Here is a 134,373-nt window from a genome sequence, read left to right on the forward strand (position 1 = left end):
GAGGTGGCAGTGTGGTGCTTTTGTCCCCCCCCCCCCCCAAGGACTGACGGACCTTCGCGGTTTCCTTACAATGCTGAGGAACGCTGAACCAGGAAACACTGCATTGCCTAATTATTTTCTTTTTATCCTGTTTAACAGGAATACTTATCTGTATACATGTTCTCAAGCCAGAGCAGTGTAACAGATTTGTGGGGGCTCGAGCCGGGATCAGCGACGTGGTTGAAGTTGTTGATCCAGTGATCCTGGACCAGTGGGTCACGTCATCGGAGCGAGGGGCTGCGGAAATCCAGGGCGTCTGACTGTGGCCAGAGCAAGGGACTTCTTTGAGAGCCGAGGGCGTCTGATGACTGTGCACTAGACTGTTCACAATGACGGAAAACGAGAGGAAGAAGCTGGTGTGGTCGGTAAAGAGGGGACTGTTTCGCCTGTCTGCTGAGGAGTTGTTCAAGCTTGCGTCTGACATCCCAGGAGCACCTGACCAAGACCAAGCTAAGTTCAAGTTGAACAAACATGATGAGGAGGGCTGTGTTAACTATGTCTGTTCATACATGGACAGTGAATGCTTGCTTGAGTTGGAAGACGAGGGTCTATCACAGTTACCCTTCTTAAAAGAGATGATTGACCAGAGAATTCAGGGGCGTGGTCAGAGTGCACCCCCTACAGAGGGTGGGGGCGGTGTTAGAGCTGTTAATGTGTCTGATGATGCTGCTGTTGCTAATGTTGCACACACTAACCCACATGCCACAGATACACACACTGAAACTGTCATCGAATCACAGTTAAGTAAGTTGATATCTAGCTATGATGAGTTGTGCCAAAAGCTTAACCAGGGTAGTGTCTCACTCACCCCACCACACATATCAGACAATCAGCCCACTGATGATGACTGTAACCTGTTCCGCAGTCCACATGTCATGCAGTCACCTCGTTCAAGGACTGACCAACACTCCATGAACGCCACTGAAAGCATGATTGCTCTCAAAGACCTCCCCCTCCTCCAGAGGAAGGAATTCAAAATCCATGGCGGACAAATCGGGGACAATGCATCCGACATAAGCTACAGCAATGTCAGTAAACAGATTGACCAAAGCCTGAAAGAGAAGCACACTGAAGACGAAATCATCAGAGCAGTGTTTCACATCATAAAGCCCGGCAACTTCAAAGAGATGCTCGACAGCAAAGATGAGATGACAATAGCAGAGCTAAAGAGCTTCCTACAGTCACACTTTGGAGAGAAAAGTAGCACTGAATTGTTTCAGGACTTAATGAATGCCAAACAGCATGAACATGAAACACCACAGCAGTTTCTTTATAGAATGATAGGCCTCAAACAGAAAGTGATAGTCACGTCTAGGCAGACCGAGGCAGACTGCCAATGGAAACACCCCAACAGGAAGTGCGCCCTCTCTGTGAGCTTCTGGGAGACAGTGAACTGGATCTCACTGCAGCGAATGGAGAGCCTATACCATATGATGGATGGGTTGAACTCACCTTTAACTTACCTGGCAATGACGATCCCAACCTCACCATCAGAGTACCCTTCCTGGTCAGCTGTGTGAGCCTTCTGAGACCAATACTGGGCTTCAACGTGATCCAAGAGCTCATCCTAGGACAGGAGGGTGGACTTGAAGTTGTGGCTCAACTGCTGAGAGAGGCCATGCAGATCGAAAATGACAAAGCAGAGGCAATTGTGAACTTTGTACAAACCCAGGAGCCCGCCCATGGCCAGGCGTGGGTGAGGGTTGGTGTCATGACGTCATCGTCCACCCAGGTCAGGTTGCCCGCATCAAATGTAAACTGCCTGCTGATTTCACCCCTCCAGTGGCTCTGTTTGAGGTCAGCCATCCCGACCTGAGACTGGAACAGCTAGATCTTGGTGATGGTCTGGTCGAGATTCACCACACCAGATGGCCCTATGTTGAGATCCCAGTATACAACCACACTCAACAGGATGTCATACTGGACAGCTTCACAGTGTTGGGCAGCATCCAGCCAGTCGAGAAGATAGTGGAAACAGACCAGACAGACAGCAACGAGATCAACAATGTCAACTCACCAGTTGCTGGCGGGGAGAACAAAGAACAAACCGAACAGCCTCAGCGATGGAACCCCCCTGTCGACGTAAGTCATCTAGACAGTGAACAACAAGCATTAGTGAAGAAAATGCTCTACGAGGAGTCAAATACATTTGCTCGTGATGACAATGACATAGGCTGTGTCCCAAGCCTTCAAATGAGCATAACCCTGAAGGATGACATTCCAGTATAGCGGTCCTACACATCAATTCCCAAGCCCCTATACAAAGAAGTCAAAGAGTATATCCAGGACTTACTGGTAAAGAAGTGGATCGTAAAATCAAAATCCCCGTACTCCGCTCCAGTGGTCTGCGTCCGCAAGAAGGAAGGGAGCCTGCGCCCGTGCATTGACTACGGGCTCCTGAATCAAAAGACAGTCCCAGACAGACATCCCCTGCCACGCATTCAGAATCTCATAGACACGCTTGGGGGATACAGCTGGTTCTCAGTTCTGGATCAGGGCAAAGCCTATCATCAAGGCTTTATCGCGGAGGGATCACGACACATGATGGCATTCATTACTCCATGGGGCCTGTATGAGTGGGTGTGCATCCCCTTTGGACTCTCTAATGCCCCATCTGCATTTCAAAGGAGCATGGAGGAAATGCTCAACTCATTGAGAGATGAATGCTGCATCCCCTACCTAGACGACGTCCTCTGCTACGCTAAGACATTCAAAGACCACGTCGAGGCACTGAGACGCATCCTAAGAGCTCTCCAACACCACGGTGTAAAGCTCAGGCCAACCAAGTGCGAGCTCTTCAAGAAGGAGGTGCGCTACGTGGGAAGACTGGTCTCAGCTGATGGAGTTCGGCTTGACCCTAAGGATCTGGAAGCCATCCAGGCTCTGAGAGGTAAAACCCCCCGCACTGTTGGAGAAGTGCGTAAGCTACTGGGGTTCCTCAGCTACTATCGAACATATATACAAGACTTCTCCAAGATCAGCAAGCCAATGTATGAGCTCCTGCAAACAAAGAATGGGGCCACCGGGCTGCAACAACCCAGGCAGAAGAAGGGGAAAGGGGCACAGCTACCATCCAGAACCCCGATACAGTGGACTGAAGAGCACCAAAGAGCCCTAGAACAGCTCATATACATGCTGTCCAACCCACCAGTGCTGGGTTATCCAGACTTCGGCCTCCCATTTGTGTTACACACAGACGCATCAGAACAAGGGCTAGGTGCTGTGCTCTATCAAAGGCAAGGAGGGAAGCTCAGAGTAATCGCCTATGGATCGAGAACACTGACGCCTGCAGAACGAAACTACAACCTCCACTCAGGCAAGCTCGAGTTTCTGGCGCTGAAGTGGGCCGTCTGTGAGAAATTTCGGGACTATCTCTTCTACGCGCCCCACTTCCTGGTGTACACGGGTAACAACCCGTTAACGTATGTGATGAGCACAGCCAAGCTCAACGCTGTCAACCACCGATGGGTGTGTGAGCTTGCAGACTTCAGGTTCGAGATCAAATATCGACCAGGCAAGGTAAACATAGATGCAGACGGGGTCCGCGGTGGCGTAGCGGTCTAAGCATCGGCTTGGTGTCGATGCAGTTGCCCACTGGGGACTGGGGTTCGCGCCCCAGTCTCGTCAGATCCGACTATGGCCGGACTCAATGAAGCAGCAATCATTGGCAACGCTGTCTTCGGGAGGGGGGCGGAGTCGGCTTGTGTTCGTCATGTGAATGCGTCTCTGTGTGTCTCGGAAAAACAGTGGTTCGGCTTGGATTCGCCTTGTCACGAAAGTGGGTAGGCGCTTTCCTTCGAGACTGCCGGCCGGAGAGATGCAGTTGGCGAACGCATGCAATACGAGGGTGGGTGTTTGAATTAAAATAGGGATCAATTGGCCACTAAATTGGGAGAAAAAAGGGAAAAATCAGAAATAAATTTAAAAAAAAAAAAACATAGATGCAGACACGCTGTCCAGACTGCCATTCGACATCAACAGCTATGTGGACTTGTGCACGGAGGAACTATCCAGGGCGACGTGGGAAGGCAGCAGAGCTGCCAGGCATCGGGATGTTGCTTATGTTGCTGCCCTGGACCTGTCGCAAAATAGCTCCACAGAGCAGCCCCCAGAAATGCTTCCGACCATAGGTCATGAAGAACTCATGAAAGCCCAGCGAGAAGATCCTGCCATCAGTCAAATCATCAAACTGAAAGAGACCAGCAACATCCTGTCTGCTGACATGAGAAGGGCAGTGAGTGGCCTGGCGAGGAAACTTCTGCACGAGTGGGAGAAACTGCACCTCAAAGATGACCTGCTATACAGGAAAACCAACCAAAGGACTCAACTTGTCCTACCTGGCCAGTACCGGCCATTGGTCTTGAAGCACCTCCATGATGACATGGGCCATCTGGGCACTTGAGAGAGTACTGGGCCTAGCGAGAGACAGATTCTACTGGCCGTACGTGAAGCAGGATGTAGAGGCCTATGTGACAAGAAGGTGCCCCTGCATAAAGCAGAAAAAACCAGTCTCACACATCAGAGCGCCCATGAAGAGCATTACCACCAGCTCACCTCTAGAGCTCGTCTCCATCGACTATCTTCACTTGGAATCTAGCAAGGGAGGGTTTGAGTACATCCTGGTTGTTGTAGACCATTTCACCTGGTTTGCTCAGGCCTACGCCACCAGAAACAAGTCCGGAAAGAAAGCTGCGGAGAAGCTGTTTGATGACTTCATCCCACGGTTCGGCTACCCATGGAAACTACACCATGACCAAGGAAGAGAATTTGAGAATGAGCTCTTCAAAACTCTGCAACAGCTGAGTGGAGTGGGTCACTCAAGGACTACCCCTTACCACCCCCAGGGAAATCCTGCTGAGAGATTCAACCGGACTCTGCTGCAAATGCTCAGGACTCTGGAGGAGAAGGAAAAGGAAAGGTGGAAAGAGCACCTACCACAAGTCATCCATGCCTATAACTGTATCAGGCATGAAGCGACTGGGTTCTCGCCCTTCTATCTAATGTACGGCCGTCACCCACGTCTGCCTGTGGACATGATCTTCGGATTGGCCACTGAAGAGGAAGCCACTTCTCCAAGAGGCTATGCAGGAAAGTGGGCCTCAAGAATGAAGGAAGCTTACAGACTCGCCTCTGAGAACAGTCAACAGTCAAGTGCTCATGGAAAGAGCTACTATGACCAGCACACAAAGGGTGTTGTGCTTGAACCAGGTGACCATGTCCTAGTGCGTAATCTGGGTGAGAGAGGAGGGCCAGGGAAGCTAAGATCCTACTGGGAAAACAAAGTTCATGTGGTGAAGGAGCGGATTGCTGATGGACCAGTCTACAAAGTGGCCTCAGAAACAGACGGGCACAGAGTACGAACACTACACCGCAACCTGCTCCACCTGGTCAATGAACTACCAGTCGACTTACCCCGACAGTCACTGACATCCACATCTGGAAGAAAGAGGAACTTACCCAGACACCTACCTGCTCCATCCAGAGAACCACAGCCCTGACAGAGAACAAGGAACAGTCAACCAAACACAAGGAAAGAGAGTGAATGGAACCCAAGCAGTGACTCATCGGATGATGAACCAACATACTGGCTAAGAATACCAGTAAGGAGAGGACTGGAGAGTACAGTACCACAGCCTGTACGAGGGCCTCAGAGGGTCTCCCATCACACAACAACCACTGAAAGATCTGAACCAACCAGGACACACATACCTGAAAGAGAACCGAGAAGAGGTATACATGTCAATGAAAGAAGAGGAAGCATGCCTGTAACAGAGGACAGAGAAACTCGACACAGCACAAATGGCGAGGAATGGATGGAAGAGGGACACATACCTGGAGACCAAATACCTACAGAGTGTGAGCAGGAAGATGTGCTGCAGCAAGAGGATGAGCCAGTAGCCCCTCAAACAATCAATGAGCAGCCTGATGATGACTGTGCTAGTCAGCCACAAGCTCGGAGATCCACTCGTGAAAGAAGGCCTACCAGGATGCTGATATACAATTCATTAGGCCAGCCCTCTTACCAAACAGCCTGCAATGCAGTGGGGGCCTATGGACCACCATCGATGCCAGTCTGGGAGATGCAGACATACCCAGTGACTTACCACACAGCGCTGCAGGTGCTACCATATCCCATACCTCACCTATGCAATATGCAGCACCATTTTATACAGATAATCATACACACATAGGTACACACCCACACATGCCCATTTACCCCGTTTGCTGCTGACACACATACACATACACACACACACACATGCCCTTATACTTACCTTTTAGTGTTCAGAAAATTTAGAGGGTTTTGAAGTTTGGAAATGTCTGGAGTCAATTTCTTTTTGTCAGGGAGCGTGTGACACCCACAATATGTGTGGTCACATGTAATGTATGTTGTTATGTTGTTTATTTATTTTCTTTGGTTATATCATTATTATATTAATAATATGCTTCTTATTCCACTGTGAGCCATTATGGCAATAATACTCCCTTTGCTGTAATACAGGGACTGGTAAGGTTTCAGCCTCGCCAGGAGGTGGCAGTGTGGTGCTTTTGTCCCCCCCCAAGGACTGACGGACCTTCGCGGTTTCCTTACAATGCTGAGGAACGCTGAACCAGGAAACACTGCATTGCCTAATTATTTTCTTTTTATCCTGTTTAACAGGAATACTTATCTGTATACATGTTCTCAAGCCAGAGAAGTGTAACAGATTCATACCAAGGGACAATTTAGTATGGCCGATTCCCCTGACTTACATGTCTTTGGACTGTGGGAGGAAACCGGAGCCCCCGGAGGAAACCCATGCAGACATGGGGAGAACATGCAAACTCCACACAGAGGATGGCCCGGGACGACCCCCAAGGTTGGACTACCCCAAGGCTCGAACCCAGGACCTTCTTGCTGTGAGCGACTCCGCTAACCTCTGTGCCACCGTGCTGTCATTTCCAGAACTGAAAAATAAGAATGACTCTAACTTAAGATAATATATAAATGAATTTTTTTAATATACATTTCTTTCTGATTTTTCCCTTTATTCTCCCAATTTAGTGGCCAAAGGATCCCTATTTTAGTTCAAACACCCACCCTCGTACTGCATGCGTTCGCCAACTGCATCTCTCTGGCTGGCAATCTCGAAGGAGACGCCTCGCCACTTTCGTGACAAGGCGAATCCAGGCTGAACCACTGCTTTTTCCGGCACACCCAGAGACGCATTCATGTGACGAACACAATCCGACTCCGCCCCCCTCCCGAAGACAGCGTTGCCAATTATTGCTGCTTCATCGAGTCCGGCCATAGTCGGATCTGACGAGAACGGGACGCGAACCCCGGTCCCTAGTGGGCAACTGCATCGACACAAAGCCGATGCTTAGACCGCTACACCACCGCGGACCCCTGTAAATGAATTTTAATTCCCCATGGGGAAATTGGGACGGCACGGTGGTGCAGTGGTTAGCGCGGTCGCCTCACAGCAAGAAGGTGCTGGGTTCGAGCCCCGGGGTAGTCCAACCTTGGGGGTCGTCCTCTGTGTGGAGTTTGCATGTTCTCCCCGTGTTTGTGTGGATTTCCTGCGGATGCTCCAGTTTCCTCCCACAGTCCAAAGACGTGTAGGTCAGGTGAATTGGCCATACTAAATTGTGTGTGTGTGTGTGTGTGTGTGTGTGTGTGTGTGTGTGTGTGTGTGTGTGTGTGTGTGTGTGTGCGCGCGCGCGAAGTGGCTGATGATGAGATGAGATGAGATGAGATAATGGATGGATGAGGAAGCTGAGTTGCTGAAGAAAAAAAATATAAATAGAACAAGACCCAAAATAAAGAATGAACAAATATAAGCAAGGGCATATGAAACCTTTCGCAACTAGCATAGGTTTTCACAAACATGGAATTTGACTCCGGTTTCTTCACTCCCTTGGTGTTCTTGACACAGAATAACAACACAACAATCTTCAGATATATATACACAAGGATTGACTATATACAGGCGAAATAAAAGGTGATAAGGTGCAATTGTGCAGAGAATATATCGGAGATGCTGAAATAGATGTTAGCAGGTTACTTACACACATGCTTGAGGTAGATCGACATGACAGAGTGTACCAGTATACGTACAATGTACAATACAGTATATACAAAATGGTTGGATTTATTGACAGTGTTAAACGTTCTTTAGAATGACAGCCTGCGGAAAGAAACAGAGTAGCATTACAGTAATCTTGACAGGAAATGAGGATAACTAGAAACAACCTGGAGTGGTGTATTTGAACACGCATTGTGACAGAACCAAACATATTGTGACCATTTAATTTGCCACAAAGTTTAGATTTAGTCATTTGAATCAGCATATTCCCCTCAGAGAATCGTCACTTTAACGTGATGGAGGAGTTTGGGTGTCCTGGTGGTCCTGGGAGCTGTGTTGTCAGGGGCAATAGCTCCTGGTAGGATCTCCCTAGGCAAATTGGTCCCAGGGGAGGGGCTAGACTAAGAGCGATTCCCAAGAAATCTAATGAATGAACACCAGCAGAGCTACAGCACCTCACCTGGAAAAGGGAAACCGGGACCCCCTTCTGGAGCCAGACCTGGGAAGGGAGCTCGCTGGTGAGCGTCTGGTGGCTGGGCCTTGGCCCGTGGGGCCCAGTCGGACCTAGCCTGAAAAAACAACATGGAGCCACCACGTTGTGGACCCACCACATGCAGGGATGAGCATTGGGGTAGGGTACAATGCAGGCGGGGCAGCAGGCAAAGACGGGGACCAGGGCGTGCCAACTTCCAGATTCGCAGATTGGTCCTCAGGACGTGTAATATCACCTCTCTGGCAGGGAAGGAGCCTGAGCTGGTGCGGGAGGTGGAGCGATACCAAATAGATATAGTTAGGCTCACCTCCACACATAGCATGGGCTCTGGTACCAAATTCCTGGAGAGGGGCTGGACTTTTTACTTTTCTGGAGTTGGCCAAGTTCACTGGTGCTGGGCAGGAGTGGGAATACTCACAAGTCTCTGGTTGAGTGCCGCCGTCTTGGAGTTTTCCCTGGGGAATGAGAGGGTCGCCTCTATACGACTGCAAGTCGCTGGGGGGAAGGCTCTGACTGTTGTTTGTGCTTATGCACTGAATAGTAGTTTGGAGTATCCGGCCCTCTTGGAGTCTCTGGGTGGTGTCCTGGATAGGGTTCCGCCTGCCCTGGAGACTCTATAGCTCTGCTGGGGGACTTCAATGCTCATGTGGGCAGCAATGGAGAAACCTGGAGGGGCGTGATTGGGAGGAACGGCCTCCCCGATCAGAACCCGAGCAGTGCCTTGTTATTGGACTTCTGTGTGAGTCATGGATTGGCCATAACAAACACCATATTCGAACATAAGGTAGTTCATAAGTATACTTGGTACCAGAACACCTTAGGCCGAATATTGATGGTAGACTTTGTGGTCGTATCATCAGATTTGCGGCCGTATGTTTTGGGCACTTGGGTGAAAAGAGGAGCAGAGCTGTCAGCTGATCATCACCTGGTGGTGAGTTGGATCAGATGGCGGAGAAGGCTGCTGGACAGACCTGGCAAACACAAACGTGTAGTGAGGGGGAACTGGGAACGTCTGGCAGAGGCCCTGTCTGTGAGGTCTTCAACTCCCCGCTGCAGAAGAAGCTCTTGTGTATCCCGAGAGAGGCTGGGCACATGGAGTCTGAGTGGGCCATGTTCAAAGCCTCTATTGCAGATGTGGCAGGTAGGAGCTGTGGTCATAAGGTCATCGGTGCCTATTGAGGTGGCAACCTAAGAACCTGCTGGTGGACACCAGTGGTGAGGGAAGCCATCAGGCTGAAGAAGGAGGCGTTTCAGGCTTGGTTGGCCCAGGGTTCTCCTGAAGCAGCAGACAGGTACCGCGAGGCCAGAAGGGTTGCGTCTTCAGCGGAAGCAAAACCTCAGGTGTGGGAGGAGTTCGTTGAAGCTATGGGGGAAGACTTTCAGTTGGCCTCAAGGAAGTTCTGGTAAACCATCCAGCAACTCAGGAAGGGGTAGCAGGGCCTGACTCAGGCTTTGTTCAGCCAGGGAGGAGAACTGCTGACCCGGACTGGGAATGTTGTCAGGCGGTGAAAAGAACACTTTGAGGAGCTCCTGAACCCGGCTAACATGTCCTCGGTGGAGGAGGTAGAGTCTGAAGACTCAGGGAAGCTCCACCCACATCCCTGGCAGAGGTCTCTAAGGTAGCTAGGAAGCTCCTCAGTGGCAAGGCACCGGGTGTGGATGAGATTTGCCCTGAGATGCTGAAGGCTCTGGACATTGTTGGGCTGTCTTGGCTGACACGCCTATTCAGTGTTGCGTGGAGGTCGAGGACAGTACCTGTGGACTGGCAGACTGGGGTGGTGGTTCCCGTATTTAAAAAAGGGAACCGGAGGGTATGCTCCAAATATCGGAGCATGGCACTGCTCAGCCTCCCTGGGAAAGTCTACTCTAGGGTGCTGGAAAGGAGGCTCCGACCGATTGTCGAACCTCGGATCCAAGAGGAACAATGCGGATTCCGTCCTGGCCGTGGAACAATGGACCAGCTCTTTACCCTTGCGCAAGTGCTGAGGGGGGCATGGGAGTTTGACCAGCCAGCTTACAAACCCCAATTCCAATGAAGTTGGGACGTTGTGTAAAACGTGAATAAAAACAGAATACAATGATTTGCAAATCTTTTTCGACATACATTCAATTGAATACACTACAAAGACAAGATATTTAATGTTCAAACTGATAAACTTTATTGTTTCTTGCAAATATTCACTCATTTTGAATTTGATGCCTGCAACACGTTCCAAAGAAGCTGGGACAGGGGCAACAAAAGACTGGGAAAGTTGAGGAATACTCAAAAAACACCTGTTTGGAACATTCCACAGGTGAACAGGTTAATTGGAAATAGGTGAGTGTCATGATTGGGTATAAATGGAGCATCCCCGAAAGGCTCAGTCGTTCACAAGCACGGATGGGGCGAGGTTCACCACTTTGTGAACAACTGCGTGAGCAAATAGTGCAACAGTTTAAGAACAACGTTTCTCAAGGAATTTAGGGATTTAGTCATCTACAGTCCATAGTATCATCAAAAGATTCAGAGAATCCAGAGAAATCTCTGCACGTAAGCGGCAAGGCCGAAAACCAACATTGAATGCCCATGACCTTCGATCCCTCAGGCGGCACTGCATTAAAAACCGACATCATTCTGTAAAGGATATTACCACGTTGGCTCAGGAACGCTTCGGAAAACCATTCAGTTATGGTCACATCACATCCATGACGTGATGTGACGTTCACGTTCGATGGCAGCGTTTGCTTGACGCGTGTCCACCAGTGGCGTGTCCAGGGAGTGGCCTGGGGTGGCACGTGCCATCCCTGGAATCTGATTGGCCACCCCAGGTGCCACCCCTATGATTGGCTATTTGCCCAGTTAGAGGCGGGTCTTAGTTTGAACTCTTTGAGGAGTAAACCGAACTTTCTCTATAGGCGCAATACAGTCTTAAACCTGAGAGGCAGGCGCAATACAGTCTTAAACCTGAGAGACAGTGATGCGCTGGAGTAAGTGTCTAGGCTTCCAAAAACCCAGAGAAGAAGAATACTTTTTGATTTGGAGCGGTCAGTAAATATTTACTTCTTTGCTGCGCGCGAGACATATAATTGCCCTACAACTTCCTCGCCTCGCGGGTGAGGAAGGGGTTAAGCCGCCGCGCGCAGGGCTCCAAGTTGAAAACCTTTGTCAACCACACGTCAAGAAGTTTCCGGAGGCTACACGTGTTCGCTGGTCTTGTCGCTGCTGAAGAAATGTGAGTAGACGTTTTGATACACATACTGTGCCAGTGGTTAAAAAAGTATTAGCTGTAGTAAGATAAAAAGTTTCCCCCGTCTTCTTTTTTTTTAATTTTCTTCTGCTTTTCACGATAATGTGGTGCAGGTCTGTCATCATCTCAGCTTGCTAGCAAACCTGTCATCGACGATGCTATTGCTACAAATTGCGACAAAGATATTGTAATCACAGTGTGATTAGCCTCAGTGCTGCCTGTTGTTGGGTCCAACCACACCATTTAGATAACATTTCACCACCATCTTCTGAGTGATCTAAACAATGTGACAAAGGCAAAGACGTGTGTGTGGGTGTGTGTCTTCTCCTAGATCGCCACCTTGCTGTGGTGGAGAAGCTTGCGTGTACTAATGATCCCAAGAGCTATGTTGTCTGGAGCTTGACTCCTGGTAGGGTCACCCAAGGTAGATAGGTCAAGGGGGAGGTTCCAGACGAAGCGCGGTCCAACAAAGACCTCAACGGTGGAATTGGCGGAAGATGTCTCAAGGTCACAATGGCAATGAATGCGGATGAAGGCTGCGACAGAGGATGGTCCCCAATCGTCTTGGCTCTCCATGCCGCTGGACTCTGGCCATCCCTTGCCAAGGACTGTGTGGTGGCTGCAGGCGCATCAGTCATTCCACATAAATAGCTGTCCAGGCATCCTCCCATTATGCGGTTCCAGGATCTGCCTCTATGCCCACCTGAAGACCCAGAAGGATGACAATCATACTCGATCCCGAGTGTTAAGGCCCTAGTGCCGCGTGTCTGTAATTTTCCCTCTCCAGGTAATGCCCCGCCTCCGGTGGAACTGCTGATTGAGCGCAGGTGACCCCAATGCCTCATCAGCTGTGTATATACTAGTACCTTGGAGAGAGACACTCGACATTGCCAGTGGGGCATTGTTGTCAACCAGAGAGTGAGCTCTTGTGTCGATACCTATTACTCCTTGAGGCGGAGCGTGAAACTTCCTATTGTTCTTGTTTGTTTCTTTTTTGGTTTGATCGTAGTTTGTTTTATTAGCTAAGCCTGGTTAGGTAAGAGCCAGCATCTTCAGTTGCCATTTGTATTCTATATTTTGACTTAGGGTTAACTTTTGTTAATAAATCTGTTTTTACATCTGGTTCTGCCTCCCACCTTTCTTATTCCCCAGGACACTTATTTTCTTTGTTACACCCCCTCGTTCCCTGGACCTTTAACGGGGAACGTAACAATTGGGGGCTCATCCGAGATTTTTTTTTTTTTAATAAGGGGGTTCGGAGGTGGATTCCTTGTGTGTGTTAATCGTTGTTGTGTGCGGCTTGTCTCCGGTGGCGGGCGCGGTGAGTATTGTAATTTTTGTTTGGTGTCTCGGACAGCTTCCCTGGTTAGAATAGGGGGGTGTCCAGCTGGGCTCTGGTCAGTCTTTCCATCGGACACTCTCTTGTTATTTTTGCCTTTCTTGTTTTAGGAGTAATCCTGGGCAGGAACAACGTTCCCTGGTGGGGGTAGGCTTTTCGGGACTCAGGCCGCTGAAGTTCAGCCTTTAAAGCCGCCCCGAGCCCGGCACGCTCCGATAAGAAAGACGGGTGAAGTTCCAGCCAGGCAGGAACCAGGGGAGTTTGTTTGTAAGGCCCCATAGGTTTATTTCCAGCTTGCCGTAAAATTATGAGGTCGAGTGGCTGTAGTAGGGGCTAATTAACATTCAGCCCGTGTTTGTTGTTTTGTTTCTCTTAGCTATGGCTTTTGATTCGCGTGTGTCTACTCCTGGTTCTAAGCTGGCTGCACAGTTAAAAGTCCGTCTTGCTCGCCTCCAGTTGAAAAAGGAGGAAAGGGAAAGAGAGAGAATTCCAGCTTTGCAGGGAGTTGGAATTGAAGAAATTGGAGGCAGAGACGGCAATTAAAATGTGACGGCTAGAGGTGCAGTATGAGCATAGTGTCCACTCCGCATCAGGCTGCGGTGTTGGCGGACGAATTCGCGCTCCCACACAAAAACATCTTTGTGTCGCGTAATATTTCCTCCCCCTGCAGCGACCCCTTACGAAATGCTAACCTGAATGTTACACAGGCTTCGTGTGTCGGTATCCCTCCAAAACCTAAAGTGGAGAAACTGTGTTTTTTTTTCTGCCATAGGTCTGGACATTTGGTAGCCGATTGTGAGGCGTTAAAACGTAAGCGGCAGAACCGCAGTCCGCGGGCGGTCATGTCCCAGATGAGGGGAATAGGGAGGACCTAAAGCAGGTGAGAGTTGCGTACCTCGAGTCTGCCGTCGCTTACCTCACACGCCAGTGCCATGCAAAGCAGGTTGAGGCAGAGAAGCTTCGTTTGGAGCTGGCGAATCAAAAGAGGAAAGCGATGGAGCAGCTGAAGATTGTCTGTGCAAAACTCAAAGAAGCCCAGCGAGAGATTAAGCTGCTGCTTGACATGTACCGCTCAGCACCCAAGGCGCAGAGGGGCAAAGTCCAGCTCATTGTGGCCGAGAGGACCGAGGCAGAGGAGCTGAGACAGAGGCTGGAGGAGAGGGAGCGAAGGGAAGGCGAGAAGATGGCTGAAGAAGATTCGCTGTGTACAGGAGCAGATCGATATCCTCAACAAGAAGCTTTCAACAGCGAAACAGGAGGAGGATGCCTTGCTCAGTGAGATGGATGTGACAGGCCAGGCATTTGAGGACATGCAGGAGCAAAACATCCAACTGATGCAGCAGCTCAGGGAGAAGGACGAAGCCAACTTTAAACTGAGTGAAGAGGACTACCCTCTTGAATACCCACCTAGGGTTTGTATTTTTGGAATGGGCTGTTACGGCCCTAGTGTCTGTAATTTTCCCTCTTCAGGTAATACCCCGCCTCCTGTGGAACTGCTTATTGAGCCCAGGTAACCCCAATGCCTGAACAGCTGGGTATATACCTTGGAGAGAGGTGCCAGTGGGCCATTGTTGTCAACCAGAGAGCGAGCTCGTGTTGATACCCATTACTCGAGATGGAGCATGAAACTTGTTATTGTTCGTGTTTGTTTCTCTTTTGGTTTGATCAGAGTTTTTGCTAGCTAAGCTGGGTTGGGTAAGAGCCAGCATCTTCAGTTGCCCTTTTTTTAATTCTATATTTTGACTTGGGGTTAATTTTTGTTAATAAATCTTTGTTTTTACACCTGGTTCCCCCTCCCACCTTTCTTATTTCGCCGGGACACTTATTTTCTTTACTTCCTCTCATCCGCTGGACCTTTTAACGGGAAACGTAACACTGAGTGACCGCCAATGATGATAATGTGTGTCCGTGGCTAATCTGCAACGTACTGGACCTAGTACTTTCGGCTGCTCCCATTAGGGGTCACCACAGCGGATCATCCGTTACCATTTCTTCCTGTCTTCTGCATCTTCCTCTGTCACACCAGCCACCTGCATGTCTTCCCTCACCACGTCCATAAACCTCCTCTTTGGCCTTCCTCTTCCTTGGCAGCTCCTATGCAACGTACTGGACCCATCATCCTAAAATAATTTCTGCACAGTTATTACTATAATGAACGTGTCGTGGTTGTGGTGATTTTAAAAACCTTAGAAAAACGTTTGTTCTCGCTATCGTAAGTTATGAACAACTTCCTCTAGGAAGTGTTGCATATTCTTGTCTCTGGCCAATCTGAGTGAACCGTAGATGTGAATTGCGCATGCGCAACCATAAATGGTTTACCCGGTGTTATTTATTATAATGTTATGGTATATTTGATATCAATAAGGCTTTCATCAGAAACAATACTGAGACAGCTCTGCTAAGGGTTACAAATGATATTCATAGAACATCATTCATGGAACTTGACCACAGTGAAATTGCCATTTTAGTTCTAGATTTTTCTGCGGCCTTTGACACTAATGATCACGGCATTTTAACCGATCAGCTAGAATAACTGGTTGGGATATCTGATATTGTACTACACTAGTTTTCCTCTTATTTATCCAACTGGAAGTTTTTTTGTATCTGATAATGACCTGTGCACCTTTTACTTGTGGGGTGCCTCAGGGATCAATTCTTAGACCCACTTTATTGTCATTATACATGCTCCCCATGGAGCCTGGAGAGGTGGAGGTATGCACTGGAGAGAAGCAGTGGCGCCCCCAAGGGGTGGCCAGGGGTGGCCACGGCCACCCTGATACTATCCCTGCCCCCCCCCGCTGGCCCCCCAGCCATGAGTCGCATATGCAGTATATGCTTCTTATTATGCATAATATGCTTCTATCTGATATTTTACATTAGGTGCTGTTCATTCAAATCAACAATGTATATTTTTCATAATAATTCGTCAAAGAAAATAACATGCATAGCCAGGCAGGCAGTCGCTTTTGATCGTCCGTCACTCACACTCCCTTGTGCACAGTCTGCCTCTGACAGCAGCTGAGCAGCTTCTGTTTCTAGCTTTCTTTTTTTTTCCTTCCATTTTTGGACATGGCCTATAATATGTTTGTTTACAAAAAGACAGCAAAGGGTGAATAAAGCTGTATTGAAAAGAATGTAACCTAATAAAGTAGGGGTATGAATAGGTTGTGAGTAGGCTATAGTAAAATGGACATTGTCTATGATAATGCTTTTTTTGTTTTGTTTTTCATTTTTGGACATAGCCTATAACATATTTGTTTACAGAAGACACAACAAAAGGTGAATTAAAGCTGTATTGAAATTAAGATCCTCATCCTCACCTATAAGGCTTTAAATAATCTTGCTCCAGAGTATATTAGCGCACTACTAAATGCCATATACCTCTGCTAGGCCCCTCAGGTCCTCTGAAAAAGGCCTGCTAGTTGTACCTCGTTCAAGACTGAAAACACAAGGGGACCATGCGCTCACTGTCCTGGATCCCAAGATGTGGAACAGTCTCCCCCTTGGAGTCAGGACAGAAAATCTCTTGTGTGTTTCTAGTCACAGCTTGAGACCTGTCTTTTTTCAAAGTGTTTTCGTGCTTGAGTCATGTACACTATTTTGATTTGTGATGCGTCGGTTTTTGTTTTTATTGTGCTATTGTAGTGTCCTGTTGTAATGTTTGCGTTGTACTCATCTGTGTTCTTTTAACCTTTTATGCCTTTTGTAAGGCACTTTGTAACCTAAGTTTTGAAACTACTTCTACTTTCGGCTGCTCCCGTTAGAGGTCGCCACAGCGGATCATCCGTTTCCATCTCTTCCTGTCCTCTGCATTTTCCTCTGTCACACCAGCCACCTGCATGTCCTCCCTCACCACATCCATAAACCTCCTCTTTGGCCTACCTCTTTTCCTCTTCCCTGGCAGCTCCATATTCAGCATCCTTCTCCCAATATACCCAGCATCTCTCCCCCACACATGTCCAAGCCATCTCAATCTTGCCTCTTTAGCTTTGTCTCCAAACCATCCAATCTGAGCTGTCCCTCTAATATATATACACCCGTTCCTAATCCTGTCCTTCTTCGTCACTCCCAATGAATCTTAGCATCTTCAACTCTGCCACCTCCAGCTCCGCCTCCTGTCTTTTTGTCAGTGCCACTGTCTCCAAACCATATAACATAGCTGGTCTCACAACCATCTTGTAAACCTTCCCTTTAACTGTCGCTGGTACCCTTCTGTCACAAATCACAACTGACACTCTTCTCCACCCACTCCACACTGCTTGCACTGTCTTCTTCACCTCTCTTCTGCACTTCCCATTACTTTGGACAGTTGACCCCAAGTATTTAAACTCACACGCCTTCGTCACCTCTACTCCTTGCATCCTCACCATTCCACTGTCCTCCCTCTCATTCACGCATATGTATTCTGCCTTGCTCCTACTGACTGTCATTCCTCTTATCTCCAGTGCATACCTCCACCTCTCCAGGCTCTCCTCAACCTGCACCCTACTTTCACTACAAATCACAATGTCATTCGCAAACATCATAGACCACAGAGACTCCTGCCTGATCTCGTCTGTCAGTCAACCTGTCCATCACCATTGTAAACAAGAAAGGGCTCAGAGCTGATCCTTGATGTAATCCCACCTCCACCTTGAACCCATCTGTCATTCCAACCGCACACCTCACCGTTGTCACGCTTCCTTCATACATATCATGCACCACTCCTACATACTTCTCTGTAACTCCCAGCTTCCTCATACAATAGCACACATCCTCTTGGCACCCTGTCATATGCTTTCTCTAAATCCACAAAGACACGACGTAACTCCTTCTGGCCTTCTCTATACTTCTCAATCAACATTCTCAAAGCAAACATCGCCTCTGTGGTGCTCTTGTGTGGCATGAAACCATACTGCTGCTTGCTAATCGTCACCTCTCCTCTTAACTTAGCTTCTACTACTCTTTCCCATATCTTCATGCTGTGGCTGATCAACTCTGTTGTTGCTACAGTTCTGGACATCGCCCTTATTCTTGAAAATAAGTACCAGTATGTTTCTTCTCCAGTCCTTGAGCATCCTCTCACTTTCCAAGATTGTGTTAAACAATCTAGTTATAAACTACACTGCCATCTCTTCTAAACATCTCCATGCCTCCACAGGTATGTCATCAGGACCAACTGCCTTTCCAGTCTTCATCCTCTTCATAGCTGCCCTCACTTCCTCCTTGCTAATCCACCACACTTCCTGATTCACTATCCCCACATCATCCAACCTTCTCTCTCTCTCTCTCTCTCTCTCTCATTTTCTTCATTCATCAGCCACTCAAAGTACTCCTTCCACCTTCTCAATACACTCTCCTCACTTGTCAGCACATTTCCATCTCTATCCTTGATCGCCCTAACCTGCTGCACATCCTTCCCAGCTCAGTCCCTCTGTCTAGCCAATCGGTACACGTCCTTTTCTCCTTCCTTAGCATCTAACCTCTCGTACAACTCACCATACGCCTTTTCCTTTCCCTTTGCCACCTCTCTCTTCGCTTTATGCTGCAGTTCCTTGTACTCCTGTCTGCTTTCTTCATCTCTCTGACTATTCCACTTCTTCTTTGCCAACCTCTTCCTCTGTATACTTTGCTGTACTTCCTCATTTCATCACCAAGTCTGCAATGGTTGCCCAGCCATCCAGCAACCCTTCGCTACCACCCAGTGCCTGTCGTAACCCCTCCCTGAACTCCACACAACATAACATAGGGTTTGAAAGACGCTGTATAGATAAAAAATGACTAACTTGTGAAAATAAAGACAGGGCTAGTGTTAGACCAAAATGGTTGCATAGCAAACCTTTTCTTGTTGGAAATTGCAAGTTCAGCTGCTCCAAAGAAATTGCCCTTAGCGAGATTAATAAAGTTGCTTGTGTTGAATTATAGCGAATTCTGGGGACAACGCAACCACAGGAACTGCCGCGGCCGGGAAGCGAACCCATATCGCCCGCACCGCAGGAGACATCGCTAACCGCTAGACTAAAGGGTCAGACCCGCTAGTCAACGGCCAGCGTGTTTTCTTATCCATGCACGTTACACTACCCCCCTCCTTCGGGAAGCGCGTCCCCGCGCTTAAGCATATCAGCTCCTTCACGCCTCAGGGAGCCTACGCTTCCGATGGTCTTACGGTCGCTCCATCCCACTTCTGACACCAATGTAGCGAATTCGGGGGACAACGCAACCACAGGAATTGCCGCGGCCGGGAAACGAACCCGTATCGCCCGCACCGCAGGAGACATCGCTAACCGCTCGACTAAACGGTCAGACCCGCTAGCCAGCGGCCAGCGTGTCTTCTTATCCATACGCGTTACGGTATGTTGGTCGCATTCGTGCGAGGGTTCGCCTGGGAGCCTGGGCATCCACAGGCTGACGGGCAAAAAAAAATTACGAAGTAGATTTAAAAAACATTTTTTTTTAGCCTGAGCGCTGCATATTAAAGATATTTTTTGTCACGTTTCCCGTTCTATCGACCTGGGCGCTACGCAAAAGTCTTGGCAAGGAGAAACGCCGGCTTTTTATTGTCCATGTGTGGGTGTATATCTGTCCGCTGCTAATCTCGCATACTACTGGGCCCGTCAGCCTAATAATGTTTGCGCACCGTTATGGCTGCACAATCAAGGACCTCTCGTGGTTGCGGTGATTCAAAACATTTGGAAAAACCCGTTTTACACCGCAATTAAGCGCCAACTCCTCAGCTGTTGTTTTTTTTTGTGTGTGCCGAAGTCCGAGCACCGGAGAAGGGGAGAGAAGCAGTCGGCGCGTCTGTATTTTCCCCTTCTCGGAAGGCGAAAAAGGGGCTGGTTTGTCGCCAAGTCACAGCACCGGAGAAGGAGAGAGACGCCTGGCGGGGGGGGATCCGCTCTCCCATATAAATACGAGCAGTGTCGCTCATAGGCAGTAGGGTACGCTCGTGCGACACGGAAATAAACGTCAACAGACGGGGGAGAGCTCGCTAGGTAGCGCGAGGGAGAGCTCGCTAGGTAGCGCTAAACGGTCGTGCTGGGCTCCGACGCGGACACCGTAAAAACGGCGGCGCTTCAAGCCGAGCCTAGCCCAGCCCCCACACGCGTTACCCCGGCCTGGCTCGAGAAGAGGGAGAGGGAAGAGTCGCGGTCGCCGGATCTCCCGCTCCGCGGATACTTCACCTGCGTTTGCGTTTAACAAAACCCCCGTCCCGGATAATCAAGCTTGATCGTCAGACGGCATGCTGCAGCGAGGCTTGCGTAACAACCTCGAGACGCATTCGCCGATAGTAACGTTAGCCGGGCACAAAGGCGTAAAGCCGTCCAGATTGCTAAGCTAAGCTAATATTCGCTATCGTTAAGGAGCTAGCTAACGTCGTAGCTTGGGAGGTCGCTTCAGCCGGGTCACTCCAGATTTGCTCCATGGGACATTTTGTGGTACCGGTCGTTGTAGCGTAGACGCGGTGATTGTTGTAGAGACCCTTTACATTTAATTATGTGAACGCGAACAACAGTTCTTCCAAGTCGGATCGCTAACTGCATATTTTTATTTAGCAGCGGCGGCGGCATCGGTTTCATACAAGGATGTCGGCGGTAGCTGAGCAGGCTATAGCTACACACTCGGTGTGAAGTGAAGCGCAAGTCAGGAAACACTTGAAGCAAGTGGGAGTACTCGGCTTTGGTTTATGATCGTTGATAATTCCGGGTGGGATCTGTCGACCCGCGAGTACAACTCCGCTGAAATCGGAAATTTAGCCGATTACGGGAATTAAGTTTGGTTCTTGGTCTTAACTGGATTTCGGCCTCCTATTTTGGATCGCTGTGGGAGCAGGAGTGTCTCGATATTGGGGGTTTGTTTTGTTTTTTTTGTTTTGTTTTTGTTTGTTTTGGGTTTTTTGTTTGTGTTATTGACCCGGCTCGGCGGTGATTCCCTCTTCCTCTTCATCACCCTCAGGAGCCGTTCCCTGTTACCACTCTCCGATGTGGAGATTCGAGTAGCGCCGGCAACCAAACCCCCGCGGCGGCCGGACATGCTGAAGTGTATCCCTTTGTGGCGCTGTAACCGCCACGTAGAGTCGGTGGACAAACGGCATTGCAGTTTACAGACTGTCCCCGACGAGATATTCCGCTACAGCCGCAGCCTGGAAGAGCTGCTTCTCGATGCCAACCAGCTTAAAGAATTGCCCAAGGTATGTACGGTTGAGTGACCAGATCGTTTTGTTGTCCCCTGCTGAGTATTCCACGACTGCAGCAACGAGTGGCGATATAGTCTGTTTAATGAGGCACTGCGCGTTGCATTCGCTCCCATTGGCACTACGGTTGATTTTTATTTTTTTTATCCCTCTTTGAAGTGCAAAGCTCGTCGACAGGTGACATGAGCTACAAAACTGACGTGCAAAATGGCATGTGTCCCAACTTCTTCCATAAACAAAAACTGTATTTGCTTCTTTCACAAGTCATTTAATGTACTGACATAGAATGAGAGAAACGTGACTCCATTGGGCCTGCTTGCTCCTTGTTTAGAAACAAATAACTAAAGGTAAAGTTGAGAAAGGTGCTCCAGATCAGGGTTCTCCATCCTAGTTCTCAAGGACACCCGGTCCTGCAGAATTTCGTTGTAATCCTGCATAGGTAGGTCTGTATTTACTCCAACCAATCAGCACTTAACTGTCAGATTTGGCACAGCTGGCATAATTAAGTGCTATGATATGATTGGTCCTTTAGGACTAGGATGGGGGAACACTGCTCTGGATGGATTAATGCTTTCTCCGAAGAGACACGCAGAGGATTCTCCAACTGCAGAGTGGGCGAGCTGCATGTTCAGACAGACTCAGCAGACCCAAAGAACTGGCACACACACCATGTTGCCCGTAGTAACAGTAAAGTGGCCGGCGGGATTGGACACTGAGTGAGAAGGCATGTGTGGAATGAGTCTTTGCCCCGTCCCCACCCACGTTCCTACTATTTGGAATATGACAAAAGCTCTGTTTGCATCACCAAAGTGCTTATTTATAGGAGAGCTGGATTATCATTAGTTACCCCCCCCCCCCAAGGCTGCTCAGAGCAGTGGAGCGAAACACACGGATTTGGCTTTCCCCTTTCATTATGTAGTTCTAGTCATTCCTCTGTCTTGGGTGGAGGCACCAGCTGTGATTGAGCTAGATTTGGAAGTTTGTATGTATGCACCTTCGTGATAGGCACCACAGCTTAGTTTAGTGATGAAAGAGACCACTAGCACATTCATTTTTTTTATTGGTAAGGTCAGAAGAGTTGAGTTTTTGCACAGCATGGTCGTGTGAATTTGTTTTACAACATAATTTATAAACACACAATGTTTAGAAAGATAAATACTGAAAACCAAGTGCAAACAGCATATTATCACTGAAGTGAGCACAAGTTAATGAAGTCCTGACTCTCCGCTTTAGTCAGCAAGGTTTGCTTGGTGTAAATGTGGTTTTGTGTGTTATGCAAAGCTGCACTTGCATAAAAGCAGCCTTTCCTCATTGGCTTACACTAAAACAGCCATGTGTTTAAAAGCTGAGAGGACATAAACTTGGCTTCAGGCTTAACTGTCAGGGCACCGACAGATTGAGAAATGGCGAGGATGGGGCTGCAAGAGCTACTACCATGGCCTGCCTTGTTCAATGATGCCGGCCTGCAGACAGTCTGTTTGATCCTGATATTTATACTATGCCTGGTTAAAGGGGACCTGAAAGAATGACTGATACATACAGTCGATACTTTGGCACAGGCCCCTAAATAACATGGACAGATCACCCTGTATGGCACTGGCTTTAACAAGGAGACATAAATGTGCTATGACAGAGCGGCCGAGTGTTTTTTTTAGCAAACGTGTTGTCTGCAGACACAGAGCACTTCGGCCTTCTCTGGTCCTCAGCTCCAGGAGAGCCGTTGAGAGGAAATACTGAGCTGTCATATCTTTGTAAGGTGGAGAAAAGAGACACGGAGTATATGAGGATCACATGCAAATTTTAGATATAATTTCATGAAGCTGGTCTTTTTGACACGTCAGCTGAGGTTGTGTCCCCCTGGCAATCCAGCCTGTTGTGATCAGCTGTTTGGATGAAGCATGGCATGCCTATTAATGCACCACTACATACAGCACATGCTAATGGAGAATAATCAGCTCAGGCAGGGTTTTCACACTGCATTCATTTAAAGGGTGTGCAAAAGGGTTCCTGAGACCAAAACAAGTTGGGTTCAATTGGGTTAATTTAGCACTAACTATGAAAGCATAGTGAAATAGTTTTTTTGAAGGACATTATCAGTTTTAAGGCTGTAGAAAGACTTGAAACAAAAGGAACTAGTAGTAGCTCATTGGCTTAAAGAGGATGTTGTGATTTGAATTTGTTCACACTTTGAATAATTGGCTGTTTTTTGGTTTTTTTTGGCTGTCACATTTTTCTCTTTCTGTCCTATCACTTTTTTCATTTCTCATCCTCCTACTTTTTCTGAGGTTTTTCGCTTGTTATAGTAATGGCCTTTATTGTGTTTTTGTCTTTTTGGTGCCGTGTTGGCCAGGTCTCTTCTTATGAAAGGGGGGCATGTTTTTACAGGGACTTGGGTGGATAACTCAATAGAATGAATTTTCAAAAAAGTTATCATGACGTGTGCATTGCTAGTCAGTGCTGGGAGGACAGGGGCAGATCTTCTCAGAGGGGTTTGGGTTAGGAGGGGTTTAACAGTGTGAACAGATGGCGATTTAGATGTCCTGATTGTTTCTTAAGTTCTCTGTGACACCTCCATCCCACCACCCCCACATGGCAATCGTAGATTACGTCTGCTCAGGTAATGATGTCTGTGTAGGCCACTCTCAGGTTTGAACGACAGAAAATGAGGGTTCTCAAAGGGGTGTTACTACTGTTCATGTTTATCTTGCGATGTAGTCGCAGGTGTATTTCCTAAGTGTAAAATGTCACCAAATATTGTACATTGAACTTCTGACATGTTTCAGCTAAGCCGTCTGCTTATTCCCCAGAAATTGCAGGCAGTGATGATGCAACCAATTAGGCCAGCTGTCAGATTGTATGACTTATATGAATGGAATGCTCCTAAAGAACCTGTACAGAAAGCAACTGGTCAGGAATTCCCTTTGTGCCCATGCAGCCTGCACCCTTCACATTGAGCCGCCGTTTTGTTTTCACATTGCACAACTCCTAATCTCGGCTCCTTCTTAATGCGTGTTTTGTTTTATTGCTAAGCATTTTTCCTTTGTTTATTGTGAAGCGCAGGTGTGATGTAGAGACATAAATGAATAATATACAAGAGAGTTTACTTTAACTCGCTAGTTTGGTTTGGTTGACATTAGTTCTTCCAGCACGAGGAAGGAGGAACAGGAACAATGTCATTTTATTTCATGTACTTGCGTACAAGAAATGAAACGAGATATTGTTTCCCCCAGCCCACGAAAGTGCAACACAAAGACAAAAGTACATATCCAAAAACTACAAGAACACACATATCCAAACTAACACATATATCTAAACTAAACAAAAAAAATCACTGTCCAAGGGAACGACCGCCAGCCGGGATGACTGTCGGAACTGCTGGTCTGCATGGGCTAGCAGTTAGCTTAGCCCATATGACTTTATGATTTCCCAGCTGTTTCTGTAAATGATTGAAGGAATTCTCTGAATGGTCCGGGTAAAGACCAGACTTGTATTTCTTCTCATGCTTGTCAAACAAACAAAATAAAAGGATTGCTTCCTGCTGGGAAGGTTAGTTTTGTGTTTTAAATTGCTTAATGCTGCTCATAGAAATGATGAGTTCAGCCCCCCCACAGAAAAGCAGAAAGGAGGCCCTCAGCCCTGCCTCAGAGATTGGGTTGAGGAAGAGGGAATTATCTCTTTAGCTGTCTTAAAGTCCCATGACAGGGTACAATGTAGTCCATTCACCCTGTCTGACTGCCCCCACTCATATCCAGTGTCGCGGCTCTTTGTCTCAAGTCCCTGTACTCTGCATTGCCCCTGACCTGGCTTACATATAGGCTGAGAACATGCCATGAATCAAATAAGCATTTTTAGGATCTATATAGGTCAGTCACACCTGCTGGGAAGCCTGGGGAGTCGTTCTTTTCAGAGAAGAGCAAGGTCACTTAAAGCTATGTAGTACACGCTTGCCAAAATAATACCTGCAGTACAGGCTAGGGATATTCCAATCACCTTTTCTTTTCTTTTTTTGCCTCCAGTTTGAGTCACTTAGTATCTGCTGATCCGAACCTGGATCAGATATTTATTTGTTACCGAGTAATACAGTTGGAATAGTGCACATTTCAAATTAGGGATGAGTCAGAATAGTTGACTAATCAGCCAACAGGTGACTAGTTGATTACTGTGTCAACTATTTTTTTTATTTTTTTAAGGAGCAGGTGTTTCTAATAATATTCCGGATGGATCTGACTAGTTTTTCCTGAAATCTCTTAGATTAAAGTAATTGAATAGATCAGACAAACATGTGTAAATAAGTCCTACGTGAGTTTGACGATGTCTTTTTTTTGCCTTCTTTTTTTTCTTTGAGGGGGAAATGCTTGTTGTAAGTGTTGCTTCTTGCAAGCGGTGCATTACTTGCCGTGACACATTTGTGCAAATATAATTATGGTGCACATAAAAAATAGATTAAGGATATGCCAGTTTCTTAACCATACCTCTCTTTATTGTGAATGTGTGTAAGCCTAGATAACAATCATAAGTATTCACTGAACACTGTTTCTGATTCTGAAACAAGCAGTCTGAGAAATGTAGAGCCTGTTTAATAGGGCTCCCTTGACTAATCACTCAGAAAACCTCCCGACTAGCTGACTTGGAAAAATGACTTTTGCACATTCCTACTTCATAGCTAAAAAAGCGTATCAGTTTTAGGTAATGTATGCTTGAAAATCGAATAGCCCTACATTAAGAAAAAATGGCCTGCATCACAGTTCACATTTTAATGGTTTGCCATTTATCTTTTTTTTTTAACAAAATAATCAAAACTATATTCCCATTTAAGTAGCTCTGTTTCTATTGCCTCTCATCAGTTCATCTGGATGCAAAGTAAAATTTGCGTCCAGATGAACTGATTCAGCTTTGTGGGATTTCCTTACCTGGATTATTGAGCATGCATCAAGACTTGTTGATAAATGTCAATTTACAACACCTAGATGGAGTGCAAGGTAATTTGGTTGAGTTTAACATAGCCAACATTGATCAAACATGAGCGTTGATGGGCTCTAATACCGATACTCTCAGATGGGGACATCCCTAGTAGAGTTGTATTGTCTGCTATATCTACTTGCTCCTCTCTTGGCTCTTCTATTGTTCAGTACTGATGGCAAGGGGACAGCAATCCCTGTTGGGTGTGTCTCTATTGGATGTATTAATGATTGCTGGCTCTAACAGGTTTTGTGCATGTCGCTTCCTGCATTATCACCTAACAGGATCTTCCAGGTACACTTGGTATCCTACAGTACTGGTTTCCCCCCTCCAAACACTCACCAGGCTGGAATCTCGGGAGGTTCTAGTTACTGATCTGTGGAGGGGTATCTCCCATCAAAGTGATGTGATGGTTTGAAAACTGGATCGACTCTGTTGTATGTCTCTGACTGGAGTCTGACTCTTCTTCATGAAGCGATGAATTTACTTCCATGTTTTACATTTAGTGTTTCCCCTAGATTTTTTTTTTTCATGCGGGGTGATAGACTTCCCAAAGCTACAGGAGCCATCATGCAGGTGCTGTGGCAAATTACATGTTTATTGACATTTTTATTTCTTTATTTCCCTGGGCGGGGTGACAGGTTACCTTAGCGGGATGGGCCACCCTGCCAGGAGAATGGTAGGGGAAACACTGACATTCATAAACTTGGTTGAATATCAGGCTAGTTAGATTTCAGATTTTGTCTTGAATTGGAAGATGGGGTGGGGTGTCGTTGTTTTTCCAAATAAATATGAGTGTGGAATCTACTCTCACTGCGGTTCTCACCATTCAACTGCATTCTGGCCCATGGGCAGATTAGGGCTCCAGCCGGACTAGAAAACACTCATCAGCTCTCCACTTCGAACTCCCTCCCACAGACGTGTGCACTGATAAGAATCTAAGTGCTTTTGTCTGGAGTCCCTTGTGTATGTTCAGTCTTGGGTCAAACCAAACTCAATTTAGATTTAGGTCCCCCATCACTCAGCTATTGTTAAATGCTCTGTTGTTGCTCCGCCATTGTTTACCTAAACTGTAATAGTTGAGTTTTTTGAGGGGGTTTTGTGTGTCTTTTTTGCACTGTGTCTTTGTTTCACATGTAAGTTTTATTTTATTATTGTATTGAACATTGAAAAGTAGCTTGTGTTGGTCCATGATTGAGAGATGCTCCGCCTTGTGCGTTACCTTCCATAATAGAGGAGTAAGAACTGTTTCACAACATTTCGCCAATTTCTTCCTGGCTGAAACTTCACATTTAAAATTTCACTGAGAGAGGTTGTTTTGATAATCATGGACATATAGGCTACTCAGTCTGTGTCCTTTATAAATTACTATTTATGTTTGCAAAGCCCTCCCCAGACTTTCCAGTTAACTCTACAGGAGAGGCCTGGTCTCTCCTCTCCATCGGCTGGCTAAACTAGGCAAGGACCAATGATAAATTACACCTGCCACCGGCCCCCTGTGGTTAAAAACCATACTCTACCCGCCTCTTTCTCTCTAGCCCTGTTAAAACAGACAAGAGCCAGTGTTACAGTAATGTTCCATGTCTGAAATTATACTGAAAATACACCGAAATTACTTGTCGTCGTCCCTCCCCACCCACATGTTGGGATATTTTCCTTCCAGGCCTTAAGTTACACCCCCACCACCGCTATCGTCGTGATTATGAACTACACTGGCCATGTCCATAAAGTAAAAAAACCTAACAAAAGAAGTGCTCTTGTTGATAGGCCCACATGCAGGGATATTTGTAAAAAAAAAGGCGGCATGATGGCCCAGTAGTTAGCACTGTTGCCTCACAGCAAGAATGTCCTGGGTTCAAACCCCAGGCCTTCCCAGGTCCTTTCTGTGTGGAGTTTGCATGTTCTCCCCGTGTCTGCGTGGGTTTCCTCTGGGTGCTCTGGTTTCCTCCCACCATCAGAAAGACATGCATGTTAGGGTTAATACTCCTGCCTGTGCCCCTGACCAAGGCAATGGAAAGAAGAACTGGAGTTGGTCCCCGGGCACTGCAGTTGCCCACTGCTCCTATACAATAGGATGAGTTAAATGCAGAGAACGAATTCATTGTAAGAATACAATTTGTTGTAAGAATACAATGTCAAATAAAGTGGCTTTCTTTCTCTTTTCTTTCTGTTTACTGTGCTGAATCGACACTCGGAGATGAGAACAAGCCAGAGCAGACGAGGCTGTGAAGAAACGGCACTGTGATAGGGTTTTTCCATTGGCACTTTTGGCTGTGCCGAGTCAAACCATGCCACGTTGATTTGCGTTTCCGTTGCCAGTTTACACGTGCTGAGTCGTGCCCAAAATGGACCATCTCCGGAGTTGGGCCAAAGCACGCGAGACCTGCCTCCAAGCTGGTTGCGGTGACATCAGATAGGCTTTGCCTCTTCTAGATCCATCATCCCGTCTCTGTTTTTCAAGAAATAAGTGGTAGATGCAGAGCAAAATTGTAACAGCCTGAAAATCCATGATAATAAGTAGCTGGCTACCAACAACTGTTGCATTGTGCAATAGTAAACAGCTCTAAAGAGGGCGTTGCTTTTAAACGTCATCAACTCAAGACAAGTGCATCATCAGTCAAAGATACACCTTTAAGCGGGTAACCTAGTTGTAATGGAAATGCAACTGCCTGAGTCAAGCCAAGCCAGCACATGTGTATGGAAAAGTGGTTTGAGAGATTTGAGGTTCTTTTTGATGCAAGAGCCCATTCAGCAGGTTTCTTTGTCTAGGCCGATGACCAGCTGGTCTCACATCCTGCCCCACCCCCCCACTGGTTTTGAGGAGGGTTTAAGGGAGTGGGGGAGTGGTGGTGGGGTGTGTGGGGGATTTATTCCGGAGGTGGATTAACGGGAGATGGGATGTGCGTCCCCCTGACACCCCCACTAGAGGAAGTGATCTCTTTGGGTAGAGCAGGGAGGAGCACTGAGCACTACTGATCCCCTGTCCTCTGGGACACACAGGACCATCCATCCATGCACACAGGCTGGGCTGCTACACGGTCAGGTTGGAACACAACAGTATGAGAAACGGGTACAGACCTAAAACCCCGGGCAGGGCCTGTACAGAATGACACTGTAGAGTTGTATCTTCCTCTATCTTTCTATCTATGCCTTTCTTTCATTAATTTATATCTATCTGTATCTATTCCTGTCTCTCTCTTTCTCTCTAGCTATCTGTCTCTGTCTGTATCTGTTCCTGTCTTTCTATCTATCTATCTATCTATCTATCTATCTATCTATCTATCTATCTATCTATCTATCTATCTATCTATCTATCTATCTATCTATCTAGATTAGCTAGATTAATCTATTTTATCTATCCATCTAATCTCTACAATTATGGCCCGTTATAAGATCATGGCCTACTATGAAAAAAAATTTTTTAAAAATATTTTCCAGAGTCGATGTTTATCCAACAGTATGACAATGTCACCATTTTAAGAAAAACGAAAAATTTAGATTGATGAATATTTTAAAACATGGTTCTGATGTCGTTTTCTTTGCTAAATTTGCCGAAGGGGGAAGACTAAACAAATTCCAAGCCACACAGGCAGACCTCTGCTCATAATCACTTATGTATTGCCTCGCTCTGAGTGCTCGGTAAGTTAGTGAAAGCACTAGAGAGTCGGGTCCCTGTCACGGTAAGGCATCCTAGTGTTAATGTTTGTGAACTTCAGCCAGGTTGTGGCCCCAACAGTTTGGAAAACATAGAGGGAAAACACTGGCATGCACATCGCCGGACAGGCATGTATACATACTGTCCCTCCATCCCTCCTGAAACTTGGAGTAAGTTGTGTGTACCGTCTGGGACTGAGCATGTGCTCCTTTTTCTTAACGGACAGTGTTAACCCCTTAGACCGGCCTGTATGCTCATGCCGCTGTGTCTAACCACTCTCCCATGCACCCTGCCCTTACTTGCCAGCCTGAAAGGTAAACAAGAAGGCTAGGCTCCAGTGAATAATTGATGGCTGCGTTGGTGGCAGCTGTTAGCAATGGCAAAGAGTCTGCGGCCCCAGCATGCAATGCTGTACTGCTGTGATAGGAAGAAAGCCCTCTTGGCTCTGAAAATTATGTGCATATAGACAAGAATTAGATGTGCAGTATGACACCTTTCTGTCTGTCCCTTTGTCTTTATGTCTCTCACTCATTCTCGCTCTCTTGACAGAATTCAGAGCCTTACAGGTAAAAGAAACTAGCCTGCCTATATATATATCAGGTCACTGGGAGTGGCACATTTGTATGCCTATTCCAAAAACCCTCACAATAATGCCATGTGTAGAAGTCTCTTGACTGGCCCCACAGTAGTTGGTGGAACTGACAGCTTACTAGCTGCTTTCACTGTTAAAACACAATTTAGAAAACCCCCCAAACTAGTTGATCTGTGCTAATGTAGGTGGTAGAAGACAAGTTTTAACCTACCAGCCACATTTGTGATACAGTTTCTGATGCCAATTTGCCATCTTGCTTACAGTGTGAGCTCGTCACTCAGCTCTCATTTCATCCTGTGCAAGGAAAACAGTCTTTGACACATGTACAGGTGTTTACAGGTTCTGCATAATCCCCAGCATCAACAGAAGAGCTGCATCCATAGAGCTGCTGCCAATGAACCAATAAGGTTAGAAGTGGTCAAATACAGAGATGGCATTTCTTTGACTTAGGATGGTGGTTCTGGACTCTTTTGATCTTAGTGGAGCTCTGCAGCTGCACTCCTGGTCACATGAGTGGTCCTTTGAAGCCTTACTGTCAAGGCCCTGACATCCCTGTGGGGGAGTAAGTTGACCAGGATGGCACTAAATCTGACCACAAACAAATGCTGCCCCTTATCTGTAGCCCACATGCAGTATTTTATGGCTGATATCTGTTTCTCTCTGAAACCTCATCTTCCCCTTCTCAGACCTGCAGGTGTTCTCCGCTGCACCAGTGATGCTCCAATTCCAGCATCAAGTCTCTGTGTTTCACCTTATTATCTGTTTTCCTTTCATTCAGGGAGTAGGATACTTTCCTGAGTTTTAAAAAAAATCTAGCAGAGTTCACTTTGCACTTCCTGTTTGAATGCACACTGGGTAGCAGAGATGGAATGTCTCAGGCTACTTCATAACCAGTTCATCGGTACAAAAGCTAACAGAACAGAGCAGCTCCGGTTTTGAATAGAGGCACGTTCAGAGAGGCGAGTGTAGAATGACTTCTTTCTGTCTGGGGCCAGACCCGGTGGCATAGCTGGGAGGGAGGTGCACAAAGCGCTGGTTTGTTTTCCTGAGGGGCAGCTCAGCCAGCCAGCCAGCCAGCCAGTGTCTAGGTTTGGGTTGGGCTGATTTGTGAACGTCCGTGTTTTTCTTGTTGATTTCTTTTCTTTCTTTTTTTTGTTGGGAGCGCCTCTGTTAGCAGGAAGCAGGAATAATCAAGTGAGCCATGGAATGTGCCATTTTTTTAAAGTCCTGTCTCACAAAGTGCTGTTGATGGTGGTGTGTGTGCGTGGGGCGGAGGGGGGTTGGCAATCTCCCAAGCATTAAAAATAAAACAAAGGATCACGAAGATCTCCATATGTTCATTGCTATTGTGTCAGTATACTTCAGTGACCATTTACTTCACAGGGCTCATGATTTTGAAAAATGTTTCTTACTTGGTTTCAAGTCCACACCTCCTCATTTTCTCCCTCCTACACATTCATACACCCACACTGTCCAACTTGTATGATGTATGATAACTGATAACTGGCAGAGAGTACATCGTTGCTCAGTAGTCCTTACAAGCAGCAACACCCACTTGTGAGGGAATGCTGAGTCCTGAGTCAAGTTCAGTCAATGTAATAATACTATTTACCACTTTGATTAGCTCTCTTAGGTAAATGCTCTTAACTTTAATTCACTATCTCACTGCCAGTAATTGAAAAGCATGTTGTAAGCACTTGTTTAATGGCATGATTGTCTGGGCAGATGGGAGGTCCCTCTGGAATTTGACAGCATGCACTGGTCTTGGTTGGCTGGTTGGTCAGCGAGCAAACACAAAAGAGGGCAGGTTGAATGTGTCAGAGTGGTAGTGCTACGTGACTCATTTTCGGGCTTCTAATAGAGGTACTGATGAATGAACATGAAAAAAGTAGGTGGAGAAATACCAATAGACAGCAAAATAGGGGTTTTTGCAGACAACAAGAGTATTCAGCCTGGATATACGCATGTCTGTGTCATGCACATGCCACTGAAAGGGTGGGGTGGGGGGGCTAATGAGGCAATGAGGCCCTGTCTGCTTGTCGTCATGCAGGAGAATGCACTCATGGAAGTCTGATATCGGGCCATTTTTCTATGTGTGCGTGCTTGCACACATGTCAGCAGGCTTATCAGTGAACATCTTTTTTGTGTCTAGTGCAGCAAAAGTTCAGTAATTGTGTGGTTACTAACTTTTTTTGTGGAGGGGGGTATCTGTCTTTCTTTTGGTGACAGTTGTCAACCTTTTCCTGTGTTGTATCCCCTGTCGATGTCTTTGCTTTCTATGAAAGCTAATGTTTGTCAGAGAACTGCTGCTGTATTCTTATGATTGATACAGCAAGTGTTGATAGCCAGGGCATTGTTTAAAAGGTCAGTTATTTTAGCGCTAGCCATCGTTCCAATTTACACTGTGAGGTTTTTTTGTCAGCTCTTTCCTCTTCCACCAGTCAGCTTTCTAATTGTTTCCTCCAGCACTCTTGCAAGAGATCAGATTTCCAAAAAACAGTGTTTCAGAGGCTAAATCTTGGGAGCTTATGAGTGCATTCTGCATTGTTTTGTCCCCTTGAATAGGAGTGCTTAGAATGCTCATGTTCTAAACCGGTTTTGATGCACCTAGTTTAATTACAAATTAGGGCTGTGTATTGGCAAGGACTTCACGATATGATACGTATCACAATACATTGCAATACAATACATATTGCAGTACATTGCAATACTCTATATAATTTACTAAAAATTTTAAAATATAGTTGAAAATACAATTTGCTGTGTACCACCTGGGTAGTCTAATATTTACATAACATTATATTTTGATAACTCGGCGGACAAATTGACTCAAATCTATTTAATTCAACATTTCCATTCCAATATATTATGACGGTGTTGCACAGTGTGCACTGTCACTGAACACACTGAATTAAAATGTAGATGCCATAACAGCATAAAATAAAGTGCATATCAAGTATTCTTATAAACAAAACTCAATAAACTGAAATAGTCAGTATGCTGTAAATACACTTAGCATTAACATACCATAATCCAACTCGTTATTTGCAAGTGTCCACTATACTTTGATATTAATTCTTAAATAGCTACATTTTAATTATTTTAGATACATAATTATTAGGATGTTGTCTTCTCAAGTGAGATCGTAAGTTAGTTGTTTCCTGAATATTTTATCATAGTATGACAAAGCTTGCAAACGGCATTAGTTTTATCCAAATTGTTACTTCCTGTTTTGTTTTCAAAACCAAAGTGCACCCAAACATCATCTTTGAAAGATAAAGGTACTGCTCTAATATTTTCCGCCAGCTGTATCTATTTATTTTATTTTATTTTATTTTTTTTAGTGCAGCCCTATTGGAATGGTACTTTAAGACGACTTGGCTGAACTTTTCGTCACAAGTTTGTTTTTGCTAAAAACTCAAAACATGTTGTGGAGGGAAATCAACAGCCCTGGTATGTTGTGTATAATTTCACTCAACAGTTTTGCTCGTACTGCAGCACATGACATCTGAGGAAATCCAGGCATGCCTGGAATCTCCAGGAGTCAGCCCTGCACTATGGAACGACACACACACACACACACACACACACACCCTTTCTCAATCGCTGTTTCTCATTCTTTTAGTGAAGGCCACACACACATACGCTAAACTTACACAGAGAAGCATGCATTATATACATATTTTCACATCCTAATTTCTCTCACACACACACACACACACACACACACACACACACACACACACACACACATATATTTCTTCAACATTCACGTCTCTTGCTAATCAAACTTGACTTCAGTCACCCTCAATTAAAAGGAACCTTGTTTAACTCATTGTATTTCATCAAACCAGCCTGTTTCTCGGGAGGTTGCCTGAACACAAATAGGAGTGCTGGTAAGGAGCTAAGCCCATAGAATGCAGTAAACATTTAAGCAGCTCTGCTCAAAGAGCACCATGTTTAAGAGGGCTTGTTTGATAATGGGCTTCCACTTTTTTTGTCGTTGGAGATCGGGCTGGACGATATCCATACAGTCATTCATTCAACCTTTATTTATACTCTCAAGTATATCGAGGGAGCGATCTCATTTACAATATAGCTAAGCAAAAAACAACCAACACATTATAGGTGCCAAGAAACACAGATAAGATGCTTAGGAAAAAAAATGTTGAGGAAAAAGTAGAAGTAATAAACCAAATTAGTCAAATACTAACATATTAAAACCTTAAATACATAAGGCAATTTAAAATGTACAGCAAATGAGTCAGCTAAAAACAAGTGCAATTGGAAATCAAGTAAGATGAAATTGAAAATTGAAATTGCCCTAAATGAGGTACATTTTAGAATGTTCTGCATATTATGCCAGATTGCAGGTGAACCATGTAAAAAAAACTGGGTTTACCAATCTCAGTAAAAACAGCCAGCACCTGCAACATAATCCAATCATTTGAGCATGTTCGGTAGGGGCCCACATTAAAAGACAACAACGAAATAATGTAGGGGGGTAAAAAACCAGTAAGGGCCTCATAAATAAATAAAACCCAGAACAGAGAGAGAGGGCCACCCAACTTTAGCATACAGCTCACAATGATGAGTATTATAATTATCACTGGTAATAAATCTTAGTGCAGAGTGATAAACAGTGTGCAAAGGCTTCAGGGTCGCAGCTGAAGCATGCATGTATGACATGTCACCATAATCCAATACCGCTAGAAAAATTGTCAACAAGCATCCTTTTACAATGCAGAGGAAAACATGTTTTATTCCTATAAAAGAAACTAGTCACATGATATTTAAGTTATCTTCTCATCAATCCAAATTCCAAGATACTTGTATCCTGTGACTCTTTCAATATTTGAACCATTTTTAGTAGAGATGATGAGATTATCATAATCAATATTTTCAGCTCTGTGAAAAGCATAAATTTTAGTTTTATCAGCATTAAGAACTAATTTATGGCTATTGAGTGCAATTTGTAAATCAGTAAAGCAGAGCTGAAGGGATTTAACAGCAGAATGTACCGTATCGGCATTGTAGTGCAAAATTGTATCGTCAGCATCAAGATGAATATTACACCCAGTTACAGAAGAAACAATATCATCTCTATACAGAGTGAACAGAACAGGTCCCAGCATTGAGCCTTAAGGTACGCCTTTTGTAATATGCACAAACTCGGGTTTTAATATTTCCAAGATACTGTTGTCGGTCCATGAGGTTAACTCTGAAACCATTTATAAGCAATTTCATCTAATCCGATACTATGAAGCCTTTTTAAAGGCAATGCATAGTAAACTGTATCGAATGCCTTTGAAAGATATATAAAAAGAGCTACACAGTGTTTCTTTCTATCCAAAGCTGAAATAATGTCATTTAAAACAAGAGTGGCGGCAGTAACAGTGCTATGCTTTTTTCTAAAACCCGATCGGTGTATGCTTAGAATAGAATGTGCTGAGAGAAATGATTTAAAGCTGATTATTTACTGGGGATTCTAGTATTTTTGCTAGACAAGATAGTTTAGATATATAGCCTATAATTAAGGTTGGTTGTTCCACCGCTTTCATGTAAAGGAATTACATAAGCAGCCTGACAGACCTTAGGAGGTTTACCAGTTAAAATTGAAAGGTAAAAAATATATGTTCTCTAGCTGACTACAATTGGAGTGGTAAGCTTTAAAAGGTATTGGTCAAGTTTATCCTCACCAACCGATTTCTTTAATTCTGCAGCTAGTAATGTATTGGCCACGTCACCAGGGGAGAATGGCTGTAGCATAAAATTAGGCCTTCGCATTACCTGGCTGTCAGGATCAATAGCAGACAGAAGGGGTCCTGTATAAGTTTCATGAAATAGGTTACCAGCAGAGGCAAAATGTTTATTTAAAGCTACACAAATCTCTTTATGGTCTGAAATTGGAACATCCATCAGCTGTGGCAAGAGTAGGAAATTGAAGAGGGAGACTTGTGGTTAAGAGAATTTGCTGCCTTCTAGAATTTTGCTGGATTTGAATACACTTTGGGAATTAAATACAAATTATAACTAGATTAGCCTTTCTTATTGTAGATGTGCGTTTGTTTGTAAGCTGCCTAAAAGCAAGCCAGTGACCGGGGTCCCCGGTCACCTGGCAAGAGCCCAGGCTTTATTTCTCTCTAACTAAGGAAGTGATTTCTGCTGAGAACCAGGGACTTGACCTATTCTGTATTCTAGTATATTTTTCAAAAGGTGCATGCTTATAAACTACTGAGTTACAAGACTTACAAAACTGGTCAAGAGCTAACTCAACATCTGAGATTTTATCAGTATCATGAATATCACTTTTCAAAATCAAATATCACTATTTTTGACTGAATACCTCGATATCAATATTTTGACAATATTGTAGAGACGACTATTGGTGCTCTCACAAAATATTTACACGTTGACTTTTTTGATAAACACTCGTTAATGTGGATATGATGTCCAAACAGGTAGAGACAAATAATATAACAGCTAGAACAGTCTAATAAGTTAAGAAAATTGCATTGCTTTACTGTAAAGCAGCCTTTAAAACCAGGAAAAAACACATGTCATATCACAATATTCCATCCATCCATTATCCAAACCGCTTATCCTGCTCTCAGGGTCGTGGGGATGCTGGAGCCTATCCCAGCAGTCATTGGGCGGCAGGCGGGGCCCAGTGACTGCTGGGATAGGCTCCAGCATCCCTGCGACCCTCATATCCAATATCGCAGATGATATGTATTCTTATATCATGATATCGATATATTGCCCAACTCTAATTGGAGATCCGTGGTCTTATTAAAGGGAAATAATCACTATTTTCAACATAATCGCTATATGTAAAGGGATAACACTTTATAAGCTGCTAGGGCTGTGCGATATGATCAAAGTATCATATCCCGATATAGGTCATTCATATCATGATAACGATACATATCACAATATAGCATATTTTCTGTAAATTCAACAAATAAATAATTTACATAAAATGACCACATTAAAGGCCTATTTCTTATTACATTTTGAATTATCCATCCATCCATCCATCCATTATCCAAACCGCTTATCCTGCTCAGGGTCGCAGGGATGCTGGAGCCTATCCCAGCAGTCATTGGGCGGCAGGCAGGGAGACACCCTGGATAGACCCCCAGGCCATCACAGGGCATTTTGAATTATGTACTCGACAAATAAAAGGTACTTACTCATATTTGATTATTTTTCTCCTTTTATTTAGAACCTTTGTGCAAATGTTCAATTAAGCATGTAACAAAATATAGAATATAAAAAGGTAAATAGAAAACAGCAGTCGTTATCTCCTTCCATCTTCAATCAATCAATCAATTAAGTTGCATTTTATGTAGCGCTTTTCTAGCTGCAACAGCCACTCAAAGCGCTTTACATTTCTGGTCAAATCTGAATTTCAGACACCTGTTACAATAGAACACAAGCCGTTTTCTGTACAATCGCTACCTATTTCGTATGCGTAAGGCTACCGAAATGTGATTTACAACGATTAACTTATTCACACGTGTATTACAAAAAGATTTGACACGTCACACCATATGTCAAAGAATCTTCGTGATTCTTTGACATATGGTATGTCGTGGGCAAAAGTCTCTTGCAATGACTGAATCTGGGGTTTGTTTTGAGCAGTGGACTGCTTTTTCAGCTCTAAGCTGTAGACTCTCCATACTGTTGGACATGATTCTTGCGTAGGCTGTTAAAGAGGCTAGTGGTGTTTGAGTCTGTTGTGGGGACCTTTTCATACCCAAACCACATCCATACGATAGAAGTAGCCCCTCTTCTAGGTGCAGGCTCCTCGTTTTGTCCTGGCTGGTCGGAGTCCTTCTGTTCAGAATTGCGCTGTTCTGCGTTACGTTCACTGTCCTCTATGTTTGTTTGTATTGCCTTCATGCAAATCTTTTGCCTGCGTCCGTGCTGTGCAAAGAGTGGAAAAGGTCGTCCAAATGACAAAAAATATTGCCATAAAGAGTGTGATTTGCGACACAATGAAATAAACAGTAGAGCTTAATATGAAACGATAAGACGTTTTCTATCATCACACAATATATATATATCGTTATATCGCACAGCCCTACTAGCAGCCATAGTCACTGGCGGACAATTTGTGAATGTGAAAACTTACATCCTGGTTCACCGATGGGCCATCTGGTCTATCAGTATACTGGGCCTCATTCATCAATTGTTCGTACATACAGATTTGTTCTTACACACTCATGGAATTTTTTTTAGCCCTGGCGTTTGTCTCAGAGAACAGTGTAGAACCTGGGTAACCCCTGAATTTAGACTAGGGGTTGGCCGATATGTTTTATTTCAGGACTGATACCGATTAGTAATCAAGGAGGCCAATAACCAATATTTGGAATTTATATACATTTGCAGTAAAGATGAAAAGCTAGGTGTCAAAATTTTAAGAAACTGAAACTCAAAATCTATTAAGCGGAATCGTAATTTATTTTCTTTGACTGATTGTTGATAAAATAAATTATTTTAAAAATGTGCTACTTTGGCTCTGATGCAGCAGCCTCTCTCTGTTTGTGATCTACTGGGCATGCTTATCATCATAGAAATAGATCATAACATTGTGGTGTTTTTGCGACTTCAGCGTAGAGGATTGTGATGTTTATTGCAACTTTGGCAATATCTGCTGCCTTACTTATGAAATGCAGCTCCGCTTGCTCTTCACTGGAGCTGCTCCAATCTGCAAATGCTTTCCTCTGTGCCCGTCTGAGGCACATTAGCCTTCAGTGTTAATAGGCTATTACTGGTGACGTGTAACCAATGAGATGGTGCTGTGGGTGGGACATTGCTCAATACCACAGAGTGGTGACTACAGACAGAGAGGCGGCTGCATCTGAGCCAAAGTAGCACATTTTTAACTTAATTTATTTTAGCGGCAGTCGGGTTAAAAAAAAAAACAATTCCGATAATCATGAAAATGCTGAATATCGTATCCGATTATATTGGCCGATATTCGGTCGACCCCTAATTTAGACACTAATTGGCTAACACTGATGTCTTTGCAAGCCTGGGTGATTGCTCGTTGCAAGAGGTAGACAGTAATAGATGTTAGGGGGAAGGAATTACAAATAACCGTCAAGCTTTGCTTCCGACTGTCAAGACAATCTTGAGAGCTAAAAGAAATCCCATGGGTGTGTAAGAACAAATTTTGTACGTATGAATGAGGCCCAATGTGTATAACGATGCTACAGCTGTATAATGTAGCGTTGTTATACCATTTTTCTTGTACTGTGTAACATATTGGCAAACCAGGAAGGTTTAGCATTTGCAAATTGCCCATGAGTAATATCACCAGCAGACTCAGTTTTGGCGGCAGATTGAAAAATCATGATCGTTTCAGGTATGCATAAGGTCGTTTTTCACCTTTTACCTTGACTGACACAACAACAATGCAATATGTTGAGTGAGCATGAGCATGCACAGTGTGATGGTATTCCATTTTCTGCTTGCTGATCAGCAAAGAGCCCTGTGATGGACTGGCAGCCTGTCCAGGGTGTCTCCCCACCTGCCGCCCAATGACTGCTGGAGTAGGCTCCACCTTCCCATGACCCCAACTGGGATAAGCAGCTTGGATAATGGATGGATAGATGATCAGCAAAAATTGTTTCATGTAGTGGCCACTAAAATGGAAGGAAGTACAAATGTTTGTACCATATTTTCAAACATTTTTGTTTGTTTGAGGAAGACTTCTCTTCCTCTTATGGGTCCACTCTTCCTCCTGTTTTACTCTTCCCACCCCTATATTGCAACCTCTGGCTTCTTTGGAATTAGAGGGCCTTTGGATTAAATTTTAATGGCAGCTTGGAGATGTGGAGCCAAGTCTGTCAGTAAATGACTTGGCTGTCACATGGCTGTCGCACTGATTTCCTGCCTTACCTGTGCATCTCACAATACTGCACCCAGGACATCACATCTTTACTTCTCACCATTTGTCACCACGAACACATCAGAAGAATGCAGTGCCCCCCCCCCCGTCTAATATTTATAACTGGCCAAGTTCCCCATATCAGTTAGATTCCCATTGACGTGAACCAGCCATCCATAATGATTTTATTTGCAGCTCAGCAGATATCAAATCCAAACTGCAGCAGGTGTGCAGCGGTGACATGCAGTGGCTGTAGAGCTGCAGGTGATGCTTAGTCAGAGAGACAGCAAGGAGGATGGTATATATTTGTGCGACAGTCTCAGTACTCTACCAATAACATGATCTTAACTGCCAGACGGATGTCATAGGTCAAGGACAAAAGCAGCAAGTGGATGGATATTCTACATATGACTGCTTATTATCAACTCAAGCACTGGCAAAGGCAACATACGCAAGACATACTCATAGTGCAGTAGTATTATCTGCACCATAGTAGAAGATGCTCTTCTTTGGGGCATACAGGCTTCTCCTATCTTTTTTTTGTTGCATTTAATTGACTGAATATTTAGTTCTACTATCACAGACCACCGAGCTTGAATATGGACTTGTAAAAGGTAAAAATTGTATTTCAGACAGCTTTAAAGAGCTAGCGGGGATCAGTGTGTGCTTGTCTGTTTCTTTCTGCGGGCTTAGGACTTGGTTGTTTTTGTCGTCCCTGGCGGTGATCCTGTCTGTAGTCATGTGGGAGGGGTGTGGAGACAACTCTGCAATTATCATGTCTCTATGACATGTTAATGGAGTTTGGCTCGTAATCCTGAGTAACTGCATCCCTTTCCTCTATGTTGTGTTAAAGTCATTGTATATCCTGTTTAGTGTTGAACTGACATACCTGTAATAAAAAAAATAAAAAAATAAAAATAAAATGTCTCCACAAGACTAAAGTCATTGCCATATGTTTTGCCAGATTATTGCCATAGTAATGTCTCTGGCTTTTTGTGATAATGATACAATGCATTGTTCACATTGGTTGCTTTATTTGATCCTTTCACAAATAACGCTTTAAGGTAGAATGAAGCTTAGTTTAAGTTGACACCGTCATAGTCAGTTTGTCAAGCGTCACTCCGGAGGATCATGCGTCGTCGTTTCTTTGTCGAACGAACGCTGGTCTCCAGGGTAATGCTTCTCCAGGGGCCAGTGGTTTGCCTGATGCGGGGGTGTGTTTATCCTAGGTTGTCAGGGAGAGACAGTAAATGGGCTGACGATTCCCTGTCACGGCAGACCTGCCTGCTTGTATTGTATGCACCAGGCCCTAGCCGCTGCCATTCCCAATCAGCTCTCTGCACATCATTCACCTACAGAACGGCTCGACAACCCACACACACACACACAAACACAGCCCTGTCTCATAGGGGCAGAAGGCAACCAAATATATTTCTCCCAAAGCAACACTTTGCCCTTGATCTTTGAAAATGCAACTGCATCAAGGCAGGAACACTTTGCTCCTGCAATGAAAGGGAAAGTTGTTTTGATAGTAAGGATTCTAGATGGGAAAACTTTGTGGTGATCTCTTGGAGCACTTTTTAATTTCAGGTGTACCTTTTATTAGTTTTAGGTGCTTTCTTATCACTGTGTATTCGCTAACCCTTAACCCTCTCGCACCGAACTAGGGATCTGGCAATAAACTTGGAGTTCACAAAACAATGTCTATGGTTAACACATTGTCCACCATGTTGAACGTAGATTGTAAACCCGGGTTCCTTTGAGGACATCATGAGATGATGACCCATTGAGAAGATTTGTACTAGCAAACATTAATGTGTCGCCGGTCTGATGTGAGTGGTAGTGACATGAGAGGTTCCTGTGTGAGGATTGGTGTGAAGGGGCCTCCTGCACTCATTGGTCAAGATTCTGCTGTCATAATATTTCAACACTGTAAACTGACAAGCTGTCTGTTAAGGATGCATAATATTGAATTTTTTTGCAGATAATTTCCATGGTCACTTCAGCCAATTCCAGTATTTTTCATTTAATTGCAATATCACCACGTGTGTTAGTTTCTGCCAGTGGCGTTTGCCTATTATACTGTAAATGCGATGCTTGGTGCAGATGTCTTAAAAACACTGCTTTATCTGAACTGATTTATTATTAAAACGCTGTTGTTTCCAAGTGTCTGTATTCAATGAAGAAGATGAGCACATTTTATGTAAATGGAGAAAACGTGGAGTTTGCATGTTCTGCCCGTGTCTGCATGGATTTCCTCCAGGTGCTCCGATTTCCTCCCACAGTCCAAAGACATGTAGGTCAGGTGAATCAGCCGTACTAAATTGTGTGTGTGTGTGTGTGTGTGTGTGTGTGTGTGTGTGTGTGTGTGTGTGTGTGTGTGTGTGAACCCTGTGATGAACTGGCGGCCTGTCCAGGGTGTCTCCCTGCTTGCCGCCCAATGACTGCTAGGATAGGCTCCAGCATCCCCACGACCCTGAGAGCAGGTTAAGCGGGTTGGTTAATGGATGGATGGAGAAAATGTATACCATTTATTTTGGCATAACAATTTATGACAGCTTTGCTTTTTTATATTCTATAACAGCTTGATCCTTGAAAGCTTCCCTGTAAAATGCTGACTATCACACCTGAAGCGCTGGGTGAAAGCAACTTTTTGTAAACATCCAAAGGGCCTACATTTCTCTGTTGGCTGTAGCACAATTTGTCTTTCCATCAACACCTGTTGATATTGTTTGCACATAATAAATGTGTCATCAGTAATTATTAATCAATAGTTATTGGTGTGACGTATTGGGTATCATTCTTATATCTGTCCCGATACCGATAATACATCTTTTAGCAATTATTGCCCGATACCGATTTGCAGATCCTGCCCCCTACTGTGTGTGTGTGTGCGTGCGTGCGTGCGTGCGTGTGCATGTGTAATATATAAAATCTCCCACTCAAATTTTTTGTTTTTTTGGGTGGTGTGTGTCTTTCTCAAGATCGGGTCCTCTACCAGAGGCCTGGGAGTTTGAGGGTTCTGCGCATTATCTTAGCTGTTTCTAGGACTGCACTGTTCTGGACAAAGACCTCAGATGTTGTTCCTGGAATCTGCTGGAGCCACTCTCCCAGTTTGGGGGTCCTAGCCCCTAGTGCTCATATTACCACTGAGACTACTGTTGATTTCACCTTCCACATCCAATCTAGTTCTTCCAGTGTGTGGCATTTCTCTAGCTCTCATGCTCTTTCTTCATGATGTTGCTGTTGCTTGGGATTGCTACATCGATCACTACTGCTCTCCTCTGTTCCTTGTTGACCACCACAATGTCTGGTTGGTTAGCCAGCACCTACTTGTCAGTCTGGAACTTGAAGTCCCTCAGGATCTTAGCTTTGCCATTCCCAACCACCTTTAGTGTTGTCTCCTATTTGGACTTGGGGACTTCCAGTCTGTATTCAGTATGGATATTCCTTTACGCTATCCCAGCCACTTGGTTATGCTTTTCAGTGTACGCTTTCCCAGCTGGTATTTTACACCCGGTTACTAAGTGCTGGACTGTCTCAGGGGCATCTTTGCAGAGCTTGCATCTTGGGTCTTGTCTGGTGTGGTAGACCCCTTCCTCAACCGATCTGGTACTGAGTACAGCACAGAGGCTCTGATCATAGCAGCACAAGAACAGGCTGTCTTGTACTGCTATGACCAGGCCTCTGTGGTGTCCTTCAGTCCAGTCTTTTCTAGTCACTGGTAGGATTTCTCTTATCAGTTATGTCTTATGTCTTTCGATAGTATATCCCATGGAGAGGTTTAATGTTCCATGATACCTCCTGTGCTTTTCCCTCCCTACTTTTCTGTCTTCTGCTGCTTGAGGTACTCTCAGCAGTCTGATGTACTCATGGATTTTCCTTTTTTCATCCTCGATAGTGGCTCTGACACTCACTAACCCTCGGCCCCCATCTTTTTGTTTATTATACAATCTCAGGCTGTTGGAATTTGTGTGGAAACCTCCATGCATAGTGAAGAGTTTCGGGGTCCTGATATGTATGGCCTTTACCCCCTCCTTTGGCCAGCTGGGTATCTGATGACTGGTGGAGCGAGCATACGTGTTGATGGCTTGGATCTTATTCTTCTCATTGAGCTGGCTCCTCAGGACCTGCCTCACTCTCTGGCGGTATTTGGCTGTAGCTTACCTCCTTGCTGCCTCCTCGGGCTTTCCATTTACCCGTGGAATACCCAGGTACTTGTAACTGTCCTGTATGTCTGTTATCCTGCCATCTGGTAATTCAACTCCTTCAGTCCTCACCATCTTTCCTCTTTTTGCCACCATTCGACCGCACTTGTCCAGTCCGAATAACATCCCGATGTCATCACTGTAGATCCTGGAGAGTGGATCAGCGAGTCAATGTCTCGCTCATTCCTGGCATACAGCTTGACGTCATCCATGTATAGGAGGTGGCTGATGGTAACTCCACTTTTGAACCTGTATCCATATCTACTCTTTGTGATGATCTGACTGAGGGGGTTCAGGCCTATGCAGAACAGCAGCAGGGATAGTGCTTCACCTTGGTATGTGTGTGACCTGTGTGATTGTCTTTGAGTTGGCCTCTAGTGCTGTTTTCCACTGCTGCATTGAGTTCTTGATGAAGGCTATTAATGTCTTCTTGGCTTTGTATAGTGCCAAGCACTAAGCAGTAACCATGTGTGGGGCACTGCATCGTAGCCTTTCTTGTAGTCAATTCAGGCAGTGCTCAGGTTGGTGTGTCTGGTCTTTGGTGACTGCTCTATCAACCGATGCTTTGACTTTCTGGTGTTTTTCCCAATTCACTTCTGAGTTTCACTTAGGTATTGACTCACGTGCCCTTTCAGCTTAGTTGCAATGATACCTGACAGGATCTTCCATGTTGTGGAGAGGTAGGTTATTGGCTGATAGTTTGAAGGTGTTGTACCCTTGTGGGGATCCTTCATAATCAGTATTGTTCTCCCTTGTGTTAGCTAGTCAGGGTGAGACCCTGATGTTAGCAGCTGGTTCATCCATGTCAGCCGCTAGGCCTGGATCATGTCAGGGCCTGGTGCAGGTCATTTACTCTGTTGGCTTCTGCTTCTCTAGTGTATCGCTTCAGCCTGGCAGCCAAGAGCTGTGAACCTTTGTTTGGCAGTTTCCAGGGCCTCATTTATAGAAATCTTGTTGTACTTCTGTAACCATGGCCAGTCTTTCCTCTGCACCTCCGTTAACTCGCTAACATCTCTCTGAGCTGCTTTGATCTTGGCTTCCAGCCTTCTCTTCCATGGAGGGTACTGTTGGTGACCTGTTTTCTTAATCCTGTACCCAAACATCTCTAGGAATATGGTTGTAGTGGTGTATAAAAGCTTGTTGGTCTGTTATGGTGGCAGTGTAGATATTGCACAAGGATGTGTTCACATCTGCAAGCAGGTTTTTTGATGGTTCTTTGTCACGGAGTTGTGGAAACCGAGCCCAGGGGTTGATTGTCTTTAGTTTGGTCATGATTCTCATTTGAACCTCGGTAGCTTCAGCTGTCGTACCTGGTAGGATTGTTTCAGCTGGTTGGAGTCTGTCCTCATTCATCTCCTGCCTACTGGGTGGCCATTAAAGGTGCTGAATTGTATCTCAAGTTGTTACAGTAGCTTCCTTCTATTGATGTTGGAACATTGAGCCACTAGCTGCTTCTGAGTCAGTGTGGAAGTAGGTCTCATACTGGTCCATAGTTCTCACATACACTTCATATTGCCCCTCTCCGGGGGTCTGCTGTTATAGTAGCATTCCATCAGTTCCAGGTTCTTAGCCCTTGTCCATAAATGTTTTGTTCCAGTAGCCCATTTCTCATCAGGTTGTCCTGCTTCCCCAACACATGATGCGGACTTTGTTAACCTGGGCGACGTCCGAGCTAATATGACTCTATTCGTGTTACTCTCACACACATCTTAGGAAGTTTGCTTGTATAGCATTAAGAGTCTAAGCTACGGACTCTTTTACTGGGACTGAGACTCATCCCAACCGGGTTTGAACATCCAATCTCTGGCAGGAAAGCTGGCATTCTTACCTACTGAGCTATCCAGCTGGATATATATATAACTTTGTTAAAAAAAACACTCAATGGTAGGAATAGTGCTCAACAAATAAGGTGCAAAATAATCCAGTTAGTCAAGTAAATTTTCTATGAGACAGTACAAGCCTGTTTCATGCTATAAGCAATCATCATTGACAGCTGATGATTGCTTATAGCATGAAACAGGCTTATACTGTCTCATGGAAAATTTACTTGACTAACTGGATTATATATATATATCATTAAAGACAAGCCTACATGCTGACATTATGTAAGTTATCTAAACAAAGTGTAGTTCAGTGCCATATGGTTGCGTGCCAGTTAAATAATTTTGTCCCCACTTTGACCTTTTGACGCATTACTCTGAAACAGTGGGAAAACAAACTTTGCATTTAACACGGATTTGTAACCACTACACAAAACTGGTGGATGTTTGTCAGCTCATATCTGTGTAGTGCGAGGCTGATGAGGCCATTTGATAGTGGATTTTTTTATACCTATCCTGAGGTTGTTATGAAACTATGTAGGAGTAGCTGACATCCGTTAATAACCTCTCTCATAGAAGAATGCCGTGCTGTGTTATGTGTGTGTGTGTGTGTGTGTGTGTGTGTGTGTGTGTGTATATATATATATATATACCACACAGCATTTTTACATAACCAGGGTTGATGTTTTTAACAGTGAAGCGAATATGATCTGACTTATCTGTTGTCATTAGAGCCAGAGAAAACTAGGTCTTTCTGGAGCACATCACCCAACGCGTTAGATTCAGAATAATCACACAGGGTCTATTTTGTATGACACACAATTGAATATTTAGTCTTTGGTGGTCTTTTTCTTTTTTTGTGTGTGTGGTGACCTTAATTTATCCAGGGTAAATTTGACTACACACTAGGGGTGTCATGATTCTCCAAATCCGTGATTCAATTTGACTTTAAATTTTAAGGTCATGATTTGATTTGATTTTTGATTTAAACATTTTTTTCAGCACTTATGGCTATGCCATTGTTAGACTATTGAGTTGTAAAGCTCAACAGATCATTGGTTTTAAGCCCTGACAACTGTCATTTACATTTTCAAATCCTTCTTTAAAAAGATAGGCTACATGATATCAAGTGTGATATAACCACCACATTTTTTTTGGGGGGGGGCTGTACCACACTAAGGCCATATGGTTAAATTTAAATAATGTATTTAACATATAATAACTAATTTATTTCACCAGTCAATTGGGAACAAAGTAATTTTTCTGTCAACGGTGCATTCATTGTTGACATCTGTCACGGGGAAGGCACACAGTGGTGACTTCAGGGAAGCAGGAGGATTTTCCAGTTCTGTTGTTTCTCCGACTCCAGCACTGGCCATGGTGTGTCGAAAACGGCAGCTGCAGGCTACCGGTAAGCCATGCTGTGTCATCTTTGAAGTTTTTTTTTTTTTCCCCCTTTGGATATGCACAAGTAGGCGGTGGTGGAGAGGGAAAAAAGTACTGGAGAATCACTGATCCTGCTTTTGATTTCAAAGGTCAAGATCGAAACCTCATTTCAATCGATTGTCGATTTAGAATCAAAATCGTGACACCCCTACTAAACACACTTGATTTTTAAAAGATACCCTGCTTCACATTTGCACAATTGCACACGTTCACAACTTCTGCCTGATACAACCACAGTCGCCACTGGAACGGTTGGTGGTTTAGTGCCTTGCCTATGGGCTGGCAGTTAAAGATGGAGAGAAGAGTGGTTCTCCTTCCCTTTCCCCACTCAGATTTTATCTGCCAGCTTGGGGATTCAGATTGGTGGCCTTCTGGCTAGAAGCTGTGACCAAGATGAGAGAGGCCAGAGAATTGCTGTCCATTTCCAGCCACTGTATGCACCAAGTGAACACAGAGAGGAACAGTTGGAGAGGTAGAAAGAGAATGATTGAGACAGAGAGAGCGAGAGACCAAGACAGAGACATGATGAATGCAGGGAGAGGGAGAGAGAGACAGCGGGATCTGTGTGAAGTCTGCTGAAGAAGGAATGCTGAGTCTCTTGCTGCAATCCATTGACATACAGCCGCGTGATCCTGAGTGTGTGTGTGGGGGGGGATAACCTGGACACACAATGAATCCGTTGTACCAAGGCTGCTCATGCACATACAAACATGCACACATGCTCACCAAGTAATTTTTCATTAATTGTTTGCATGATGTTGCGCTACATTTTTTCTAAAATGTTCCTCTAGTAAAATCAGAGGATCAACAACAGAGAAATTGTGTTCAATAAGTAGGAAGCACTGAAGTGTCAGCCTTTGTATTGTATTTTGCTACAACTTTGTACAAAACAAGATTATGTAGTGTACTCCACTCTACTGTAGGACTGACCCACAGCTGTCGTAGGTTCAGGGAGAGGTCTGATAGCAAAGCCTGATTGCCAAATCTAAGCAGCTGATTCTGTTGTCACCTTCCACTCTTAATAGTGTGTTTGTGACCAGCAGCACCTAAGCACTGTCTTATTGTGGCTGTGAACTTGTGCTTCTGCTTCTAGCCCTCCATGAGCTCTGTCAAATTCCTCTGGACCGACTCAAGCAGAGCTCTTGATAGCGCTGCTCTGTTTGATAGTGACGTGTGTTGACAGTGTACTGTCCGGACAGGAAAGGACTTGTTCTAATCATTGCTAGGGCTGCCCAGCATCAGAAGGTCCGGTCACAGAAGTGGCGCCCTTCAGCACGTCTGCAATGCATGCCTGAGGTAAACTGAGAGCAGGCTAGTGTGTTGACTGGCAGGCAGGCAGACACGGACCGGATCCAGTCCATCCAGGAAGAGCCAAATGTCCCCTGTGGATGATAAACAATAGGGCCACTGGCTTTGTTGGCTTTATGTTTTTGTGGGAGGGTGGAACAAGAGCAAGAGAGTGTGTGTGACGTAATTTGTGTGTGTGTGTGTGTGTGGGGGGGGGTTGATGGTGAAGCTGGAGATGCAGGGGCCCCTGTCTACTTTCTGTTCAAGACAGATGGAGAGTCAAATTTCTGGGCTAAACTTCAGAATAAGGTTCTGAGCAGGAATAGACCAACACCAAGTTCAGTAGTTTCGGTCTGGATGGGGGATAACTCTTAAACATGCAAACTAGGTGGTCCATTGGTGGAAATCGGGCGATAACACAAAATATGTCATTGTGCATGTCCCTCCCCTTTTGTAAGTTGCTTGGCCATTATTTGCTTAGAGCCTCTCCCAGACAACCGCAGACCCAGTCATCTTGTTTATTTGAGCACGGTGTTGGTGTCTGATGATGCCACACCCTTGAAGGCCTTCAGGTTTGGCTCATTGGAAGAGGAACTGTTCAACGTGGCAGTTCCCTCTCACAGTCACATGCAATTTCCTCAGCCACGTTGTACAGTGCTCAGTTTATTTGTCTTTATATGAAGTCACTATATTTTTCTCAATCCCAGCTTTTCTATACTGTAGTTGAAAGCTACAGTGAATTTGACAGTTTGTTTGAGTCTTATGTTGGGTGTTGGTACTTATTGCTGGGGGAGGATGTGTTGATTGCGCTTTAACACAGAGGAATGCAGAAGGCAGTCCAACAGTGATGAAGACTCCCAGCCTGGCTGCTGCTTCGAATTTGGTTTGGAATGTAAATCTGCTGTAGGAGTTATATGTCTTCAGTCTTTTTTGTGTTTATGTGTGCATTTGTGTGCCTGTGTGTGTCAATCAAGGTATGGATGTGTTGTCCTAGGCCTGGCTCTATGGGCTTCTCCTCCCGGGATGGTTTTAGTAACCCAAGCAGTGATTAGTCCCCCATTAGAGCAACACTGGAGGGGATTACCTGTCTATTTATAAAACGCTGATTGGAAATCGCTTTACAGCAAGTGCCATTTTCAGTCCCATATATGTTGGTTGTGTCACATCTATTCTTAGTCATGCACCTGATGTTTAATCACAGCACAGGGACGTGGACAAAATAAGCAGCCCTGTGTTCTGTTTCACCAGGAATCATCACCCTCTACTTTTTCTGCTATAATGATATTACTCTCCCCCCCCCCCCCCCCCAAAAAAACTGATATTTTGATAGAATTGTTGGACCTCAACTTGTCACACAGATCAGCTGCTCTGTCTCCACCAGTGGGTGACTGGTTAGGAAACTAACCAGCTGGGTGTTGGTTGGTAAATTTTTCTTCTCACCAGCAATTTGTTTGGTCTTTGCCTGAATCCTTAAGAGGTGGCCATCCAGGAACGATTTCCAAGAACGATTTCTGTCCAAGAAATCAACTTGTATGGTACAACAGTCCAAGTGGCTCTTGAAGCTTGGAATCCTCCTGTCACTGTGGCCAGTGGACTTCAGTGTTAGTTTGCTGTCCATGTGAGCCAGTGGGGGCTTTCCCCCTCTCAGTACAGCCTGTAAACCAAACAGGGTGTCTGCCATTTGGTGGAATAGCATGGGCTTAGTGGTTGGTGGCTACATGTGTTATTATTCCCACAGGGGAATTTTGAACATCCAGCAGCATAGCATATTACTATGTAGATTTTGGCTGGTAACCCATCCTATAAGATGCCACTCTAGTTATTTTTCATGTACCACAACAATTGATAGACATCAAATGTGAGTTTTTGCACATTTGTATTCTATATAAATGATGCAAGATAATTCTAAAAAGATGACGCTTTCATGTGTAGTTAGATGGTAATCCCATTTTGCATAGATGTTGGTGTAGTTGAGGTTTTCAGAAAGGAATTTTATCTGCAATTTGGAAGTACTTAGCTGCTGTGTATTTGTCAGCAGAGGGGCCTCGGAGCGAGAGGATGCCATGTCCACCTGTTGCCTCTTAATCTGCATGCCTTGACCCTATGGAATGGGTCATCACCAGCAGTTGGTATTGGTATTGGTATGTTTTTACTGACTCATCTGACATTTTATGCTATTTCCTGCTAGTGACTTGTGAGGCTAAACCACAAAATGTATCAAAGGGTTCATGATAATCCAGATAACATACCCCAAACCATCTTAGTTCAAACATATTTGTTCTTTTTACTGGGGGGGACTACGAACAGGAAATAGTGGCCTCAACAAAGATAGAGTGATACAACTTTTGTGTTTTATAAAGCAAACTCAACAATGGTAGTTTTGGAAAAGAAAAGCATTTGCCATATGTGGCAGCCTTGCGGGTTTGGTGTTTTGGCAGTATGTTTGGTGGGTTGCTAGAGCAAATTTCCTCTGTGTATTGTTATTGCATCAGTCTGTTTGTCGTTCCTGAGTGGAAGGCTCCCTTTTCCTGAGGAGCTTGTGTTGCCATTTCCCTCAAAGACAGCCCTTCCAAGCATCCGCTGCTTTTACTGGGATGAGAAGGAGAGCAGGTTTATAGGGGGATGCAAGTATACACACACACACACACACACACACACACACACACACACACACACACACTCATCCAGTCAAAGTTTTTTTTTAGAAGTATGGTCCCAGAGGTAAACCCCTCAGCTCAGGCCATCCGCCCAGCCCTTATTTCTTCTCTCTCGACTCACCTCACCGAAGACATCAGGACAGAAGAAACATCACAGCAAAGCATGACATCTCCAGAGGGCAGGCAGATTATAAAGAGCGAGAGCGTGCGAGTTATTTATACATGTGTTTTTATATTAGTCGCTCCAGGTGCCTCATGTGTGTCTGTGTTTGCCTTTTCTTACAGTCTGTATGTGACTGTATTTAATCGTCTTCTCTTCTCCGAAGATTAATGCTCTATTATGAATATAATGCAGTCTTGGAGGTATGTGTGTTGTGGTGGTATAGCAGGACTTATGGAGGCCTCTTGGCCGAAGACTTGATATTGCCCTGCAGAGCTTGCTTTTTTTCTTAAAGAGTATACAGACACCCACACACTCGCTGGGAAAAAAATAGCCTGTTCTGTTCTCAGTGAGGACAAGGGGCCAAGCCAGTTGACGAGCCCGGGGAAGAGATACTACTGCTGTAGCTAAGGGCGATGACTGTTACTAGATAGCATCTGACTGTGAAAACACAATAGATGCATCGTGGATGTGCAACAAATCGCACAATGTGTTCTGTGAAAGCACATTGCGCTCTCTCTCTCTCTCTCTCTCTCTCTCTCTCTCTCTCTCTCTCTCTCTCTCTCTCTCTCTCTCTCTCTCTCTCGCGCGCGCTCTCATTTGGGCAAAGACTCCCCATATAAACAAGACAATATTAAACATGTTGGCCCCCACAGTTTTTGCAGTGACATTCTCTTCGATGTAAAAGCGGTCTGTGCAAAAAGAAAGAAAGTAAATTGGCAGAAAACATAAGTGGATGGAACTCTGTGAGGCAAAAATGTTCAAATGGGGAAAATACATGCATGCTAAATTTCAAGACTCTAGCTGCATATGTGAGAAAGTTGTACTTGCTTAAAGTTTGGGATCTTTTTAGCCTGCAGGAGTCCCATTTTAGGCCAGTCATTATTTTGTGAATGCTGGAGTGCAGTGTTGCGCATGACAGACAGACCATGCAGGTCGTTGTGGGTCAGTTCCAAAACTGAAACGCTCCCTCTTTTGCTAGCCACTGTGTAATTTGTATCAGAGTGGAAGAAGTGGGTAAATGTGGAATAGTGCTGAGATGAGGAGTGAAAAGTGAGTATATAGGAAGTCATGAAGAGTGCAGAGTCAGCATGGAGACCTCTCCATCCCCCGTCATGCTCTCCATCTTGAATTTGGCTGTTTGTGTGAAATCAGTATGTTGTCCAGCAGAGTGGCATCATGTGCAGGTGGATTGTGCTTTCACTGGAAGGACCTTCTTGAAACACTCATGGTGGGGGTGGCATTTGCCATCCTGAAGTGTCCTTGAATAAGACTGAATCCAGGTCCAGGGATACTGTTTTTCCAGCTGGCTATGTGCATTGACCTCCCTGTGGAGGGCGGCCAGCAAAAAGAGTTACTTCTTGGGGCATAAACTGTATCTCATAAATTGTATTGAATCTTCCAGACCAAAGCTTTGTTCAGTTTAACATTTTCTGCAATGTACTGTTTAAATTTGGCCCCGGGAACAAGGACATCCCAACTGTAACGCACAATCAATGTTCTTTTTTTTTCCTCTTGTAATGTAAATCTGTTTACCAGTTATTGGGACAATGTTATCTAAATGTGCCTAGGAACATCCCCTTATCTTATCAGGTTTGACCCAGCTTCTGTTTGTCCTCATTTTCTCCTGCTGTCAGAGCAGAACTTGGCACCCACTGCAGGTCCAAAGTTTCTCTATTGTACTGTAAGTCTAGACTGCGCATGGCTGGCCTGTCGAAGGGCTGTTTTCTCTCCACACAGATCAAAGCAACTCTCCAGACAGGTGGAAGTAGATGAGAATTAGTCAGGTTGTCACTCAAAGAGGCTTAGCTACGCCCCCCTCTCTGTGTGGCCTGTTCAGCTTGGGGGTTGTCGCTGCATGAGGATGTTCACACGAAGGGAAGTGCTACTTATGTGTACCACGTGCACAGAGACAAACACACATACACACTCACGCACAAATTTACATTTATACGTTTCTGTTTCTCAGGGTTTGTGTGCTGATCAATCAATCAATCAATCAATCAAGTTGCATTTTATATAGCGCTGATGTGATGTGAATGTGTGACGTAAATAGAAATAGCTATGCGTCCATAAATGAAATGCACATTGTACAATATAGGTGAAACTCAGCAGTGTGCTACTGGTTTGATCCTGGACTTGATTCTGCTTTTGTCTTTGTCACTTAAGCTGTGAACCACACCAAGAGTGTGTGGTGGAGAGGTTAGGTGAGGGAAGAGGAAACGGAATAAAGTAAAATAGGCGTGTGTGTGTGTGTGTGTGTGTGTGTGTCTGTCTGTCTGTCTGTCTGTCTGTCTGTCTGTCTGTCTGTGTCTTTCTGACTGTCTGACTGTCCATCCGTCTGCGCTGCTCATGACAAGACAGTGAATTGGATTGAACCAAACCAGTGGAATTCGCTCCTGCCTGTTATTGACATGTTATTCATGACAGATGAACATTTAACACTAGAACGACCGGGATTTCACTCCAACCTAAAACGACCATGGGCAGTCAAAATGACCGCCGGTTTTTAAACTCCATATTCTGTCAATATAAATACCCAATTGAGATATTAATGCATTGCATATGTTAATATGTCTGTTAAGAAACAACTGACACCAAAATTAACATTTAAACAACTTTAATACTATTTTTCAAACGATATAAAATCGCCGCTGTCCAACGCCTGTAAATACTGTAACACCTCGGTGGTAGTCATTGTGCGTCTGAAACGGCGGCTGTAACCAGTAATGTTGGAAATAATCAAAAATCAAGTTTAGAATATTACTCTGCACTGGAGAACGCTAATATGTTTCTAGGACAGACCAATGAACTTCGCAGAGGAAATGACGCGACCAACACACGTCATAAATAGTGACATGACGCGCGCCATGACATACAAATTACGCGCGGTCATTTTGACCGGTCATGGTCGTCATTGTCGTTTTAGGTAGATCTTATCATAACTTTTTTTTGTGTGCAATTGATTTAAAACTTATATTAATGCAAACATAGACAATTTTAGGAGCACCCAGGGAGCGGCAGGTCTGTATCTTTTTTCTTTCACAAAGTTATGAAACTTTGAAAATCCAAAACGGTCAAAATGACCACCTTGGTCATTCAAGTGTGTGTGTGTGTGTGTGTGTGTGTGTGTGTGTGTGTGTGTTTGTGTGTGTGTGTGTGTGTGTGTGTGTGTGTACACATATACATAGTGCACGATGCACGAAATAGGCCTGTACTGCAATGCATTAAAACCTTTTTCCTGTATCTGTGTTGATATTCCGCTCCTCATTAGTTGAGCACTTATAACACCATCGACGGTTTCGGAAAAAAATGAGATATAAATATATATGTATGCATTTGTTGTTGGGCAAAGGGTCAGTGAGAATGCAGTCTGCTGCTTGTAATGTGTTGGTCAGCAAGGCCAAGCTAAAAATCTCCAACCCCCATTAGCAGAATGTCCGGAAAGCAGCGCCCCTGTGGGAATCTATTGTTTACCCTCCACTCATCATTAATAATCCACCATCAATCCCTTTATCTCTGCACTCCTCTCTTTTTCTCTCTTCTGCTGTTCAACTCTCTTTTTTATACTCCTGCCATTTGTTCTCCCCTTGCCTCTTTCAAGTCTTCATCCTCCCCCCTCCATTTACAGCCCCTCTCCTCTCTGTGTTGCCCTTTTAGACAATAGGGAAATCCTCTGGCCAGGCCAAAGGGAGGGGGCCAGCAAGAGCTGGCCTGTGACTGACAGCCCTCTATGGTGTTGGCTTCTTGCTTTGTCTCTCTGCCAAGGAAAGTGGAGGGAACCCAGAGAGGTAGAGTAGTGAGGCGAGGGAGGGGCGACGGGGGTAGGAAGAGTTGGGGTGCCACTCATGTGCAATCTTTGGACTCTGGGTTTCCATTGCTGTGAGGTGGGGAGGGGCTCCATCAGCATGCCTGGAAATGACTAATGATGTGTTCCTGCTGCTGATGGTGCTTTGAACTTAATATAACTTTGCAGTGAAGACACTGGCCTTGGACAAGGAGTGGAGCTGCCTGTTGACGGTGGTGACCCGCTGAGTGTCCCTGTTCCAGAGGTTTCCCGTCTCCTTGGTGACCCCAGTCTGCAAGTGGCACCACCCACAACTGTACTCAGTGTATACCAAAACACTGAATGCACCTGTTTAAAGAAATGAGCACATTGTAATGATTTGAGTGACTGGCCAAGTTACTCAGTCAACCAGACCAGCCTTTTCTTCCTGCACTGTGAGAGGGGCCCGGCCGTCACAAAGGCATGTGCTCCACGCCTCTCCATTTCTGCCCCTCACCCTAGCTCTCTCGCTCTCGCTGTGTGTGTGTGTGTGTGTGTGTGTGTGTGTGTGTGTGTGTGTGTGTGTGTGTGTGTGTGTGTGTGCACGCCTGCATGCGTGCGCATGCAGTGTAAGGGCACGGATATGGGAGAAAGCCAGGACATGCGGAGCAGTCTGTTGGAATGGGGGATGGTGATTGTGGGGGGGCATTGGAGGGGGAAAAGGGAGGCACGAGATGAGGGAGAGTGAATAGGCTGGTTAATATTGTGCAATTTCCCCTCCTGCTCATGGCCAGCTTGGGAAAGTGGTTTTCTGGGGATCAAACCCCTTTGAAATTGGTGTTAGTTCACATATGAAAGGCGAGCTAAGATCTGGCCCTCTGTTAAAAAGACCAGTATAGCCATTTAAGCCTTGGCCACAATTCAGGTGAAAGGCCGGCAATCATCTCAGCAGTCACTGTGCCTACCGTTCCTGTACCATGAGAAAGATTATGTAAAGCATTCTGCGGACCCATCTCTTCACTTTGGTTTGTCCAGCTAAAGTACTCCCCTCGGGTTAATCATTTTAGATGGAACATGGAGTTAACTGGGATTCCTCCTTGTTCACCTGCATCTCAAGCCTAGTCAACACATACACGGGTATTTTTGAAAACTTAGCTTTTTCTAAAAATTTTGTTCTTTCGTCCACATGCAAACTGGGTTTTATGTAACTGAAAACAGACCTTTTGGAAAACTCCTTTCAGGGTGAAGATTTTAAGAAACTCCGTTTTCAGTGTTGACATGTAGACAGGGAAAAATAGTAGTTACCCTGGATGTTACTCCAGTTCTATGAGTATGTGCATAGCCTTCTAACAGGCTTCACTATTGGTTTACCCCTCAAGGCTCTGCCTCGACACCTGAGACAGATATTTTCCCTAACCACCCAATCAAGTGGTAGGAGCCACACAGCGCCCCACCACCGATAAAACCCCTGCCTCTCCACAGCTCATCGCCCTTGAACTCAGGGGCCTGTCCTTGGTGAAGTGGCAATGGGGGGGACCTCGGTGAACGACAAAGCTGTTGCTGCCATGGAGGGGGGTGCTGGGGACCAAGATGGGAGCCCAGCTGCTCCAACCCCTTCTGGGCCGTTTCCAGCCTGACGATAAAGCCCTGATGTCCGGACCAAAAAGGGAATAACGAGAGAGGGGCATGTTGAGAAGCAGGCGCCACTAACGCTCATTCAGGGACGACAGGCCCAGCCAAAGGTGCCTGTACCCCACCTGTGTAGTACACATGACACGGCTATCATTGATGGCGAAGACCTGGGAAATTCAGAGAATGGCGGCAGCAGTTGTCTGGACCGTAGTAATCACCGTAGCAGACAGCTCTAACTACTTCTTGGTGAGCTTGTCAAGAGACCCAGCCAGAAAAGCTAAGTTGCTAGCCAGTGCCACCACCTGGGAGGCACCGGCATAGCTGCAGAGAGGGAGGCTGAAGGGAGGAGGCAGACCCTGACTGCATCCTCGATAAGTGTAACTCCCTTTTCCCACTCCCAGCCCTCCATGGAGCATAAGGGACCATAAACCACAACCGGGGTCTTGGCACTGCCAGGCGGGGAGGCCCTCTCACACTGCACATAGTGGAAGTTGGGTGCCATCTTGGGACATAGCACATGAGGGCAAGGCCTACCATGAGGCTTGGCACAAAGGCTGACCGTGAAGTAATCCCGGGAAGCAGCGGAGGGAGGAGATGGTGGAAGAGGGATACTCATCCTCTTGGCGGCCTAAGAAGTCAAGTCAAGTCAATTTTATTTGTACAGGCTAGGAAGATTGTCGAGAAGATGCAGTTGAACAGTCGGTGGCTCCAAATCAAGGAGAGAGACCGGATCCTCTTCCTCAAACACACGACAGTTGTCCTCCTTGCCATACTCGCCCCAGGGTTTAGAGCAGACCACTGCCTTCTCGCTCACTGGCGCGGGAGAGGCGGAAGGAGTCAGCGTACTTCTGCCTGTTCTTGCACTCCACCCTCGGTAGAGTATGGCAGGCAGGGCAGATCTTCCTCCTGGTGACGCCAACCGATACAAAAGAAGCAGGCCTGGTGGCTGTCCAGATAAAAAGTTTCAGTGGGGCAGGTCTTGGTAGGAAAAGACATAACTGCAACACCGGAGGGTGACAGATAGAGAAAAAAAATTGCAGATCCGTATTCGAGGTGGCTGAGTGAAAAAGAGAGACAAGCTGCGGAGACGCTGGGGTTTTATAGGTGGTGGGGCACTGTGTGGCTCCTACCACTTGATTGGGTGGTGAGGGAAAAGATCTGTATTAGGTGAAGAGGTGGAGCCTTGAAGGGTAAACCAATAGTGAAGCCCGTAAGAGGGCGGAACACGTATGACAGAATGGAGTTTTTGACTTTGTAATAGCATTCTTTTAGGCCTTGATTGGCCAACATGGCTTTAAAGTTAGGGTTATATCGCCACCTGTTAGTTTTTTATGCCCTTGATAACGCTTCCATTGTGTTTTTGCGTTTTCATTTGGACGGAGATATTTTTAAAAGTGCTTCAGTGGACGGCATTTTTTTTTTATATAACTAAGCGGGAAAAGCCCAGTTTTCAAAAATACCTGTGTATGTGTGGACTAGGCCTTAGACTGATATGTAGCTGTATGTTACATGTGTGTGTGTGGGTAGCTGAAGCAAGTTTAGTTGTGTGTGTGTGTGTGTGTGTGTGTGTGTGTGTGTGTGTGTGTGTGTGTGTGTGTGTGTGTGTTCTCGTCTTCATTGCCACCATCCTCGACCTCACAGGTCCCAAACTGCCTCAGGGAGTCAAAATAATGTACAGGACTGATGGGAATCATCTGAATATTAACAGACTCAGGGCTTAAGGTAAAACCACCACCACATCCATCATAGAGCTGCAATACGCCGATGACAACGCCTTAGTGTCCCTCGTAGAAGAGGAACTACAGAACATACTGGACACCTTTGCAAAGGCATACAAGCAGCTTGGCCTTGCCATTAACATAAAAAAAAGACCCATATCCTCTACCAACCCCCACTCAATAGAAATATGCCTGCCCCCATCCATCTCTGCAGAAAACACCAAAGTTGAAAACATGGAACAGTTCCCATATCTTGGCAGCCTTTTGTCCTCCAAAGCCAGCATTGTCATTGAAATACACCATCATCTTAGTTGTGCCAGCCGGGCCTTCTCAAGATTGAGTAAAAGGGTTTTTGAAAACTGCGACCTTCAGTCCAGAACTAAAACTCTGGTGTACAGAGCAGTAGTGCTGCACACCCTACTGTATGGGTCAGAAACCTGGACCACAAATAGCAGGCACCTGAAGGCCCTTGAGGCATACTAACAGCAATGCCTCAGGAAGATCCTTAAGATCAGCTGGGAGGATAAGCACACCAATTTCAGTGTCCTTAAAGAGGGCAACATGCCTACTATGACTTCCATCATCGCACAGCATCAGCTGAGATGGACTGACCATGTCCTCCGCATGTCTGACTCTCGCCTCCTGAAACAAGTCTTTTACTCTCAGCTCACGACAGGATGCCGTGCCCCAGGAGGACAAAGAAGCAATATAAAGATAACACCAAGGCCCACATCAAAAGGTTTGGCGTCAACCTTAACACCTGGGAACAAGCAGCAAAAAACAGGGAGGCCTGAAGACTGGCTGTCCGTGAGGGTGCCGGGCACTACAACCGTAACCTCTCTGTGCCGCTGAAAACAAGTGCAGACCCACAAAGGAGCAAGTTACCAGAAAGGCCCAAACCACATCCTCAACCACCTCTTCACACCCTTGCCCACATTGTCCCAAAATATGCGGCTCCAGGATCAGCCTCTATGCCCACTTGAAGACCCACAGGACCTAGAAGGAGGACAGTCATACTTGACCCTGAGTGACCGGCGATGACGATGGTATATGTGCGTGCGGGCTTCTGAGGACGGGGAGGAGCCACTTCTGTCTATATCCTTTGTGGTCCAATGAGTTGATTGGTTGGAAGTTATAAACAAAATTGAGTCACTTGACTGGAACACTGAAGCATGTGTGTCCCTTAAGCCTTTGCCCACTGCAGCTATGATTTTATTCCTATATACATATATACATAGGAACTCACAAACTGTTGTCAAATTGTAATAAGTTGCTTCAGAGAAACAGGAGGCATACAAATGCATACATTCCCTTCGCTGAGTTTGTACTATTCCAGCATACATAAACACTTGCATAAACACATGCATAAACACACTTACACAAACATGAATCCTTGCTCCACTACACCCCTGCTCATGCACATGAACAGGACCCCTGTCCTCACACAGAGTCCTGCTTATAGTAACCAAAGTGTTCTAAGCCAACCTCACTGAAGTAAACCTAAGCTTTGTAAACAGGTGTGCGTATATGTGGGTGTGTGCAGACTTTAGTACTCGCAGTACAGGATCTCCTGCCCTCTGGCTTAAGTTTACACGTGCACGCGCGCACACACATACAAAAACACACTCACTCACCTCCTCATCCTGCGGCACACTCACACACATTTAGCCCCAGAGAAGAGTGAATGCCAAGCTGGACAGAGTGCAGCTGCCCCTAAGACTCTCCAACAGAGCTCAGCGTTCATGTCACTCCTCACACTCTCACTGTAGTGGACTGTGTCCCACACGGTCCCTCTCACTCTCTTTCACACTCACTCACTTGGGCTCTCACGCACACGTCCCCAGTCACAGGCTGCTCATCATGGGCAACAGGGTGTCATTCTGTATTAATGACCGACATCTCAAATACTGCATCGCATAATCCATTTTGCACCAGCTGGAGAAGGCCACGTTGTGGATGTCATAGAAACCCAGGTTTGCTATGCCAAGTAATCCAATCCCTCGGGAGGATGTTAGTGTGTGTGTGTGTGTGTGTGTGTGTGTGTGTGTGTGTGTGTGTGTGTGTGTGTGTGTGTGTGTGTGTGTGTGTGAGAGAGAGAGAGAGGGGGGGGGGGGGAGAGAGAGAGAGAGAGAGAGAGAGAGAGAGAGAGAGAGAATAGAAAATATACTGAACAAACAACTGCCCAGCTTCTTTTCCGGGTATCAAGTACAACTGACTTGCCGTTCTTTTCTTTCTGATGCTTAATTTTAACTGAGTCTTAACTTTGAAATGACTCCACTTCCTTACCAAGGCAAGGGTAAAACCTGATTATAATGTTCTCCTGTCCTACTTTACCTGTGGGCTGTGCTGATTTGTAGTTATTACAAGACAGCAGGGGCCACAAGAAACACACTGCCTTCTGCTGAAACTATAATAGTTTCCATGCCTCTCCTCTCTCTTATTTCCTTTTATACAGTGCTGTATCCCGCCTCTCTCATCCCCACTCTCTTCTAAAGCAAGACAACGGGCCCTCTCATAAGGGCCCCACTTGCAAAGCTGTAGAGCAGTTGTAGCACACTGGTTTTCACCGATGTGTCAGCACACTCAACAAATGGCTTTCTCCCCCTCTCTCTGTCTCACTCTCACACACACACATCCCCCTCTCTCTCTGTCTCCCCCTCTTTCCCTCTCTCCCCCTCTCTGTCTTTCTCCCCCTCTCTCTCTGTCTCACTCTCACACACACACATGCACATACAAAATGTTGTTAAGTGGCATGGAAAGGCTGTCTGAGTGACAGAGCAGACTGCTGTGGGGGAAAATAACAGATTTAGGAGGGGGTAGAAGGACACTAAATCCCCACTGTTTCCAGTCATTATTATTCCAGTTGACCCACTGACCTTTCTGTGCTTAGGCATAACTGTTGTTTCTCCCCGGTTTCATTGCTTATTCACTGGGGGGTCGGGTAGCGGGGAGACTTTAGTTTGAGCCATTTTTCATCGCTTAAATCATCATTTGATGGTATCACAAATCCTAGTGTGCTTAAGTTTTTGTTTCACTTTGACAAATAAAGAGTAGTATTCTGTAATTTGACTGCATTTGTTGTAATTTAACATTTATAACAAGAGGAGTGTTGCCTGATTGACAGTCTGTCATTGTCTCCTGGGGGAAATAACCCTGAAGTCTGTCATATGAAATTTTTTTGCAATTTAAAACGCATCCATTTTGAAATCTAACACAAATATCAACATTTGGTTAAGTAAGGCCTAGATGTTTTCTCATAAGCCCTCCAAAGAGACGCCAAATACACACTTAACAAATGAATAGGATTTTTACCCCTGTGATTTCACTTGAATTTACCTATTAACCCTTGCTGTTGAAACTGTGGGGCTGGAGAGATAAAGAGCCAGCTTTTGTGCTATAGCACTACTCTGATGTTGGAGTAGCCCTTTGTTCAGGCTGGTTCATAGAAGGACTACAGAACATGGCTATGAGCATCCACTTTGCAGCAGAGTGAATGGCCGTCTTTGTTAGTGTTCATAATTGGCCGTTCATGGGCCTGATTGCATTACAGTCCAGCTTCCCTCCCATCACTGACCAAGCTCTGGACAGTCTCAAGAGAGGAGGGTGCAGTGAGGGATTGGTGGAGGAATGCAGCAATGCAAAGGCTTTTATTAGCTGATTGCATTGGCCTGGATGGAAGAATCTTCTCTTCTGTTTAGCTCTTTCTCTTCACATGATATAAGTCGGAAGCAAAGTCAACTGAGTGTTTTAGTGTAGGCCTTACGCTAGTTGAGCCAAATATTCTGTCAAAGACGACCCTGAACTTAGAGACCAGGGTAATTAAGAAAAATAAGGCATTGAATTCTGTATTTGTCTGAATCTGCAGCTTGTATGTACATCTGTGTGCTTGTGTTTCCAAGCGTCACTGATTCCCCCCATCCCACCCACTTGTGTCACCTGTTCAGCCTGGGAGGGTGCAACCCCTCCCAGTGGATGTCTTCCATCTGGTCTTCATCTGGTCCTCCTCAGCTCCTATTTCCTCTTTATGCCATCTGATACCTGTCACCTCTTGGACCCACTGAGTTACAAACTCTATGGCTCTCTCTCTCTCTGCATCATTTTGTGTTTCTCTGTCTGTCTCTCTTCACCTGTCTCACTCTCCATAACAGTGGGAAGCTGACATTAGCCATCAATTGAATGCTTGTATATTTTGTAAATGTAAACACTAGGTATAGTTGTCAGCACTACAATGCATCATGGCAGGCAACCAATTAACATTTGTGGGTGTCGGTGTATTCACAACATGTAGTTTGCTCTCAAGATGGTGGAAGTGGCTTGTATATTTTTGACTCACCACCCACTGTGGTCAGTGGACACAGACCACTGTGTCCTAATCTTAACATGATCTCTTGGTTACTATGCAAGCTTCCTGATCTGCCCCGGGTGTGCCTTATGGCTCAGGGGAAATATTCTTGCTGGTATTGACACTCCATTCCCCCATCTTAAACCCAAAGCACACAGCTAGTTAAAAATAAGAAATGTCTGACACCAAGGAACAGAGCAGATGCATTCTTCCCTTTGGCAGAGTAATTGTAGAGCTGCCACCTTGTGTGCGTGTGTGTGTGTGCACTTTCCACCACTGTCAGGCAAGGGCATTGCAGTTACACTTCATTTCCTTTGCTCTTCATTTATACTTTCCCTCTAAACAGGTGTTACACCAATACAATTGTGAAATTCCATTCCTAGTTGAGAACAATCAACCTACTATTTTTCTGGTTTTCCAGTTAATCATATCAATCCCCAGGGTTATCAACACACAAAGGGGTCGTCTTAACGTAGGGTCACTCAGAAAGCCCAAGGCTTAGGTTGAATAAGGGTCCACTTTCCAAGTTGTCAGACTTTCGTGTGCATACGGTCAGAATGCATCCCAGAATAATGAATTCCATCAAATTCCTAACCAAAACAGCCCAGATTATTAAGTTCCTTTTATAATTTCGATCCTGATGGAGTGGGAGAATCTGACCGTAGATTAACGAGATAGACAGTGGGTCCTCTGTGGGCTGCAGAACCAGGGGCTGTTTGAGGAGTTAATCGCTGCATAGTTTTGGCCGGCTTCCCTCGTTCCCGGTTCCCTCGCCAGCTTGTCTGTTGGTCCATCTGAGCAGCAAAGGACAAACACACACAAACATACACAAACGGTCACACACGGTGTAGCAGGACAAGGAATGTTCGAGTGCTGTCTGGTCCAACAACTGTGTTCTTGTGAAAGCACTTGGCATGGCCACAGGCCCGGCGCTCTCTCTTTTTCTCCTTTCCTCTCTCCTCTCCTCTCCTCTCCTCTCGAAATCCACTTTGTTTGGCTGATGTTTCCATAGTGAGAGGGGTTTTCGGGAATATGTGGATGGAATGTTTTTGAAACTGGTTCTAGAGGCATGTCCCATATGAATACACAGCACTTCTTGTGTGCATACTGGTTTTGCAGTTACAGTTATGGTGCTTTGATGATTAACGGCAGAAATGTCTGCACTGATATACGTCTGTGGTCTAAGAAGAACCTAGAAAAAGTAGCCACACTGTGTCTAATGATACAGTGACTCTTTCCACTTAAACCATGCCAAAGACTGGAGTTCAAGTGATCGCTGCAACCTAATGTGCACACTTGGCCTAAAATGGCTGTATTTATTCTTTATCTGCATGGCTTTTTACCTTCTGCCCTGTCCATATCTTTACATTGCTTGTGTACACATTGTGGCTGGATTGAATCCAGACTGAAAGAATCCCCAACACAATGCAAGCCTCACCATAGCCATATTTGGGGATTAAAGCTCTGATAGAAACATAAACAAATAAGACTTTTGTGCAAACCTGTCAATCGATGCATGCTGGTGTGAGAGGATGGCAGACAATTGTAGCTGTATGCTTATAAAGTCTGTTGCCTTGATTAACATGGTGTTGTCTGTATCCTCAGCCTTTCTTCAGACTACTGAATTTGCGGAAGCTTGGCCTGAGTGACAATGAGATCCAGAGACTTCCTCCTGAGGTAGCCAACTTCATGCAGCTGGTGGAACTGGACATATCCAGAAATGGTGAGCCTACACGCGAACACACATGGACGCACGCACGCAGATACGCAGTGGCCCACTATGTATTTGAGTCCACTGTTATACCACTGTATCAATACAAGAGGGCTGGAGTGCCCAGAAGCCTGACCATTAACACATTTCTTTTAACGACATATTGTAAAATGACCTTCTCTCTTGGCTGTCTTGCCTTAGAGTAGAAGGCAAATAAGAGGCCCACATGTTTAACAAACTTTCATCAAGCACATTTTGCGAGCCAGAATTTGGGTTGCAACCAAACCAAAGTAGGGAATGTGCAGACCAGCAATGGTCAGTAGACAAAAAATAGGCTTTATTAATGGCATGCAAAAAAATTCACATTCATCCAAAGATATTGCCCTCCCTATTTGTCTTTGTGATATAAAACTACAAAAGAAAATGATACAGCCCCATAAGCCATCCAGAAATCAATACCTGGCTCTGCCCTCAATGAGCCACCGCACAAATTTTAGATGAAACACAATTTATCTAGGCCTCTTGTATTCCACCCTGCAATTTAGCAGCAGTCAAACATACGCGTGTGTGCACACACACGCACACACCCACACACAATATCCTTGTTTGAAGCAGATGGATATTGTATATACTCCTGCCAGTGACAGGAAGTGTGGTAATTGTGAGATCTGTCTGATTTGGACTGCATCAATTGCTGTGAATTCAGTGTGCAGTGGCCCCAATAAGGTCCAACACCCATATATCTCTCTACCTGCTCCAACTGCTGGACAACACAGCCTGTTGAGCAATTTGTCGCTGTCCAAGTGCTCACCACAGACTTCCTTATCATGCACATGGTCGGTCCTTGCAGTGTCCATTTGTGGCATCCGATTTTGTAGTTTCTAAGACCACTTCAGCATTAATTTGTAGACTTGTTCTTCAAGTTCAAGTACTTTATTTGTCACATGCATTTGTCACATCTTATGTTAATGTTTAGTTACTGTGTTTCTTCTGCATTTTTTCTATATGTTTAAATATTTTTTTTCACTTTCTATTTAATATGTCGATGGGTTTTTTACCACTTCTTGTAGACTTTTTAGATATATTTCAAATCACTATTATTAAGTGGGCTCTCTGGAAATTATATCTTCTTCCAGTGAATGACCAACCTGTGAGAATGAAGCGCTGAGTGTTTATGATGGCTCAAAATAATGTATTACAATACGCCCTTGTTGCTTTGACATAGGATCCGAGGGAACGGATGCAGATTAATGTGGAACAGTAACAAGAGCTGTGATTTAATCCTGACATGAGTATGGCCAGATGGAAAAATTAGCATGAAGGTGCATTGCCGTTTCTTTGCCTCCATCCTCCCTTTGTACCCCTTCAGTCTTTCTCTCTCTGTCCTCCCTTGTGTCCCTCCTCTCTCTCTGTCTCTCTCTCTCTCTCACCTCGCTTCTCCCAGAACATCTGGTTGCGATTATGAGGGGAACCTGAAATGATTTGATCTATAGAAAGTCCACGGTGCTGACTTATGTCTAAACCTCCCTGTCTTTCCTGCAGACATTCCTGAGATCCCGGAGAGCATAAAGTTTTGCAAGGCCCTGGAGATTGCCGACTTCAGCGGAAACCCCCTCTCTAGGTAAATGGATTGAAGCAGTCCATACCTTTTCTCAGTAGCTATGTTTCAAACCATCAAAGCATTTTTTCTATGAGCATCAGGGTTCAACACTAACTTTGAAAAATAGTTGCCAGGCTGGCAACAAGGCGTCAGCTTTTGGTTGCCGAAACTGAAAATATGGTTGCTACTTTTGGTCACTTTATATTGTGAGTGTTTGCTCAGAAGTAGATAGACACTAGGAGTCATAATAATAATGAAAAAACATGGGCGTCTGGGTGGCTTGGCGGTCTATTCGGTTGCCTACCAACACGGGGATCGGTGGTTCAAATCCCTGCGTTACCTCCAGCTTGGTCAGGAATCCCTGCAGATACAATTGCCCGTGTCTGCGGGTGGGCATGTGTCCTGGTCGCTGCACTAGCGCCTGCTCTGGTCGGTCAGGGTGCCTGTTCGGGGGGGAGGGGGAACTGGGGGGAATAGCGTGATCCTCCCACGCACTACATCCCCCTGGCAAAACGCCTCACTGTCAGGTAAAAAGAAGCGGCTGGCGACTCCACATGTATCGGAGGAGGCATGTGGTGGTCTGCAGCCCTCCCCGGATCGGCAGAGGTGGTGGAGCAGCAAGCAGGACGGCTCGGAAGAGTGGGATAATTGGCCAACTTCAATTGGCGAGAAAAAGGAGGAAAAATCCACACAAAAAAAATAATAATGAAAAAACATAACTATATAACATACTAAGATCGAACGTTAATCTCCAATGTGTTACCGTAAATTAGCCTATAATAAGTTAATTAAACAAACGTTACCTCCTGCATGCCTGATCCGTCCTGTAGCTTGTCAGTCACACCAAATCAGATCCGTTCTTTATTTGATGATCCAGCAGACGAGGTAAGGATGTAAAGCATTCCTCATTTTTCAGAACATAATATGCAGTGTTGAAAAGTTTTATAAGGATCTCCTGGTTGGCGGCATTAATCTTGCGAATGGTGATGTTCATCAGCCCATCAATGGGTGTGCCAGCTCTTGCAGCCTCCACCTCATTATGTCGTTGAGCTGCCCGCTCGTCTTGTTTCGAGCTCCAGTGCTGGTCTAGCCCCGTGGTTCTGTAGGCTGTGCTACCTCAATATAGTGAACTTGATGTGTCACTTATCGAGGTGTATGTTGTTTGTGCTTTGCAGTGTAATTTTCTGTACAGCTCAAAGATGCTGGGATATTTCACAAATTTCCTTTTTGTTTTTCGTTCAGGTTCAGCTGGTTCTTCGGCAGTTGAATCAATTTGCACATTGCGGCATTCCATTTTTCACTCAACATTTAGTCAAAAGTTGGATAGAAACAGCTAGTATCTTTATGGGGAACTGCTTTGATTAATTTTACAAAGCATGATGATTGCCTTTTGTGTGCTGTTATTTTTCTGCTTCCCAGTTAATGTGCGATGAGTTGTTTCAAAATGTGTGTGCAAGTATGTGTGCATTGAAGTTTCAATACTTGTGTGTGTGTGTGTGTGTTATACACATGAAAACAGGCGCTAGCTGAGATGAGATTATGCACAGTGCATGACTGTGTGACTGTGCTGCTCCCTGACCCAGTCATGACTCTGTATTTGATGGAAAGTGTCACGTCAAGCCAACAAGGGCAGCATTTTTCTCCTATTTAACTTCCTCCTATAGAATACCAGCGAAGCTTTTGGCAGGGGCTTCGATGCTGAATACTTTTGCAGATGGAACTCTCCAGAAGGGTGATCCGTCATCTGTCAACAGTCTAAGCTTTAAGCTTTTATATAAAATACTTCAAGTGTGTGTGTGTGTGTGGGGGGGGGGCCTCCACCCCCCCCCCCCATTCATCACGGACCCACACAAACATAAGATTTTTTTCCCGTGAGATTCTGTTGATTAGGATGCTCATTATTATACATTCTACATTTCTGATGTATTGAACTATATATAGTGGGGCCAGTTCGAGGACTACTGATGGTCCTTGGGTCCCGCTTTGAGAACCACTGCTCTAACTTGCTTTTTTCCCTCTCCTCACTTTTGTCTTTCTTTCACGCTCTTCAGATTGCCAGATGGTTTCACTCAACTCAGAGCGCTCGCTCACCTAGCACTCAATGATGTGTCATTGCAGTCGCTGCCCAATGACATTGGAAAGTAAGTACACAATGGCCTCATCACCTCAGCGCACAAAAGACATTCATACATAGTGATGCTGCGCTATTAATCAGTCAGTATATTATTTGTACTTTCAATTTTCACATTTAACTGCGGAGTTTAATTGTAAAGTTGAACTACACTAAAACACTATTTCATGAAGACCGCCGAATAAAACCTTAGTCCCTGTGGTGAGTATGCATTGGTACAGTAGCAAAATAAAAGGGAATAGAAATGGAAAATTAGAATAAAAAAATGCAAGTTAAAAGTAAGTCATGGAATATAGAACATATACATGTTGTAAGACCACCGGTCGTAAGTCATTGATTAAAAGTTTTTGAGAGTGCATGAAATAGCAGCATATGTGCGGTGAGAAAACACAGCATTATAACCAGCTGGTTTCACAAAGCCAGAACATAATGACCAGAACATGTTGAATAAAGTCTGTAAGTGACAAATTCAACATACACCAACATAACAGGATTAGTTGAGATAAATTGTATCCGATTATGCCTGTACAAGAAATGGTAAATATTATAAATATAAAAGCATAATCAAAAATATATTCTTGATGAGGTATTGTAAAGTAGTAGACCAAGGAAAGCTTTGATGAGGTTACATTTCATTGCCAAGCAGGATCTCAGTTAGTAGCTGTTCCCTGGGCCACTGCTGTGCCCGGACAGATGGAGAAGCCCCTCACCATGCCAAGACAGCCCAGACGAGCAGACCCACCATCTGACTAACAACCCCCAATCCTCCATCCCTGTCCTCACCCACTTTTCTTTGCTTGTTTTTTCTTTTTTTCCTTTTCCTTCATCTGTCCCTCTTCTATTTGCAGTCTAGCCAACCTGGTGACATTGGAGCTCAGGGAGAACCTGCTGAAGTCTCTGCCCTCGTAAGTGTCCTCTCCTGCAGGCGCGAGATATTGAAGAATTAGTTCAAAGGTTCACGGCAGCACCTACTGCTGACTTAAGCATTGTGACGTTTAAGAGCATTCCTCTCTTATGTTGGCACGTGTGAATGATTTGCATCTGCATAGGTGTGCCCCTCTTCATTCTATGCTGCAGGCATGTGACTTGACTGTGCTGTTCTCTGTCCACATTTAGGTCACTCTCTTTCCTGGTGAAACTGGAACAGCTGGACCTGGGCAGCAATGAACTGGAAAATTTGGTAAGCCAAGCATCTTACCACCTCATTTTTCTACCGCCTGACATTCATTTTCACATTTCACTCTTGTCAGGTGCTCAAAGACATAAAAAGAGACATTTTTTTTATGTTTGAGCTACTAGTGTGGCAACAGAGGCATAACAAAATTTAGGATGTAAACCACATATTTACCACACAAACGCGGTAGAGCCGGTCTGTCAGACCTGGGGCCCTATATGTACTGTACCCTAGAGTGAGTGCTGGTTTTAGCCTGGGAACGCCTGCCTGTCTCAATAGGACAGGGTAAACAATGCCTCCTGATCTGACAAGGGCGGAGGCTGAGCAAACAGTTGACATCATGCTGAAACCTTGCCTGCCTGCCTGCCTGCCTGCCTGTCATATGGCTCCATTGACATTTTCCTTGTGTCATTTGTCACTCAAAATGCACTTTGAGCTTAATTTCGTAGTCTGAAGACTTTCTTGTTTTCTGACATGCTCGCCAAACATACAAGTAAATACATGTTTATTGAATTAGTTTTGGACCTCCACCAGAAATCTTTATGAACCTATATGGCAAAAGAGAGCAAAAGGATGTTAAATAACGTTTAGCGTTCATCTTATTTATTTAACTGTTGACTGCTTTTAAAAGGTTGAAAAATCTTTTTCAATTCAGAATCGTTCAAAATCTTTGTAGTTCAGTCAAACTAAAAATCGGAATTCTTCAAAACTCTTTAACAAATACTGCCTTTGAGGAACGACATAGATTGATGATCATAATGGGCCTCTTAGTGTCAAATACTAACACAAGATATACTGACGTAGTTAACTTTTTTTCCCTACGCAGCTACACCTTGAATTTAAGGGCCTTAGTGGGCTCTATAAAGCTTTGTGTTTGTCATGGTTCAAAACCCTCTAGCCATTTCCAAATGACACTTATTTAAATGTAGTGGCAGGTGGTTGTCTTTGCTGTACTTGTACTCATGTTTTGCATATAACCTTCAGAAACACACAGTCACCCATTTTAACACTAGAACGACCGGGATTTCACTCCTACCTAAAACGACCATGGGCAGTCAAAATGACCGCCGGTTTTAAACTCTACATTCTGTCATGATAAATACCCAGTTGAGATATTAATGCATTGCATATGTTAGTATGTCTGTTCGTAAATGACTGACATCAAAATTAACATTTTGACAGCTATAATACTATTTTTAAACAAGTTAAACTTCAGAGAGACATGGTCGAACTTGAATAGCAAAATTGAAAAAGTGAAAATATTACTTGAAAAACAAAATGGAAAACACATATTGCTAATCTAACAAACGTGACAAGGCCTATAAAACGTGAAATGTAAAAAAATAACTTAAAATAACCATTGAAACAGTCCCAAACAACGACCGAAACTACTAGAACGACCATGTGCGGTCAAAATTACCACCCACGGTTTTTAAACTCATCAAGATAAATACCCAATTGAGGTATTATGCATTGCATATGTTAATATGTCTGTTAAGAAATGACCGACACCAAAATTAACATTTTAACAACTTTAATACTATTTTTCAAACAATTTAAAATGGCTGCTGTCCAACGCCTGTAAATACTGCAACACCTCGGTAGTAGTCATGGTGCATCTGAAACGGCGTCTGTAACCAGACATGTTGGAAATAATCAAAAATCAAGTTTAGACTATTACTCTGCACTGGAGAACGCTAATTTGTTCATAGGACAGACCAATAAACTTCACAAAGGAAATGATGCGACCAGCACACGTCATAGATAGTGACGTGACATGCAAAGTACGTGCTGTCTTTTTGACGGCTCATTGTCGTTTTAGGTAGATCTTATTGTAACTTTTTTTGTGCAATTAATCTAAAACTCATAAATATGTGCAATTTTAGGAGTATTCGGGGACCGGCAGGTCTATCTTCTTTTTTTCTTTTCTTTTTTTTTCACGATGTTATTAAACTTTGGAAATCCAAAACCGTCAGAATGACAGCCTTGGTTGTTCTTGTGTTAATGTCACAGGCATGAGAAAAAGAGCCAACATGCTTTCCCCCCCCCCCCCCCCCCCGATTCTCTCTTGATTTTAAAAAAAATTTCTTTTAACACCTCCTTTTCATGTCAACACCTTCCCTCCACCCCTGCCTCCCAGCCGGACACTCTCGGTGCTCTCCCAAACCTGAGGGAGCTGTGGCTGGACCGTAACCAGCTGGCCTCATTACCGCCTGTAAGTACACATCACCTGGTCTGACACTTACGTCCACATCACTCATAGTAAATATTTTTTTTTTGTTATGTTCATTAATTCCATGTTAAATGAAGTATTCTTAGATTGTGTCTGTGCATCGCTGTGTCTATTTGTGTGCGTGTGTGTGTGCGTGTGTGTGCATGCTTGCGTGCAGGAGCTGGGGAACCTCCGGAGGTTGGTGTGTCTGGATGTGTCAGAGAATAGACTACAGGAGCTGCCATCTGAGCTGAACGGCCTCCTGGCCCTCACTGACTTGCTGCTCACTCAGAATCTGCTGGAGATGGTCCCAGATAGCATAGGTGAGAAAAAACAGAAGATGGACAGAGAACAGATGTTTGATGTTTACTTTTGATGGAACCCATTGTTTCTCTTGTACAAATAAAGTGTGCTTTTTAGATGTTTTGCTTAAATTTGCTGTCTCTTTCAGTTTCGTTGTTGATTAAGTTGACTGTTGGGCAGCCCCCCAATGTAAATGGGTGATATTAGATATGGAGGTTTGCTAATGAAGAACAGTATCACCATCTACTGGAGAAATGATGCCAGTGAGCCATGGCTTATAAGAAACCGACTCTATCAATAAATAGGTGACGGTTAGGATCTGTACAGAGATAATATTGTGTGTCAGTTTTGTTAAGGTTGGTGGTTTGGTTCTACCATTTCTTTGTAGGTGGGAGTTTTTAATGGTTATGCACTATGTTTCCAGGATCGTTGAAACAGCTGTCTATCTTGAAAGTGGACCAAAACAGGTTAACGCACCTGACTGACTCCATAGGAGAATGTGAGAATCTAACAGAACTTGTCCTGACAGAGAACCTCTTGCAGGTAGGGAGCCTTGAGCTACTTCGTTGTACTGCCTACGGCCCTGCGATGACTCGATATATAGCCCATTATCAACTCTCAAATCCATTATCAATTTCCCTTTTGGAATATGGGATCTCTCATAATCACTGTCAATTTCTCACCCTCTCCCTCATTCTTCTCTGTTAGTCGCTGCCTCGCTCGCTGGGCAAGCTGAAGAAGCTTACCAATCTGAATGTAGACCGCAACCGATTGGGCAATGTGCCCAACGAGCTGGGCGGCTGTGCCAGCCTTAATGTTCTCTCGTTAAGAGATAACCGCCTGGCCAAACTGCCTGCTGAGTTGGCCGATGCTACCGAGCTGCACGTGCTGGATGTGGCGGGAAATAGGTAACTAAACAGCCATAACTGTTATTGCAGTGACCTGTCATGACGAGTCAACAGCCAAATCTAAAATAATGGCTTAGATTGTTTGCCATGTGTTGAAAACTTTATGACAAGGCTTGAGGGCTCCATTTTTGAAAATGTATTATACTACTACTACTACTATCTTACTACATTATAAAAGTCGCAAAATATGCTGATTTAGACACGTTCTGTAAACGTGTAATTTCCTAAAATATTGCCTTTAGAGTTGCCTGGGTCCAGACCTTTGAATCCGCCCGCACCACCAAGTTGACTGATTCTTTTGGTCTGGCATTGTTACATGAAAGAGCAGTTTCTCGGTTGAAGAAGCGATTCTCCAATGAGCACCTCAGGGGGGCTAACAATTAGCCAATCTGCGCCTCGGGTGGGACTAATGCTGTTGTCAGGCATTAGACAGCACATCTTCTCAATATCGCCCGACATCATAGTTTATTTTTACTTTGCTCCACTCTTAAAAATTCCAGCAAAACCAATATGTTGGCATCCAAAGGAATTTAATCAAGTTCAACTGGACTTGATATATATCCGTGAAGACGTTTCGCCTCTCATCCAAGAGGCTTCATCAGTTCGTGCCTTTCTGACTAGGCCAAGCTAGTCTGACTGGCTGGTGATGAAACTCAGATATTTATCCTCTTTGGAGTCGTTATCAGAACTATTGATGTCCATAGCTCTTTGTGTTCCGATGTTTAGCAACGCCCGTCGTTATCAGAGGTATTGATTTGTGTGGCTCTTTTGTGTTCCGATGTTTATCCACGCCCGTCGTTATCAGAGCTATTGATGTATATGGCTCTTTGTGATCCATGAGAGCCATGGACATCAATAGCTCTGATAACGACTCCAAAGAAGATAAATATCTGAGTTTCATCACCACCCAGTCAGACTATCTTGGTCTAGTCAGAAAGGCACGAACTGATGAAGCCTCTTGGATGAGAGGCGAAACATCTTCACGGATATATACCAAGTCCAGTTGCACTTGTTTCAATTCCTTTGGATAACCATGACCTGGATGAATGAGAACATTCACAGACAATATGTTGGCATGACTACGCATCAGTTTTGACTTGAAATGACATCAGATTCAGGCAGATATGTTGGTCTCTAGTGATTGGTTAGGGAAAATCAAATCCCCCCTCCCCCATGGAAATTGGTTAGAATGGAGGCAATCTCAGACTGAAGATGAAAATGGAGTGTAACTACTTGAAAATTCTGTCTGATATCAGGCAACCTTTAGAAAGAACCAGTTTTCTGAAATATCCCGGTTTTTCCTGTAAACTTCAGCATCAACAAGTGCACATCTGATGTACAGCAATTTTCCTTGTGCTGTTCAAGAGTAGTTCTAGGACAGCGTTTCTCAAACCTCTCCTGGAGGACCACTTGTCCTGCATGTTTTAGATCTCTCCCTGCTCCAAACACAGCTGATTTAAATGATCAGTGTTGTTATTAGGCAGCTTCGGGAGCTCATAACGACTTGATCATTTGAATCAGCTGTGTTGGAGCAGGGAGAGATCTAAAACATGCAGGACAAGTGGTCCTCCAGGAGAGGTTTGAGAAACGCTGTTCTAGGAGACACCTCCTCTTCAAATAAACACTACAGCATTAATATTTCAAAGTTAATGACATTGATTGTCCATCTGTGTGGAGTTTGCATGTTCTCCCTGTGTCTGTGTGGGTGTCCTCTGGGTGCTCTGGTTTCCTCCCAAAGACATGTAGGTCAGGTGAATCAGCCATACTAAATCGTCCCTAGGGGTGTGTGTGTGTGTGTGCGCGTGTGTGTGTGTGTGTGTGTCAGCCCTGGATGGACTGGCAGCCTGTCCAGGGTATCTCCCAGCCTGCCACCCAGTGACTACTGGGATAGGCTCCAGCATCCCCACGACCCTGAGAGCAGGATAAGTGGTGTGGATAATGGATGGATGACATTGAGTGGTACACAGGTCCTGACAGTGTCCATCCATCCAGTGACCTATACTCAATAAAAATGTTAAATGTTCACCACCAGAAAATGCAAATGAGATGAAGTGAATCAGATCAAATAATTATCATTTCAATAATTCTACTTGTACGCTCAGCATTTGAGTTTATGAGTAGGGTTGTTGTGTCATGTCAGGCAAGTCATAGATGCTAGGTAAGATCTTAAACATGATGTGGTGTGTCATCACTCTTAGGTAAGGTAATTTAGATATAAAAAAATCAATTTAACTTTCTTCTAAACTCTCACAATGGAGCATTTCATGGAAACGTTTCTAGATAACATCTGATTATACAGTCTTGTTTCTCTGTATGAATTACTCTAGTCGAGATCTTTTTCAGCTTCGCGCTCAGTATAATACAATTATATAATTACATTCCTAGAAATAGGATCTGAAGAATGAATTTCGCTTTAGGAAGTATTATTCTTTACTGTCTTTGTACAAGCTTGAATGGCCATCGGTTATCCGAATTGCTTATCCTGCTGTCAGGGTCGCGGGGATGCTGGAGCCTATCCCAGCAGTCATTGGGCTGCAGGCAGGGACAGGCCACCAGGCCATCACAGGGCATGTTGCTATTCTAAATTAGGCTCTTACCTTGAGCTGTTCCGTGTTTGAACATTCCTCTCTTTGGGTCTTTGCCTTTCCCGCTGTTCAGATTACAAAACCTCCCTTTTGCCTTGGCCAACCTCAACCTGAAGGCCATGTGGCTGGCAGAGAACCAGTCTCAGCCCATGCTCAAGTTCCAGACGGAGGATGACGAGCAGACGGGGGAGAAAGTGCTAACATGCTACCTGCTGCCCCAGCAGCCTTCCCCCAGCCTGGGTAAGTGACACCTTTACACCTCACCATCAATTTTTATCCCGTGTGTGTGTGTGTGTGTGTGTGTGTGTGTGTGTGTGTGTGTGTGTGTGTGTGTGTGTGTGTGTGTGTGTGTGCATGTGATCTGGCCGAGGCTCATCTCGCATACTTCTGGACTTATCAACCTCACATTTTTATGGCACAGTTATTATTTTATGATCAAGAACCTCTCATGGTTGTATCGATTCAAAACCTTTGAAAAACGTTTGTTTTTGCTACTGCAGTTCCCTCTCTTCATTCACTCTTTAGCTCACTCGACCAACGCTGCTGTCTGTCGTTGCCAGATCTAAGTCAACAATTCGTGTGCATGCGCGGCACATCTACAATCGACTCAGCTCAAACAGCGGCATGATCAAAAGTTATTAAAAGAATTTTGATAATCAAAAAAAATGCAGAGGTTATAAAGGAACAACTTCCTCAAAACAGGAAGTGTTGCATATTCTTGTCGCTGTCCAGTTTGAGTCAACTAGACGTGAGTTGTGCATGCTCAAGTGTAAACGGTTTACCCATCTTTTATTATTATATTATGAAAATAAAGACAGGGTTAGGGTCAGACCAAAATGGTCACTTAGCAAACCTTTTATTTTTGGAAGGTACAAGTTCTTAGAATTTATACATACATACATATATATATATATATATATATATATATATATATATATATATATATATATATATATATCTCCAGTGAGTCTCTCTCCACACATGCACCCTCTGATTCCCAGTATTGGCCAATGCTTGACTTGATTGCATGGCATTTTTATATCCAAATTTTGTAATTAAATAACGCTTGAATGTTTTCATACTTCACACTTATATGTCTGCCATTTAGATTTGATCATACTTTGAATACTAATTTGAAAACAAAATTGCCCCAGTTATAATTTTTCATTTGGATACAACAAACCTTTTATTTTTTGTATAACTTGAAAATAGTGTATAGCAAAATGGAAGACATTTGGTGGCAGTTTATAATGTCTGACATTGATTATGACGGTTATAGATGTTTGTGCCGTTACAGTTTGTTTTGATGTGTGAAGTAGTTTTTAATTTGCTAGCTGTAGCTAGAACTGCAGATGTGATGCGGGGCTGCCATGAGTCTGTATTTATAGTTTTCAGAGAAGAATACCCAAAGGTTCTGCCGCCTGTATTAGATCACAATCTGACCTCTCACTCTTTTAATCTATCTATCTGTCCATCTATCAATCTATTTATATATCTGTCTGTCTAACAGAAAACCTACTTCAGAACAGTGTGGATGACAGCTGGACAGACAGTAACCTGAACAGAGTGTCAGTCATACAGTTCCAAGAAGAGATGAAGGCTGAGGAGGAGGATGACGAGGCTGCCGCAGAGTGCAGGGTGAAGATCTGCTTGTTTCCTCTCTCCACCTCTCCTTGTTTGGGGTGTCCTTAAAAAGTCCCATCCTGTCTTTAATTTTGTCTGTCAAACTCATATAGAATTTTTAGTCTTAACCTGATTTATAAATGTAGCATCCATCCAAAAACATAACAGGCTTGAAAAATCTTGATGAAAACATTTTATTTTTTTAGATAACATTCCTGTCATTTGTTGTGCCATTTATCAGCTGTAACAGACTTGGGAAAATTTATTAAAAAGCATTGATGCACAAGTCAATATAAGCCTTTATTTGAGCGTATGGATGTGAATTTGAATCCTAATTTAATTTGTAGTGCTTCAGGTTTGGCAGCACTGAATAGGAGTAATCTGTGATTTATGTCATTGCATACATGACACATTTGACATAATTTGCTGCCTTCACCCGCAGGTCATTACTTTGTGTCAAATGATTTCATAGTTTGCCTATGAACTTGCACAGCTGTCGCCTAAAAGTTGTTGTTTTTTTTCCCCCTCCCTTCTAATTTTGTCTACCTCAGGGGCTTCAGCGCAGAGCCACACCACACCCCAGTGAGCTGAAGGTGATGAAGAAGGTGATTGAGGAGAGGAGGAATGAGGCCTACACATCTAGACCTGATGGAGATGCTGAGTCTCCTGACCCACAGGTACTGCAGCACACACACACACACACACACACACACACACACACCCCTTACTGTATAATGTGTCTAATGTATAATCTATCATGTGGGGTGTGTCATTGAGGAGAGTTGATAACTTCATCAACCAGCCAAATGATGCAAAGTCTAGCTGATAAGTATCTCTGTTCTACTGGACACCCTGCCAGGTAACAAGCCATCATTAGGTGCTATTAATCTGTTCTTTAGTCTGGTTTAACAGTAAGAGAAGGTAGTTCCTTGTAAACTTTGAAATATACCAGCCAACGTTTCAAGAACCTAAAAAAAAAGGTAAGTTTCCTGCCCTGTCTTTGACATAATAAGGCATTACTATGCACAGAGAGAGATAAAAATGGCATTGCAATGTTGCAATATAAACTACTGATGCAGATGGGAGTCAAGAAAATTGGATTGGTTGGTTGCAGGAGAAGCGGCTGAGTGACCTTTCCAATCAGAGCCATGACTCCCAGGCCTCCAACAGCACAGTGTCAGCCAACTCCCATGAAGACGGGATTGGCACAACCGCAGCTGCTCAGGGGGAGTTACTAATGGACAGACACTCCCCCCAGGAGGAGGAGGAGTTGGATGAGATGGAAGTGGAGTACATTGAGGTGAGTATTCAAAAAATTGTCTTATCTCCCAATGCGATAGTCTCAGCATATGACTATTTGTCCATTTCTACTTTCCTTCCATCACATGTGAATTTCATGATCAGGCCATTTGCTGACTCAACAATTATGCTGTTACAGTTTTGCAATGTTGAGGGGATCATGGGTATATTCAATAAAATAAAGATTTTCAATGAACAAAAAGTAAGAAAAATCAATCTGTTTGGTGGCTTGTTTCTCTCTTTCCTCTCTGTTCTTCTTCTCATGCCCCTGTTGTCTCTCCGGTCCCGACTCACTCCAGCCCACCGTGCACTTTGCGGAGGAGCCCATCATCCGCATGGAGGATGAGGATGATGAAGACGATGGCGAGAGGAGCAACGAGGAGGACGAGCAGCCGATTTTCCGAGTAGAGAAGCAGCGTCTGATCCGGAAGGACACGCCGCACTACAAGAAGCACTTCAAGATCACCAAGCTGCCCAAGCCTGAGGCTGTGGCCGCACTGCTGCAAGGCTTCAGCCCCGATGGCCTTAGCCCCACGTCCCAGGTCGTCACTGACAACCAGGAGGAGGAGGATGAGGAGGAGGAAGGGGAAGAGGAGGTTAATCTCACCCCTCGGAGGCATCTTAGAATGGAGACGCCGGGGTTGGAGGACAGCCGGCATCTCCAGGTCAACTCCAGCCAAGTCAAGGTAACAGTGATAGCCAGGGGAGCCGGGAGGGTGGACTCTGGATCGGGCAGTAGCTGGCGACACACTGGTTACATTTGTGATTCTAAATAACATTATGTCAAGTACAGTGAACACCCCGCAGGTTGTCTTGGTGATGACTGTGCATAGATATTTAAGTGTCATTTTAGTTGTATTAGAATAGATATAGGAACAGGGACAATGGGACCTCACATGCAGTCCACAAGTACACTACAAAGACAGTAACATTATGGTGTTTATTGCATTCTACTCAAAAGCAAAAAAATTTATAATCAGCACATCATGCAACAATTCAGTTCGTTTACTGTGGATATATCTTTCAAGGTCGTTGTCTGTGCCATGAGACTATTAGCAATAGCTTTGCTCACTGCTTCTATGTAAGCCCTTAACCTGCATAGAAGCCATCTGTCACCTTGCAACCTGCATTCACTGTGGAGTAGACTGCTGTTTAGAGGGATAAGGCATTGCATGCAGAGCCGTGTAACTCAGTGCCTCTGGCCTTGTGTTACAAATTGATGAGATGGTGTTTGGGAACTAATTTGTGGTTTTGGCTAAATTCCGACAAATAGCCTTCTCTTACAATACCTCCCTCAAAGCTTGGCCTTTCTCCTTCTCTGCCCCCCCCCCTCCCCGCACAGAAAAGAGGTCCTCCACAATTGCCTACACACATTTATTTATTATGACTGAACCCCAAACCCCCACCCCCAAAAACCCTGCATCACTTTTAGATCCACAATTCCAGCAGCAGGGAGGTATGAGAGGTTTAACTGTGCTGAAAAAAAATGTTCTGTGGCACTCGTAGATAATATCATACTATTGTCTTAAATGTTTGTGGGTTTTTGGTTCATGTTAAAGCTGCAGTAGATGACATTGAACACTCTAATGCAATTCCTTCCGCCTCTCTCCGCTGCATCGTATCACTCTGCTAAGTTCCTCCTACCAAATGACCTCCACATCGCTCTTCAGCCCCTTACACTCATGTACAAACAGGAAATGTCAAAGCAAGCCTCATGAAACTTGTATCATAGTTGATAATCTATCATATAAAAAATTATTTTTGCTCTTAGATACACTAATATTGTTAATGTGAAGCATCCATTTTGAGTTGGTCTTGTTGATTTTTAGGGTAAGGGTTACAACCACATGTGACCGGCAAGGCAGGGCAGACACGAATTGATCGTGTACACACACATCTGCATTTGTAGAACAGCCAATAGGAACGCCCTCTCTCTGAAATGACCCGTGATTGGCTAAAATCTTCCATCCCGGGCTACGTGTTTTAAAGCCTGAATACAGAACCAAGAGGAGTCCAAAGGAATTGAATCAAGTGCAACTGGACTTGGTTATAACCAAGTCCAGTTGCACTTGATTCAATTCCTTTGGATAACTATGACCTGGATGAATGAGAACATTCACAGACAAACCAAGAGGAGGTGTGGAAGTCTAGTTTTCTCAGACCACTTGAATTACAATATGCTGAAAGGTTATGGAATCTTTGCCCAATGACACCATAAAAAAACGGCATATCCCAGCTTTAATATCAAGAAAAACTCTTGTGCTTCTCTCTTTGATGACTGTCAATGTACCAGGATATGAATTCTACATCTGATGTCAAATGACAATGCTTTATCTGCCCCCCCAGCTGCAGACTGAGCTCTAGCCCAGTTCCTCTTCCTCCACACCCCCTCTGCCCATCTCAGTACTACGCTTCTCACCATTTCATTTACCGTGTCCTGTTTTTTATCTGCTAATGAACTTTTCACCCACATGCCCTCATAACTTTGCGTGAGTGTGTGTGTGTGTGTGTCGAACGAGTGAGGATTGCTCCTGAAACACGGTTAATGAACACAAATCTTCACATTGATAAGCAGTGATCGGCTACCCTTCGGCATTTTTTAAATTTTATTTGTGCTAACTGGGGGAATCTCTTGAGCGTTTTAATCAAGACTCAACCGCGTCTCCTGGTCCTGCATAATGTTGTTTCTCTTCCCCACATCAGAACATGAAACAGTCTATAAAGTAAGATTTCATTATTCTTTTTTTTCTGCTTTTTTTTTTGATCAAATGGACTCGAAGGCTAAGTTAATGAAATGACCATAAACTCAAATTATGCAGGATCAGGGGCCCGCTTAATCTGAAACCGAATAATCATGAAATGAGTAGAATTTGTTTTGGTGTGTGTGGATGTGTGTTTGCCTGTGTGACTGCCTTCAGGTTTACCAGAACGCTCACTGGCAGAGCTGGAATATTGAGATCCAAAGAGTCGAGTAGTTTTCATGCTGGCCTATTGTAAAGTCAGCTGTAACATTAGCTCTATTTCATGAGAGCAGAATACCTTACAGAAGAGTCCCTCTTGGTTTGCGCAAATCTAATTCTGAGGAGGGTTTTTTTTTATTTTTTTTTTTTATCTTAAATTACTTTTTGCATCATTTTTATTCTTTAACCTTTTCTAATCCTTTTCCATCATCAGTGCATGTAAGAGATGAATCCTGTAGATGTCTTTCTTTGGAATATGACAGCTTGATAACATCAGATACTACATCCTAAATAACTTTTTAGTAAGTTTCATTTGTTCTGTCTGTTTTTTAGTCTTTCAGGTTTGTAAAATCTTCCTGATATTTCACTGACGTTAATATGCAGGCCTGCATGTTAAATTGCAGCTATTTTTCTTGCATTGTTCTTTTGCATGCTCTGATGGCTCTGTTAGCACTGGGCTTTCTCTGGTTGGGCAACATTTTGTACTTTTTTTTGGGGGGGGGGGTCCACCTCTCCCTGTGTGTTTTCTACTTAAGTTCAGTTCCCGGGTCTCAGCTTTCCACCTCTGCCTCTGCATTTGCTTCTGGTGGCCGGGGTTGTGTGTGTGTCTGGGTGTGTGTGTGTGTGTGTGTGTGTGTGTGTGTGTGTGTGTGTTTTTTGTATGTCTATGTTTGTGTGTCTGTGTTTGCTTCAGTAGTCCACCGCAACAGGCTGTGAAGTCAAGTGACCCCCAAAGCAGGGAACAGTGTGTTTGGTCTTATGTGGTGATATCAATTGAAAGTGTGTGTGTGTTTATATACATCAGTTTTTTTGTTTGTTTTGTGAGTCCGCGTGTGTGCATATTTTTATTTTTGGCCTCACTAATCCGCATGCTTTTCGCTGGTTCCTGTCCTAACAGGGGGTGTCATTTGATCAAGTCAATAATCTGCTGATTGAACCTGCTCGAATTGAGGAGGAAGAGGTCTGTACCTACTCTTTCCCATCCAGTCTCTCTCTCTCTCTCTTTCTCTCTCTCTCTCTCTCTCTCTCCACCTCTCTCTGTCCCCTACTCACCCATCCATTCACCCACCTGTTCTTAGAGGGGGGAAAAACAGCCCACAGAAATTCATGATTAATCCAAGCCAATCACTAGGGACGCGCTCACCATACCTCACTCAACAGACAGTCAGCATGGTAGAACCTGGATGCAGGGACTCATCAACTGTATTTTGTTTTTCCACAGCAAATGTGTCTTCAAATCTCAGTATATCTGTAACAATAGACTTGGAACCGACTCAAATTCATAGACTCATTTTTCAGATGTTGGAAATCCATGTAAAGTGGTTTTGCTTAATTCTAAAGAAGAAGTCCCCCTAAGTTGCTTTCCATAAAGAGCATTGCCCTGGGCACACAAAGCCATGATGCCTCACCCACAGTATGCATTCCATTATCTCCAGGAATGTGTTTCGCTACCCCAAATTCCCGCAGTTTTCTCCAAAATGCTGCAAGTTTGTGAAAATTGGAAGTTTCAGGGCAAACTTAATTTTATGTTGTTCAAAGAGAGAGAATGGATATCCTTATGTCCTACCTGACTATCAGGTTCTACCATGCTACTCTCTCTCCTACGGTATTCTTCCTCTGCTTGTCTTCTTTGGCTTCTCCTCATTCCCTTCCTCAGCCTGCCGCCCTGTATTGAAAGAGCTGCTTGTCCTGTGACAGTGAAAGTCTGCAGCAGCTGTCCTTGCTCAAGTATTTCAGGTCAGGCACTACAGGAGATCTTATGAATTTAGCTGCCGAACGGAACAGAAGAAGCTGCCCTTAACCCTCAACAATGGACTGACCACATGCGCTGAGCATGCGAAGACATTTTACCTTAGTTATACAAATTATCTCATATTTTATGACCTCATACTGTCTGTTTTTAGTGTTTTTTTCATGTCATCATTTTCAAAAAAGTCAACTGTACAAATTTTAATGAAAAATATTTGAAGAAAAATCCCAATGTCTTGACAGTATTATGTACCACAGGCTACATACTACACGTGAAACAATGTCACTTTATTGTGTATTCTCTGTTGTAACTAATCAGTATTTATAAAGACTTGTATTTGGAATTTGTTTAGGTTTGTTTTACTGTGTTGAAACTCACTTTTTAGCATATTTTAGCTTAATAGCAGCAAAAAGCTAGCTGTCTTAGGGATCTGTAGATGTTAGAGGTGTTGATGGTCATTGACAGTCAAGATTACTTATTGAACATAAACATAATGTGGTCATCAGAAGACTATAGATTTATTCTTTTAAAGCTGTTATGAGGAGTTCCTCACTGGTTATTTATCACTGACTTTAATGTTGATGCCTCTGTAAGACTGACATAAATAAATAGACTGTCAGCAAGAGGATTCGCTGTTGCTAATATTTCTCGATGCCAGTCTCCAGATCAGATTCACTGTGAAATCTGACAAAATGCTTTATGGCGCACAAAGCCACAATAATAGAAGCATTACCTCATCGCTGTATATCTTGCAAATATCTGTTTGGGGTTTTCCCCCCCAAAATACCCCCTACATTTCTCACTCAGCAAAAACTATGCATGAGCTAAAAGAGGGTGAATGTAGATCTTTGCAACAGTATGAAGTTGTTACATGAAACACAACTGCTTTTGTCCACAGCGTTCATCAAAGTCAACCCAAATCCAAAACTCCTCATAGCAGCTTTAGGCTGCAGTTTCTGAATGTATGCCTGTAAGTTGCTGTGACCGTGGCTGTTATGAGACCCATGTACTGTAGGTCCATTAAACAGTGTTTAATGTGCTACCAGCCTGAAAGACCATTTTGATACCCAGCAAATGAATACTCAGTAAGAGTTGTAATCTGAATTGCAATTTGTGTAAGAAACGGGACAGGAACTTTTCTTTTCATCCAGTTGCTTCAGTGGTGGCTTCCAAAATTCGCCTGCTGCGTTTAATATTTTGTTAGTGAAATATTTCTATTCTTAGTTAGTCTGTCCATTTATTTTTGAGGTTTATCTTTGTAATGGATCTGGACCTCTTCAAGGGGTTATGTGTAATATTTTAGCTTTCCTTAATGTAATGCATGTAATATAACTCAAATATCAGTAGGGGATGCTGAGTGTTATTAATTGAAACAAAGCAAACGACTCACGGCCCCCCAATTTTTGCATTAAGACAGACGGGAGCTGGCCGTTTCAGTACTTTTGTTGTTTAGGGCTTCTCCCTTCAAAGACTTGGCTCGTATCATCAGCCCTCAGTGAACTCTATACACAGGCGGCAGAAAACCTAGAAGCATTCAAAAATATGAGATCTTGGTAAATATATTAGTTATCTGCAACCTTTATTTCAATTTGCGTTTCTAGTCTATTTTAATTTGTTGTTGTTATTCCAGTTGTAAGAACCGAGTATAGTGCACAGGTAGAAATTACACAGCTCTTGGAAAAAAACAAAACAAACAAGTTGACTGCCAAAGTGGCTTACCGACCAAATTTACCAGCGAGTGTAACCTTATGTAACCTTCCCACTCTTGTATTAAGGCAGTGTTTCTGAGATGTGCCATGGAGGCCCAAGATTATGTAGGTTTCCATTCACTACTGCAGTTTAATCCGCTTGTTAGTTCCCCCGCCACTAATTGACGTTATCCAATTGGATAATATTGATGTAGAGTTTGGTTGAAGTTAAAATCTACGTACTGTTGGCCCTCCATGGCACCTGGTTGGAAGCCGTACTACATCTCTCCTCAGTTTCTATATACTGCGTATGTTCTATAATCTGTTTATGGACATTTTTTGTTATGTATTTATAATGATTTATTAGATCTCTGATGAAGATACTCATGGGAAATGACAGTAATTACTTTTTTTTGTGTGCATCTTTAATGTCTGCTCAAGATATTTCCAGAAATTTGCCAGTGAATGCATAGAATCTGGTTACCAAAGATGCCGGGGGTCTCTGCACTACTGCAAAGACCTTGCAAGCTTCTCCTTCTGCCCAGGATACACCACTATCCTCTCCCCTGTTCCTCTTTCACCTCTGCCCACCCTCCACCTCTCTCCCATCTCCCGTTCTGCATGGCTTGTGCGCAAACAGCATACATATATTCAGTCTGCATTGCTGTGATGGTATTTTAAGTTTTTTTCCCCCCCACAACACACACACACGCACATACACACACAGAAAACACACTGTACCTATGTTCAGTGTGAGACTTAGCCACTGGATTTTCTGTTCAAATGGCTTCAGACAGCGAGGGGTTTTTCAGTGCATGTTCTCGAACTAATAATGTCAGATAAGAGTTTATATCATGATGACATTAAGTTACTTGGCACCACTTTAATTTCTTCAGACTTGCTGTATTTCAGCTCCTTTTAAAGAAAATTGTGTATACTAAATGATAAAGAAACACAAATTCATCCAAATTGCACTTGAATTGCAATTAGCCTCCATACATTTCAATTCTATCTTGTGCTGCTGTTGACAGATTGGCTCCTACCTCTAGTGGAAAGAGGGAGCGCACCCACAACTTGTGCCTCAACAAAGTCCAGCATTTGAAAATAATTTGACACTATCCATATGCAGCCATCAGCGTATTGAGCTCCAGCAGAAAAAAAAGTTGAAAATGTTAAAAGATGAGTATCTAAAGTAATTAGTGTTGTGGGCCGCTCTCCCTCCTAATCTGACTGGAGTTTAGGGGTGTCACATTGGGTCCTTCATCATCAGTCCAGCTGACTCGCCTCTATCCTCAACTTGCAGTACACACTGACCATCTTACGGCAGACAGGCGGCCTGGGTATCAGCATTGCTGGAGGGAAGGGCTCAACACCTTACAAGGGGGACGATGAGGTAAAATGATGCCGGATGCCATTGATGTGCAGTTCTTTTCTCCTCACTTTCTCATCCGAGGGAAGTTGAAAATTTTAGATTCAAAGAGTTTTTTGCTTTTTCCTGTTATAGGGAATCTTCATCTCCAGGGTGTCTGAAGAGGGCCCTGCAGCCAGAGCAGGGGTCAAAGTGGGAGACAAACTACTAGAGGTAAAGCCTTGTATGTGCATGTCCAGTACTGTGGTCAAATGATGGTGAGCAGATGTCTCTGCCCCTGTCACTCTTTCTATTCTACTGTACTTTTACATTTACATTTTTTTCATCAAATAGGGTTCCTGTGCTACTAGAAAACTCAAAGAATATATGTTACCACAGCCAGAAAAAAAATCGGAATCTGAAAAATGCATTTTCGAAATTCATGGGGATCTAACCAATCAAGATAATGGTATTAAGATCTGGAATCTCGGTGACCTCTGCAAGATGAAAAGATGGATATTCTAACACAAGATAAAGAGAAACACCTGTCCTTGAATTGTTGTGACATGTCATTAGAAAAGTTAAGGAATCCACATTCGAGTACATCTAAGGTCAACATTTCTGTTTCCATCGCCTTTTATCTCAGGTGAACGGTGTGGACCTCCACGGCGCCGAGCATCACACAGCAGTAGAGGCTCTCCGCAGCTCTGGGGCCACTGTTTCTATGACGGTGCTACGTGAACGCATGGTGGAACCAGAGAATGCCATCACCACCACACCTCTGAGGCCCGAGGATGACTACTTCCCCCGGGAGAGACGCAGCAGCGGCCTGCCCTTCTGCGTAGAGGCCAGTCCCAGTGGGCCCAGGCAACGGCTCTCCACCTGTCTGGTCCGCAATGACAAAGGACTGGGCTTCAGCATAGCTGGAGGCAAAGGCTCCACACCATACCGCACAGGGGACACGGTGAGACACACACACACACACACACACACACCGCTCTCAGACGGCATTAATACTCAATTTTGGGGTTGGAAATAGGGTTCAAGCCCCCACTAACCTGTTCCGCTGATGTGTCTGTGGGCAAGATGGTAGATCCCTACCAGCTCCATGGGCACACTGTTCTGCAGTTGAACCTATGACCTCCCAGAATAAGAGGGCAAAGAAAAAAAGACAACAGCCCTATGCTGATCACCAAAGTATGAATTTTTGGCTATTTTTTGTATGGGAAAGATCTGAAATTACTCAGGCATGAGTAGAATTTGGGGCTTCAGTCACCGCACTGTTACATATTTAATGGGCTCACCTCTCCCAAGAATCACCTTGGTGCACATGGTGTCAGGTTTTCCTTCCTCTTAAAGCTGGGGCCTGAGACAACAGGCCTTATCTAGAAAGTGGAAAGCTTATCAAATGTGCCAAGCTGACAGCCCCCCAACAATTCTGTATTTATTTAACAGGGTTATTTATGGGGAAGGATTTGATATGTAAGTCATGATTATCTGATGCTTAACATACATTGTCTATCACACAATCACTACATGGCACAGTGGAGACATCCAAGGCATTAAATATGAGAAGTAAAGTCAGAAAGCATTTGCAGAGGCCATCCTGGCCTCATGGGTCCATCTTTTTTCACAGCATCTATTCTGGCCCGACGTTTACAGCCATCACCAAGGAAACGGAGATATGAATAGCGGGCCTTGAAACTCGATCGGTCCTCTGTAATTGGAATGGGAAGGGGTAGAAGGGAGGGAATGAGGTACATATTTGTGGGCCTATGCAGTACCGCATTCAAACACGTACCACTCAAGAAGCTTGGACAAGAGGAAAGAACGCATGATTTAGGCGGGTCTGTAAGTCTTGCCAATCCTCCCTGTCTCTGAAATGGGTGCAGTTACTGTCAGTTATTGCTTGGCTGTCACTTGATCTGTGGAGGTAGCACAGTCGACTTTGTCCCTACCTGTTTACACAGGCATTATGCTTTGGTGAGCCAGACCAGCTGAACTCGACGTCTGGAGTTCAGCATATTTTCCTTTGGTTGCTTAAACAAATTGTGCTGTTTCATTACAGGAAAAGACAATAAGTCTCCTGGGGTGTGCTCTCTAATAAGCTGCTTGTTCCATTGCTCTCTGAATTTACTTGAGTACATGTGGAGTTAATTGTTGGTAATTTGATATTTTAATTTTTCATCAAGGCTAAATCGTATCAGGTTTAATGGGTGGGGTGGGTGTTTGCTTGTTTTGCTATGTCTCTATGACTCTCACAAGTCACAACTGCCTTTATTAAATCCCACCATCACTGAAGGGTGTGAATAAAGCAGTTCTATATTTGGGTTGCCTTTCTCTGATTGTCACGATGCAATGTCACTTACTGACCATCTGGTAACCTCAGCTGGTACACTGATTCATCATTGCATTGCACCCTGTTGCACCACACAAAGTGTTTTGTTTAGTATAAAGGTAGAGGAGATTTACGGAAGAACTTTGATCTCTCTTATTGATTTAGCTAATTCCCGATTACAGTACTTTGGTAGCAACTGATCTGTTACTCTAAACCAGACTGGGGGACCTGAGATTATATCAAAACAGTAAATTAAGCAGTACAAATCTACTGATCCTGATATTTTGATGTGTTTAACAGCTGACAATATGTAAACATGTCTCCGTTTTTTTAGGGAATCTACATTTCTCGTATCGCCGAGGGTGGGGCAGCCCACCGAGACAGCACACTGCGTGTAGGAGACAGGGTGATCTCTGTGAGTACTGGCCCTTTCATATAGCTCCATGTAGACATTTTATAATTCTTTCACTCCTCTTACTTCAACAGAGACTTTACTGTATATGGGAAGGACAGCCTGATAACAGTACATGAAGAATTTTGATATTCATTGTGTTTTACGTTTGACTCATTGTGGAGTAGTTTTTCCAGCTATGGAGGAGGCTGCCTCAGCTAAATGGCTGTAAAGAAAGCACTGGAAATGACTGTCCCTCCCTTCTTCTTTTTTTATGCCATCTTTACAGTATGGTAGATGAGCTTGACTTTTGATCAAGTAAAACTACTTTGTGATCCCTCACGACAAGTTGAGTCCTGTCAAGGACCAGTCAGACTAATTTGGACTGGAATCCACATTTGCTAGATGCGAAAAATTACCTCATCTGACTAGAATTTTACACACAATCACATACATCAGTCCAGAAACTGTACTTCTGTAGTCCTCAAAATCTAACATTGGCCTTTTGTGTACTTAAAATCTTGTAGTCAATTTGGAAGAATCACAGTTTAAAAAAGAAACTTGAGCTGGAATGTGTCACTGCTGAGGGGGTCCTGCACAATGACTGTCTCTCACAGCCTATTGGTAACTCTGAACAGTATGCATCTTCAGTCTCATTCCTGCAAGCTTTATGTAACCTTAATCATTGAATCAAGAAGAGAACCTTGCCTGATAAAATGAAACCATTCTGAGAAGTTTTTCTGACTCCTTTCCCTGTATGAACAATGTTAAACTGAGCCCTGCCATATCTCTATCAACTACTCTTAGCTTATGCTGTTGGAATCATAACCAGCCCCCCCCCTCATTTGCAAACCCTGATTCCTTGGACTCACTTAACAGCTTCCAGAATGAGCCTCAGTGTTTTCTTTCAGGGTTCACATTTTTATGTCTGTAGTTCTTATTCCACATTCTATCTGTTTTTCTGCATATCTACCTGCTCTATGTCAGCTTTTCTATTTTTCGATCCGTTTCTCCATTTATCTCCATCTCTACCCTCTTTAAAAAGCCTCGCGCTCTCTCTCTCTCTGCATGCTCACTAATATCTTTGCTTGCTTGATGATGGGGTGGTGTTGGGGTTGTGTGCTGTGGGTGGAGCCTGTGGGCCTGCTGACATGGTAACTGCATGCATTACCATAGCAGCAGCTGCAATAGTATATCAGCCGTTGGTAGGAGCTGGTACTGTCAGGTCAGTGCTGACCTCTGCGTGTCACCTCGGACCAGAGGTCTGTCTCCCCCTCGCCTCTCTGGTACTCAAACCCTTCAACCAGCTTAGGGCCCTGAGCCCTGAAGACTAATCACATGTTAAGCACATGTTGGCCAAAGCAATGACATCCTATCCTTCCATTGAGGCACAGCACAGTGAAACAGTCTACTAAGGACACCCTAGCTTGCCTTTGTCGACTTAAGATCAGACTGTTTGGCTGTGATACATGTTGCCACTAATTTTAAGTAAGCAAAGGCAAGAAGGGCCTGTTCATGAAATATTAAGAAATGGGACCATGCTCTAATATGCTGGTTTTAAGAGCCATTATGAATAAAGTTGCCCAGACTTTTCCCAGCCCTAGCTGCGACAGAACGGCTTTCCTTAACTTTGCTGCCTTCCTCTCTGCACCTGTTTCTCTTGCTCTGATAGGTGTTGGGTCCTTTTTCCATGTAACACTACTCACTCTGGTTGTGCACCCATTGTGTTGGTGCTCCAGCATTTCACTCAATAAATACTATTATAATAAGGCAAATCAAAATAATATCTTAGATTACAGTCTTGCGTATTTTGAAATGGGTTTATTCATGCACACTGTGATTAGACACATCTGTTGTGGCAGCGTACAACACGTGGCTTGTTGAAGTAACAGTTGTTTCCGCCATGCTCTTGGTTCCCTAGGAACCGTGGTGTCAAATGGCTGATGGTTAGTGTTGGTTATCCATTTTTGGGAAGAGTCTCGTGTCTCATTGAGCTGACTCCCTCCCCCGGTTGGTTTTGCTGTCGATCCAGATCAATGGTGTAGACATGACAGAGGCCAGGCATGATCAGGCAGTAGCGCTGCTTACCGGCACCTCCCCCACCATCGCCCTCCTGGTGGAGCGAGACCAGGCTGCTCCAGGGGGCTCTCCGGCCCTTTCCCGGGGTCGGGCCCACTCCCCACCACCACCAGAGCCTTCTGATTCACCAGACCAGGAGGACCCCACGGATGAGCGTCTGTCCCCACATGGGAACCACCTGAGCCAGCTGGAAGACGAGTATCCCATTGAGGTGAGAACCCTGGGACACAGAGGGATGGTTAGTTACAGTGAAACATACTACAGAAGTTTCAGTGGAATATTGATGTTAATGTCTATTCATTTGGCCTTTTTATCCTAAACGCTATCCAGCCCCACAGACGATGGTGCACGGTATGAAGGCTTAGTAGAGTTTCTAACCAATGGTGTGCACTACTAGTTTTAGCTATTTAAAACCAAATGCTGAGGGATGCAAAAATATCCCTGTCTGTTACATTCATAGATACCTAGGCCTGTGAACGGTGTCCTGTGCATGCAATAGAATTGTCTGATGTCAGATGTAGATAGATATGAAGACTAACAAAACAAGCAAGCTTAAAGCTCCATTAAGTGATATTTTCAATATTAATGATGACTCACGCAACTCCCTCTACTGCCAATCCTATTGAGAATCAACACCGCATTCAACAGTATTCCTTAACCGCAGACAGTCTTTTCCTTCACTTTCAGTTCATTGTTTACTGGGTCTGAAGATGGCACCTCTCCGCCTGCTATAAAACCATAGATAAACCGCTCGCACAACTCACAAGATGAGAAGGCGGTCGGGGGGGAAGCTCGCAGAAAGATGTGAAAAGGGTTCTCAACTTGTGAGTTGCGTTAGCAGTTTATCAATGGTTTTATAGCAGAGCAGAGGCGCTGTCTTCAGGCCAAATAATGTAAACACTGATCTGAAAGTGAAGGCCAAGCCTGTCTCTGGTTAAGGAAAACTGTACACTGTACAATGTTGATTCTCGATGTGACTTGCGGTACAAGCGATACTTTCACGTTCAGTGAATCATTTGTTCAACTGTTAAGATTGAAAATATTGCCTAATGCAGCTTTAAAGGTCATTTGGGTCACAGTCAGGTTTTATCAGGCATGGTCTGTAGAAGAATGTACCTTGACACCTTAGCTTACCTAATTCCCTCCCTTAAATTATGATTTTAGACTTTTTCCACAACTTGCGTACTTGTTATCTCAACAGGAAGTGACCTTGATGAAGTCTGGTGGCCCGCTAGGTCTGAGCATTGTGGGTGGCAGTGACCATGCCAGTCATCCATTTGGCATCAACGAACCTGGCGTGTTCATCTCAAAGGTACAACTTTAAAGAGCTTTGTAGTATATCCTCTCATTGTTTGCCACCTGTGACCTTTACCCCTCTCTCGCTCTCTCTGTCTCTCTCGCTCTCAATGTCTGCCTTTGCTGCCGTTTTATGTCTCACTCCCCATCACTCCATGTTTTCAGGTAATTCCTAATGGCCTAGCATGTAAGAGTGGGTTGCGTGTGGGTGACCGTATATTAGAGGTGAACTCTATCGATCTGCGCCATGCCACGCACCAGGAGGCCGTGCGCGCTCTGCTGGCCAACAAGCAGGAGATTCGCATGTTGGTGCGCAGGGACCCTTCACCACCTGGCATGCAGGTGAGCCAGGAAAAATAAAAAAGTTCACTTTAACCTGTAAATTGAATATGGTGTGTCATTATTTTGGCTGGATTTTTATTTTTTACCTTTCATTTTAACTTTCAAAATGTGTCTTTGCCTTCGCTTGCTACTGTTGTTGATCCATCATGCAGTTGGTTTGACTCTGATGGATTATTACCTGCAGCACTACCCACTAGTTTTTGTTTGCTTTTTTTATATTGATCAAATTCCCCCACAGGGCTACTTGAGTTTCATATATTATGATGTATGTGTTTGTCTCACCACAGGAGATTGTCATTCAGAAACAGCCTGGTGAGAAGCTAGGCATCAGCATCCGTGGCGGGGCCAAGGGCCACGCTGGCAACCCCTTCGACCCCACAGATGAGGGCATCTTCATCTCCAAGGTACTGAAGCCACAGCTCTCATTTCATACAGTGTGACCACTTCATTGCAAGCACCAGCAAAGAAAATCCTTACTCTAGATAAATATCAATCAATGAACCCTTGATAAAGAGAGCTTTACAGTCATTCTTAGACTTTCACTTCTTCATAAGTTAATGTTATCATACCTCTTTCAATATAAAACCTCACAGTTGGGTCACCATATATAATTTCCCCTCATGCTATTGTAGGTCAGTTCCAATGGTGCGGCTGCAAGGGACAGCCGTCTGCAGGTCGGCATGCGCATCCTGGAGGTCAGCAACCACAGCCTGTTGGGTATGACGCACACAGAGGCGGTGCGTGTGCTCCGTGCCGTTGGAGACACCCTGGTCATGCTGGTGTGTGACGGATTTGACCCGTGCAACGTGGCTGCTGTTGAGGTGAGACACCATAAGGAGTCAGTTACAGACGGACTGTGGTTAGCATTTAGTGTCGGGGTGGGGGGGGGGGGTTATTTACTGTATGAAGCCATGCCCATCATGGTTATAGATTTGGCTGGATGTCTAAAATATGTGTTACATTTCGATAGCATCATATGATGATGATGATATTTTTTGGGGAGAAGTTAATATATCAAGCATCTCTAAAACAGGTAACCCCATCTTTTGTGTAATAGTTTCACCAGCTAAGGATGTAAACCACCTATCTTCTGAAAAAGTATTCCTTTTGATAACTTGCATTCTCATTTACAGTTCAAATGCACAAATCGGTGCCGATATTTTTTTTCCCCCGATATTTTTTTCAATCGGTGGTCACCTGTATTGAAACAGGCCTGTCTATATGTGGCCCTCGATCCCGTTGGGGCCACCCATACTGTAATGAGATGCAGTCATGTCATTGTCCATGAACTAGAAAAGCGCTATTGAAATGCAGGCATTCATTTCACAAGTGTCCTATTCTCAGGCATCCCCTGGTATCATTGCCAACCCATTTGCATCAGGCATTGTTCGCAAGAACAGTATGGAGAGCATCTCTTCCATAGACCGGGATTTGAGCCCAGAGGAGATGGACATTATACAGAAGGTAGAATACAGTCAGTATATGATAATAATGAAGTTCTCTGCACGAGGTGTTTTGTCATGAGTTTCACTGCATCCCCTTTGCCCAAGGGTCCCACACAAATCCTTTTTTAAACAGGTATTGATAAAATGTTTAGATTTGCTTATCTGAATATGAAGTAAAGTTATTTTTTGTTAAATACACATTGCAACACAATATATGTGCTTTTACATTAAACGTAACAGTAAAGCCACTGTCATTTTCTATATTGGGATGTGAATGGTTCTGTGAAATAAGTTAGAGAATGTTGCGACTTAGCAGGGAGTCATATTGCCCATTCATTATCAAGATATAAGATGTGCTAAAGCAAGTAAGGTTTGGACACCTGCGTCATAATTCCTTGAAATGGTGCATTTTAAGTGCCTTATTTACGTCCATTTTATATGAGTAACACACCAGATTTACTTCTCTGGGGAGGTCTTACTGATTTATTAAATGAATCATTAGGGATTATTCCACACAAGATGCATACGGTTTTGAGAATTTTGTCGCTGGGTTTTCATTTTCATCAGAGCATCCATCAGTAAACTCTCATCAGCAATATCAGTTTTAAATACAGAATCTTACTTTGCCAGAACTCTCTTAAAGGGGGTCAATTTTTGTGTGGGTTTTTGAGGTTTTTATATCATTCTAATAGTGTTCCCTATGTATTAAAATCCGAAAATTCAAATTTTGGCTGAAGTATGTATGTTTTAGCATCAAAATGCTATTTTCCCAAGCCCTTCTAAAAACTTTTTCCCATGTGACCTGGCATAGCGTTCTGCATTTTCTTTTAATACTTTTGTCACTCTCCATGTTTACACTGTCAGCGAACTGTGTGTGTGAGTGGGGGTGGGGGTGAGGGGGGGGGGATCAGCACTAAGCTGCGTCACTGTTTTTTGCTAACGGCTGAGTGGGCGTTTCCATTTGTACAACCCGGAAAAGAATGCCGATGGCATCGCCCTTTAACTGCAGTGTCCAGGGTTTTGAGGGGTTTGGAGTAGTTATTCTATAAAGTTGGATGGTTCTTAAATACAGCTTTCTGGAATATCCCATCTGCAGGAGTCTGAGATGGTGAGAGAGACGTCACAGTGGGAGAGAGAAGAGATGGAGAAAGTTGTGAGTAAAACTGAAAAGCCCATCACTGCTTCGGGAAACTCCATCTGTCAGATGACATGTCAGATGTGTTTCTGGTTATACAGCAAGGCTAGTTGGATTACCTTTTGGCCCTTGACAGTTAAAAGCTAAGCCAAATAGGATGCTCGCACTATAACTGCTTTAGTGGCAGAGGTTCAGATCTATCTGTTACTGGGCAGCTGAGGGTTCCTCTCTGCCTTGTGTTGATGTTGTTTTTGACAACACTGTTTCACCTCGCATGCTTTTTCTGCTCTTAGAACAAATGAACACAGCACTTTCTAACGTGTGGCGGTTCTATCCTTTCCTCCCCCCGTTTTCTATCTTTCTCCTTCCTTCTCCAATTTGGGTGTGTTTTGATTCACCATACACCATCATCCCATCTCCACGCAATTCCTCCACTATTTTGTACCTTTCCTCCATTTCTTCACCCTTCTAACACTCATTTATTCCACTGTAAATTACCCCACCCAATTCTCTCATTTCAACCTCTCATTGCTCATCACCGTGTGATTGTGTGTGGTTGGGTGTCCTCCCCTCTCTGCTCTCCTCCACCTACCCTCCCCTCTTTCCCGGTGAAGGAGCGTATGCGCTTGGAGCGTGAGGAGGCAACTCGCCTGCTAGAGGAGGAGACCGAGGTGAGACACTCCTCAAAGGGCGGGACCCCAGCCAAACTTATTTCCCTGTCTGGGCAAGAGGGAACGGAAGTCTTGACAGCAAGTGCTGTCTAGACCCATCCCACCCACCCCCCACAGAATTGGACCATCCTACACAAACGCTGTCCTTGCTGTGTTTGAAGACATCTGTCTGTTATTACGAGCATCCATCTCTCATACGCAGGGGATTGACTCAACAGGGTTTCCTGAGTTGAATTAGCCTAAGAATCTAATCAAACTGGATTTGTTGTAATGGGAATGTTTCTGTGATTGCAGTTATTATCAACAGAATATACAATATCTAAAATAGATAATATTATAACAGTATTTTAGGGTATAATATTTTACAATAATGTAATCCTGTACAAACCTGACATGTCTGAAATTTTTATATACATACAATAAAAAAATTAAATCCTAGAGCAAATTATAATTTCTTGTCAAACTCGAGGGTTCAGTTGAATGTAGCACTCCAATTTGAGTTGAAATTTTAATGTAATAACGTATTTGTGGTAGCTAATAGGTTGTCTAAGACACCTGTGCATTAAATGTGCATTAATTCGATGGAAATCATCACTCCTTTCCGCTATGGCCCTCCTGTTTTTCCACTCAGCGTATGAAAACAACAGGACGTCCCATAATAAAACTAGTTCAAATAGGACTTTTGATAACTTGTTTATAAAATTACTCAATATTTTTCCCCTGCTTCACCTCTGATTCTGTTTCTTACCTTACAGAGCATTGGCACCGAGCCTCTAAAACTGGACTACAAGACACTGGCTGCACTGCCCACCACAAGCCTACAGAAGGTCAACAGGGTAGGTCCCATTCATTCACTGAGCCCATGTTGGAGTGTCTGTCAATAGTTTTACAGGATTAGCAAATCCTAACCTGTCTACTTTTTTCACACGTTTAAAATTATGAATGGCCCACTGAAAATGGTGTTTATAGAACAGTCTTCAAAAATTTCCTAGCTCTGTTTCTCTGAGCAGGGTTATTTATTTATGCCCTGACTACGTGAGAAATGGCCGTCATAGCCTAGAATAGCGCTGTATGTGGAATCCACTGTTTATTCCCCGGGAACCACTTGGTGACCCGGTGCCAAGCAGCTGCCACCCAACGGGCAAGAATGTCAACCTCTTTTAATATTCCTAACCCCAGAGTTTCAAACTCCTGACATTACCTCACACCCACAGTCTAGCCAAGGCCAGAATCCTTGGCCATAAAACAGATTGACCCAATCCAATGTGATGTACCTCTGTCCTCAACAATGGATGCTTGCCCAGCAATGAATGCCTTCCAAAAAAGGAATTACATGAAGATGTAGCCAACCCTGATACGTGAATGGAAGATGGCTAAAGATTGAAAGGAGGGAAATCTAATACTCATCGAGAACACAACATTGGAGGACAATCCATATCTAGTACAAAGAAGAGGAATAATGAAAGTGAGCCATGGCTTTCAGGGCAGCAACTGCTGTGGCAGACCAGTGCTGAGGCTGATAGTTAGAGGTGTTGGTGTGAGAGAGAGGTGGGGGGAGGGGGACAGCTGGCTTTTAGCCGCCCACCCAGCCTCTATTTTAAACCCAGGGACCCAGCCTCGAATTGGATGGAGTGTGGACTGGGAGGGGTCCAAGACAGGGAGGGAAGAGTGTTGCCAATGTTGAAAGAAATAAGGGTTTCAACGTGGGTGCCCAGAGTCGAAGAGTAAGCCGTGAGTGGACGCACTGCCAACCGAAACCTGCCAACATCCTACAGTGAGTATGAGGAGGCGAGACGGAGGGGCATTTGCCCCATTATTTTCCTTTCCTCTTTTTCTTTTCTCTTTCTCTGTATTTCTCTTAGATTTCTCACTTCTGCGCTTTTCTCTTATTTTGATCCAAGTGTTTGTTTGGTGACATGACATGTTGAAGCTTAGGAACTATGGCACGATATTTGGATTACTTCGAGATGCATTCAGATTTTTTAGGGCTCTTAAAAATTTGAACATAATAACAGGATCATCTCTATTTGATATTGTAGCTTCAGTGAAAGTGCAAATTCTTCACATTGAAATGTTTCCAAGGTTAAATGCCTCATCGGAACCATTAATAAACACTTTGGTTATACTTACTAACCTGTTTTTTATGCTTGTATGTGTACCTACTGTACACAGCAAGAAAAGACTTGCATGTGTTTTGGGATCCTCAGCTCAGAGATTGTTGTGCTGTAGTTGTGGATTTTGGACTGCTGGGTTTCTTTGAGACATTCATCTATATATTACATGCAGCTGTTCCTGCTTCATGTAGTTAAGTTAGCATTTGTCTGTTCTAGCACACCTGTCAGACTCAGACTGTGTCACGAAGGCCTTTTGAGACTGCCTGTGAATTGTTTTTGTCAAGTTTAATGTCAAAAACTTGTCAGGGACTTCTAGGATTTTTTTGTGTGTGCAATATCAGCCAAATCTGTGGACTTGTGTATGGTGATGGTGTTTTGTGTGTTATTGTTAGGCTTGAAAAGGAACACTAAACAGGACTATAGGTTGGTTGACTTCGCAGTTCGCCTGAGCTTGCTGGCGTGTTAGCAAATGCTCCCTCCAGTCAGACACCACAACCCCAGCTGCTCCTCAGTCTTCTGTGCCGGTGCCAAAAGGGCACTTGTTCACATTCCATCCCACTGACCCTCATTCTATGAACCACTTAATGTCAGCTTATGGAGAACCCCATTACAGTGTGTTACAATGCTTGTATTCTTAGTCATGCTATTTTGATTGTCACGAGATATGTCAAGGCCATGACTTAGACCATATACAACACTCTGTAAATTCTAAGTGGTTGGCAGTGTGGAACGATTTGAAACATTTGCGGTATTTTTAAAGTCTTTGCTATTTATAAAAGCATGGTATTTTAAGGTCCAGAACTACAGAGGCTTGTTTCTCTTGACCCGCCATATAGGTCAGGCAAAGTAACAGTCTACACCGGCAGCTTCTGCTACTGAGTACAGTATTTGGAGTGTATTGACTCCAAGTCTGAAAGTTAGAAGGTGTCTTGGAGCCCAAATGTCTCACTGCTCTGATAATATGGGTTATTTAAGGCTGGGGTCCGGGGCCTGGCCAGTGGTAATGTGACCATTACCCTAGTAGCACAGATAGTTTTGGTACTTGACGGGCAGTGAAACACTTATCTAAAGGGCTCTGGTAAAGATTAAATTAACAGTATCATGTGAATAACTTAATGGCTGTCAATTTTGTCCATCTTATAGAATCATGTACAGTAGGAAGCTAAGAGGTGTGCATTTGGTCATTGTTGTTTGACCTTATTTGGGTTCAGGGTTTACACGTGTGGTTTGTGACATCTTGTCTTGATTTTAAATGGAAAATGTTGTCCTGTGTAGATATGAAAATACTTGTGCTTACCTAGATACATAGACATTATGCTTACCTAGATTTGTTTCTGGTTTCCTCGCTGTATGGAACTCCTCCCTATCTTCCTGTCACCACCACATGTTCTCTGGTCTGTTTCCTAGCTTGTAGTGTGTGACCTTTCTTGTTTTCAGTCTTTTCCTTCATTGCTTCCCATAACTACTTTAATCTCACAATCCCTCAATCTATTTTTCTTATGTTTCTATTCCTTTATCATTGTCTCAGTTTGCTGTAAATCTCCTTTCCTTCTTTGCTATCTTTTTCTCCTCTGCTCCTGTCTAGTTTTCCCTCACTCTAAGTCAGACTGCTCCCATGGAGGCCCCCTTACAGGCCCACCACGGTACCCCTTTAGAGCCCCTGGGCTTTGGCCTGGGCCACCCCGCTGAATCCCTTTACCCTGTGGACCCCCAGTCTTGCCCCAGTATGAGCCCAGAGACTGGACTTTTCCATGTCTCCCAGGCCTCTCCCAGCACAACCTTTGCTGTCCAAGAAGCCATCTCAACACCTGTCAATTCATCTTCAACATCTGTAACTGGTGAAGAGGAGGAAGAGGAATGCCTGGTGGATTCTCAACCTATCAGCTTTAAGGAAAACCCCTTTCTGGTTGCCAATCGCAAAGGAAAGGGACTTCCCCCTGAAGAGCGTGTCCTGTCAGGGCCTCCTGTAGGGTACGGGAGGCAGGGCCAACTGCAGCCCTGGTTATACAGCAAGGCAGGTGGACTGCCCGTGTGTGGTTTTGAGGCAGCATGATGTGTCACTATGGACTGGTTTTGCACTTTGCTGGATCCCAGCCACAGTCGCCAAGTATTAAAGAGATTGCACGTAAAGCAATGCAATTGTATTGATTAGTCTTAATTATCACATTAATCATGATGGTTAATATCATGTTAATATGATCCCCAGGACCTTCAATGTTATGTAAGATGTGATATGGTTTGGGCTCATTCTTCAAGTGCCTACATTTTAGTATGCTTGATCTGAGAATTGAGACCTAACCCATAGTATTGTTATTGCAACACTTTACCTGTTAAGCTGTACCTGACCACTTGTACTTTGAGTTGAGAATATGATTGACAAGAGAACGATATTTTCCCTAGAAACACTGCCAAATTTGATTTATTACTTCCAGTATAAGAACTAAAATCCTAGCCAGTGAAAACATCCTGTTTCAAGACAATACATTTTATTTTTTGGGGTTTTATAAAATCAGTAATCTTGTGAAGCAGTTTTTGTACATTACTTGTCCTCATGTCTTTATTCATGCTCAGTAATCCAGGTAAGAAAATCACAGAAAGTTGAATCAGTTCATCTGGACACAACGTTTATTACTTAGTCCTCAGAAAAGCAATCTTGATTAATCTTGCTAGGACATTATACCTGTTTAAGTAACTTGTTATCTTGGGTATCAATATTGATGATATTAAATCAACATGTTTTTTTCTTATTTTAATAATCTTCTTTGTTTAAATGGAGCACGTCGAGTTGTAAATTGAAAGGATAATAAAAAAAAACAACTTTTTTTTACTATAAGAAAGTCGTGGAATGAGCACAATCTTTGAGCCCCTCATGTGGTATTTCTCAGCTGGCACCAGTCGGAATGTAAGTCCTAACAACTGTCTGTGGAGGGTGGGGGGTCCTAAGTCTTGAAGGAGCACCGAGTGCATGTTTAGCAGCAAGACCAGGTTTGTTGGACTGTTAGTCAAAGATCATGTGCTAGAGGACTAACTGCTGAGTGCAACAAGTGAAAATCAGAGCAACTACTAAGTGTTTTTTCCTTTTTGTTTATTTGTTTCTTTTACCATTTTTGTTTTTCCCAGGCGTCGTCATCTGATCTCCCGAGGACAAACAGCCCAATCAGAGATGCCCCGTACTCCCCCACCATGCAACCAGTGAGTCGGCCGAAAACAGCCAAAAAACCCTCTCTAAAATTCACCATCTGCTTCTTCCCCATCTTGCCACTATATCTTCTTTTTTTTTCTTTTTTTTTTTATACATCACCCCAAGTTCTAGACAGAATATGGAGGCTTTACGTTTGAGACTTTTGACCCTTCCTCCTTCCTGTAGCCCAGCCACCACTCTTCCAGCAGCTCCGTGTGTGCAGGCAGGGAGACCCGCTTCGTAAGTGGGACATGCAGCCCTGTCTGCCTTGGCCTTGCTTTCTCAGTGCGCTGTTTGTTTCTGCAGCACATCTTACTTAAGCTGTTGATCTAACCACATCTGTGCCACTCTGAGAGGTGTGAGATTGCTCCTCTGCAGTCAGCTGATTACTGATGCTTCGCCTCATGCAAAGTTGGTCTGGTTTTGACTTTGAGATCTAGATCATATGGCTGATTATGTCTCTGTCTCAACTGACCAGCTTTGGCTTATTTTAACCTGTTAAACTACATCTGTAAGTGACAGGTTTGCTCAAGGAAAATTTCAATAATATTTGCTAAATCTTTTTCTCTACCCATGACAGAGAACATCATCAGAAATCTGCAAAAAATGTCAGTTTTAGCAATTTGACAAAATGTTAAAGGATTTTTTTCCGTTTAGTTTGCATATTGTGATTTTTATTGGCTACAATTTTGCTATTTTATATTAGAATTTAAGATGTCTTTACTCGCTCCTAGTATCATATTAAAGACGCTTCCAAACTTAGTGATTGTTGGAAGAACACGCTTGTTGAAACTCAAGTAGTGGGTGTGTCTGGTCATGTGAGGCATCATATCAATCCATGCATTCTTACATATTTTCTTTCAGGCGAGCATTCATTACACATCCACCGCCACTGCCAAGGACACCAATCCATCATCAGTGAGTGTTCATGAGGATTTGGCAGCTTCCTGTGCAGACCATAATATTTGAAATTTAATAATCTGAACACTAATTTATTGTCAGCTGCATTTCCACCACTGGTTACATTGGTTTCCAGTTAAAAGTTACTAGGTTCAGCATTTTGTGTCAAACTTCATCATCTGTTCCCTCTCCAGACGAGGCCGGGTGCCATCCAGCCAGTTGGGCGCGTGCGACCAAGCACCTCCCCCGCCACTCCGGACAGCCACAGTCCCAACCCTTTCCAGCATGGCCCCTCCCCCATCAACTCCCAGACCTCTGTAAGACCCCTCACCACCACATAGGGTTGTGCTCTCTCTTCCCTCCCCCACCCCCCAGCTGCTGCCCACAAAGACTGAACAGTCTAAAACCCAGTGAAGTGGTGCCTCATAGCAGTACAGCAGTCATAGATACTTATGGTTACAAGAATTTTTTTTCATTGTGAAACTAACGCCACAGACATTAAATGTTAGGTGGCCTAAGTATTTAAATGTAATGGGGTAACTGGGTCTTAACAAGTAGACCAGTGTCCCTGCTTCAGTCAGTGCGACCCTCCAGGCAAACAAGTGAGAACTGTTGTGACAGTGTTCGGAAACAATAAATCCATTCCAAGTGTGAGTCCACCAGTTTAACACCAACATAGTCACATAACTGTGGTTCTCTGGAATGCTGCATTCATTCCTTATTTTGTCAATCGGTCAACACAAACTTTGGATTTCATCCAAAGTCATCCTGATGTTGTCACCTAAAGTTTCATACAGGAAAAGCATCTTGGCATTGAACGCAGCAGCACCTCATTCTCCTAGCCCTACTGTTTGTTTCTCTCTGGCACATCTCTCTCCCACATGAAACCACCTGCCATGGTGTTCACCTCTCCTCCCCCAATGTTCCTCAACTATGCTGTTTTTTTTTCTCATAGTCTACCCTCTCCTACTTGTCTCTTGTGTCTGTCTGTCTGTTTGTCCACCCCCCACATCCTCTTCTTACCTTATCCCTCTGTATCCAACCACGTGGACTCCTCACCCTTCACCCTCCAAACCCTCCTCCTCCTGCAGCCTCGCGCCCCCTCCCTTACCTCGCCCGATGAGTTCCCCTTGAATATCAAGCAGGCATACAAGGCGTTTGCCGCTGTGCCTCACTCGTTGGCAGTGCTGGAGCCGCCACAGGTAGGCCATGCCCGCCCAGGCTCCCCTGGGTCCCAACAATCAAGCATGCTGTTCTAATTTGGTCGGTCACCCCACCCCTTCCTGACTGGAGCAGGCTGCCCTGTCGAGCCTGCCTCGTGTCGGGAGGCCTGTGACGTGCTGTGGCGTGTGGAATGCCTCCATCGTTGGTTTTGTGCAGCAGTACCGTGCCATCATCACTTCGTCCTGGTGTTGACTTGATTTTCCCGTGTGGTTCCTGTGCTGATGGTCAAATCCCTTTGTTTTACACTTGACATCCAACACCCCTCTCTGCCAGCTTGCTCTCTTTGTGTATGTTGTTCGGTTTGAGGCTCCTTTCTTATGCTAATGTTCTGCTCATTCCTCCTGTTGTCCCACAGGACCTGTATGATGTGAGAAACAATGTCCATCCAAAGCAGTGTTCTCCAGAGGTGAGGGTCTCTTATCAAATGATTTGACACAACTGTTAGAAGCTTAGCACAATGCACATAATTGTATGCCATTTCTGAGATTAAAGTAAATAAGGAAACTGCAGCCAACTTTTTACTGATGTTCAATTCAAATGCACCCTTTACATCAGTGGTATCCAATCATGTCATGGAGGGCCTTGTATATGCATTTGAACGTCCCAACCCAAAACTACAGCAGTTGATTTCATCTCCCATGTCTGATTCAAGTTGTGTTAATCAGTGAAATCAACGGTTGTTGGTGTTAGGTTGAAATGAAAACTTGTATACACATTCCCCTCCATGGCACATGATTGGACACTACTGCTCTACATTCAAACCATCTGGTCAAGAAATTGATATTTACAAGCTACTTAAGGTCTGTGTAGGATTGTTAATGAAGGTTCAGTTAACCACCAGTTCTCAGCCATGTTATGTTGGGCCAACACCCCGGTGACAACATGTGTGGCCTTTTCAGCTTGAGCTGAACAACGAGGTGTTTGATGATGGGGTGGAAGTGCAGGAGGGAGTATCTTCCCAGCTCTCCGTCTCCTCTGACCGTCGGGAGTATTTGAGCCTGGCAGCAGTGCCTCGCCTCTCCAGGCCTTCCCTGGACCTGCAGGTACCCCCTGCCTCTGCCGTGACCAGAGAAGCCCTATCCCTGATCATCCGGGCTGCGGTCTGCTAGGCTTAAGCGGTGGCGGTATCCCCCAATCCTGGTAGTCAGAGAGGGCAGTGCTAAATTTCTGCCCGAAATGGGGGCTGTCCGTGATCCGATTTTTTTTTTTTTAATCAACCTGTGGTGTCAGTTTCTGAGTGTTGTCTGGGTTCTAATTGTTCTCTAAATTCTGACTGTATTTTTTTTCCTTCTAGTCAAGATACTTTCCTACTGGTGCTTCTCACTCTTTCCCCCTTCCTTTTCCTAATCAGTCTTGGCAAATGGCTATGCAGAAATGTAGATGGCTGTATTTAAAAAGAAGTCAACATCGTAACAGTCCGTACTGGTCATCACTGATCGTTTCAGAGATCTTGGCAACAGGTGTTGTCATGTCAGTGCGAGATATCACCAGTTTTCCTCCATTCTAATAATGTATACATTATACCAGCCATACTAATATTGGTTTTATTCTGTACCCAACAGACACCCTCCCCTGGAGGCAAGGACAGCCCAGAGCAGCGCTCTTTCAGGGACAGACAGAAGTACTTTGAGATTGATGTGAAGCAGCAGACACCAGACAAGCCCAAGCCCCGTGTTTCCCTTGTCGGAGAGGACGACCTCAAGAAAATGAGAGAGGAGGAAGGTCAGTTTCTCTAACATCTTTTTCTCTGAGCCCTCCCATGAAATATTTATTAACCATATACACTACCGTTCAAAAGTTTGGGATCACCCAAACAATTTTGTGTTTTCCATGAAAAGTCACACTTATTCACCACCATATGTTGTGAAATGAATAGAAAATAGAGTCAAGACATTGACAAGGTTAGAAATAATGATTTGTATTTGAAATAAGATTTTTTTTTACATCAAACTTTGCTTTCGTCAAAGAATCCTCCATTTGCAGCAATTACAGCATTGCAGACCTTTGGCATTCTAGCTGTTAATTTGTTGAGGTAATCTGGAGAAATTGCACCCCACGCTTCCAGAAGCAGCTCCCACAAGTTGGATTGGTTGGATGGGCACTTCTTTGAGCAGATTGAGTTTCTGGAGCATCACATTTGTGGGGTCAATTAAACGCTCAAAATGGCCAGAAAAAGAGAACTTTCATCTGAAACTCGACAGTCTATTCTTTCTTAGAAATGAAGGCTATTCCATGCGAGAAATTGCTAAGAAATTGAAGATTTCCTACACCGGTGTGTACTACTCCCTTCAGAGGACAGCACAAACAGGCTCTAACCAGAGTAGAAAAAGAAGTGGGAGGCCGCGTTGCACAACTGAGCAAGAGGATAAGTACATTAGAGTCTCTAGTTTGAGAAACAGACGCCTCACAGGTCCCCAACTGGCATCTTCATTAAATAGTACCTGTTAGAGCCTGTTTGTGCTGTCCTCTGAAGGGAGTAGTACACACCGGTGTAGGAAATCTTCAATTTCTTAGCAATTTCTCACATGGAATAGCCTTCATTTCTAAGAACAAGAATAGACTGTCGAGTTTCAGATGAAAGTTCTCTTTTTCTGGCCATTTTGAGCGTTTAATTGACCCCACAAATGTGATGCTCCAGAAACTCAATCTGCTCAAAGAAGTGCCCATCCAACCAATCCAACTTGTGGGAGCTGCTTCTGGAAGCGTGGGGTGCAATTTCTCCAGATTACCTCAACAAATTAACAGCTAGAATGCCAAAGGTCTGCAATGCTGTAATTGCTGCAAATGGAGGATTCTTTAACGAAAGCAAAGTTTGATGTAAAAAAAATCTTATTTCAAATAAAAATCATTATTTCTAACCTTGTCAATGTCTTGACTCTATTTTCTATTCATTTCACATATGGTGGTGAATAAGTGTGACTTTTCATGGAAAACACAAAATTGTTTGGGTGATCCCAAACTTTTGAACGGTAGTGTAAGTAACGACGAGTGATGACACTCAATTAATTTGCCTTGTGAAAAAATGCACATCATGGGAGTGGGGCAGGCTAAGCTAACTGCTAGCCCATGCAGACCGGCAGTTCCGACAGTTATCCTGGCGTTCGCACAGTGAAATTTTTTTTAATATATATATATATATATGTTGGGTGTGTGTTCTTGTTGTTTTTGGATATGTGTTTTTGTCTTTGTGTTGCACTGCTGTGGGCTGGGAGAAACGATATTTCGTTTCATTTCATGTATGCAAGTGCATGAAATAAAATGACAAATAAATATTCCTGATCATACACAAGATAAGTATACTACCGGGCAAAGATTTTGGAACAACCCCATTTTTCCAGTTTTTATTGAAATGTAAGCCGTTCAACTCCAGTGAATAACCTGAAACAGTATAAAGGTAAGCAGTTAACTGCCAGAGGTTATCAAAAACTGAAAAATAATGTAAATTTCAAAGTTATAAAAAAGGCTTTTTTCAGGGAACAGGTAATGGGTTAACAACTTACAGTTGTTATGCAGCAATGGAAATAAATTGAGCTTTGAAAGTTAATGCAAACTATTCCAACAGGTGTTCCAAATTTTGTTGATTACTTACAAACCCTCTGTCTGTATAAAAGCAGTGTTGTAACAGACTGCATTATAACACCCTCCGAAGCATAATTTGGACAATAATGTACTGCAGGAAGTAGTATACAGCTATCATAATGGCAAGAAGATGGCAACTAATTAAGGAAGACACAGACCGCTTTCCTTTAGAGAAATTGCAAAGAAAGCCAAGGTAGGGGTGTCTGTGTGGCGTGGTGGTCTATTCCGTTGCCTACCAACATGGGGATAACCAGTTCGAATCCCTGTATTACCTCTGGCTTGGTGGGGCGTCCCTACAGAAAACGATTGGCCGTGTCTGCGGGGGGGGGAGGCGTAATCCTCCCATGCGCTACAAAACTCCTCACTTTCAGGTGAAAAGAAGCAGCTGGCCTCTCCACATGTATCGGAGGAGACATGTGGTAGTCTGCAGCCCTCCCCGGATCGGCAGAGGGGGTGGAGCAGCGACCAGAACGGCTCGGAAGAGTGGGGTAATGGGCCCGTTACAATTGGGGAGAAAAGGGGGGGGGGGAAGTCGAGGTGTCAATGAGTACAGTTTCCCATCAAAAGGCACTTTGAAACTGACAGGAAGAGGTCTGGCAGACCCAAAGCCACAACAGAATCGGAAGACACGTTTCTGAGAGTCAACAACTTGCATGATATGTGGCTCACAAGACAATAGCTTCAAGCACAACTTAACACAGGTCGAAGTAAAGCAAATTTCAACTGTGAAGAGAAGACGTTGAGCTGCTGGTTTGACAGGTTGAGTAGCAGTAAGGCCATTGCAAAGATGACAATAAGAAAGAGGCTTGCCTGGGCTATAAAGAACCGCCAGTGGACTACTGAAGACTGAACGAAGGTCTTATGTAGCGATGAATCAAAATTGGAAATCTTCCGATTCATCACGCAGGGTTTTTGTACACTGTTGAGTAGGCGAAAGGATGATTCCTCGGTGTATGAGACCGGCTGTCAAACATGGAGGAGGACGCGTGATGGTTTGGGGCTCTTTTGCTGGATCCAGAGTTGGCAACTTCGACAGATTGACTGGCACCCTGAACCAAAAGGACATCCACAGTATTTTGCAGCGCCATGCAATACCCTCTGGTCTACGCCTAGTTGGTGAGGGTTCAACCTACAGCAAGATAATGACCCAAAACATACTAACAAGCTATGTCAGAACTATCTTAGAAGAAAAGAACAAGAAGGTAGCCAGCAGTCTCCAGACTTAAACTCCATCGAGCTGGTTTGGGATAGACTGGACAGAAGGGTGCAAGCAGGGCTCGAAATTAACGATGTCCCGATGTCCCGGGGACCATAAAAAAATCCTACTGGGACACAAATATATTTTGTCTGGGACAATTCCGGGACAGTGAAAAAAAATGTCAAAGTAAACTTCGAAATAGGTGTTATTTGCAAAGTCATTAATTATGAGTATCTAGACGTTACTTTGTCGTTTGAATAATTTAATAAAAACGTGTGAACGGCGAAACTACAGAAGGCTTACGTTCTTGCGGCACCTCACGATAGGGCAGTCAATCGCCTGCTTGTGCATCCTTCGAGACTGCCGGCCAGAGAGATGCAGTTGGCGGACGCATACAGTACGAGGGTGGGTGTTTGAATTAAAATAGGGATCGATTGGCCACTAAATTGGGAGAAAAAGGGGAAAATCAGAAATAAATTTATAAAAAAAAAGAAGAAAGAAATGCTGAGGTGGTTGAATAAACAGCCCCCTGATGCAAGCCCCAATACTGCCAACTCCCGAAACTAATATTCATATGTTTAATAAAAGAATAAGTATTTTAAACTTATATGGTGGACCAGAGTCCATGGTGTGATGATTAAGTGACAAAAAGGATCAAATTATATGTATTCTGCATAATTGAGGGGGCGATGACAAGAATTAAAATTTGGGACACACAAAGTAGAATTTGGGACAGTTGTGGGACACTGAGGAAAAAAGTTAATTTCGAGCCCTGGGTGCAAGTAAAGCAACATATTTGTGGGAACTTCTGCAACAGTGTTGGGAAAAACTTGCTCAACAATATTTGATTTCCATTGTCGAAAGAATTCCATGAGTGTGTTCGGCTGTTATCTGCAAAAGGTGGCTACTTTGACGAGTCAAAAATTTAGATTACATTTTATTAAACAAAATGATTCCATGATTTCGTTTTATCTCCAATTGTTTATTTGTTCTATGCTTTAATTTCAGTAAAAAATGGAGGTGTTCTATAACTTATGACTGGTAGTGTATATGCATATATCTGTAAGATGAATATGAAAAATAGTTTGTCCGATGGGAATGATACTATAAGTTTCACCTTACCTTGTCTCTTCTCCACCTAGCGAGGAGGTTTGAGCAGAGGTTTGAGCAGCGGGCTAGGGAGTACCTGATGGATGAGGAGGATGAAGAGGAAGAGGAGGATCTGGCCAAGCAAATGGCAGAGATGAAGGCCACGGGCAAGGTGCTGCTGGATGGAGTGGAGTACAAGGTGGAGCCTGTGTCCACTCCCTCTAGACAATGCTCCACACCACCAAGCTACAATGTTACACCACCCAGCTACTGTGGCAGCTCTGGGTAAGAATTTCCTTTCACGAGTGTTTGCATCACATTGAAAATTTGTACTTGAAGTATGAGTGTCACATATTAGCTAAAATATTTGAAATGAATGAAATAAATTTGGTATCGTTATAAATGCAACCTGGTGTTGGAACACTATGTATTATGCTTCCCATTTATTCAGCTACTTCATCCACTCTCCTGTGTTGTATGTCTAGGCCCTCCTCCGTAGATGGCAAAGGGGACTCACAGAGGAACTCTCTAGAAGAAAGCTTCAGGCTGGAGCAGCGGCCAAACTCAATGACTGGGTAACTTAAACAAGATATTTCCGCCCCAAATATCTGTGTGTATGTGCGCGCGTGTTAGGGCAGGGGGTTATTGATAAACTCAAATATAATGATAGTCATATTTGATGATATTGTCATTATCCATCTGTAATGTGATGATATTTTGGGGATGACTATTGGTGCTTTCATAACATACCTACACAAGAGAATTTTGAAAAATGATCAGTCGTAATGAGGATATGATGACCAAGCAGGTTGTTCTTTTAACTCGGCTAAAAAACTCAAATGTTCAGAAAATTGGCTCATTTTAACACAATGCAGCCTGTTAGACCAGGGAATGACAACATTTAAGTTCTATCACCATAAACAAAACCCCAGACGTATCACAATATCGACATATAGATATATTGTCCAATTTGTCTCAAAGCAATAAACACAACTGTTTTCGCATCTTCTCAGTCTAATCTCAGTGTACCCCGGGGAGTCGGCAGCTCCCATCCGAACAGCCAAAGCTGAGCGGCGGCACCAAGAGAGGCTGCGCATGCAGAGCCCAGAGCTGGCCGTTGCCTCCGACAAGGACCTGTCCCCTGCTGAAAAAAGAGCTCTGGAGGCTGAGAAGAGGGCCATGTGGCGAGCTGCACGGTAAATGGAAGAACATACATAGCCATATCCTGTCTTTCTGGGGATGAAAATAGTGGTAGATCTCTTTATTCACCAACTTATCTTTTTTATGTGTTTGAAGTCTTACTAAAAAAAAAAATTCTACTTTCTCTTAATATTTTTCATTTCATTACCCGAGCACTTATCAATTATACATTTTACGGGACTGTTTGTCACATTTGTTGTAAGAGCTTTGTGTCTGAATTTTTTAATCGCACGCTGTCTGTTGCCTATAATGATGGTGATGTAGAAACTGAAGCACATTCTTTTGTTGCTCACTGTGTAAGTCACTCTGTTTCAACTTCCCCAAAATGTACTCTGTGCCATTACAACGCTATGGAATATGTCAGTTGTAATGGGGTGTTTGCAATCCTTAATTCTGGTGCAGGTTTTCTGACAAAACACAGACAGAGCCTGGCATTTGTTTAAACTTTACTTTTCGATTTTCTTTTTTTGGCCCCCTCTTTCATATCTGTCTGGGTAAAAACAGATTGATTACAAAAACAGTGATCATGGTTCAGTTTTTTCCCCCAGTCCAAAGGTCAGCGCCACTGTTGATTTAGTGTGGTCGAAGAGCAACGGTCTGTGTTTGTAGCCTCTGTTCGTCTCTTTCTCTCACCGTTATCATTTGTGGGTAAACTGATCTGATTCCTCACTGTCTTCAATTTGTGTCAGTATTTTACCTTCCATTTTCTGCTTTCCTTCTCTTTTTCTATATTGTACCCTTTATCTATACCCGTCTTACTTTCTTTCTTTACCTTATTCCTTCCTTTCACTTCTCCATTTTCCCTGGTGTGCTCCTCCTTCTCTTTGTCCCTCAACCCCCATCCCTACCTGGTCTCATGGGGCCCAGACCTTACGGTCTAGAGGAGGATGTTAGGCAATATGAGCAGGACCTGGCTAAGAGGCTGTACCAGGCCCGTGTGAGGGCATCTCAGGGCTCGGCCGGGGCCCCCCAGCCCCCCACTACTTCCTCCTCCCAGCTCAGGTCTGCTCCTCGGCCCAAATGCACGGCATTTTGGGGTGCTTTGGCGTGGGGGCATTTTGTAGACTTTTTGGTTTTCTATAAAGGTCCAAGCAAGCACTCACAGCCCAGTTGTGACAGTGCTTCAACTGCCTTTTTTTTCTTAGGTGCTGTCTTGCTTCTGCACGCCCTGGCTGTACTCATTGCTAGCTTCCTCTGTTTCCCCTCTGTCGTATTGTTTTGTCACACCCCACCCGTACACCCATCCTTTCTATAAATGTCTCCCTTTTCATTCCTTTGTTGCTCTTCTCATGATTTAAATGCATTGTTGTTCTTACTAACACACAGCCCACAGTAAGATTGCAAGCAACATTTTGAAGCAAAGGATATGCCTACTAGTGGTAGGTATTCCTTATCCTGGAATGCACTCCTCCTTTCCTGCCCACTTCAATTTGGTTGAGTGTAACGCTGCAAACCAGGACAAGGAGCACCAAAAGTGAATATTGTTGCTGCTAGTGATCAGTACTCTTACATCACATGCTTTTAGTAGTCCCGCTCTATTCTACCCATCTGGTAATGTCCCCCTCTCTTTGGTAGAATGAAGTCTCTGGAACAGGATGCACTGAAAGCTCAGATGGTCATTGCCAAGTCTCGGGAAGGGAAGAAGCGAGGCACCCTGGACCAGCTGTCAGAGTCACCGTCACCAGCCCCTACGCCCTCTCCCACCCCGCTGGAAGGTGAGTCAGCGGTCAAGGCTAAAGCTAAAGTCGTTTCATATTCCTCTTTTTGACAAACACACTCTGACTTCTCTTAAGATTTCTGTCATCAAACCCAATTTATTCAATTTGAAATCACATATGTACAGGCAATAGTATTTCTTGGACTTTACTTATGGCCGTATTATCTTATGTGTCAGCACATGCTGGAAGTTATCAGTACAAGTTCACAAAAACAATTCTTAATTCTACTGATTCTCAATTGTATTGAGAAAAGTGATTCTGGTGGTTATTTTAACAAGGAAGAGACAATTAATGAGGGAGTTTTGAGGTCTCCTTTGCTTTATGGTTTCACCTTACAATTTGTTAATTTTTCTGGCAGAGCTCAGCCCAAGAGGAGTGACCTCACCTGGCAGGCTGGTAAGCTCCAAACTATTTTTCCTTATGTTTAATGACCTATAATAGAGCAATGGTCTCCTCATGAGTGGACTGAGATGGCTTGAATTGAAAAAATTTCAAAGCTGTAACTTTGATTTTCTCCTCAATTAAGGGAAATATGAAAAGGTGACATTAACAGTGTTATTTGCAAGATGGAAATCAAAAGTAAGATGGCTTTCTGGCATAAGGGCATTTATCCACCATCTTGTACATTATCACTTAAGTGAATGCAAGCTTAGAGCATATTGCTCTCCCTGCATACGCCACAGCTGGCTGTGAGCCACCCATGAGCCTCTCTGCCCCCTACTTGCCTCTCCTCTTTCTACTTCCACTCCCTCCTCCCTATCGTCTATTTCTCGACCTCTCACCTTTCCCATACTCTCCATCCCGACCCTTCCTCCTCCCCCTACCTCTGCTCATTCCTGTTTGCTGTCCTTCTAGTCCCTGTCGTCAAAGAAGTTTGACTACCGACAGTTTGCTGCCATTCCTTCTTCCAAACCCGTATACGACATCCAGGTATTGGCTGCATGCTGAGCTCCCCTGGGCCCCAGCCTTCCCCCCTCGGCTTTCCCTGCTGCCTCTCCCCCTCTAGTTTCCACAGTAATCAAACAGGTGTCAGGGCAAATGCAGCTTTCATTTTGACTCAGTGAATTGTCAACAGTTCCTGTTGTCTGCTCTAGGAGTATAGCTCACTAACCGTTTCCCCTGCCGTGAAGAGATATTCATGTTCTTTTATAGTAGTACACCAAATTAGCCCTGGGATGTTGGGATGGTTCTTTTTTTTTTCCTCCACAAGGAAAGTCTTCACTCCCTCCCACTCAGCCCACCCCCTAACCTCCAAGCACTGCTGGCAGTCGCCACTTACGATCAAGGAAGCATTAACATTCAAGCAATCATCATGTGACAATTATTTGATCCCACTAACCAAAATCAGTTCTTGGGGACTCAACCAACACAACCAACCTCTTGGCCTGCACCTCATTCATGCTCACAATTACTCCTCCCAACACTCTTAATCCATACATGAGTTGTATGTGAGGCAGAGGAATAACACATCCTGTGTACAGGATTTCCTGTCATGCACTGACTTCCAACATACTGACCTACACTGGGGGTCTCCTCCTGCACCCTGTCACTTATCAGTCCCACAACCAGTGAAGCCATCCTGAAATCTTTACGGGCTTAACTGTATAAAGGCAGCCGTTTTTTTTGTATAGGATAGTTCACTTCCTGGTCTGCATGGGGAAAGAGACCAGAGGGAGTACAGGGGAATCCTAGAGCGATCCTGGGGTAAAGCCAAAGCTTGCATTGACGTGGTTGTGGTTTCTGGTCTGTGGATGTCTTTATGTGTCAGGCCAGACTCTCCTCATCGAGTCTCGAATAATAATGTGGTTTCCTAACTGTCCTACAGTGACCTCCATGGTTTACGTAGCCTACCTCATGTTTCACTTGTGCCTTCTGTTGGATGGTTTTAATTGACTCTGTTGAGCTTACAATTCCTGCAAACAAACCAACTGAATGTGTTTGAAAGATGTATGTCGGTGTCAGGCGTGAGGTTTGTCGAAGTTCTTGTTAAGCATGTGTAGTAATGTATGCAAGATATATACTTTGATCATTACGATGAAAAAATATCTCAATTGAAGTCTTAACCCAATAAACCACGAGCAGAGTGTTGGGTACCAACAGCATTACTACACAGACAAACCAATGACCCGGTCTCTGGTTTTCGTTTCTGTGTTGGTGACTGCGTTGACACCACAACAAGCCCTCGAACTGATTACCTAACTTAACCGCCCTGTCCTTTAACCCGCCAATCTCTCTAAGCTGTAATGGTGATGTAGGAGCTTGAACGCTGCCCACTGAAGCGGGTAGTGTCTGAGTTTCACACTCTGGACTGCTGCTCACAGTGAAGGATTTCAGCAGGGTAAAGCAAAGTTCCTCACAACCCCGCCTCTCTCCCTTGGTTTTCTGTTACTCACTCTCTGTTCCTTTCTTCCAGTCCCCAGGCATGGCCGACGACATGCAGTTCATCGACGATGGTGCCAGCAACCCAGGTGAGTGAGAGCCAGCACTAGTTGGCATGCCTCAGGTTTGAATGGGCTACAGGAGGAAAAAGGTTAAGAGAAGAATGTGAGCGAGTCGACCAATAATGTCCATTACCCTGATTTCTTTTGTCCCTTTGGTATCATAGGTGACTACCTGGGATAAGCAGCTCACATTGGTAGGATTTACACACTGTATACATGTGTTTGTTTGCTTGTGTGTGCACCTCTTGGCTTGGTATGCGCAATATGTGATGTGTGTGTGGGTGGGTTATCAACTCAAGTTGATCTAGTGGATGATGTGAATGTGTACTTGTGTGTATTCTTACTCTAACCCTACTGTTGGTGTGGTAAACTATATTCTAGTTTAGGAGGATGACTCTTTTCTAGAAATCTGTCTTTGCCTTGGGCGGAGTTATGTCTTTGGCCTGGGCTTGCTTTGCTTACCCACTTTTCCACAGGTCCCAAGCAGCCATCATTGGCCCAAGCTAAGGTGGAGGAGAACTCTGATGTTTTCAAACTAATCTTATGCTAACTGAGAATGCAGACTGCATGAATGTATTTGAAGCCTAAAGTAAATAACTGGGATATATTTCATAGTATAGTAACAATTTACACTGGAAAAAAATGGGGAATGGTACATAGAGCAGTATAGTTCTTAGATAAGCTGAAATGAACTCACTGAACACTGACATCATTGAATTAATTTTTCATAGTATCTAGCTGCTACTGGTCTGGGTGTGGACCCTCTTGCATTTCAAGGAATTCTTTCACGGAGCCAGACCTCTTTCCCATCAGTTGTCCAATGTACAGCGATTTTCCGCGTGATTTCTCTCAGTTGGTATTAAGGAAGTTGATGCCAGGGGAAAGCAAGCATAACAAGCACGGGATGTTGATGACTCAAACCCTCCCATGTTGTCTTTATCTTTTGTTCCTTCCATCCAGTGCCCACTGCAAACCCTGAGATGGAGGTGCCTGCCCCGCCGCCCGCCACATCAGCCCTGGAAGAGATGGCCCTCTACAGCAACAAGCGCAAACTGAGACAGGGTCGTCGCAGCTTGGAAACCGCCGTGCCCACATAACATCTCACCCGCTGCGAGGAGAATGGAGTCGTCGCACACAAAACTCACACGCTGCACACTAGATTGAGAGAGTTGCTCTCCCTCATGTAACCACTGCAGAGGCTACAAAGCTGATAGTCAACACAGAGACACACACATACACTTAGTTATATCCTGTGTGCCAGTCTTGCCTTTACAGTCTGTGTATGAGTTGGCATGGAGATGTTATCCAGAAGTTCTATTAGGGCAAAAACAAAAGAGCCAGTGTGAATCGCTAGCGTTACTACTTAAAGGCCATTCTCATTTTTTTTATTATATGCTCAGTTTGGCTATAAGAAGCTTAATCATATTAACAGGAAAGTGATGTCTATTTTTGAGCCTCTGCTGGTTTTACTGTTAAAAAAAATGTATTGGAAGAGAAAGATGGGCTGTAGCTGTAATACTAACTTTTTTGAATGCTATTTTTGAGGGTTTCAGTGAATAGATGGTAAAATGTCAGGGTTTTCAGACAACTTTGGGAGGTAAGGAGTGTATATATTGAATGAGGAGGGAACATCCTGCTACCTTCACAATCCGAAATGTGCAGACCTTGTAAGAAAACACTACATATCATTATTGCACTGCCACTGATCGGCTTTTTTTTTTAGAAAGTCTATAAAGTAATTTATTGTTTTTTTTTTTTTATCATTTTACTCAAATTGAAGACCCTTACCTATTTTTACACTGCTGTAAAACCCCTTTACCTTTTGGGACAAAGGATGAATGATGCACATCATTATTTTTTACCATGATGAACTGTTGATTAAAAAAAAAAATCAGATCTTCAAACTGAATTGTTGCATATCACATCCATTCTACTTTGTCTGCTCTGATAAAATCCTGTTAATGCATAGTTGAGGTGTCTTTGAGGCAAGCCCTTTTACATACTAGACCAGCTGTTGCACGTCAGCTTAATGTGCAGGTCTACATCCTGGGCAGAGGGGAGGACCTTCATCTTGTCTGGTCTCATATCATTCAGTTACATTTGCACCGGGCACACACAGTTGTGCAGATAATCTGATTGTAATTTAGCAGAAGGGCCGAGGATTATGGGAACATGCATTTTTAGCATCATTTATTCACGGTACTTACCCTCCCCTACTTTTCACCTTTTTTTAAAATCAATGTGAATCTCGCTCATTTCTGTCTTTCATATCTGGAGCTGTTCTACAGCGGCATGTGAAGGTAGCAGGTGTTTTGCTGTTTTTATTTTTTGAATCTGTCTTCGATTAATTTAAATCTGATGCCACTGAGAAATCCTTTATTATTGTGTGAATAATGTACAAATACCGAAAGGAAAGCAAACTTTGGGTCTGAACCTGAGCCAGTCTTGGCCTAGACCAAGCAAGTGTCTGGACTGCTAGCGTGTCTGGCTTTGGACGGGCTTGGTACCGGGAGCTCTCTGCACGTGTATTGATTTATTAATGGGAGAGCCTCGAGGGGCAGAAGCTTTTTGTAAATCTCTCTCAGACATCTTTCTCTGCTCATTCTCAGAGACTTTTCTCTTCTGCTCAACTCCCTGTCGGTTTATCTGGCAGGTATTTCACAAAATCACAACAGAGTAGCATACGTTTTAATTTAATGTAGTTTCTACTAATCCTAGCTTTCCATGTTGTTCTCGCTGACTGAAATTCAGTTTGGTTGAAACACTTGCAAAATCACTGATTTTTTTTTACTTGCAGTAGATAATTTTTTTCCAAATAAGTGGGATTCACTACATTTTTAATGCAGTGTTTCAGCTTCTTTTGTATTATTTTGTCTTGAGTTCCTTTGGGGGTTATTTCCAAATAGGTCGGAGGGGAAAGGGTCAGATGTCCTAGGGTCAAGGGTTAGAGCTCATACAAGACTGTAACTAGTGAATTTGTACAACCAAAGAAGTCTATTTTGTGGTTCAGGAATAATAAATTTTACTTTTCATTTAACAAACTGATTGGTTTCACAGTCTTTTGTACGTAATAATAGATTTACATCAATAAGGAATTAAAGTACATGTGTTAAGGTGAGGTAAAAAATTATCCATAAAAATTTAAATCCAGAGACTGATTAAAAATGTCAAAACAAATGGGCTGATCTTTTGGGTGTCTTTACTCTGCTCCAGAGGAAATATCAATTTCTACACATGTCATTTATGGACCACAGACTTCTCTTAGGTGGCTGGGAGAATTTAAAGTCATGTACCCGAGTCTGGTATAAGGCCTCTGAAAAGCATAAAGCTAATGTTTTAACATAGTTGTCAATCATTGTAGATTTGGGTATTTGCTTGTGAAGGAGAGCCGAGCCTTACCATGTTCCCTTTGTGCCCACTATCTCATTTGAAATGGGGCACCAAAATGCCTCTAAGCAAATCACAGAAAGGTGACCTTTCTCCTTCTGTGGTTTTCTTACTTGATTATTGAGCATGCATAAAGACGCTTCTAAACAAATTTCACAACGCATTGACTTGATTATAGTCAGTAATATTGAAATGACACCTACCCGTTTCAGACTCTTGGAAGGAGACGGTGCTGGGTAGAGAACAGTCTTGTACTGCAGACCCTCATAAACCTGCTGCCTGTGGCTCACCTGAAGACAACCAATCACAACATGAAAGTTTTCCAATAAAACTGTAAACCAATAACGAGTGATGGCTATCAGTGGTTAGTGTACCTCAGCATTATTGTTTTCATCTGGGTAGGACTCTTGTTTAATAAACAGTATCTGTTCAAAACAAACACTTTGCACAACCTGTGGAGTTTGCATGTTCTCCCTGTGTGTGGGTGGGTTTCCTCCCACAGTCCAAAGACATGCAGGTGAGATGACTGGGCCGTACTAAATTGCCCCTAGGTGTGAATGTGTGTGTCGGCCCTGTGATGGACTGGTGGCCTGTCCAGAGTGTCCTCGCCTGTCACCCAATGACTGCTGGCATAGGCTCTAGCATCCCTGCGACCCTGAGATCAGGATAGGCGGTTTGGATAATGGATGGTTTTGCACAACGTGTCATTGACCTGTAATTCTGGCTACATTCAGTCACAGTACTAGGTCAGGGGCAGGCTCGCTAATTCTCAGGCCTCATCCACAGTTATGACCGAGCCTCCTGTTCCCAGTATAAGCCCGCACCCACCTCCTCAAGAGACGAACAGGACTCACTATCCCAGCGCTCAGACTGACACACAAGAGACAAAGGAAATGTATCAGAGCCAACAATTGGGGGGGGGGGGGCTGTTATGGTCCTAGTGTTTAGAATGTCTTGAGAAAAAAGTCAGAAATAACTTCTGAGAAAAAAAAACTTCTCTGAAATTAAAGTCAAAACGGATGACACGAATACTCGTATCGAGTTATATTTTGGAATTGAATAAATTATGATTTATTTCGACCATGTAAATAAGCAGGACATAAACTCGGCGAACAAATCTCGGCACGCATCAGACCGTTACATGTTCGCAAAGGGGTAGGGGAAAGCAGACACTCAGTAAGGAGGCAATACTTTGTCTGTTGGTACAACGTCGCCATATAATACGTATTGGTACTTTGAAGCGACGTTGTCGCGAACTGGGTCTTTTCATTCATCATTGGGATCGGATTCGGATAATCATTCGGATTTTAAACGACGCAACGGCCTTTATGCAGGAGGCGCTATCGAGACCTGGCCAAACGCAAGAGACTACGTAAGCGTATACAACAGCCATTACCGACGCGTCAAACGCTCGACGTCTGACCGGCGGCCTTAAACACGCCCCGGAGAAGTCAAACTCCGCCCACTGCCTCGTGCGGCGCCCTTATAAAGCAGCTGTCAGTCACCCACGCAAGCCTGTGGTGAAGATGAAGGGAATCATTCTGCTCTGCCTGCTGGGGCTCATTGTAGCAGCGCCACTTAGTAACCAGGTAAAACGTAGGCTCGCTGTAAGACGTTTGTCCTAATTCACAGAACTAATTGTGATACGTATCAAAATAATCACCATTGCTTGTAGATTTTTTTTAAACTTTTGACAATTATAGGATCGGAGAAGTTACCGACAGTACTAACATTTTTTTTTGGGGGGGGGGTGTGAATTTGGCTTCTAGGCTATTGGATGTTTTAAGAAATATTTCTTGTTCGCAGCAGTGACGGGATCAAAAGCAGTTTTGCATGAGTATTAAACCGAATCCGTCTGAAACCCGCAACGAGATTGTCATTTGCCTGAAGAAAAAAAAAAATCCATATTACAGAGCTTTTACTAAACTATTTCAAAGTTGCTTGTAGTTCATGTCATTGCATAATTTTAACTTTAAGGGAAAAATGCCAAATGTTTTGTTTACAAAAAGAATTGCATTTTGAAAAACTAAGAGCCTTGAGACAAGTTTTTTTCTGAATTATTTGCAAGTAGGTTTATGTTTGTAGGCTGTGTCATTTGCCTGTAAGACTTTTTAGGGAGAAAAAAAAAGTTGGGAATTCAAGGAAATTTCCAACTTCTCATGCAAAGATTTTGCTGATCCTCATCAAATGTAGTAGGCTACTTCTGTCGTCTTTATCGTCCAGTGTCTTGTAAAGACGGCTAATATTTGAGTGTCTGCACAGGCTTAAGCAGTATTTCGCAGTGTTCACAGCGGAAACTGCAGGGTCCATCTAGTATTAGGTTTTGTACCAAAACAGTATTTCAGCTGTGTGGGTTTGATTTCAGAAAGACAAGAATCATCTTTTATAAAATTATGCATAGAGAGACAGCATGTCATACTGCTATAATTTCCATAACACAAGTGATTTTGTCAATCTCATTGCTGTTTGGTTTGATAAACGGACGGTGTCAATGTCCTCTCAGGAACAAGGTAAACATTTCCAGATTTGCCCATTATTGATAAAACCTCACCTGAAAGGGATCCAAGCAGCCACAGCTGAGTTTAATGTTCTTTCACAGTTTCTGCTGATCATCTCAGAATGACTTTTACTGCCATGTGCATTACATATACTAGGAATTTTACTTGGTCAACACGAAGTAAAATTGGTGCAATTAAGAACACAAGAAAAGTACAGTATTATTAAGATATATATATATATATATATATATATATTATATATATAAATCTATATATATATATATATATATATATATATCCATTATCCAAACCACTTATCCTGCTCTCAGGGTCACGGGGATGCTGGAGCCTATCCCAGCAGTCATTGGGCAGCAGGCGGGGAGACACCTTGGACAGGCCGCCAAGCCATCACAGATCTATATATCTATAAAGATATTATAAAAAAGTATAAAAAATATGGGGTCTGCGGTGGTGTAGGGGCCTAAGCATCAGCTTTGTGTCGATGCAGTTGCCCACTGGGGACCGGGGTTTGCGCCTCGGTCTCGTCAGATCCGACTACGGCTGGATTCCATGAAGCAGCAATAATTGGCAATGCTGTCTTCGGGAGGGGAGCAGAGTCGGCTTGTGTTCATCACATGAATGCGTCTCTGGGTGTGTCGGAAAAAGCAGTGGTTCGGCCTGGATTCACCTTGTCACGGAAGTGGCGAGGCGTCTCCTTCGAGACTGCCGGCCTGAGAGATGCAGTTGGTGAACGCACACAGTACGAGGGTGGGTGTTTGAACTAGAATTGGGAGCGATTGGCCACTAAATTGGGAGAAAAAGGGGAAAATCCGAAATAAATTTATGGAAAAAAAAAGTATAAAAAGTTAAACAAATTAAAAGTCCAAGTTTATATACAAATCGAAACACGTACTACATATATCGCAGTAATACTGTATATTGTACGTATACTGGTACGCTCTGTCATAGCCATCTACCTCAGGCATGTGTGTAAGTAACCTGCTAACATTTCAGCATCTGATATATTCTCTGCACCATTGCACTTTATCACCTCTTATTTCGCCTGTATAAGTCAATCCTTGTGTGTATATATCTGAACATTGTTGTGTTGTATTATTCTCTGTTAAGTACACGGAGAGCCATGAAACCAGAGTCACAGTCCATATATGTCCAAACCTGCATGGCCAATAAACATGATTCCCACACAAATAACATATGTACATGTATTTGTGTTTATTTGTGTGGGAGAGTAGCTGTCCGTGGGAGGCTGGAAAGGGGGGACAAGAGAGCATGCCGATTAGTCCAACTGCAACGGGGAAGAAACTGTTCTTGTGACGTGAGGTTTTGGTCCTGATAGACCTCAACTTCTTGCTGGAGGGCAGTCTCAAAAAGATGGTGTCCAGGCTGGGAGGGGTCAGCAACAATCTAATGTGATGCAGCAGCCGATCACATTTTTTTGCCAAGCAAATGATGCCAGGAGGGGTCCACCTCCCATTTGTAAGCAGATCTGTCACTCTCAGAGATGAGTCCGATTATGGTGGTGTCATCCGCAGTCTTCAGGAGCTTGACAGATTGGTGTCTGGAGATGCAGCCACTAGTGTAGAGCAAGAAGAGCAGCAGTGAAACAACTCGTCCTTGGAGGGCACCAGTGCTGATGGACCGAGGGTCTGAGACACAGCCACTAGTGTAGAGCAGCAGTGACACAACTCATCCTTGGAGGGCACCAGTGCTGATGGACCGAGGGTCTGACACATACTTCCCCATCTTCAGGTGCTGACTCCTGTTGGTCAGGAAGTCAGTGATACCCCTGCAGGTGGAGTGGGGTACATGGAGCCGAGACAGTCTGTCCTGGAGGAGAGCAGGGTCGATTGTGCTGAATGCAGAGCTGAGTCAACAAACAGGATCATAGCCTTGGTACCAGGAGAGTCCAGATGAAGTAAGATGGAGCGGAGAGCCATGTTGATGGCATCATCTGTGGATCTGTTGGCGCTGAATGCAAACTATAGCTGATCCAGGAAGGGGGTGGTGATGAACTTGAGATGGGACAGTACAAGGTGTTCAAAAGTCCTCATCACTACAGAAGTCAGAACGATGGCTCTGTAGTCATTTATGCCAGTGGTCCTTGGCTTTTTGGGGACAGGGATAATAGTAGAGGTCTAAAAAGAGTATCTGAGGTAAAACCATCAAAACTGATTTTGTGCTGTCTGTCACTTTCAGTGGCCAAAAGGGAGCAGGATACCGCTGGAAAATCATGTCGGATTTGAACAAAAGCCACATCAGGAGGTATGAGGAATTTAACATTGCTAAAAATTGTTAGTGCTTTGAAGAAGAAAAAAAACATTTGAAAACGCTTGATGTTATACTTTAATTGGTGTCAGATTCTCTTGTTAATGCCGTTGCCTTGCACTTACATATAGGTGACAGAACCACAAAAACCACACTGGTGCTGGTTCGTCCAATTATGATAGTTACTAAGCACAAACGAGGAAAAGCAACAATCATCTATACCCACTTAATCCAATTCAAGGTCAAAGGGGACTGGAATCTATCCCAGCAGGCATTGGGCAGAATACATGGCCACCCAGTGGTTAGCACCATTGCCTCACAGCAAGAAGGTCCTGGGTTCGAACCCCAGGCCATCCCAGGTCATTTCTGTGTGAAGTTTACGTGTTCGCTCCGTGTCTGCATGGGCTTCCGCCGGGTGCTCCGGTTTCCCCCCACCGCCAAAGACATGCATGTTAGGGTTGATGCTCCTGTCTGTGCCCCTGACCAAGGCAATAGGAAGAAATAACTGAAGTTGGTCTCTGGGCGCTGCACGGCGGCTGCTGTGCAAACTCAAAAGCAGCCGTGGACCATTTGAAAAAAAAGTGCCAATTTTACAAAATGGTAGACATTGCAAAACTGAAAGATTTTTTTTCTTTTCAAGTATAGTAGTAGCTGATAAAGGTAGCACCTGTGATGTCACCGTTGGTTTCTGAAGGCACATTTTGAGGCCTAAAGTTTCGCTTTATGTTTGCCGCCACCTTGTCAGTTGCTGGCACCAGAAAAAACAAAATTTAGGTAGCAAGGCGGAGCTTGGGTAAAACCTCAGTGGCAGACAGGTTGACAGACCTGTCAATCAAGGAAGACACCTCACCACGCCACTTTCTTCATCCTACATATCCATCTTCTTGACAGACATAGTTTAACATAACCACCCTCGCTGTGTGTGCCAGACTGCAAGATATTTTTTTCCCCCAACTCACTTCAGGAACGCCTACCTCTGATTGGTTAAGTTTGGCTAATCAGCCAGTCATCATACTGATTGAAGTTTTATCTAAAGTGGGTTGGAAAAACGCTGCACGCGGACAGACGGTTGTGACCAAAAGGGTTCAGCTGCTACAATGTCACAGTACTACACAACACACCCACTTTCCTACATGACACCTACTATACAACACATCCCCATGATGTTGTGATCCTCATGCACTGGTTCTCAAACTTTGTCATGCCCCCCTTTTGAAGGAAGAAAAATTTTCATGCCCTCCACCCCAACAAAATGGTGATAAAATGGGCCCAGATGTGCTCCTTAAGACATGAAATCAATGTTGTTACGGACTAGTCTAGTCTAGGGGGTTAAGCATGCAATACTATTCCTAACCGTAAATGTGTAGAATAGATGAAAAACAAGAAAAGAAACAGAAAGAAGGACTGATTTCCAAGACTAGAGAAATAGCCCGGAGGTGGGTTAGCTTACCGGGGTAGCAGGCTAGCAGTTAGCAGGTCCTTCCGACAAGGCCTTGGCCAGATGGGTCTCAGCTCCCGAAAACGGCGAACTCTGTCTTGGTATGTTAGTTCAGTTGAGGTTGATGGTGGTGAGCTGGAAAGGTGTGAACCTATAGTGTCCTGCACAGCATGTTCAAATTGGTGTATCCTGAGGCATATGCAGGGTCCGAAATTAACACTGACCACCTGCCAAACGCGAGTAGTTTTTGTGATTGGCGAGTAAATCTCAGAAGCCTACCCACCACATGGCGAGTAACAAAAAAGTGAAATCCAGCCACTTAACCCCCCCCCATCTCTCTGTCTCTCCCTCTCCTTAGCAACAGCAATAACAATAAACAGAAATTAACCAACCAAAGTGCATTAGAACAATAACATAGCAACAACAATAACAGAAATTAACCAATCAAAGCGCATTAGAATTTGCTAGACGCTACTGACAGGTAACATTACGCACACACTCGAGAGGAACAACGACAGCAGCATCCGTCAAACTCGGTACTAGCCTACTCTATTCTTTTAACTAACGTTAGCAAGCAACACCAGTTATGTGGCGATATTTAGAAGGCGCAAAACCACCATCAAAAAGACAACCATGCCCCGAAGAGGAGGAAGAAGCTACCATCACCACCAAACCGCAAAAAATAAAGTTTAGTAAAAAGTGGAGGTATAACGATAAAGGAGCTGTGAGGCTGGCTGGACTATAATGCACAGACCGTGATAATAAGTTGCTCTGTATGTTGCCAGTATGCCAAAAACCGTAGCAATTCATTTGTCATCGGTAACAAGATAATGAAGGTAGAAAACATCAAGGAACATGCAAAGGAATTGAATCAAGTGCAACTGGACTTGGTTATATATCCATGAAGACGTTTCGCCTCTCATCCAAGAGGCTTCATCAGTTCGTGCCTTTCTGACTAGACCAAGCTAGTCTGACTAGCTGGTGGTGAAACTCAGATATTTAGCCTCTTTGGAGTCGTTATCAGAGCTATTGATGTCAGTGGATCTTTTGTGTTCCGATGTTTAGCAACGACAGTCGTTATCAGAGCTGTTTATGTCAATGGCTCTTGACATGAATAGCTCTGATAACGACTGTCAAAGCTATTGATGTCAATGGCTGCGAAGTTGGGAACAAACCACCTATAAAAGCCACACATGCCCAAAAGGCGCATTAGCTGGCATTTTGTTTTCGGAACCAGCAGGTCTAAAATGGCTTGCACCTTGGCAGTCCTTGGTCTCACTGAACCTTGACCCACCTGGTGCCCCAAATATGTGACTTGCCCCTTTCCAATCTCACATCTGGACAAGTTGATAACCAACCCTGCTTGCTAAAGACATTCAAACAGCTCTCTCATGTGTTCCATGTGATCAGACAACGAAGTGCTTTAGCAAACCACATCATCTAGATACGTGACAGTGTCCTGAAATCTGGAGGTTACCAAATTCATTAACCTCTGAAAGGTTGCTGGTGTTTTTCATGCCAAACAGGAGAACCTGACAGCCATAAACTCTCCAGCGTCACAAATGCAGACATCTTTTGCGCCGTCTGTCAACAGCACTTGCCAGTAGCGCTTTAACAAGTCAAATTATGACACATACTGTGCATTGCCGATCTTATCAAAACAGTCCTCCAGCCTGGGTATAGGATATGCATGTTTTAATTACATTATTTATCTTTCAGTAATCAATGCAAGGACGCACAGCTAAATCGGGCTTGGTAACAGTGACTAAGGAAGAACTCCATTCACTTGAGCCTGGCTCGATCACAGCAATTTCTTCCATGTAGAGCAACTCTGGTTTCACCTGAGCCAATTTTTGTGGGTTAATCCGATATGGATGTTGTTTATGGGGGTTGCCTCACCAGTGTCTATGTCATGGGTTATTACATTTGTTAAGCCAGGGACATCTCTAAACAGAGGACTATATCCACTAGAGGATATAGGTTTCAAGCCGTGATTTCTGTCTCTGGTCAGGTGTCTCAACAACATAACTGCAATCACCTACCTTCTTGAGAACTTTATGGACCACAGAATTTCACCCCCAGCTTACCTCCACTCATGGGCAACAACACCAGAACCTGATCTCCTGATTTGAAGGCACGCTTCACTGCCTTTTTGTCATAGCGAGCCTTCATCGTTCCCTTAGCTTCTTCCAAGTTACTCCTGGCCAAGTCACAAGCTGCATGCAGCCAGTCCTTGAAGGGCGCTGCATACTGCAAAACCCAACCAGGAGCACCTTTCTGCAAAGCTGACTGCAACAGCTGTTCTTTTACCATCTTCAGTGGTCCTCTCACTTGATATCCATAAACCAGCTCAAAGGGGCTAAAACCTGTAGCCTTATTCACAGAGTCCCTGACAGCAAACAATGAAAATGACATAGCTACATCCCAGTCATTTGAGTAACCAACACATCTCATCTCTCATTTCCAGCCGCTTTTCCGGGGTTGGGTTGCGGTGGCAGCAAGCTAAGTAGGGCACTCCAGACGTCCCTCTCCCCAGCAACGCCCTCCAGCTCCTCCTGGGGGATCCCAAGGCGTTCCCAGGCAAATTGGACATGTAGTCCCTCCAGCGAGTTCTGGGTCTACCCCGGGGTCTCCTCCCAGTTGGCCGTGCCTGGTAAACCTCCAAAGGAAGGCACCCAGGAGGCATCCTAATCAGATGCCCGAACCATCCTAACTGGCGTCTTTCGATGCGAAGGAGCAGCGGCTCTACCCCAAGCTCCCTCCGGATGTCCGAGCTCATACAACACAACCAACACAATTTTGTGTAACCAACACAATAGGTCTTAATCATAGACGGTACCTCTTGATCACACCTTGGGACTGAAGATGATAGGCAGATGACAATTTGTTTAACTCCCAGCTAGTGCATCACTTCCGGGAATAAACCAGAAGTGAAGTTGGACCCAATATCATGTTGGACTTCTAGTGGTAAACCTACCCAAGAAAAGAAATGGAGCAGAGCCTCCACTATGACCTTGGTCTTAACTGAGTTCAACGGCACAGCCTCTGGAAATCTGGTGGCAACATCCATAATAGTCAGGAGATATTAATTTCCTTTTAGTTTTTGGCAAAGGGCCAGCACAATTAAGTACTCTTGAGAGAGGTTCATCCATGACAGTTAGAGGGCAGAGAGGAGCAACTAGAATTGTCTGGTTGGGCTTGCCCGCAACCTGACAAACAGGACAGCTACAACAGCGCGAAACCACGTCTTTATGCGTTTTGAGCCAGTAAGAAATGTCTACTGATTTTCTCTTGAGTTTTACAGATGCCTAAGTGACCTGCTAAGGATACTTCATGGGCTAAATGCAGGACTTCCTTCCTGAAACTCAGGCAGCACAAGTTGAGTCATAATGGTCCACAGTTCATCCGCAGCATGATCACAAGACCGCCATTTCCTCAACAAGACTCCATCTTGGAGAAAGAAACCTTCAGCCACAGCCTTCATGTCCTCAGCATTATCAGCCGTCTGTCTTAATGGCGCTACAGAAGGATCTTTTCCTTGCTCTGATATAAGGGCTTCCTGAGAAAATTGGGAGCAGGGGATCACCTCTTGGGAGAAAATTGGGAGCAGGAGAACACCTCCCCACCAGGGGAACACCAAATTGGGAGCAGGGGAACACAGCATAGCAAAAAAGGTATCAGCCAAACCACTAGACAGTTCATCCTGCTTGCTGGAATTTCCCTTTTCAGCAGCCAGAGCACGTGTCACCACACATGCCGTAAACACCTCAGGATGTTCTCTCTCCAAAGCCATGGTCTCAGGGCCCTCACAAGGTGTCTCACTCACAGCTGGTGTCACACAAACCTGAGTACCAGCCAAATCCTTGCCCAACACAAAGGCAGCTCCTTCAATCGGCAAGGAAGGAACAGTACCCACCACTACTGGTCCATTTACAATGTTAGATGCTTTATGCAGAGGGGCACTAACAAAGCCACCTCCTACCCCCTTCACTGGGGTAGTAGCTTTTAAATAGGTGGGGGGTGGTAGGTCTATGACACCCTGAACCATTAAAGACTGTGTGGCACCTGTGTCCCTCAAAATTGATGTAGGGACCATTTCGCCATTGGCTGCACCAGAAACTGCCCCTTTTGACACAAAACCTTCAAACTCCTTCACTATTGGGCAGGAAGGCAGGTTCAAACTGTCCACTCCACAGGGACCGATCTGAGTCTGGGCGCTACTCAATCCCACAATTTTCTCATCTCCATTTTCCTCTTCGAGACTGGGACAACTGGACTTCATATGGCCAGGTTTTCTGCAATAATAACAGATGAAATCCATCATCCTCGCGACCCTGAGAGCAGGATAAGTGGTTTGGATAATGGAAGGGACATCCATCCATTTTCCGAACCGCTTATCCTCCTCTCTGGGTCACAGGGATGCTGGAGCCTATCCCAGCAGTCATTGGGCTGCAGGCGGGGAGACACCCTGGACAGGCCACCAGACTATCACACAGGGCCAACATACACACACCCACCTACATTCATACCTAGGGACAATTTAGTATGGCCGATTCACCTGACCTACATGTTTTTGGACTGTGGGAGGAAACCTGAGCCCCCGGAGGAAACACACACAGACACGGGGAGAACATACAAACTCCACACAGGACAACCCGGGACGAACCCCAAGGTTGGTCTACCCTGGGGCTCGAACCCAGAACCTTCTTGCTGTGAGACGACTGCACTAACCACTGCACCACCATGCCGCCTGGCAGATACATCCTTTTGGAAAATATAAGGCTTCTTATATCTTTTCCCTGGCCCTGGAAACAGAGCTGGGAGTAGATTTTGTCATGACAGCCTCACCAGGCCTATCAGTTGCAGCCTGCCTCCTATCCTGTCTGCCAAACTTTCCTTTCCATGGCACTTCTCTGTGAGTTAACTCAGAATCTGCTGCCATAGCAGCTTTTCTTAACTCAGTAATGCCCATCTCATTTAGATGTATCTCTATATGCCAGGGTAAACTGGTTTTGAACTGCTCCACCAGCATAAGTTGCCGCAACTCTTGAAAGGTGTGTGTTAATGCTTGCTAACCACCTGTCAAACACAACCTGTTGCCTAGCCAAATCAAGAAAGGTTTCACTTGATTTTCGCTGCAGAGACCTGAACATCTGTCAGTAGGCTTCTGGCACCACCTCATAGGCTGCCAAAACCACCTTCCTCACAGTATCATAGTCTCTGCTGTCAGAAGCATCTAACATCGCATAAGCTTCCTGGGCTCTGCCCTCAAGCACACTCTGGATAAGCAACATCCACCGATTCTCAGCCCATTCTAACTCTCTGGCAATTTCCTCAAAAGCATCAAAAAAAGAACCCACATCATCCCTATTAAATTTTGTCATGAGTCTCAAACAGCTGGAAACATCAAAACAAGCTTCATGCTTACGTTGTATGTCACTGTTGTTCACTTTAAGCTTCTCTTGCTCTAATGTAAGCTTTGCTAACTCAAGTGGAAACAGCTGCCCCTCCCCCCCTCTCACGCTCGCTCTGCTTTCATGTAAGGGATCTTTTAGGTGTAACACTGAAATCAGGGTCTCCACAATCTCTGGCTTTTTAGTCTCTGGAGTGATGTCTACTTCATAATATTGAGCTACTGCAAGCAAATCTTTAAGCTTACACAACTCCTTGCGCCCAAAATCACTCCCACAAAACTCCTCTACGCTGAACGTTGCCATGGTTATCGTTATCAAATTCTCAAAAAATAGGCTAACCAAGAGACAAGACTAACAAAATTACCTCTAAGGTTAACTATTACAAAATAGCCTTACCAACAAAACATGTAACCTGCAACAAGGGGTAGCTCATAGGTAGGGCCCTACCAAATTCACGGTACATTTCGCTCAATTTCACGGACCTAGTTTCTCGAAAATCACAGATTTCACGGATTCTATAAGAAAAATGTGACATTTCACGGCAATGATTAAATTACACTTTTTATTCACACAGGGCCTTAATAGCCCAGCCTACTGTACACAGCATAACCGTACTAGTGCTTGAATGTAAGCATTGAGCATCCTGCGACGGTGCTTGGCTTCATGCTCTGTCTCTGCGATGAAAATACTTGTCCATGTTTTGACACGGCCCTCTCCGCATCCACAGAGCTTGTCGGGATTGACAGACAGCGCCACGCTACTTTAGCAAGATGTGGTAGCCTAGATTCAGAGGATTTCCAAAAAGCTAGCACTGGTAAAGTTGTGTCCACCTCTTATGCGATGTGTTTGTAGTTCGGCAATTCCAGCCTACAGTTTTTGTCAAATCCAGGAATGTCCGTGCTGAGTGAGTTTAAATCCACCGTCAAAATAAGTATTTGTGCAGGGTCAAAAATGCGCACTGCTTTCAGGAATTCGGCCGCTGGTTGTTTAAATCTACTTTGCGTAATGTTCTCGTTTGACTCGTCTCCGTAGCAGTAATACTGCCTGATCTTTTGTATCATGCCAGAAAACAAGTGATGAGCACTGGCATTTAAATCTGCACGCTCGGAGTGAATTTCATTCGCCTGTGCTTCAGCCCAAAAGAGCAAATCCATGACCCTGTTGTACGCCTTGCGAATTAATACATGTCGAGATTCAAACCAAGTGATCAAGTCCATTAGCTTAGTGGCATTTTTGGAAATGAATTTGACCTCCTCATTCAGGTGAGGATCGTGTAAAAGATTTAACAGTTCGGTCAATGCCTGTGTTCGGGGTGTCAGTGCGAGCTGCTGTTCCACAAAATCTGCGTAAAAGTCCAGATGAGCTGCGTGATACTGTACAGCCCGAAACCACGAGTTCCATCTCGTAATCACTGGTTCAGGTGGAAGGGCAATTTTCCCCACCGTTTCCCCTGTCTTCTCTGCAATGCTTTCCCGATAGTGTAGTTTGCGACTGGGACAATGCTTAAACACTTTTTTGACGTAGCTCACTAACTTATCTACTCTAGGAAACTCAGCTCTCCACAACTCACTCACCAGAGAAATAATGTGGGCATTGCAAGTGATATGCACCGAGTTTGGCATGAGACCCTGGAGTACAGATTTGTATGACTTCGTCATGTAGGTTGCATTGTCACTAATGAAAGCAGATACTTTGTTAAAGTCTGCACCATATTTTGTGAGGGTTTTAATTACGGCTTGTGAAACAGTGGTATAGTTTACAGCATCCAAGTAAGCACAGTCGGCCAGCACTGCTGTTAGAGTTCCAGTCTCAACATCTTCGGCCTTGTCCGACATGAAATCGAAAATAACATGCAAAACATAATTGTCCTGCTCGTCGGTGGACTCATCCGAAATAATTGAAAACGATTCACATGAATTTATGATAGATTTTACCTCTTCAAATTGTGCGTCAAACAGCTTAGGAAGGCAGTCTTGTGGGAGCTTATTTGCACTGGGTAAACCGCCCGCATGTCTCCCATTACGTTGAAGGTAGTCCCTCAGTTTCGGGTGATCAAGCTTCTCCAGCGGTATGTTAGCAATAGCAAATGTCTCAACAAGCTCCATGGTCGCCAAATGTCGAGACTCAGTTGTTATGTATGCACACATCGACAGTGCTGCATTTGATTAGGTGCTGTTCTATTGTGCTGGGATCGATTGGTGATGCCTGCGGGCTCTGGGTTGTTTGATCGGGTCTGCCTTTGATGCTGTGTCAGTCTAAATAAAGAATGCCACGGAGAGGTTGTGTCGAGCGACAGCGCTGTGTCCTGACGTGATTTAAAAATACAATATCAGTGCTCTGGGTTGTTTTCTTAAACATCGATGAAATTGTTTTTGCTTCTTGTTGGTTCCACCTTGTGGTTCTTTTTCGGCAGCCCTCTTTTTGTTGAGATGAGTTTCACTTTCCAAGTGACGCTGAATCGTTGCTCGTCGACTGTGATCTAAGGAGATATTACAACTCGTACAAAATAATTTTCCACAATCAGCGTGTAAAATATGTTTTCCAAACTCAATTACTCTGTCGTCTGCAGTCGTGTTTTTTGAGGTTTTAGATTTCGACATCTTCAGGACGTTAGGGCCTAAGCTAACATGCTGACGACAGCTAACTCAAACTATGCTAGTAACAAAAATGATCATTGTGACCACCCCGGATGCTCATTTAACCAATCAATGTCTTAGACACGTGAATGCTTTTATTTGCGCATCCAAAATGTCAATCATGTCAGCACAGTATTTTCTCAAACTAGTTGCGCACTTAAATTCTGCATTTCACTACATTTCACGGCAAATGGTCAATTACACGGGAAGAGGCTGATTTCACGGTCCGTGACGCGATTTTCACGGCCGTGAATTTGGTTGGGCCCTACTCATAGGTCACTATATATTCCCAGAAATTGATATGAACAGAGCGCACACGACGTTACTCGCAGACCACAAACCGATACACTGCGGTACACGCCAGCAAAACACCTGCCACCATTAGCCAAGTAGCAATCAGCTAACCAGCCAAACCAACCTGTTATCAATTTGTAGACCTACGTATATCCCCGTTTTAACCTCAACACACACGATACATGCATTCACTAACTTCCCTTCTAGCTAGCTTAGTTTTACATACACACGCAATCATCTGTTTTAAATGAGACGTTAGCAACGTGCAGCTATCCTGCACGTACTAGCTGTATGTCCGTGGCCTATTTCTAAACCTAGCAACATGCAGCTTTTCCCGAGCTGAATCCAACTCAGTTGTGCCTCTTCTCACAAACAGAATGCTTGGATATAACTCGCTAACTTGACATCTAATCACTAACCGGTTTTATCGAACATTAATATGCATTACTCGTCAAATAAATCACAGACGAGCGCCCCAAATTATGCTACGGACCAGTCGGGTCGAGGGGTTAAGGGTTAAGCCTGCAATACCAGTTCTAACCGAGTCTGTAAAAAAAGATGAAAACTTGGGAAGAAACAGAAAGAAGGACTGGTTTCCAAGACTAGAGAAATAGCCGGGAGGTGGGCTAGTTTACCGAGGTAGTAGGCTAGCAGTTAGCAGGTCCCTCCGACAAGGCCTCGGCAATATAAGCCTCAGCTCCCGTAAGCAGCGGACTCCGTCTTGGTATGTTAGTTCGGTTGAGGTTTGATGGTCTTGAGCTGGAAAAGTGTGAACTTGTAGTGTCCCGAACAGCGTGTTCAAAGGGGCGTATCCTGAGGCGTATTTATGCAAACTGCCGCCATTAATTGACTCCAAGGGACGCACCCCGCCTCACAGTGACGTCCTCTTAACGACTGCTTAACCACACCTCCAATCATTTCTCAATGAAAACCAGTCCAAGTATGTAAGAAAAGGCAGAAGAGAAAAAGGCAACTATAACCCCCATCACGTCTAACACTCATGTAGTAAAGTGGGGGTGTCGTGTAGACCAGTGTTTCTCAACCGGGGGTCCGCGGACCCCTAGTGGTCCGTGGTGTAATTGCAAGGGGTCCGTAAAAATAAAATATCTTTAAAAAAAAGATCCTATGACATTTATAGAAATAGGATTATTTTACTCAAATGTGACTGAGACCTTTATCTACCTAAACTATAAAGGGTAACAGGACCTTTTTCTCTAATTACATCTTTTTCACAAGTGTAATTTATTGTATTTTGATAAGAGATCTCGCTCCCGTTTGCATTGTTAAAAGTTACTGCATAAAAA

General features: G+C 44.2%; 1 protein-coding gene across 13 annotated transcripts; it reads left to right on the forward strand.

Moving 5' to 3' along the window:
* The first annotated feature begins 20,109 nt into the window (after positions 1-20,109).
* scrib (scribble planar cell polarity protein) lies at positions 20,110-118,157 on the forward strand. 13 transcript variants are annotated; one of them, XM_056299393.1, is made up of 45 exons: positions 20,110-21,337; positions 65,089-65,206; positions 66,737-66,815; positions 68,846-68,935; positions 69,774-69,830; positions 70,042-70,105; positions 72,240-72,314; positions 72,490-72,634; positions 73,039-73,157; positions 73,323-73,522; positions 76,181-76,347; positions 77,618-77,745; positions 78,282-78,407; positions 78,845-79,030; positions 79,329-79,715; positions 82,888-82,950; positions 86,731-86,820; positions 86,932-87,009; positions 87,422-87,739; positions 89,448-89,528; positions 91,537-91,794; positions 92,785-92,895; positions 93,045-93,221; positions 93,509-93,625; positions 93,854-94,042; positions 94,566-94,685; positions 95,763-95,819; positions 96,416-96,472; positions 97,228-97,308; positions 101,707-101,778; positions 102,632-102,685; positions 102,862-102,984; positions 103,759-103,869; positions 104,247-104,297; positions 104,791-104,934; positions 105,454-105,613; positions 109,811-110,042; positions 110,243-110,332; positions 110,771-110,953; positions 111,825-111,959; positions 112,533-112,672; positions 113,034-113,071; positions 113,531-113,605; positions 115,089-115,143; positions 116,077-118,157. In XM_056299393.1, exons 1-45 carry the CDS (start codon positions 21,179-21,181, stop codon positions 116,211-116,213), a joined length of 5,697 nt encoding a protein of 1,898 aa, XP_056155368.1. In that variant the 5' UTR covers positions 20,110-21,178; the 3' UTR covers positions 116,214-118,157. The 13 variants fall into 13 exon arrangements, with proteins under 13 accessions (XP_056155368.1, XP_056155358.1, XP_056155363.1 ...); XM_056299383.1 differs by lacking the exon at positions 113,531-113,605 and having other exon boundaries at positions 20,110-20,998; positions 21,103-21,337; XM_056299388.1 differs by lacking the exon at positions 113,531-113,605 and adding an exon at positions 115,281-115,310 and having other exon boundaries at positions 116,077-116,213.
* Positions 118,158-134,373: the final 16,216 nt, after the last annotated feature.

This window comes from Lampris incognitus, chromosome 19 (genome assembly GCF_029633865.1).
Source record: "Lampris incognitus isolate fLamInc1 chromosome 19, fLamInc1.hap2, whole genome shotgun sequence".
Classification (NCBI taxonomy): Eukaryota; Metazoa; Chordata; class Actinopteri; order Lampriformes; family Lampridae; genus Lampris; species Lampris incognitus.

Coding starts and splice junctions, on each gene's coding strand:
- scrib (XM_056299393.1), top strand. CDS start 21,179: ATGCTGAAGTGTATCCCTTTGTGGCGCTGTAACCGCCACGTAGAGTCG. Junction 89,529..91,536: donor TAGGAGACAGGGTGATCTCT/GTGAGTACTGGC, acceptor CTGTCGATCCAG/ATCAATGGTGTAGACATGAC. Junction 113,072..113,530: donor TGACCTCACCTGGCAGGCTG/GTAAGCTCCAAA, acceptor CTGTCCTTCTAG/TCCCTGTCGTCAAAGAAGTT.